This window comes from Podarcis erhardii (assembly GCF_964252035.2).
Source record: "Podarcis erhardii genome assembly, chromosome: 3".
NCBI classification, from domain to species: domain Eukaryota; kingdom Metazoa; phylum Chordata; class Lepidosauria; order Squamata; family Lacertidae; genus Podarcis; species Podarcis erhardii.
In genome coordinates this window covers 70,251,616-70,395,794 of record NC_138507.1, presented here as the reverse complement: position 1 = coordinate 70,395,794, position 144,179 = coordinate 70,251,616, and the positions used below count along the sequence as shown (strand labels likewise).

At 42.7% G+C, this 144,179-nt stretch overlaps 1 protein-coding gene across 1 annotated transcript; it reads right to left on the bottom strand.

Annotated features, from left to right (window-relative positions):
• Nucleotides 1-35,015: 35,015 nt before the first annotated feature.
• On the bottom strand, nucleotides 35,016-129,425 carry FNDC1 (fibronectin type III domain containing 1). The gene is made up of 19 exons (XM_081856518.1): nucleotides 129,113-129,425; nucleotides 90,955-91,164; nucleotides 85,590-85,707; nucleotides 83,842-84,029; nucleotides 82,849-82,956; nucleotides 79,699-79,887; nucleotides 74,332-77,397; nucleotides 73,252-73,370; nucleotides 73,044-73,155; nucleotides 72,030-72,389; nucleotides 67,302-67,367; nucleotides 64,589-64,738; nucleotides 61,233-61,463; nucleotides 59,985-60,093; nucleotides 48,772-48,851; nucleotides 44,854-44,883; nucleotides 39,972-40,133; nucleotides 37,827-37,949; nucleotides 35,016-36,004 (listed from the first exon to the last, which is right to left on the bottom strand). The coding sequence occupies exons 1-19, from the start codon at nucleotides 129,225-129,227 to the stop codon at nucleotides 35,889-35,891; spliced, it is 5,652 nt and encodes a 1,883-aa protein (XP_081712644.1). The 5' UTR covers nucleotides 129,228-129,425; the 3' UTR covers nucleotides 35,016-35,888.
• Nucleotides 129,426-144,179: the final 14,754 nt, after the last annotated feature.

Below are 144,179 nucleotides of genomic sequence, written 5' to 3'. Positions count from 1 at the left end.
TAATTTAAGGTGCACTTTTTTCAGCAGGCACTGGGAAGATGAGAGACCTGGATAAATGGATTAGTTTGTTGCTCCTGCTCTTAGCAAATGGTTATGTGTGGCTTTATTCAGAGACTGTATATTTTTAATGGCTCTTATACTTTGATTTTCTCTTCTTTGCTGTTTGGTGGAAGCAGAAGGCTACAAACAAAAATGCCTCCCCGCAACTCAGATGCAGTGTTGTCAGTGAGGAAGCACCACCGGCACCTGGGGCGGGGTGCGCAGGTGCGGCGCCTATACAGACTGCATGCCCTCAGCCACTCTACAGCTGGGGGGGAGGCAGCTGGCTATCTTGTCACCCCCCCCCCCCCAGAGTGGCACCCGGGGCGTGCCGCCTCCCCCCCACCTTTGTACACCCCGAGTGTTGTGAGGGTTTTTGCACAATGATTCCCTGAGCAAGCTGTTATTTTACACTGTGCCACCTACAGTCCACCAAGGATCAGCACAGTCTCGTGACTTTGTTGGTGTCAGGTCTACCAAAGTGCCTTGAAAGATTGTTATTGCGTTAAAATGCCATCAAATCAAATTGGATATGCCACTAGGGCGGACCATTTCCATAATGTTTTGGCAGGATCGACTTAGCTTTAATTCCTCTCTAAAGTGCTTCAACGTGGCAAAGGTATCTATAACTGTTCAAACGAAAGACTGTAAAAAGCTTCACTGAAAGAGAACAATGGTGCCTAGTAGAATTAAAACAAACACACACACACAAGGGGTGGGGGTGAGATAGGGAAGCAAACTGCTACAAAATGTTTGCAGATTAAGAGTAAATTCAAATATTTGTTTCATTTTAAAGCCTTTGCCCCTAAAAGCTATTTTGAAATGTCTTCAGCTTTACCACAGAGCACTTAAAACTGTTCCATAATATTTATTTTTATTTAGGAGGGAAATCCTGCCAACACCTCTCAGTTTCATAGCCGTTCCCTAAATTTGCTTCTCAGCTGATAATTTGTTAAACATTTTTCTACCCTGCAAGATTTGAAATGGCTCAGTCACAAAAGCAGCTGGGAACCTGAGTTCATAATAAAAGTGCTGAGAGGCCTACTGAATGGAGGAATTCTCCTATTGTATTGCTACACTCTGTACAAATTGTGCCTCACCAAACCAAACAGAGCTTACCAGCTTTATATTGTGTGCCTGTCAAGTGTTTGATTATTGCCTCCCCTCCAGTTTTGCAGCCTAAGACAGGCAGCAGGGGGAAAGGGAGGGGAATAGAACATTTATTCTTTCTCCTGGAGGGCTATCATCACCTGTTGTTAGTTCTACGTATTAACACTGGCATAACTTTCAAAGGGCTGAAAAATAATGCCTTGGCATTATTTTCTTATGCAGAGATGAATTTAGTGCTTGCCATCAGACAAACCGACATGCACAGTCAAACTGAGCAGGTCTGAACCCCACAATCACCAGCTGATGAGCAGAGGGTTCAATTCTGCTAACTGCAGAGGTCTGCTTCGCCATGGCATGCCCTGCAGTCTTTTGAGGGGAAATGGACCCTCTGGCAGACCAAGACTGGCCCACAGGCCAGAGACTACTCCTCTTGTTCTAGATCTTTGGTAGGACCTAATGTATATTATATACTGAAACAAATGCAGTTTATATTCCTTCTGTGGATATGTATGGCATTAAGGTGGCCATGTGTCCTACTCTACAGAGGATAGTCCTCTATCTGAAGCCATCCTCTAGTCCAAGTTGAGATTAAAAAGAAAGAGCTATAGGAAGGGAGAGCGGCAGCAGTTGCCTTGAAGTTGCCCATCCAGAATTCACACCTGGACAGCAGACTGAGTAGGTAGGCACACAGGTCACCTGATCTTGTTCCTTGCTATGGTGAGATGTACACAATGAAATCCAAAATACAGTGGTACCTCGGGTTAAGTACTTACTGTAATTCGTTCTGGAGGTCCGTTCTTAACCTGAAACTGTTCTTAACCTGAAGCACCACTTTAGCTAATGGGGCCTCCTGCTGCCGCCACACCACCAGAGCACAATTTCTGTTCTCATCCTGAAGCAAAGTTCTTAACCTGAGGTACTATTTCTGGGTTAGCAGAATCTGTAATCTGAAGCGTATGTAACCTGAAGCGTATGTAACCCGAGGTACCACTGTATACATATTAGCAGGAGCTAAGAAACACAGTTTTTGAAGAAGAAAAAATCTCAAGTGCAGATCATGTTTTTGCTAATACAATTTGTTTTACAGGGATACACATGAGGAATAGATTGCTTGTAACTAGGAAATAGGTTATTGCGAGGAGGGAATCTTTAACATTTTTGTGGGGTTTTTTACTGGTTGGGCTTTGTGATTAAGCCCAATGATTTTCTTAAATGCAACAACATGCAATGTAGGCTTTATGCTATGTAGCAAGACATATGCAATTGTTTTGAAGTCATATATATTTGCATTTCTTGCAAACCACAATTCCCCTTGATTTTCTTGGACCATTTCCTTTTGACTTCCTAGCATGTTGTCAATGCTATGCGCTCACATGGTCATGCTCCAGCTATTTGAAATTCTGTTGTTCCTCATGCAAAAATGTTTACCCTAGAAGAGAGACCAAATTGATTATCCCTGTTCAAATCTATCAATGTTAATGGGACAGAACATAACAAAGAGGAGTGGCTGTTTCCAAGTTTGTGCTGCTGTGAAGCTCTTTCATGAAGAAAGCTAGTTGTCTGTTTTTTTCCATAAGCTCTGGTGTACACTGCAACCAAGCACGATCTTCATTCTCTGCCATTTTCAGCATTGTTCTTCTCAACATTACCCCAGGAAGTAATAAATGCTAACTGTGGCCCGTTCACACCACACACTCCAAGCACTAGGATACCACTTTATACAGTCATGGCTTCCCCCAAAGAATTCTGGGAGCTGTAGTTTGTTAAGGGTGCTAAGATTTATTAGGAAACCTAAATTTTTTATTTAACAACCAATCCTTCTTCCTAAGGAATTGTAGTTCTGTGAGGAGAATTGTGGTCTCTTGAAAACTTCTAGCACCCCTAACAAACTACAGCTCCTGGAATATTTTGGGGGAAGGCAACACCGTTAAAAATGGCATCATAGTGCTTTAACTGGTGTGACTGTGGCATGTAACCCAAGGTTTGTCCGTGATTTGTTGTTTAGCTTGGCTTTGAACCCCTGCTATTACTTATTACCTAGCACCTTTATAAAGCAGGGAAGATGAAAAAGAAATACATGCTTGCTTCTCTCTAGGGTTAGGTTCAGCTTCACCCAGCCAAGGTCATGGTTTGCACACCCTCTTCTCTATCAGGCTTACTGCTTCTCTAGCAGTAAATGCAGAGGGGCTGTAGCTCAGGAATAGAGCACATGTTTATCATGTTGAAGGTCCTAGTTTCAAGCCTTATCATTTCCAGTTAAAGGATCAAATCACAGGTGATACAAAACACCTTTCTGCCTGCAACCTGATTTGTTGTTGCAGACACTATTGAGAGAAATTGGATTATAACGTTTGACTAGGTTTAAGACAGCTTGTGTGCTCAAATGTAAATTTCTCTGCTGTGTTTTTCTATCTGGCCCACAGGGTACAGCCCTATGCAATACTTTTGAGTTCTTTCCCATTGCTCCTCATAGTCCAGGTCTTTCATTAAAGAAAAGAAGCAGTTAGTTTCTGGGTTTAATTCTCCGGTACCAAACAATTGCACAGATGCATTATTTGGTGTTTGTGCAATATTTTGGCAGGTGCTTCATGAACATCTGTGGTCTAGGGCCGGGAGCAATCCAGCTATCCTCATTAAACGAGAGCAGCAGTAGGCAGGCAGGCAGATATTCTGCTAAAGTTTTAACCATCCTCCACCCTCTGCGCAACGTCCTCAGTCAATGTCAGTGCCTCCTAAAATATGAAGAACAGAATAGAGACAAGTAGCTGTCATCCAAGAAGATTCAATAAGTCACCTGGGATTCAGTCTACCTCAGTATTGTCTATGCTGACTGACCTGGGAGATGCTTGGGATTGAACCTGGGACCTGTTAGAATTCCTGCTCCATGATTGCAGTCATGGGATTTTTGTCTATCACATGACGGTGTGTGTTTTGACTCCACAGAGTGGAAAGTGACGGAGACAGGATGTTTGTGTTACTGTGTTCCGTGAAGTGGGACTATTGTCCTTTGTTCTTTTCCTCTTTGCTGTCTGGTGCTAGAGAGAGAGGGAGCCATGTTGCAGTGCTCTGTGTGTGTGTATATGTAAATAAAATAGATTAGCCAAAATGCTGAGTTGCTGAGGTCTGTCATGCAAGATGTGTGAACTCTGCGGATCCCTAAGTGTGCCAGTGTCGGTTGGCATCAGTCGCTGTGATGTTCGGGCTGAAGAAAGCTTTTGAAGCTCCCGAATGATCAACCAGCAGGGAGAGAACATGCCCGTTGGACATGTGTCTCTGCCAGGGTCCTACTCGAGTGTAGGCTGAACTCCTGACAGGACCTGCATGCAAAGCAGATGCTCTATTACTAAGCTATGATCCTCCCCCAAATTTAAAATACTGGCATATAGTATAGCATTAATGGAAAGAGATCGAGAGAGTGCCAAGCAATGCCAAGAACTTAGAGTTGTTACAAATGGTTGATAAACCATTGTTCTGAAAAACATGGGTGGAACATGAAGGAAGGAAGGTCTATATAAGAGGAAACAATTAGGTGCAGAGCAATGGAAAGATATTTTCATGTTTAATGTAGGAAAGCAATTAGTGAGCAAGAATGAAATTTCTGTGCAAGATATTGTGATGAGAGTTTGGGCAATTTTGGTTTGAACTTCTTTTGACCTATTTACTGTTTATGGTCTGCTCCTTCCTGTAATCTCACAATTAATGAACATCTATTCCCACCCCACTTTATGTTGATGCACACTGTGCCATACAAGGCTAACAGGCACAGCCTATACACAGGGTGGAATGAAGTGGCAGATTGGACCATAATACTTCAGACTGCAGGGGAAAAAAGATCCAGAGGCATATTCCAATATCTCTTGAGACAGATGAATGCCAACAATCCAGAAGGTGCTGAACCAAATAAGTACTGTGTCCAGTCCATGGAGAGGTCACTGAAATTAAAAAAATGAAATCTAACTACGTGGAATGCGCCCCATTGGCTCCCTTTGTGCTAATGTAGCTAACACTTTTTGGACAAGAAGAGCAAACACATTTAGTGAAATAATGTTAGATAGTGTCATATCATATATCTGTTTTGCTTCAGATATTAAGTAAATGTTTGTTTCTTAACATGTGTGGGTTCTGAAAGCCATTATGATTCAGAAATGGAATCCTGCAATACTTGAATAAACTTTCACCTAGGTCAACAGCCACTGTTTAGCAAACTGATCCTATAATGCAAAATGTGGCAGTGTATAAAAAATTAAATGGTTACAGCATGATAAACAGAGATAGTGCCAAGAATATAAAAATTGTTCTTTGCCTTAATAGAGCCAGAAAACTAACTTTTAGCATGTTGCAGATTGGCAGGGAGAAAGCCTCACTGCTTCCTTAGGATTTTATGAACCCAGAAGCCTTTTAGTCTTAATCTGCCTTTCTGTACTCATACAGAACTCCCACTGGGAGTTCAAGGACGGGGCAGACTATTTGTTCAAAATAACTGAAATAAAGAAAGTACTAAAGCAGAAGTAAGCAAAATGTTTTCTAGAAAGAAATTCCCTGGTTGCCGTAGTCAGCTGATGGATTGTCTATAAAAAGTGATGCGCTTGATTTAACTTGACCACTCAGTTATCAGAATGATATTTGGTATGCACATTATGTGGATGGGCAGCGGGGGGGGGGGGGGGTATATAGTTTGGCCTAATTCACACTTCCTGAAACAATATATGAACCAAAACAAATTCAATTCAAACTTCTCTGAATTTTCTAGTGCAGTTCTCCAACAAAAAAATAATTGTATAAAATGCAAACATTTGTGAAAACTAAATGCCATATATTAGGGAAACTTGCTTCCAGAATTATGTATATTAGGAGACTGGCACACTAAAATGAGTACAGTGGTACCTCGGGTTAAGAACTTAATTTGTTCTGGAGGTCCGTTCTTAACCTGAAACTGTTCTTAACCTGAGGTACCACTTTAGCTAATGGAGCCTCCCACTGCCGCGCGATTTCTGTTCTCATCCTGAAGCAAAGTTCTTAACCTGAGGTACTATTTCTGGGTTAATGGAATCTGTAACCTGAAGCGTCTGTAACCTAAAGCGTCCGTAACCTGAAGCGTATGTAACCTGAAGCATATGTAACCCGAGGTAACACTGTAAATTTGGGTTTCTGAGTGATACTATTTGATTTAGGACAGATGTTGCTGGCACTACCTCTGGTGGCAGGGACTTTTGCATGCCATGCAGGTGCTGAGTGACAAGGAATTTTCTTTCCATTGATTTGTTGTGCATTACTTTCACACGAAAGGGAAAACTCCTTGTAAGGTATGGAGATAAGCCCGAAAGGCAACACAGTAACTTAGGTTTTATTTTGCGTCTGAGTTTACAGAGGTGTCCAACAAACATACACACACCCTGAACTGGCACAAGTTCTTTAGGTCACTGTAAGGCATGCATGGAGCCTCACCTCAGCCCCACTCCCACATTTCTCCAGTGAATTGAATCTTCAACTGAATATCCCGATGAAAGGAATCTAACATGAGTTTAGCAAAGGGCTCTGCATTTTATTATTTGTCTAGCCAATGAGGGTGTGGGTCATTTGTGTGAAGAACATATGAATCCAGTTCTCCATGCCCAGCTGTACAGTGGAAATGTTATTACTTCAGAATCATGTGTTCATTTTTGGTCAAAGGCATGGTCTGCAATGTGAACAGCCATTGTTTAGTTTGGAGTTGGAAAGAGGAGGGCGAGACTGCTTCATTTGTGATGCCAACCCACAACCGGCTTTCGCTGAGTGAGATATAAAATACTTCCAAGCATTTCTCAAGCCTGTATTCAATCATTCATTCAAACATATAAGAAGAGATGCTCAGATCTAAATATTATTTTCAGTCAGGAAGGCCACTCCCTACATGTGAGCCTACAAGCCTTTTGACTGAGCTGGAAGATTGCCTGCAAGGGAGTGTGGTACTTGGGCTCAAAATGGTTCACCCCCTCTCCTGCCGATCTATAGGTGGCTGCTGACTGCTTTCATCATGAGGTTTGGACCTCTGTATCTCCACTGGATCCAAACCAGAAGAAGCTGTGTCTATGCTGAACTGGAGGCTGGAGGTATAATGGGCTGGATGAGGGCCATTAAATTCAAGATGAATCCTGACAAGTGGGAGGTGATGGTGGGTGATAGTTAGGTCTGGGAACTAGGTGTTTGGTCTGCTCTGGATTACCTCAAACCTCTCCTGAAGATCCTCAATCCATCACTGTCATTGGAAGCCCACTTGGCTTCAATAGTCATGAGTGCCTATTGCCAGTTATGATTGGTTCAGACTTGAGATAGCTTGGCCAAAGTTTTGCATGCTCTGATAACTTCCCATCTCAGTTACTGTAATGCACTCTACACAGGGCCACCATTGAAAACAGTCTGGAAATTACAGCTAGGGCAGGATTCTACTGCCAGAGTTATGACAAGCAACTCATGTGGTGCCATGTAACACCTGTTTGCAGATTATGCATTGGTTGCCTATATATGTGACTGGGCTCAATTCAAGATCTTGCTGCTAACTTATAAAGCTGAAAGCATCCCCCAGATTGGCTAGGGCCTTCTCAGCAATTGTGGCTTCACTATGGAGCTCCTTCCCATTGGACGCATGGATGTTACTGATGAACGCCATCACTTAATGGAAACATAACTGTCTCCCAGGCTCAGCCTTGTCTGGAGTGCAGAATTCTTTGTATGATATATTGCTGCTGTAATACTGTGATCTTTTAGCTGTCCTTTTGCTCCATGCACTGTGTTATTTTGTTTATCATTGGAGACTGCTTTTGGACCACATCTGCGATGAAAAGTGGCCAACAAATTCTATAACTATATAAATATGTAACACTGATGGTTTTGTCATGCAAACTGAAAACAGCAGAGGACTGTAGAATCAAAGTAACAGCCCAATCCAAAATATATTTTTATTGGAAATAAAGTTTTCTTAGTTCAGCAGGATGAATTCCCCATTTTAAGCCCTTCCCCCCAGCTGTTCTAGACCTCACACAATCAGACTGGAGGAGGGGGACCTGGGAGATGTTTACAGGCCCTGCATCCTTTGTTGCATCCCCAAGGCTTGTGTTGCACATGCCAGGAGGTGATGATCTGCAGCAGGAAACCTGATGTACATATGTAGAGTCCCCACATGAGTCCTGTGTCAATAAGGTTCTAGGTATGCATACAGCAGGCTCTCTGTGGCAAAACTTGACCCTCCAATGTGGAGGCCCACATGACTAGACAACATGGATGCAATGGGTGGGTGGGGGAACTTAGAGCAAGTGAGCATGTGCCCCTCTCTTCCCTCATTGCATGACAGACAGAACACTTCTTTAGTTAAAATGGCAACCTATCTGTTTTGCAGACACCTGCCTGTCCTATGGCAAAATCTTCTTCATTCATTTCAGTGGAGGAAAGAGGTCTGTGCATGAAAATGGATGTGCGCACAGCCAAATACACATGGGGCTCTCATCTGAGGATGCATGAGAGTTTCTTTCTTTATCTTGTGCAAGATCCTTAGACAGATTGGAGAATTGGGTTCCGCCTCCTCCCCTGACCCACCCCCCAAGTTAACATCCACACCATCCATTTGAAGCACATAGCTTCCCCCAGTGAATCCTTGGGACTGTGGTTTGGTTTGTGTGCATAGTTTGCTTTTTCTGATGATTTGAATAAGCAATTGCTGGTGAAAATGAGCATGCCTGCAAACTCTGACGATAAGCCCAAATCCTAACCACTGAGTATCATAAAACGTTTAACACTCAGCCCAGAACATTTATTTCCCTTGCATATTCCTTTGGCTGAACATGTCATTTTGCTGCTAATGAAGAAACATGGATCCATGGCAGTGATATAATTTCTTCTTAATTAAGACTCAAGCTGGCCAAGTGCTTCCTGTTGTTTTGTTTAGCCACTCTTGTCTCCAACCGAAAAAGTCGGGGTTGCCAAACGTTATGTTGTTTTGGACCAGAAAATGGCACAAGGCATTGCTCTGTTGTCATGAGAGCAATACCTATAATGAAAATAGAAATTAAATAGTTGACCCTCAGAGTCTTTCTTTTTAATGCCAGATATTGCATCAAAGACTTTTTGACGCTTATAAATAAATTAGGCCAGAATACAGTCTCATGTGTTTCTTTACTCATATGACATAATCTGCTTGTAAGAGTCCAACATATTTTGATCACTTGGGATTTATGAGAGTACAGTATGAAGAAAAACCTTCTCCTGCCCAGAAATCAGTTATTCCATTATTTTATAAAGTCAGATGGATTTTTAGTCTCCCCGTCTGTAGTGTCCTCCTAAAAATAACTGTTAGTTTTTTTAGTAGTTGATGAAAATGGATTGATTTGTCTGGGCTGTGAGAAATTGAGTCTCTTTCAGTTTTCCATACAGAAAAGTGTGTTGATCCACACTATTACCTGACTTACCTGTGCTGCAGAAAGCTCCCCCTGCAGATAAAAAAGTGCATAGTTTAAGGTGGTTGCTACACCCAGTCTAGCTACTGTCTTGATTTACTGTAATGGGGAACCTGTAGCCTTCATAACGTGCTTGTGGCTGCAATCTGATGCACACCTACTGGGGAGCAAATGCCATTAAACTGGGTGGAACATACTTCTAAGTATATGGAGGATCATGTTGTAAGTATGTTAACTATTTGAAGTGTTTCTGAAACATACACATTTATTTGTTGCATAGATGTCCAGCTACTGCTCACTTTCAGTTTCAAGGTGTGTAGCAGTGTATGCTCTGTTTTGCAAGCATGTTGGCTGCTATGATACAGTTTGCCACTGTTACAGAGCACTCAACATTCACACTTGAGTTCTTCCTCCTTCAGTTAGTCATAGAGAGTATGTGTCTTTCATGCTGGATTCGGTACATGTGGAGCCCTGTAACACAATGTTGCAGTGGGGAATGTTGAAGATTCCGGAACCTCTTTGCCATCTCTTCCTCGAACAGTGTGTGCCCATTGAGCATGCTCAGTCCTCATTTCATAAAAACCAATGCCACAGAGACTTTCCTGCAGACCACAGCAATCCATTGGGAGCATAATGGATATGACTCTGGATCCCATTAAATGGGCCTAGATTTTTCACTCACTTTCAAAACATTTACATAGTCACTGTTATCTGGTATTGTGCCTCTCTACTATCAGCTGGTATGATTGTGGCAGCCAAGGTAGTTCTGAGAAAGTCTTAGAAAGGTATGTAAAATGCTAAATTCTCAGCACTGCCTCTATAAATTATCCAGCCCCTTTTCCACAAATGATAACTGTGCCAGGGTTTATAATGGCCCGTCTTATATATGACACTGGCCCTTCAACATTCACACTTGAGTTCTTCCTCCTTCAGGTAGTCATAGAGAGTATGTGTCATTCACTCTTAAGCCAACTGAATTAGACACCAATGTCTCACACTCCCTGGAAAGATGTAGAGCTGCAACAAGCACTGGTTGTCTAGAGCTCAAACACAAAAACTAAATCCTCTCAGATTTTCAGGATTTCCTGAACAGGGTTTCCAGCCCAGGAAGGGGATAAAGGATTTTCAGCGATGGCTGTGGAATCCCCACAATTCATCTCTTGCCATCACTGCAAGTGTGATTAGAGTTTACAGTTCAATAGTTCAAAACATTTAGTCTACCATTTTTTTTGTGAATAAGACTAATAAACATCTCAGCTAGTGTCTGAAATGGCCATCTTCCTGTGTGGCTGAGGTAGGGGATGGTCACTTGGTCCACCCACCTCTGGCCATGCTGAACCCTCCATTCAAGGTGGACCTTGCCCACAAGACCAATCAGGGCCCTTGCTGTATTTAAGAGGGTTACCAAGTACAGTCCCCATGGGAAATCCCATGTATGTCATGGGATTTCCCACCCACCTAGTCTGTTAGAGGCCTACTGAGTGGGGGGGGGCAAGTTGGCATATGGACCTTGCTATGGTTTATTTGGTCACCGTACTCAGGGTCAGGGAGGAATTTTCTCCTGCAAGCAAATTGGCTTGCAGGTTTGCGCCTACCTCATAGCCACTGTCACAACTTTGGTGGGCAAGGCATTGGGCTAGATCAGGGGTCCCTAAACTAAGGCCCGCGGGATGAATAAGGCCTGAGGGACTCGTTTATCTGGCCCGCAGCTACCCCGCCACCTGCTGCCGCTACCTGCTCTTACCGGTGCTGCGCTGCGCTGCGCGACTGCCCACTTCCAGGTTGAAGGAGCACCAGAAATAGCTTGTGCGCATGTGCAAGCGTTATTTGCGCATGCACACAAGCTATTTCTGGTGCACATCCGGGTCGCAGGAGGCCTGTGCACATGCACACAAGCTATTTCTGGTGCTCCTACGACCTGGAAGTGTGCCGGAAATAGCATGTGTGCATGCATATGGGCACACGCTCCCCCACCCTCTGGCCTGCCATGCGCTCAGCGCTGGAGACACTGGCCCTCGGCGCGGTAAGTTTGCTGACCTCTGGGCTAGATCCTTAGTCGCAGGTGTATCCCATTAAAGGGGTCTAAGAGGGGTGACTCTGTCCAGGAGTCCACACAGGCACCTCTCCCAATGGCGGCCTGTGTGGGGTTGTGGCACCCGATCCATGTTGTGGGTCAACTCCCCAGCACAGGGTTCCCAATACCTTAGCCAAACCTACTCTTACCTGTAATCAATAAACTTGTGGCCTAGTTCAACCCAATACCAGTCTTCTGTGTTCCTTCTCTCAGTCATCCTTTCACTGGCCACAGACATCATGTGCCTGTAGTGGCCAATATTACCCCCCACCCAGAGCTTAGCAATAACAAATGAATATAATTCTGCATCAAAACTTCACCAGATTATAAGGGATGATCTTTTAAGAGGGTTTTTCTTTTTTCTTTTTTAAATGGCAAATAATCAAATAAATCATGTATAAGCTAATGGGGATTTGGCCCAAATAAAACACATTTTTACTGGCCTGATTTTGCAAGTTTTGGAGCACTTCTTAGGCTCGTTTCTCATATTTCAAAGTCTTGAAAGGACTCCCTTGGCCTCTCTGCCTAAAAACAAATACAAATGTCTCCACTGAGCAGGCCGTGTATGGATCTGGCTCCAAGACAGTCCTGGGTACATCAGTAATCCAGAAAGGATCACTTCAATGGCCTGGCTTGGAGTGGATGTCCTTTGCCTCAAGTGGCAAAATGTTTTGCGCTGGCCCAGATGACAAAGGTATATAGGGCTTAATATACAATTTGGCACAAGGCCTCCATTGTCACAACACACATAAATGTACTATTTGTCCTGTATATACATCTTTTGCAGCAAGTCACCATGTTGAAAGTCTGTCTCTACTTAACTACTCTGGGCCCAAGCAACAGGTGTGTCAGTACATCTGTGTGTCCGTTTACAGCTGGCATTTTCAACTCCTTCATATGGAAGTCTAAAGGATGCACTTCTGAAAACATGTGGCTTTAAACTGAATTAATTTAATCTGTGTTTGGTTTCTAGTGAAATGAAGCTGTTCCAAAGGTAGGGGAGAAGCCTTGTTAAAAAAAAATTAACCAAAGGGCAGTATATTTGCTCTCACACTCTTATGCAAAGAGCCTCAGGGAATAAATGGTGAATTGGAAACTCTTACATGAATATGGCTCAAGTCCTAGCCATTTCTTAAAATATACATTGAATGGTCTACTGGTATGGAAAACACATCACTGTGAACTGCAAATGCTATTGAAAACCTTAGAGAAATGGCTTTGACCGTCCATAAATGGACAACTCATTTTTAACAAAGCGTATTTTGAACTAAGCAAGGGCTGAAAGGCTAGCAAACGGTTCTTTTGATCAATACTTATTTACATTTGCTATTTATTAAAACATTTCCCATTTCCTCCCCATCCCTACCTATGAATGCAATAAAAAGAAGGTTTTCAAAAGTTGACAAATGTAAGGTGAGTAAGTGGAAGGGCACCAGAGATGCTCTTCACCTGCAGTGCCATTTGGTCTCAGGCCAGCCGTGTCTGAGCCCCAGGCTGACAGCTGTCTATGCTTAATCTAGGGCAAAGCAGATAGCAATTACTGCAAAACAAAAAAAAACAAAACCCACCCCCCCAAACCCAGGAAAGTTTTCAAAAGTATTCAGGGTTTTTGCAAACCTATTCTCGTTTACCTAGAAGGAGGTTTTAACTGAAGTCCCTTGCAGTGGTGTCTAAACTTTTTTCAAAGAGAGCCAGATTTGATGAACTGAAGGGCCGTGAGGGCCGACCAAGGGGCTGACCAAAGTTGCTGACGGTTTTTAGGATTGAAGTTGTTCAGCTTTTTTTAGGGTTGAAATTGTTGAAATTAACTGCCACAGGGGCCGGATTAAACCAACTGGTGGGCTGGATTAGGCCCCCAAAATGGATTTTGGACATACCTGCCATACGCATGTGTGTTTTTATAAGGACTCATTGCAAGGACGGCATGACACAAGCAACACCATCATGTTGTGTGTGTTTTTGCCACTTAAAGAGAGCAAGACATAAAGGTTTGATCGCAGCAGTTGTTGGCCAAGCCAGCTTAGGAGCTATGTAAAAGCAACACATACAACCAATTTCCTGTTATTTTTCTTTCTAGGAGAATTTCTGGTTTCAGAGATTAGGAATGCAAAATTTTTCCACTCAGTCCTGTGCACTATTTAATCCCACATCCCACATATATGGAGTGAATAAACTTCCAGAGGGAAGTGCTTTGGAATGAATCAAGATTGCACTGCAGTATGTCCATTAGACTGGACACGGGCCCATTAATTAAACTGTCCTTAGACATATTGTCTTTGTTGTTCTATTTTATTTTCCACTTTAATCAAGTCAGAGACGGCAGCTTGAAGATAAATGTGTTTATAGACTGGATTTGGGCTGGTATTCCAAATTCCTTTTAGCTGTGAACAATGACATGACTTCACACATTGGCCACGCTGTCAGGCGGTGGGGTGGGGGTGGTGACAAAATATTGCCAGAAAGCTGCTCTGAGCAATGTGTACTGGTGCATATGGAATATTCACTTTATCCACACTGAGAATACTTACTCATGACACATGCCTCCACTTCGTTCGGAAAGCTCAGAGTAGCTTACGTGGAGTTCCCTGGCAAGGCTGGGATCTGCTTGATCTCAGCAACATCAATTCTCACAGTGTTCCTTGGGCCCCCATTCAAGCTACAAAGCACTTTCAAGAAAGCGATGTGCACAGAAGTGCAGAATGGCATTTTTCAAGAGTGCACTGAAGTTTATTTCGGCTCCTTTCAGATGCTGCTAGTTTTGTATTCGTATTTTTAACTGCCCAGTTTCAACAGATAACAGAACTCCCACTGAAATTTTATTTCTCCTAGTTCTGCAGTCAGCTACTGTTCACAGTTCTCCTGAGCAGCTTCTATTTAACCTCTGTTTTTGCACAAAGTAATGCAAAAGGGGAAGGGTGGATTTAACTCTGCCAAAAAAAAAAAAAAAATCAAGTATTTCCAGACATTATAGAGTTTTGATTTTTTGTTTGGTTTTAAAGTTAGGGGGGGGAATAGCCAGGATATAAAGAATATAAGAGGTATACCTGCAAAGTAAATTAATTGTACAAGACAGTGTTTACATTTAGGAATATTCTGCATTCAACCAAGATCCACTCAGACCAGAGTAGAAATGATACAGCCAAAGTTTGGGGCTTTTAAGTCACATTGACTGGAAAGTTAAGTAGATTCTCAAGTCTCTGCCATTGAAATGGAATTTAAAACCTATAATAACAACTAAGCAATAATAGCTTCTTCTGTGGAGTAAGCCCCCTTGAATTCAGTGAGACTGAGTTCCAAGTAAGCATGCTTAGGATTACATATGTTGTCCAGAATAACTTAAAAGTGCTTAACTTTGGTTGAGGAATGCTTTTGATTGAAATACATACATACATACATACATACATACATACATACATACATAGTCTATTTTATTCATCATAGCAATAAATAGCAATAAATTCTCTTCTATTGGTAACCCATTGTTGGTCGCCTTAACAGTAATATTTATCACATTAAAAGTCAATATAAAAGTAAAAAAAACCCTTAGGTGCCTACAATACAGTTGGATTTATTTCATTTCTAAACAAAGCTAAAAATATCCCAAACAGATTTTCAGCCATATTTTTTTATCATCTTGCATAAAAGCAGAGACATTTATATCTCCAAATCCTATGAAATCTATTTTCCCTTGTGGTTCACCCCTGCTGGGATATAATAAAACAGGTGTTTAGATATACATTCTTTTGTGAGGGTTTGTATGATAATTTGCCTACCCTAGGGCAGCTAGTAAAGAGTGAATGCTGGTTTAAAGTCCATTAACTCAGGGAAAAAAGGCAACCTTTCCTTTCACACAAGACTCTACATTCCACCTTGGCATTGGTCAAATTGCCTGCAGGGTGAACTACGGACACCCAAAAGTACTTGATCTGCAGACAGCAGTCTAACTGTCAATGCTTCCTCAGGTAGATCTGGGGGAAATGAAATGGTTAGTTACTCGTTCTGTTATTCATCAGCCAAGGAAATGTTGGATAAAACTACATTGTGTTCATAAAGCTTTGTCACAGCCTCCTCTAGCCTATAGGCATTCAGGAGGAGTGTAAATGCTGAACCAATATAGCATTTTATGATATTTCCTCCCACTGTTAATTTCCTGTTTCATTTCAAAATGAGAAGCTACCTGGCCCCCAAAACCCATTTCAGCAGAGCCAATGTGTTGTGATTTTCCTACGCATGTGACCATAAAATGCAATCAATCCTCTTGCTATTGAAAGGGGTCCCGGACAAAAATAATAGGAATTAAAAAGTGGCACTTCTGGTTTAACATGGAGGAAGTCCAAAATAAATTTCCTTTTTCTCACCACATTTGCTAGACTTAGAATGGAAATTATTCTCGTCAGCAGTTCTGGGTAAATGTTTTCATCCTGCAGAACATTATATATTAGGTGGTTTCTGCTCTTGTTTTTAACAACTTGACGACCAAGTACAGTAAGTTGCCATTGTACCGTAACGAGAGGCCCCCTTGGACACCACCACAATCCTACACATGTCTATTCAGAAATAGGGTAAGTATATGTAGGACTGGAGCCTTAATCTGCTTACTACATGCATGTGTTACACACCAATCTGGTCTTCACATTTCTGCAGCAGTTTGCAATTTGTTTTAAGAAAAAGATTCTCATGAAAATTCAACAGCATTTTAGTGCAAATTTCTCCTAACACATTTTTGTATACAGTTTTGTCTATTAGACATTTTTGCAAGCAATTTCCTTGTCCACAATACATTTTAAATGGTATTTTAACTAATAAATCTGTTGTTATGCACACTTTCCACTACTATATGCATTTTGTACACACTGCGTGTCAGGACCCCGAGGCCTTCCCTTTATGTTGAATAACAACACGTGAACACCATATTTTAGGTTAATGGGCAAAATTTAAGCCACAACTTTATTGGTTACAGAATGTGAGTGGTACCTCGGGTTACATACGCTTCAGGTTACATATGCTTCAGGTTACACATTCCGCTAACCCAGAAACAGTGCTTCAGGTTAAGAACTTTGCTTCAGGATAAGAACAGAAATCGGACTCCGGCGGCACGGCAGCAGCAGGAGGCCCCATTAGCTAAGTGGTGCTTCAGGTTAAGAACAGCTTCAGGTTAAGAACGGACCTCCAGAACAAATTAAGTACTTAACCCGAGGTACCACTGTATTGGCTTAGGCATTGGAATAGAACCAACTATATCTGACTCCTGCCCACCTGCAGGAAGTCTCAGAAGTGTTAACCACCAGTAGGGGGAGCCCTGCTCATGCACATAGACTAGGATCTCCCTCAGGGTGTGACCGCACCCCTTGGATTCCTTTAACAGAATACCCTTTAGTATTCTTTGATGGCCACACCTGCCCTCCCCCGAACAAGGTTTTACCAATGCCTAACTGCCAAACCTTACAAAGTTCTGACGATTGCTACAAGGCAGGTGAAAACCAAATGGCCAGTGCCAATTTGCCAAGTGGAAAAAATCCTGCTAGGCCCCTCAATGGTGACTGACCGAGGTCCATAGCCGGAACAGGAGGGAGATCCCCTTGCCGTGCTACAGTTTAAAAGGGGGTAAGCCATGCCCCCAGCTGTCCAGATTGGCCAGCTGGGAGCCATGATGTGGGGCTTCGCCAGCCCCCACTGTGTGTGGAGGCCACGTGATCTGACCGCAACACCATCCCACTCAGAAGTGGAATGGCTTTCTTTGGTTAGAGAACGGCATCATTCAGAGAAGTACAAATTTTGAATGAATTTTGAATGATAGCCATGTTTCGATTAATGGACTGGCGATAACTGTCTTTTTGTGAGCGTATTAGTTAGAAAAATGTGAATCAGCTAGTTTCTCATTAAAATGCAAACAAAACCACCTTCCCCCTCCATCCTTAGCTGCAGAACCGTAGGGTGGAATTCAATACCACGTTCTTCCAATCAGCGCAAGCATTTCAGCTTGCCAGGTAGAATGATCCCCCTTTTGTCCGCCTGCACACTGTTCTGGGGGTCTCCCCCCCCCCCCGAGCCAATTTTGAGAGAAGCACAAGGGGGAGGAAAACCTCATTGTTCAAATGGAAGTCTTTGCACAGGACTTCTTTTGATGAGACTGGTTACGTGAATCCCACTTCTAGTGTATTAACACTAGGCCCTAGTGTGGTGACATAGTTTAAACATTATGCCAGAGCCATGAAACCCTGCAGAGGTGTGTGTGTGTGTGTGTGTGTGTGTGTGTGTGTGTGTGTGTGTGTAAAACACCCTAAGTCATGCTTAAACCAGGCCTTATTCACATATGATTTTTCTAATTACATTGCCACTATAGATTTGATTCCACTATCCAATGAATTTTGGTGCACGTCAGGAGTGCAAAGAAGTGAGTGGCTTGGAGAGGAAAGAGTTGGTGAGGCTTTCCCACATTGGATGTGGCACAGAATATGAGATGAAGCCTTCACAACTCCTATCTCATAGGAGGTTGCCTTGCATTATCCCATCTCAGACCGTTAGTTTGTCTAGCCCAGTGCACACAGGTTAAACTGTTTTTTAATGCTGGATTTATGAGATTTTCATACTCATTTGGGGCATTTGTTTGTAAATACAGGATAGCATCCTAAGAGCAAAGAGTACTGGGGCCTCTCCGAAATGTCCCTTGCTTAACATTGGCTTCATCTAGGTATGCAAAGTAAAAAAAATTACAAAGTCACTTTAGGAAGGTATAATAATGTCCCCATCTTATGGAATGGCAGAATTGTAAACTGAGATGGTAATTGCTCCCTACCACATTGCAGTGACATGTACAGTGGTACCTCAGGTTAAGTACTTAATTTGTTTCGAGCTCCTTTCTTAACCTGAAGCACCATTTTAGCTAATGGGCCTCCTGCTGCCACCGCACCGCTGGAGCATGATTTCTGTTCTCATCCTGAAGCAAAGTTCTTAACCTGGAGCACTATTTCTGGGTTAGAAGAGTCTGTAACCTGAAGCGTATGTAACCTGAGGTACCATTGTATTCAAAACTGGCAGGGACCTATAGCTCCTATATTTCATGAAGAAGGACCCAGGTTCAATCTCTGGACTCTGCAGTGTGGTTGCTTTTAAAAAAAATGAACTAGTGACTGATATAGAAGACATCTGCCTAGAGATCAGTACTGGCCAGAATAGACAGTATTGGGTAAAATTCTGACCTAGTATGAGGCAGCTTCCTATGTATTTATGAATCCTTTGGCACACATGGAACCCTATCCTACACATGGTTACTCAGATGTAAGTGCCATTAAATTCAGAAGCGTTTTCACCTAAAAGTGCATAGGATTTCAGCATCAAGCTTCTAGCTCTGATTGAGCAGTCACTCATATTGGTTTGGATGTCTATGGACACCCAGTCCACCTAAAATTAAACACATATAAGTCTCATTCATTCTAGTGAGAAAGATTTAGCCACATATTTAATTCTCCATTTTAAAAAAGCTTGAGTTTGATTGGATTGTGTCTCATAACTGTCATTTTGGGCTATTTGATTTGTCAGCTGCATAAATGTTGTTATGATGAATAAAGCCCTTGGAACAGTGTTTCAAGTACTGTTGAACCAATGACAAAAAGAAAATGTCCCAGTACTGTAGATTAGGATCTGGACTCCAAAGTCAATTAACAGTCAGTGTTTTCCCTGGTGTTGGCTGAACAGACATGACCTCATGCTATTGAACGGCAGTTGCAAGCAAAACAGTTCAAAAATTATCAGACATATTACAAGCACATTCCAGAAATGAAGACAGTTGCCTTAACTGGACTGGGCACAGTTTTGTACAGAATGCCAAGTTCCTTGTTGCTATCCATGTTCTTCGTGTTTGGAGAGAAAGGGCCTCCTTTGCATTATTTCTGGATATCTTTGTCTATAAGACATTGAATCAGGCCAGCATTGCACTCACTTGTACTTGAGAGCCAGTGTGGTGTAGTGGTTAAGAGCGGTAGTCTCGTAATCTGGGGAACCGGGTTCACATCTCCGCTCCTCCACATGCAGCTGCTGGGTGACCTTGGGCCAGTCACACTTCTCTGAAGTCTCTCAGCCCCACTCACCTCACAGAGTGTTTGTTGTGGGGGAGGAAGGGAAAGGAGAATGTTAGCCGCTGAGACTCCTTACGGTGAGTGAAAGGCGGGATATCAAACCCAAACTCTTCTTCTTCTCTTCTTGATGAGGATGGGGTGTCCCCATTTTAATGTGACCTTACTTAATTCACACTTCTTCTTTTTAATATTTTTATTAAAGTTTTCACAATACAATAATATCTAGATCAGATAGAATCGAATAAACAAGAAAGGAAAAAGAAAGTGAAATAGAGAAGAAAAGAGAAAAAAAGAACAAAGGGAAAAGAAACATTAGCGATAAAGGAGGGGGGGGAATTACATCAGAAAAGGATTATTTAAGACATTCAGTCCATATTAGTAGCCATCTTCTCCGCTTTCTGTTAAAACATATTTCCTTAAAGTCAAAGTGTCTCATCAACATTCATTTCTTCTTCCCACAAGAAGTCCAAGTTTTTGTTGTTGTTGTTTAGTCGTTTAGTCGTGTCCAACTCTTCGTGACCCCATGGACCAGAGCACGCCAGGCACTTCTGTCTTCCACTGCCTCCTGCAGGAATCCCAAATTCCTATTATTAGTAGTAACTAGCTTGACCTCCTTGAAACAATATACAAACTGAAACACAGTGACCCTTCAAAATTAGCACTTCTATTAATTTGGTGACACAGTTCTGCAACCAAAACCATATTGGTTCAAGGAACAAATAAGTATGAAAGGAGAATTCCCTGGATGCCAAGATCCAAATTTGGGGCAAGTGCTATTTAGTGAGAGAACCCCAGCAGAGATTTCAAATCACATGCAAGAGGGATATTTTCACCATCAACACAGCACATAAATGAGTTTAACCCTCCCCTCCCCAGCTGCAATTCAGACAAAAATAGTCCCTATTCGTGAAGTTATTGGCACCGATGGGAGTTTTCTAAGCTAATTCCTGCATGAAAGGCGATTTCCCATGAGATCTAGGTTGCAAAGAGAAGACTTAAGTGCATTGCTCCCCTCCCTGCACTTAATACTGTCATAGTTCTGGAGTACCAGAGTCTGTTAGTGAATGGTAGGAATTAATAAATTAATAAATTAATATTTGGATAATATTTTGGGATTTGAAGGGATGATAAAAGCTTCAGAACTGTGCCAGACAATAAATTTCTGGGTTAGCTTATGCAAACCAGCTTGGCCAAGCTAGCTAAGTGCAGAGCCATTGAGAAACAATGAGGAACCAGGTACTGGACCACTGAGGGCATTGGCAATGCAAACAGCTATCCTGACCCCACCCCATCCCACTCTGAGAAGTGGGCAGAGACGGGAGATTTGGGAGGCTGCCAAGGTGACGGGGGCATGATGTAGCAGAAAAAACACAGAGGTTTGGAGAAGCGGAGGGGCCACTTAGCAAAGGTTTTTGGGAAGGAGAAAGGAGGTGCCAGAACTCCAGGCAGAGGCCATGCAGGGCAGAACCATCTTGACAGGCTGGGACAGAGGCACAGAGATGGTGTGCAGGATGCCTTGGGCTTCAGTGCTGCGCTGCTGTGGGGAACAAGTCTCTCTGGAGATATAATGCTGTGAACCCGCTTCCTCTACTTAGACCCAGGTGTATATACAGTGGTACCTCTGGTTAAGAACTTAATTCGTTCTGGAGGTCCATTCTTAACCTGCAACCATTCTTAGCCTGAGGTACCACTTTAGCTAATGGGGCCTCCCACTACCGCTGCACTGCAGTGGCGCAATTTCTGTTCTTGAAGCAAATTTCTTAACCCGAGGTACTATTTCTGGGTTAGCGGAGTCTGTAATCTGAAGCGTCTGTAGCCTGAAGCGTCTGTAACCTGAGGTACCACTGTAGACATAAACCATATATCTCTGGCGTGCCTGAATTCTCAATGGAAACATAACCTGGAACCCCCTGGAATCTTGCTACCACACAACAGAGATTGTGTGTAGCGTACAACCTTCATAACAATAATTGGGGAGGAGGAATGCAGATGAAGCTGCACACAGCATCTTTAATGTAATGTGCAGTTGAGTCCTTTCTGAAATCTAGATTTTGCCCTTCCTGCTGTACTTCTCAGCCTGTTTCTCCTCTTCTCCACCCTTCGTTTTGCATCTACTCATGGAACGAGCCATCTTGGCTACGCAATATACCAAGCCCCATGGGGGCAGCGGTAATGCTGTAGAAAATTTCCCTTTGCAGAATTATTATCAGTGTATTAAACAGGAGGGATATACAGCTTCCTCAGCAGACAGATAGGCTTATGTACTTTGTCTAGCTGAGATGAATACCCTGTCCTGTGATCCATCATGCCCCACCTGACCAGGCTCAAAGCTCTGACAACAGATGGAAGATGGAAAAATGCCCACATCTGGAATGCACATGACTGTCTGATGCAGGTGTCTCCGTGCAGCTTTGCTGCCCTCTTAGCCTTTTTATACAGGTATCCAGATCTGCCAATATTAAATGCCCTGGAGCACTGGGAATTTCCTTCCTATCTTTTTTTCCATGCCTGGATGCAACTTTGTGTTATTGTACCATTCATTTTCATAAGGCAGAGCTTCATCTATAAAAAAGAACACTGTGGGAATAGACCTCCCCTTTCTTCATTAAGCCTGGTTATGTCAACCCACTGATATTCTCTCATAGTATTTATATGCGATTTTGATGTTCATTGCACTTTAAAAGCAGCAGTTGGGCAATGCTATTATTGGGGATAACCAAACAATCACAAAATACTGAACTAGCTTTCAGATTCTCCAGAAGTCTTATTTAGCAGGCTAGTTGTTACACAAAATAAGGTGTGTGTATGGAAAACAGGAAATTAGGAAAACAAAAAATAGGCTAGATGTTCTTGCCATGAAGCCTGCACTTTGATTCAGTCTCAAAATAGAGTTTGAATTAATCTCAGTTAGGTGCTTCAGGTATCAATATATACCTAGGATTCTGGGATAATGAAGCAATGGCTGGTCCCCATTTCCCCCATTTTTAAAAAAAGTTAAGTCTAACTGTTACCCAGATTCATCCTACTTCAATCATTGTTTCCCACCAATTAATATACACAAGGCTTACTTCTGCGATAAATTCCCTAAAGTTTCCAGGCAAAATATGTGGTGAAGTTGATAATGGCCTTGGCAATGTCACTCAGTTCTGCTTTGAAACAGCAGCAATTTCAAATCCAAGAGGAACTCCATAACTGAATGATAACACCGTAATGGTGGATGGGGAAACAGCTAATGCAGAAAGCAAGGCTACATACATCATCACCTCCCAGGTGACAAACCTCACATCCAAATCAGATGAGATAATAGTATATGTTATTCAAATCTCCAGTCATGATGTCATATTTGTGTCCATTGCTAAAATCTAGCAGTTTTCATTTGTTTATATGAGATGGAAAAAACATCTGTATCTGGGCAGAGTGCTATGGGACACTATCAGCTTGGGGGTAATCAAACTGATCAAGGGGTGGAGGAAAGGTTACAGCATTTGGGGCCCTTTATTTTAGAAATAAGGTACATAATAGAAGTGTACAAGAGGGTGGATAATAATAGCAGAACTCATAATACCAGAAATGAGGCCCATCCAATGAAAGTAAATGTTGGAAGATTAGGGCAATTATACAGTCCATAGATGGTCTTTGACAAGATGTCATCATGGCTCCCAACTTGGATGTCTTTAAAAGAAATTCATAGAGGATAAGGCTATCCAGAGGTGCCAATTTGCGAGGGAGATTTTTTTTGGGGGGGGATGGAAGTTGCATCAGGACGGTGTGCGTCATGTCAGGACATCACGCACGTGACATGCCAACATTGCCTCAGGTCAGAGGAGCTGTGGCAGGGCAGATTCAATGGCAGGCCGTTCCCCCTCCTCTTGCTGCAGAAGGGAAGGAGGGGAAGAAGCAGCCCCTGATCAGTGGTGGAGGATGAGGAGTCGGAGCCGGTGGCCAATGAAGCCAGACTGCTGCTGGATTCCTGGCTGCTCTGACCTGACTTTTTTAACACTGGACCTCCCCAAACAAATATGGAGGGAGGCAAAAGGGTTTGGCTCCTGGAGTTGGTGCCTCTGCTGCTAGCCAGGATGGCCATGTTCTGTCTCCACAGTTGGCAGTACTCTTCTGAACACCAGTTGGACTCGGGTCCTGCTTGTGGGCATGTAGCTGACCATTGTGAGAACAGGATGCTTGGTAGTCTCTGGCCTGATCCAACAGGGCTTTTCTTATTCTTGGCCTTCCTGTGTTTATTCCTTCCCTTTTTTTTAATTGTTTCTGTTTATCGTAAGCCTGTAGGCAGGGTTTAGCTTCTTTCTTACCACTTAGGCAGTGGTAAGAAATGATTTAAGAAGAGTGTAAATAATAAGATGGTGGGAAGTCATGCACAGGGATGGTACAATTGTCTTCTTCCGCCGAGCACACAACTCTGGGAGGGACGCATATGGAGTGGTGTGGGAGGGAGGGGACATCCGCCTAGCCAGCTAGATCAGCTGAATCAACCCTGGTGGTCAATGGGGTGACAGATGTCGCAGCCAGATCACCCCCACAGGCATTTCCTATTGCGCATGCTCAGTGTTTTGCTGCTCACCAAAGAGAATGTGGAACAGCTTGCATATGTCAGGCACCATGAACATGACCATCACTGGAAATGTCTGTTCACAGGCAAAGACTTTGGTTAGCCAAGGCCAGAGCTTAGGGATAGTGGGGGAATTAGAGAGGGGAGTGACTATGAGATGGGCCTGCCATTGTTTTATTGCCTTACTCATAGCATCAATTTCCTTTATTTGCCCTTTTTACATGCTTGGATTTCGCCCTACTTAATAAGCGTCATTCATTTTAATGTATATGAATAAAATAAATGATACCATGCAGAAGAAGATGGGGGAAATCCCTTTTGGAACCATACCACTTCATTTTGTTCAGTGTTTGGACAGCTAGAGGGATAGTCAAAATATTTAACCTCTTCTACTTTGTATTATATATTTTGATGTTTTAAAAAATACAATTTAAGCTCCACGGCATATTTGAGGAAGCCCTACCAATGAAATTCATTAGTGCTTTAAGAAGAAAAAAGCAAAGTAGTTATTTGCCAAGCACATGTTATAGATTATCCATATTTTTTCTTTTTTTCATCATTTTTTCATTGTTCATAAGTCTCAAGACTGGAAACAAACCTTATGACATCTGGGCTTCAAGACAGAGGAATTACTGCATGTCTGAGACACATAACTGTTTTTTTGTTTTGTTTAGTTTTTTTTGTCCTTTGCTCATAATATACTTACTTTACTTAGCTTTATGCTTTAAGTAACTGTGTTACAAGCAAATCTGCCAAAAACAAGGAGTCAGTAAGGCAAATAGCTGATGCCCTTTCATGACCTTGTGGGGAGGGAAAAGGAAGGATATGGCTTAGCTAGGATGGAAATCAAAACTATACAATAACTGGTTCAGGTTGCTAGCAGCTAACGCTGGCTCTCTGCCACTGTGCTGCTTCTCACTGTGTATCTCAAGTTTTAATGAAACCAAGTCATAACAAATATTTCAGCTTATTCCTGTTAATATGAAGGTTACCAAATTCCCAGCTTATTTGCCCAGCAAGGAAGCACTTTCTCAGGCATTTCGCATAAGGTTCATCTCGGGGCTATAGCTGTCACCTGCAAGGTATGATCCAGTCAAAGTGAAACACTTTTGGGGAGCAGAGGTGGAGCTAGCTGCCATGGCATGCTGTGTACCTGGGGGCGGGGCCCTGGGGGCGGGGCCAGTGTGCCAGGGGGCGGGGCAGCATCACAGGGGTGCGCTGCCTACGGCAAGGGTCCCAGGGGGCGAAACGCCCATGGGAACAAAGCGAGCCTCCCATGGGGCGTGGAGCAAGCTGCCCATGGCAGGCTGCTTCCTGGGCCCCCGTCGGGTGGGAGCCGTGCTGCTTTGCCAGCAGCCTTCCTCCCTTCTCTCTTCCTTTTGTCAGCTCGGGGGAGGCTCCACCCCCCCCAGGAAGCAGCCTAGGAGCGGGGGGCAACAGTGCACCGTCTGCCTGTGACTCTCCCCTGAGCTGTCAAAACGAAGGGGGAAGGGGGGAAAGCCACCGGCAAGGCAGCGCAGCTCTGCCCCTTCCTCCGACGGCTCGGGGTAGGATTGGGAGTCGCAGGCAGGCAGCATGCCGAATGTTTCCCCTCCTTAGTGATAACACCCAGGGCAGCCCGCCCCCACCGCCCCTTCCTCCGCCCTTGTTTGGGAGCCATTTATTTCAATGGGAGAGTTGAAACAAGTGATGGAATCTCTTTCATTGATATCCATGGGTCTTAATATATTAGTTTATTATTTTGTGTAGCTCATACCTGTTGTTCTTCTCTGCCAATACAAAAATATACACTGTGCATACTGGTGTGTGTGTATCAATTTTCTTTTAATTCATTTCCGTGTCTCTCATCTAGGCCAGCCTCCTTGACTCACAGTGGCCAACCAGGTGTGCAAAGAAAGCCTGCAAGTAAGACCTTACAATTCATTAATTGCTAATAAGTAAGCCCGCATTTTGCATTTTTCTGGATGGAAATTCAAAGTGTAAGACAGGCAGTGACTGCTGTTGGTTTCTCAATTAAACCTTAATGGCCTATCAAACCCATACAAAGATGACATAATGTGTATTTTGGAGATGCTAGGTGATTACCAGGCCTAATTAATTTATTATCCTTCTATAGTTCCCTATGTTCCTCTCTTGCTATTTTTTTTCCCCAAGAGAGAAATGATTTTGATTAAACCCTAATTAAATGAAGATATTTCTGAGGGAAGTTTTTTTTATAGACACCAGATGCTTCTTGTCACCATCACTGATGGGGCTTCGTTCTAGGCTTCTCATTTAGGCTGATTCACAGCACCAGAAGGAGCCAAAGGGAATCTTCTGCTCCAGCCACCTGCCCTATGGCAGAGCCATGCAACCCAAACAGGCCACCATACGGTAAATCCATGAGATCTGGATCATGTTAGGATGCCCACCTTGCAGAACCAAGCTGCAGATGGTTAGTGTAGATAGCTTCACACAGTGCAGTAAAGAAAGGGAAGAGGAAATGCCAATGAATTGCGCTTCCTCGTATTGTTCTCCTCATTTACAGTACGAAAAGGGCAAAGACTGGCATTATTCAAAGGCATGGATGGAGGTGGCAAACAAACAAAGGTTAGATCACTGCTGGCATTACGAAGGGTAGAAAAGGTGGAGAGGCCACTTCCTGATGAACATTTTCCGATCATGCTTCAAGACCTTGTACCCTCAAGGTGTTAACAAGCAGATCTAAGGTGATCCAGCTAGCTCAGAACAAAGGTGTTGACAGCTGCCTGGTTAGATATTAATAACACCTGTTGCACTAAGCCATTTACTATTTCCATTAAGTATGAAAAACACTGAATGCTTGACCTAAGCATAGTGGGAGTCAGGCCAAGAGAGATTTAACTTTTGCTCAACAGTGATTCCTGCTTGAGGTGAAAAGCAGCCAGCAATAGTAACTACTTTGATTTCCACAAGAATTAGCAGTTGCAACTGTGTTCCTATGAATATTGGGATGGTAGTTGACACAAATTGGTTATGGAGAGAACGAGGAAGTATTAATTCTGATAAAAGCTCCATTCATGGGGAGGGGGAGGAGGGAAAGCTTTCCAGCATGAATAACTTGTTTCATTTACTTTCATCCTGTTTTTTAGGCATCTACAGCAAAAGTGCAGTGTAGCGGCTAGAGTTTTGAACTTCGAATGGGGAGACACAGGGTTGTTAGGGTTTGTTCAGGGGGAACTCACAGGAACTCAGTTCCGACACCGCTCAGGTGAGTTCTGGCAGCTCTGAAGTGGGCACCATTCTAAGAGAACGAGGGAGGTGTTCGTGTTGAGTTCCGGCACCTCTTTTTCTAGAAAAATAGCACTGGGACCCAAGTTCAGATTTCTGCTCACTCATGAATCTCAGTGGGTGACCCTGAGTCGGGAACTGTCTGCTTAACCTGTCTCACTCACTGGCTATGTGGTGTAGTCATGAAGTCAAATCTGAGGGAGGGCATTAGATTTTCAGTCTTTACACTTCATATCGTGGAGGTAGAGAGGTGGGGAAATGGCATTCAGCAGTTACAACTGGGAATGTGGCAGCCCCCCTCCCACTGCAATGCCAAATGGAAGCAGCTTTTTTCATAACTTGTAAATGGTATTCGGAAACAGGCCTTGAGGTCAATAACGTCAGTTAATTTTTGGCTGTTGCTTTCTTCACTTTTCTTAATTTTTGATAATCTCCCCACCCCCCACCCCCCATAAACTTGGTGTTATCTTGGAGAAAGTCAAGCCTGACTGTCATCCAGTAGTATCTGAAGAAGTAATGAAAAAAGATACATCCTGGAGTTTTTATCATTCAACTTTTATTCTACCGCTGCATTGTATTTGGACTGTGTATTATTTGAGATATGTATTTCATTACTAAGTTATTATCAGGGCTATTTTTCAGCTGGAACTCACCGGAACTCAGTTTCTAGAAAAATAGCACCAGTTATTATTGTCAACATTCATTGGTTCGTATCTGCTTTTGGGGCATTTGTCTTCTCCAAATTATAGACTGTCAAATGGCTTGAATCAGGAAAACCAAAAGAAGACACTCAAGAGTGCACAAAAATGAACATTTTATCTGTACAACCAGGGCCACCACAAATAAGAACAATAGGTGGATATTCTCCCACTCTATGTATGCTTCTAAATGTCATTGAGTGTGACATTAAAGAAAGCATTATGCACACATAAGGAAAATGTACAGGTGTGTAATGTCGGAGCATGCTTTGCACACAAATTATAATCATGTACCACAGGGCAGTTCTAAATTTCCCTTCTAGAAAGCCCTACCCCACAAACCATATTTTTAAAATGTTGTCTGCACAGGGTAAGATAGCAGTGTGATAATAGCTTGGCTTGTTCCCTTTTCTTACAATATGAGACTGGAGAATGTAAACAGGCAGGTCTGCGTAGGCTATGTTGCAGCAGTACTGGTCATGTAACAGAGTTCATGTTGAAGAGAGATCTAATGGATCATACTCAATATTGTATTCCGCCCCCCTCATCTCCAGTGCTTCATTCTCAAATTACCTCCAGGTTGGAGTGTGAGAATCTTCCATTTGAGTGTGCCCTTGATTGGTGAGGGTGCACAGCTTTAGTTATAAAAGCATAGAATCATAATTGTAGAGGTTCATCTAGTCCAACCCCCTGAAATGCAGGAATCTCACAGAAGACTATCTAATGCTGCAGTACTGATGTGCCAGGATACATTTCATGGGCACTGGAAAAAACCCAGTGGTTTCTGCATAATGCCTTTGAAGGAACTGCCAGTCTGCAGTTATTCCTGTATTTAGATCACTAAATGCATCCTTATAAGCTTTGCCATCAGATTAGAATGAACAAATAGAGGAGGTTGAAATTGCAGATTTGTGGGGGAAATCCTTGCATCATTGTAACATGTGCTATTTGTTTAGAAGACATTATTAGGGCTACACATGCCCTGCCAAAAAGAAGTCCCAATTCTGCTCCAAGAAAGTTCAGATTACTGTGTACTACTTCTATTCCCAAAATAAAAACTGCAATGTTTATGCAAATGCAGTTTGCTTGATATAAATCTGTGTGCTTTCTTTTGAATATGTGGAATGCCTTCCACAACTTCCCCAAAGAGGGGAAGAAAACAGCAGTGGTGCATTATGGGAGCAGCAGGTCACAGGTCAGGAAATATAGCTGGAGGCTGTTGTGAAAGGAAGTACAGTGGTACCTCGGGTTAAGTACTTAATTCATTCCGGAGGTCCTTACTTAACCTGAAACTGTTCTTAACCTGAAGCACCACTTTAGCTAATGGGGCCTCCTGCTGCTGCTGCTGCGCCGCCGGAGCACGATTTCTGTTCTCATCCTGAAGCAAAGTTCTTAACCTGAAACACTATTTCTGGGTTAGCGGAGTCTGTAACCTGAAGTGTATGTAATGTGAAGCGTATGTAACCCGAGGTACCACAGTATAGCCACAGAAGGAACTGAATTTATGTCTTCTGAATAAAGTGTGTAGACATTACTTGTATGTACATGACCATGTAGGCAGTGTTTTTTTCTGGGGTATGCAGTACCAGTACCTTTTTTCTTCTTCAAATATTAAAAGTGTGACACTTTCTGTAACAATTTCATGGTAAGTACAGGCACACTTTTTTCTAAAACAAAAACCAAAAACACTGCGTGTAGGCCCAAGTCTTCCATTTAATAAATGCAGAGACTTTCACAACCAATGCTATGTATCAGTTTCCTTGTGAAACTCTGCATAAAGAAAAATACCACAGCCAAGCATTATACATACATTTTAATATGATAAATGGGATAATTCTATATTTGTCATCTAAATTCTCTTAAATTCATGGTTACAATCTGAAAGTAGATTGTACATGTGGCACAATGTGGAAATGAGTTTGGGGCTTATACACACTCCTACTGTGCGTGCATGGAATCTTCAATGATTTGCTGATGGGCAGTGAAATTGAGGAAACATTATGCTGAATATTTAGAAAGGTGGGGAGATTAGCTTTTCTGAGAAAATTGTCTTCCAGAAAATGCCTTATCAGTTAATGCTGACTGAAACTGTTAGTTCGTATGGGTAGATAAAGGAAGCTAAGGGCTAAGAGAACTGGAAGGAACAGGCCATTGTTTCTGTCAAGAATTTTATTCCTGGCATTTCCATGTGGGGTTGGTAGAAACTCCTGTCTGAAACCCCAGAGATCCTAGTTCAGGGTGGACAACCTGCGGCCTTCTGGAAGTTGTTGGACTACAACTCCCATCACCCCTGTTGGCCATGATAGCTGGGACTGATGAGAACTGGAGTTCAACAATGTGTGGAGAGTAACAGATTATCCACCACTGCTCTCTAGACAATACTGAGCTAGATCCACTATTGGTTTGACTCAGTATTAAGCAGCTTTCTATGTTCTATTATAAGAGCAAGACCCCGATGAAAACATCATTTAGGAGCTACTCAAAGAAATAATTGTGTACTTTGAAAAGATTTAACTGCCAAGGCTTCTGCTGGAGGCACTCTACAAATTTGGATATAAATGGTGGAAATAAAGCTTTGATTCAGACACAGGATAATGAGAACACTCTTCAAAAATGTCCCTTTTTCTTAAAAATCTGGACCACATCCCTGGGACATGGATTCTAGAAGAATAGGGAGGTGCCTCTGGAAAACTGTTTTGGAGGGAACTCAAAACACTTGAAGAAGAACATCACCTTTTGGATGCTCATTTGATGAGCTTCAACCACTATATTCAGCTGACAGTTACCACATCAAACTTATGGACTAACCTCTTGAGATAGCTGAGTCAGGTACATCCAGTAAAATATTCCCAGCTTGTTTTTAAAAAATAAAAAACTTCTTAAAATGAGTTTTCCAAGGTTTCCAGATGAATTTCTTAAATGCCAACAGCTGTTCCTATTGTTTGCAATCATGTTATTTTCCTACCGGTGAAGCAGTGTAGCTTCCCCTGTTGTCATTATTCAGTTGGACCTGTGGGTTTTTTTGGAAACATGTTTAGTCTTTCAGCTCTAGGAAATACATCCAATACTGCTGATGAAGTACATGCACCTCGACATGCAGCATGGTTCAAACTGTATTGATTATTGTAACATGTTCTTTGAGGGCAGAACCAAAATGAAAATGAAAATGAAAAATTTAACTGGTGCAAAATATTGATGCCAAGTTGCTGTCTAGGACTAGACAGTTGGAGCATATTATTCCACTGCTATCTAACCTGCCCTGGTTGCCTATTCACTTCTAGGTACAGTTAAAGGTGTTTGTCCGTCCCTATGAAGCCATAGATGGGTTGGGACCTGGGTACATCAACGATTGCCTTCCATTCAATTTCACAAGTCTTGCTTCAGGTGTCCTCACTGTTTGAAGTTCAGTAGAAGCCTACCAACAGCAGGGCATTTTTGGTGGTGGCACTAACTGGGTAGGATGCCCCCCAGGTCCTAAATCATATAGGAAGCCTACCAGCCAGTGGTGAGGCAGAGACATCCTTCCAACACTTGTATCACTGCTGCTTACCTGGGGCAGAACAGCAGTGAGGTTGGAGCAATGTGGGCGCACTGGTGGGAGCACCAGATTTGTGATGGTGGACCTCCTACTGCCCCTCCCACATCCAGGTAAGTAGCAGTGATGCTGGTGTCAGGAAATTGAGTGTGCTCTACTACATGCCCCACTACTAACATAGGCTTCCTTCTTCAGACCTCCGCATGCCAACATGTGTCTGGGGAGTAGGCAGGCTGTAAAGGATGCAATAGTGGAAGTGAGGTCAACATGCATGGACCCACTCCCCACCACTTACACAGCTGCAATCTTGTTGGGGTAAACATTCATATCAAGCTATTACAAGGATTCAAATAAAAAGAGATGGAGAAGACCACCTCAAGGTTTCTGCCACTTGAACTCCATCCCTGCCCTAGCCAGGACAATGTACCATCAAGTGCTCTGTGGGAAAGATCCTGGTGGCTTTTTAATATATTTAAAATATGTAATTTAGTGCTACTTGCAATCCATCTTTGAAGAAGTTGTATTCTGAAAGGTGGGGTGTAAATAATTGTAATGATTCTATAAATGGCAGAAAGCTGTTCTGAGTTATTTACATCTGAGCTAGGCCACAGGTGGTGGACATTATGCTAGCACAGTGATCATGTCGGATCCTGAACATGTATTTCCTGGCGCAACAGCTAATGAAATTTGGCCTAAAGGGGACGATATATTATAATGAACACTCCCACACAAAGAGCTTGACTATCCAACTCTGAAAGATTCTTGGATACAAATAAGAACATACAATCAAAAAACATTCCTTCATGAGCTTGTAAAACAATCTCAGATTACATATTAGAGCAATTCAAAGTGGAAAAATGTTTATGGGAGAGGTCTATTAACTTTGCCTTTTAGTTCATTACGAATATTTGGAGAAATTAGTTTCACATTTCAGACACAGTTTGAATAAAGCCGCATTTCAAGGAAACTAAAATGAAAGAGTCCAACTCTTTAAAACAGTAGAGAAGGGAAGCAGAAGAGGTGGAAATGCAGGGTGGGGGACGGAATATTTGTAAGTCCTACTACACGGATCATAAGGTTTCTGTGGGTTATTTTGGACAACACAATGACAGCCACCCAGTGCTCATCAAACTGTTGGGAAAGGGGGCCTGGGGTATCAGTAGGTCTTTGGCAGTTGCTTAAAGATGCCAGACCTGAAAGAGCCCATAGCATTGGCTTCAGCTACTAAAACTCTTTGGGTGCTTCCAGATTGTTGCTATTTTCCAGTGAGATTCAATCAAATACCAGCAAGTTCAGGTTGTGCATACATAGCTCATAGGGAGGTCTTGCAATATGGAAAGGCAGAACACGAACACACATACACACACACACACACACACACAGAGAGAGAGAGAGAGAGAGAGAGAGAGAGAGGAAAGTGTGGGATGATGCTTGTTTTGACCCATCATCTAACCTTCCCACCAACAATTCAGAATGAATGCTCATTAACTGTAAGAACATAAGAGGAGCTCTCATGGATCTGGCCAATGGCCCATCTAGTCCTGCATCCTGTAGATGCCTGTGGGAAGCCAGCCAGAAGGACTTAAGCGCAACAACACTTTCCCCTCTTCTCACCTAATCTCCCTGCAAACAAATGAGGATGAATGCTCTATAAACGCCTACAAAAGGCTCCCGATACTCCTCCCCCAGGTACCTACTGAGAAGCTCCATTAGAAAAGCAATGGTACCAAGAGGAATCATCTAGGGAGGGATGCCAAATGTTGTCCTTGCTCAAGGTGCCTTATTATCAAAGCCTGGCCCTGCTGGAGATGGTGAAAGATCTGGGGACCCAAGGTTGAGGAACACTATTGCATGCAATAGGCACAGCCCAGGAGGAGAAGATGGTATATACAAGCTTAAGGGCATGTTTGTATTGTTTGGTGTGGTGGGAAGTCAACACTTATAAAGATTATTTTGGAAAAGAAAGTATTGGGAACATACGTTGTCCATTTGTTTGTTTGTTTTTACTGCATAGATTTTACTGTATAGAGCAGGTTATATTGGGATGAACAAAAATAACATGAAGGCATGTTCCTTATTTAACTTTCCACTCACTGAGTGGGCTGTCTTTTCATTTCATAGTCCATAGATGGCAGAGGTATATGCTGCTTTCACTATAACAACATTGCAGAGATGGTATATATTTCCTTAGAGAATGCTTTATCTCCTTTTGTTTCAGTAAATCAGTGCACCTTCTTTTTGAGTACTCAAATAAAATATGACCAACCTACTTTCCTGTTCCACATAAAACATTTAAATACTAGTTTTATGTCCAAGCATTTCTGATGTATGGGTTGCATGACCTCATGCTCTATAGACATTATCCAGAGAGATATAACCAAAATAAATGCAATTAACAAATACTATTACGTGCTTTAGGAGAGCAATTATATGTTGGAGTCATCTGGAGCTGTGCTGAACAAAACATTTCAACCTAGCTAAAACCACATTCTTGGATTTAAGGAAACATGCAGCGTGATCATCTGCATTGAGGGCTACACTGGTGATTACAGACCCCTCCAGGCATCCTTTTTGTTGTGAAAGATTTGTGCTCAAGTTGGTATTGGGGCAGTTATTTGCAATCCTGCTTTCAACGCTTGTCTGTGCCTGCAACAGTTTCAGGGTGGACATCCTGCTTCTTTCCCAACCAGTGCACAATCCTGCTGAAATCCTGTAACTTGTTATTCCACAAATGTTCCAGTTTGGTTTTTTGGGGTTTTTTAATCCCACGTTTGCTGTGTTACAGTGCAAGAATACTGCTCCAAATGGCAATAAAGCCTATAGCCACTCCCAAGTCTGGAAAGGCCCTATGTTAAACGATGTGTTGTATTTAATATGCACTTCTAAAAATGGATTGGGGCATGATTGGGGCCACAGTGTTCAGGGAGAGTGAACTGAACACCCCCTGCAATCCTAATGAACATTGCCCCACTCTGAGGCATTTGTCAGTGGCAGCTTTCCACTGGATACAACTGAGCAAATGTGGAATTGCACCTGAGATCACATTTGGTTCCAGTAAGACCAGCTTTTCTTTGTATTTCAGCTTAACTCATTTGTGACGCTGCCTCTTAAGCTCTAAAGACCATTGGACATGGCTTTGATTCACACACTGTTATATTACTGGGCTGCATCCATATTGGGATATTAGTCGCATTGATAAATGTACCAAATAAATCACCCCCATTGAAACATCACTTGCTCGGAGCCCGGTGCTGAATTCTTCTATTTTATACAAACATCAACATTATTACAGTTCAACAATACTCACAAGAAGAGAAGCCTGGTTCTTTACATGGTTAATGTATTGTGCATACTATATTTTTCACAGATTTTTTTTTTTTAGAAGACTTGTTAATTAATAGCACCTTTTACATAAAACCATCCCATACACATAGTCATCTAAATCAACAAGAAAACCTCAGTTCTAAGAAATACTTCTGCAAGCATACAGTACTGGTGGTTGTTGGCTGCTTTTTATAAGCTGAATTTACATAGTGACCTGGTATATCGTGCAGCAATGTGCAAACCCACAGGAGAAGTCTTGAGTAACATTGATCGGTTCTCATGGGCATTTAAGTAACACGGCATGGCTGCATAGCAACATTCTGAAGCATAAGACTCTGCCAGTGGAAGGCAGCAGAGAATCCCGTTAATAGCAGTGGAAAGTGGTTAGCATTCCGTAATGCAAGCAAAGCATGCTTAAGTCATTCCTTGCAAGATACATCACCATTCCAATTTTTCCTGGCTAGCCGAATATATGAGGTTTCAGTGAGCACAGGTAGCACCCATTGTAGATACATCTCCATGCCTTTTAGAGGCAAGGAGTAGGAAGGCAGGACTCCTGTCTGCGCTCTAAAGCAGAGTAATCAAGCAGCACCATAGATTTGGTTTACAAAAGTCTACACAACATGGAGTTTCATCCGCGTCTATCGTCGACTCTTGACTAGTTCCATCCTTTCCATGTTTCCATTTTTTCCTCTCTTTGCCAAACCAACTGCTCAGAGTCCTCCAATGACAGTCATTCAAAAGGCACTGCTGGCTGGACTGCGCTGAATCGTTGCAGGAAGACCTCGGCACAGTTACCATTTCCCTGGAATAGGCACACCACACTCATACCAACCCACATAGTAGTAAGGCGTCATGTATCCAATGCGTCCAAACGATACAGGCTCTTGCCGATACTGGCGATAATAACCTGTAGGAGTCAAAATAATGGCATTTAGTATCTTAGCATCATCATCATCATCATAGGATGTCAGTTTGCATTTCTTAGTGCAGAAAGTATTGATCTGATGTGTAGAGATCTTTCCTATTCTAATTAATTCAAGAGGGTTCTGGAAGCTTCACTGTCTGAAAGAAACAAGTAGAAGGTTCATGGTGTTTGGGTTATTCCTTCAGAGAAGTTGAGTACAGCTGGCTTAAACTGGTTCTGTTATCTCAGTCAAGGTCATGCTGACTATAATAGTGAGGCTAGAAGGATTCTGGGTTTCACTTTCTCTTTCTAGCTCTCTTTCCTTCTGGTGTGGTGTTCTGTATATAGTGTTAAGGTTTAGACTTATAATAAGTTATTGTAAGTTTAAGTTATGTCTGCTGCAACTGGATTTCTTATGGACAGTGCCAATCCTGAATGTATTGGATTTGTGACCATTATGCTCATTTGCCTTCAGTAGCAGTAAAGCTCTGCTGGATGAAATATAATTGCCTCTAGTCTGTTTTTGGGAATCCTGCAACGTGCTTAAGTTTTTGCTCTGCTAACTATACGTTGGAGTTCTGCTCTGGATCAATATTGAGTAGAATTTCATGACATAGGAATGTTATGGTAAAGTGTGGTCTAATCCTGCTGTCTGGGAAATCACCTCAAATGCCATATCCTTCCTCACTGGATTGCCATTGTGTTATTGCACATGGCACACAACTTTCTGTTGGGCATTCTTGGAACAGTTGCATAGAAAAGGATACGTAACTGTTCCAAGAAGCACCTTAGATGCCCAACAGAAAGAGTCCTCTTCCTCTTGGGTAATCAGTACTGTTTCTACAATTCATTCACACCCAATACCCAGCTTTGTTCTGCACATATTGCTCCATATTTCAGGTTTCCTGCATCTCCCAGGGTTGTGGCACAGAAACTGGTACTTCATACTTCACAAAGCAAGAACAAGAGTGGCATGGGAAGATCCACCCATGTAGCTTACTGAATTTGACAGGCATGAAGGAGTTCAGTTACTTGTGATGATGCTAACTGCATTCTGCTTAGCTATGAGTGTGCTAGCAGGAGAAAAAAATAACTTTTTGTCCATGCAATTTGAGTGTTGGAAAAATGAGATTCCCCTACAGCAGATGCATCTCTTTGTGGCAAGGGGTAAGGATGCCCCAGAACAATTCGGTAATTTGGATAATTAAGGTCCCCAAAATATGCTTACCTAGGAAAGGACTTTAGTTTCCCATAGAGGAGTAAGGAAAATGAGGGAGGCTGGAATATCAGCAGTCACAATCAAAACAGAAGTCAAAGGTATCAGGGTAAAAGCAACATCAAAAATGCTATTTGTAGAGAAAAAGTGGCTGCTTAAAGCATTAGCAGACTTCCCAACATTGTTTTCCACACATGTGGTGTTCTATCTGATCACTGTGCCAGTTCCATACTTTCCTTGTGTCTCATATTTCTGCTTTTGAGAGCCAGCGACCAGGCACATCTGGAGTAGCTGCCCTTGCTTAGATTGCAAAGCACAGCATGATCCTGTGACTCCTGCATTTTCTGCCCTCAGAACAAAAGGGTTATAAAAACACCACCATTCTCACAACCTGTGCCTCAAAACCCATCAAAGGTGAGCAGACAATTTCTAGCGCAGAATCAATTCAATGCATTTGTGTGATGATTGCTTTGCTTGCAACTGCAATATGTGAGTTTGTTGAGAATCATAAATGCTGAGCACCTGCAATCTGCCTACAGTCCATTCCACCACTGCTGTGTAGTGTAGATTTCTGGTACTCCATACTACCAATTTTGCTTTCTTTTTTACCTTGAATTGGAGGCAGGGCTTCTACATATGACTGTGGCCCTGTTCTTCCATCCAAGTGTGAATCCACAAACTGGCAATGATCTTCACCTCTTCCCCAGCTATCTCCGATGCTGTAAAATGTATCTGAAAAAGTTGCACATGGGGTTAGAGCTTGCAACTGCTGCAACTCAGCAAGGGCAGAGGGTCATGTGCAAGAAGAGGCATCTGAAAACATTTGAAAATGGATGGGGGTTGTTCCCTGTTGAGCTCTTTTAGATTGGAGCCATAAACTTAACCAGGTTACTCAAACCTGAGTATCTCTGGGTTGTAAAGATGAAATATCAGCAGACTCTGCTGAGCTGGCAGAGGCATCAGACTTTCAAGTTAGGGGCCAGCTCTGTTTAAATTTAGCAAAGACAAAAATTCTATCTGCACTCAAAAATTAAAGGTGAGGAAGTGCTTTAAAATGTCAGTCCAAAAGTCCATACAGTACATCCTCATCCAGGCACCCCCATCCAGACATTTAAGGGTTTTAGAATGTCTCTGGTTTAAATAGTTTGCCTAAGCAACAGATTACAGTTGAATTTTCGGTCTAATGAGAGGGCAAGGAAGGGCTCAGACAGAAGTAATGCTAATCTAGAAATGAAGGGTGCAGGTCTCGAAAGTGGGCTTATTTGCTATTTTTGAATATAGCTGAAATAATAGGAGCGTTATGGTAAAAGAATCCACTGGCACAGTATGAAAGGAAGCCAGTGGTCCTCGCCAACATTCCTGAAGTCAGTAAAACAGATTTTTATGTCTGCTATTGGCTGAGAATCCCACTTGAAGATCTCGTGTCTTCTCCTTTTTTGAGTTCATTTTGCCACTGTGCTGGTAGCTGCTTTCAGGGGCAAAGACTCCCTTCTCATTGCATTAAGTGCAATTAGTTGATGTACAATTAAGAATGCACATCAACTAATTGCACTTAATGCAATGGGAAAGCTTTGCCTCTTAAAGCAGCTACCAGCACAGTGGCAGAATGAACTAAAGAAGGAGTAATTTTAAAAGTGTAATTAAGAATGCAGTGACCAGAGAAGGAATGTCTGCTGGGAGTAGCGCAGAAAGAAACGCCATGGTGTATCTGCAACAACACAACTGGGCGTCTTCATCTGCCCCAGCTACAACAAAACATGTCTCTCCCATACCAGTCTCTACAGCCACAGCAGGCGCTGCAATTGTCCAACAGCTTGACTTCACCCCCAAAGGACCACTCCTCCATTGTCTCCCAAGACAGACGGACACCAACAATTAAGAATGCACATTATTATGAAGTAGCAGCATATTCTCATCAGAAGAGGGAAGCACACACTTCAGAGCAGGGGGAGCAATACTGAAGTTGGCTTAGAAAATTGAACTGAGCTTTAGCAATTCAACTAGGATTGGATGAATCTATGAATTTCTGGCCCCAGTCATTTTTGCATGTGTTCCCTCATATGTCTTTTTATTTCTGCTATAAATATTCTAAAACTGCACAAGAAGCACATTCAAATGTGCATTTTAATCGCATTTCCCTCTCAAAATATGCATTTTTAGTATTTTCTCTCATGCTACATATGTCTAAACTTTGCAAACTGGTGCCTGAGCTTGTTTCCCCACCACTTCCTCCCTTTTCCTCTTGTGCCACGTCTTTTGGATTGTAAACCTGAGGGCAGAGATTTTGGGGTAGAAACACCCAATCAACCAACTTGGGCAGTACTTTATATCTTTTAGGTTACAGCTAAGGCTCCATAGGATGCAAATGGAAGGCTCTAAATCAGGCTGGGGGCAGAAGTCACAACATCCACAAGCCTAGACACTATTTCACTTTTAAGTAAGACCCCAGATCATCAGCCACAGTTACTCGAATGTAAGCACACACAGAGAAAGAATGGCCAGCCACACTTCATTTGATTATATGCTGGACCCCATTTGAGAAAGTCTTAAGCACAGCTTCTTTTTACCACACTCAATTCCTCCAATAACCTAAAAATCACCCTCCCCTGCAAAAGTGGGGCAGCATTTCCCTACCAATTTCTAAGAAATGATAAATTCTTGTTATGTTAGGGGGATTGGGGTTTACCAGCAGCTATGTTCGCACTAAATATGGCATTTTAGCTCAGCCATAATTCTGTTGACCCAGATACATACCTCTTAGGTCATCGCTGAGGTAAATCTTGTATCTCAATGAATTGCAAAGAACAACACCTACGAATTTTCTGTACCATGTCCGTTTCACATATTGCTTGCCACTGCATTCGGAATATGTGGGGTCATATTTAAAATTGAATGGGATCCAGATTGGTTCACCACCTAAGAAAAGAGGTAAACTAACAGACTTAAAAGTTCAGTTATCAAGTTTCTTAGCTTGTTTATGTTAACCATCATATCTTAATTGATGTTCTATTTTCAGAGGCCATAAAAAGTCTTCATAACCAACATATGAATCCATTCCTAAAGACATTTTCTTGGAAGTCTTGATTTTATCTAATGGAGCTGACTTACAATTAAATACGTTTAGGACTGTAGCCCAAGTCACAAATGGCAAAAACCTCATATTCTCCACCGAGCCTTCAGGGCAGTTGTCAATATCTTAGAATGAAGTAATAATATACTGTAATATAGCATCATGTCATTGTGTTAGTGAAATTGAGATGTGCTTTGTTTCCTTGGTACTTAACAGAATGGTGTGTCCAACATTACCACCCAATGCTTTTAACTTTTAAAAGTATATTAACATTATAATCTTAATACTGTTTAATGTGTTTGAAATCCAGGACAGCTGTAAAATGATCCTGTTAGGATAGTTGCAGTAATGGGCATTTTAAAGATGATTTCTTGTCAAAACAATTATTTAAGCACAACTTTATTTTTGTGGTTCTGTATTTCTTTTAAAAGGAAAAAGAAAATGAAGAGAGCTAAAGCCAACAAATCATAAAAGGGTTATTGACTTCGGTGTGCATTGTTATTCGGTGTTAACTTGATATTTTAAAATGAGACTAGAAACATAAGCACTTTTGAGGGTTTTTTTCCTTGAACTGAAATTCTGTTTTGTTCCCCCTCCCCTAAAGCTAACATTAAATCAAAACAGATTGCACAAAAGCAAGCAAGCCAAGTAGGTCTTTTCTGAACAGCAACTGTTGTTAGCCATTTCAAACTATGTGGTGGCAATAAGTAAATGCCGCCACTTACTGACAGCCCAATCCACTATCTAGTTATACAGAAGCACTTGGATTTAAAAAGGCAAACTCACACGACCCTTGTATTATGATGATGCTTCCAAATGAGGCAGTGGGTCCCTGGTTCCTTTCCAGTGGCTGTCCATAGCCTACACCACTGCAAAAGGTCTCAAAGTGATCTGAGTGGCGACGAGCTGTGGTGGCTGGCATGGTGGGAATGCATTGCTCACCTGACCGCCACCTGGCTGAGTTGCTGCAGCACACTGGGATTGGAAGGGGCGCAGTAGTGGCATGGTGGAAGCTTACCAGCAGGAGTGCCTGACTGGCTCCACTGTGCCATTGGTACCTAGCCAGCCTTGCCACCACATCCCTTCCTGTCCTAGCATGCTAACAGAGCTCAAGTGAGCAACACAACCTCACCACAACATCTGCCACTGCTGGTAAGGCAGTAACTACAATCAGGGCACCATGGATCAGAAAACTACTTCGGTGTGCATTCAAAGGCCCTATTCAAGGATTGACCCTCGCCTGCTCTGTGACCTCCTCCTTTCTCTTATGTCTTTGCTGCCCAGTTCATGAGCCTCTTATGTGCTATAAGGGGACCTTGTGGGGAGCATGCTGGGGCCGATGGCCTTTTAAATGTATTTCTGGGAGGAAGGGCCACTGGTTTGTTTTCATTTTCATTCCATTGTGTATTTTGTGTTCTCATTTTGTATTTTTATGTTGTAAACCACCCTGTGATATTCGGATAAAGGGCGGTGTATCATTCTAATAAATAAATGGATAAATATAATGCAAAGAAACGTCATACAAGCAAAGCATGCTCTCTCCACTGCAGAAGCTGCCCTTACAGAAAGAGGTGCAGAGACTGGGAAACAAGAACGCAACAGAGGCATAGCTGTCAACTTTTCCCTTTTCTTGCGAGGAATCCTATTCAGAATAAGGGAATTTCCCTTTTAAAAAGGGAAAAGTTGGCAGCTAGGAACAGAGGGAGTGGAGCTACCAAGTGCCCCCGCCTCCTTCTCATGTAATCATACAAGGGGGGGGGATGCCTGAAAAGGGTTAATGTTCACCACCTCTATAAGCTTGTGAGAATTTGTAAAGACTCAAGCTGACATCAGTTGTCCTGATTCAAAGTCCCATGAGCTCTGATGTGTAAACATAGGCAGCAGATTGTAGTTTTGTGAATACGAAAGGGTTATGTAGGGAACTGCCCCATTGACTGAAATAAATAGGGCAGTGTCCATGTGAGGGGTAGAGTCCTGTGCCTGCCCCTGGGCCCCCACGTCTGCAGTAAATCACTTGATCAGACGATAGGCACTAAATACTTGGACTTCCTAAGTGCTGGATCAGACTATAAAAATATCAGCACAGACTGAACACATAAAAGAATTCTCAGCTACAAGCTGTAAATAGATCAAACAGTAAAATCTATGTTGCTTCTATAATAACTGCTACTCTACCCACGAACGGGACAAGGGAAGGTTACAGTGTGAAAGTTGTTGTTTCCTTGCTTTCACGGCATTCCCCTGTGCTCTGTCTCCCTTATGCCGTTGGCAACTGTTCCATGGGATGGGAACCACATTTTTCAAAGGAGAAAAGACAAAGCAACATTTGGTCTTTTCTTTAATCGATTCTTTTGACTCCAAAAGAAGCACACCATAATCCTGTAAACACACATAAATTTGTGAATAACACGCAGTAGTAGTCTCATTGAGTTTGGCTGAGATGGGCTTCAGTACAACTGACTTGAGTTTAATGGCACTTCTTTTGTACCCAAAAAGTTTTTTCACATGTGCCATTCTTTCCAGCATTTCAGCCAGAATATTCTCAATGCGCACAAAACAATGAACTGTTCGTGGAAAGAAAACTACACAATGAATGTGAATCAGAGCACTCAACATTCCCTTGCTATTCATCAGCATAGTGTCTCCCCATGAACAAATCTCAGTGAAACTGGCTATCCTTCACCATAGTTGGTGCTGTGAAGCATGCCATGTGTTTTTCATTATACATTCAGTTCTGCTTGGGAGAGTTATTTGGCACTTCTGAGTTATCAAGCACAAAACTCTGGGGTAAATTATCATTCCAATAATAATTTTAAGCCTTAATAGTAGCAGATAATCACATGTAAACATATCTTAGTTCACACTTCCCATTAAAGTCCCTTAAAAGACAGAGATAGTGTGGGGAACGTCAGGCACAGAGGCTGGATGTGGCCCTCCAGACCTATCTATCTGGCCCTCAGAACACCCATTCTCTCCAGGCCACACCCCCTCAGTGGCCTGCTTCAAACCCTGAGTATTTTTGCCTAGCTGGATTGTGTCCTTGAGCTCTGAGACTGCAACTTTCTTCTCAGGGCAGAGGAGAAAGGGTATGTAGAAACTAGCCTACTCTACAAAGGTAAACTACGTTTGTTCCTCTGCCCACTTTCACCTCCAGCCCTGCTCACCCTGGCATGTGGCTCTTGAAAGGTTTCCCAGAAGGGAAGATGTCCCTCAAGCTCAAAAAGGCTCCCCATTTTTATGCAAAAATATGTTTTGGATACCTAGCAGCTTTCAAAATGCTTCAAACTGTGTGGTGAAAAGTGGGGTATATATGTTTTTAATCAGCCTTGAAAATATCCCATGAAAGTTGTTGTTTAGTCGTTTGGTCGTGTCCGACTTTTCGTGACCCCATGGACCAGAGCACGCCAGGCACTCCTGTCTTCCACTGCCTCCCGCAGTTTGGTCAAACTCATACTGGTAGTTTTGAGAACACTGTCCAACTATCTCGTCCTCTGTTGTCCCCTTCTCCTTGTGCCCTCCATCTTTCCCAACATCAGGGTCTTTTCCAGGGAGTCTTCTCTTCTCATGAGGTGGCCAAAGTATTGGAGCCTCAGCTTCAGGATCTGTCCTTCCAGTGAGCACTCAGGGCTGATTTCCTTAAGAATGGATAGGTTTGATCTTCTTGCAGTCCATGGACTCTCAAGAGTCTCCTCCAGCACCATAATTCAAAAGCATCAATTCTTTGGCGATCAGCCTTATTTATGGTCCAGCTCTCACTTCCATACATCACTATGAAAGTTACTAGCCTGCAAAATATTTTAGTAGCCTGCCGGGAGCTGGCAGAGGAGGGGAACAGAACTCCAGATCATCTTCAGCAGCCCCCTGAACTTCTCTTATTACTAATGCACATCTTTGCAAGGTGTAGAAGAGGAAGCTTCCTACCTCCTGCAACCTCCCTGGTTCATATGCTGGGTGCAGAGGAGAGACAGGACACTGGTAGTGGCATGTGTGGTTCGATGGATCTGCACTCCCTGTTGCTGCTTACCTAGACCAGGCTGGGGAAGCAGCCATGTCTGGGCTCAGAGGACACACCACCCCATCCCAGGCTGATCTAGGTAAACAGCAAAGATTTGAGTACTGGGCGTGTAGTCTTGCCCCAGTATGCAAACCACTCCTGTAGAGCACTCTGTCCCTTCTCCACCCATCCACATGCAATTCCTTGTCACTTGTGCTTACCAGGCCAGTGCATAAATGCAAGGCTGTTCTAAATAAATAAATAAATAAATGTAAATGGATATCTAAGGCGGTTAAAAATGGACATACAGCAATGCACTATCCAAAAACTTTAAAACTCAGTATCCTGTCTCCAGAACTTGACTGCCTCAGAAAGCATAAAGGAAGCAGATGACAGAATCAGATGAAAGGGCAGTTTTCCACACTCTTGTTTATTCGTAAAACTTATATCCCTCTCTCCCTTTCAAAGGAAGTCAATAATTTTAAATTTCTCTGTCAGCTGCACAATGTCACAACCTTAAGTTTTGCAGTACTCAGGACAAGATAATATCTGAAAACAGGAAGGAGACTTACCCGGTGGTCTGACAATAAGTAGAGGATTATCTATAAAGAGGGAACAAGAAAATGCATGAGTGGCTTACACTGAAGATTTATATCCCCTGAAGCCAAAATAAAAACCAAAATGCTACATCAAAAATGGTGGGTTGCAAAAGTTAATTTTCTTATTCCTGTTTATTTTGAAAGCAAAAATACTCCCACACAAGTCAGTCTACAAAAAAATAGTTGAGTATGCAATATTCCTTATTTTTTACAAAAAGTATTTACATTATGTTTGCCTTTATAACCATCTTTTTCATTTATGTGAGTGAAATTAGCATATTTGTTTGCTATGGATTTGCTTTTTTGAAATGTGGCAATGTTTCAATTGCACGTCATGGGGAAGGTAGAGAAAACCATGTTGTGTTGAGCAGTGACTTAGCAACCATGAAATATCAAGCTAGCCAACCATTTGAATAATAAGCCAACCATTTCAACAGGGGATGATGATGGCAAATAACTCTTGCATCATCTGCAACGATAGCAAGCTGTAAAGAGCTGAATGGGGATCAATGAAGAGAAACACAATTACAATATGGAACAGGGAAAGGTGGTGCTCCAAATTAACCATTCAGAAAACTCTACTCTCATGAAAATGTGAAAGAATGTGCAAAGAGGGCTAGGCTTGCTTTTTGCCATCACTCCTGGTTGCTAGCCATGTGTTGTGAGCACTAGATTGGATAGACAGCCAGGGTTCCTTCGCCCCTTGCAGGGAGGAGCTCTTGCACATAGATTGGCATGTGCATAAAGCCCTTTCCAAATCTGCAGATGGCAGTGGTGGGGCAAGCCTGCCAGATTCAGCAGTTGGCATAGCACGGCTAGATCATGCTGCCCTGTAACACACAGACACCCCCCCCTCCCCACATACGTGGTGTGATTAGCTACTGCTTTTCAGCAAGACAAAATTATTCTTAGGACTAAGCGGAATGCTTTCATCCCTTCCTGCGACACACTTTTAAAAGTAATGCAACACATTCCTTACTTACTAACAAAACACTAACCTGGCTGTTGCCCAATTTCATAACTCTCAAGTCTGCTCATTGTAAGAATTCTAGTCCATTAATCAGTTACCGTATTTTTCCGTGTATAAGACGCCCCCATGTATAAGACAACCCCTATTTTTTTTAGCCCAAAATTAAGAAATAAATATTTTAAACACCAAACAGAACAACTTTGATATTTTATTAAATATTCAAAATACTGGTATATTTAGCACCATATATTTAAACATCAAACAGTGAGGCAAGCTGTGTAATGGCGGCTGCTCCTGCCAGCTCAGTGCAACTCCACTGTAGCTGCAGCTCCAGCTCTCCAGACTGTGTGTTGCACTTTTGTCTCAGTATTTACGGTATGTACCGTATTTACTCCACGAGCGCCGCTGATCGAGGAGCTGCGACTGCCAGAGCTGCCTGAGTGAGTGCGCTTGAGGAATGGGGGTCTGGGTAGCCAGGGGGTGGCTAAGGGAACCAGGTGGAAGGGACAATGCCCGGAGGGGGGGCTGCTGGGGGGGGGAGTACCAGACCAGGGTTTGTCGTGAGGACAATAGTGAAGGGAGGCTGGGGGGGGGGGAAGAATATGGATGGCGGCATGTATTTATTTATATATTTAATTGCAACATTCCCTGTATAAGACGACCTCCAATTCTAAACTTAAAAAATTGGGGGGGGGGATATTATCTTAAACGCAGAAAAATACGGTAATTGCTCTATTAAGCCTGCATGAGCAAAATCAGTGATTCTGAAGCAAGAAGCATTGCTTTTGGATGCTGCATACATGTGTTGCAGTGGACACTATCTAAGAATAGACATTCCCTCCAATGTAAGAGAAAAGGAGGGACGTCTATTTTAAGGTAGTGCTTGCCACCTTCAGTTTTTATACCTACTTGTATTAAAAATTATGTGCTTTAAAAAATATACTGCCTAGTTAATCAGCAACATCTTTTAGCATATTTTTTTTTAATTCTACCTGATTAAGGCAGCAATTCACCTACCTGGGGGTAAGTCCCACTGAACTCCATAGGACCGTCTTCTAAGTAGACAAGTACAGGACTGAACTATTAATCGTTTAAATGTTACAGCCCTCCTATAAATCCATTATATAAAACACAATACTTGATTTTGAAGTTTTTAACTTCAAGAACACCATTTTGATAGCTAAAAGTGCCTATAAATTCTATGGCAGGAACTCTAGAATCAGGTTTAGGGGGTGAACGGGAATAAAAAACAACTTATTGGAGGGCCCAAGTCTGTGGCAGTAATGGCCAGTGATTATCCTGAGTTTGTTAAGGGATCAACACATTGTATTTTGATGTTTAACTGTGCTGGCTGGCCTTTGAGCAACCATCCCAGCAAAAATAAAAGGAATAAAATATTTAACTATGCTTTAAAAGAAAAGAACCTCTTTAAAAAGCCTTGTCAAAGAAATATCACCATTATGAAACGGGAACAAGCTTCAACCAAAAGAGTAAAAAACTGAAATGGAAAATTGTTTCCCATATTCCTTCCAGACAATTACCTCCAGCTGCTCAGCTGCTCACAATTAAAAAACTAATTTTAAGTGTCTCGCCAATTTAGCAAAGGCACACTCAACAACCTTTTTTATTTTTTATTTATTTAACCTCCCAATTCTCAGGGCAATGATATCCAAGTTCACACCAGGCAGCTCTGAAGACAATTGGCCTGCACAAGGAACTAGTCAGAAATGTTAGTTAAGAGTTGGCTTCCTCTACTAGAAATGGAAAAAGCTACATGACCTACTTCCTCCCATTTGGCAGAGGATGATTGGAACCCTGACATGTCATCTTGATTCTGCAAGGTTCATGCTGAACCTCTGGATTGTACAAGCTACTGCTTCTACCACCTGCTGAAAACCATGCTTTACTTTTCCATGCATGCCTACACCATTTGTTAGCATGCAATCAGGAGGAATAATCTATGAATTAGCCACATGCTTTTGAATGATCCTGGGAGATTCCTTTCTGTTCTGATCCCCCATACCACCAAATTATCTTGCTCCTGGGTATTCTTTGTCCCTGTTCTCTGCTTGCCTGCCCAACAAGCCTGTCTCCATCCGCCCAACAAGCCTGTCTCCATCCGCCCTGTGAGCACTTCCTGTCTGTGGGATTAGCACAGAGGTGGTATAATGGCAACCATCAAATGTACTGACTGACCCATATTTACCATAAAGGTTGACTCTTGAGCTTTGATTCTTTGGCAGAAATTCCAAACACATGCATGGTTTAATTTGGGGGTAGCCAACATGGTGCCCATCAGTCCCAGACAGCATTTCCAGTGGTCAGGAATTATGGGAGTACAGTCCAAAACAACTGGAAGGCACCATGATGGCTGACCCTGCTTTAATTCATTTGACTTTGGTGCTAGATTTAGTTAACTCTCAACATGACCTTGAAATGCAACGTTGTTTACAATACATCCCACCTCCAGTTGTCTTCTTTGGGGCTAATTTTCTTTTATTCAATTCTCTCTTCACCTACGCTCTACTATTGGGGCCTATACTGTATATTGGGTCCTATAGTAACCTGTTCCTTAACCACTTTCTTCCATCAAAATCTAGTCTTCCTTCATTCCTTCCCAAAATCACAATGATTCCTGCACTCTTTCTACTCACTTGGTTATATTCAGGGGGCTTAAACAATATTATTCTATACATTTCATGGTGTATTTTTAGATTTTCAACTATGGCAACCTGCCCTGTAGCTTCAGGCAGAGTTGGGAAAACATTAGCAGGGAGGAACACTGCAAGAATGTCAGGTCTTGTTCTTTACAAATATAATTAGTGAAAGTCTGGGATTTGCTGAAATCAATGGAAGTTTTTAAAAGCAAGAACATAATTCCATAGCATGGAGGTAAAATGTTCACATTTGTGAAAGCATACCTGATTCTGTGATGTAGGAGATTGAGGAGCTTATAGGTCCGTAACCATAGGGATTCTTTGCTTGGACTCTAAAGTAATACCTAAAGAAGAGAAAGAGAAGGGCAGAGAGAACACAACCATCCATGAAAATGGCACTAAATCCATTTATGATAATGAAGTTAGGGAAATGTCAAACAGATAGTCGCTGTGTGACATTGTATCTAAAGTGCATTGGCCCTTGTGGTTCACCATACAAGGAAATGTCACAATTTACATTGTAGTAAGGTAGCTTATCTAGATCTAAGTCCACAATTCTGATGAGGAAACTATCCTACTGCACCCTATAGCTATCCAATAGTGCAGATCAGAATTTGTAGCTAGCTGGGCCATTGGGCTTGAAGGAAGGTCAGGATGCATTTCTTTCCAAAATGTAGCAGTAATTGCTTCATACCAGGTTCTGGGGAACTCGGTAGACTATCAGATACTAAAGGTAACCAGAGAGAGACAAAGGCATGTGTACAGACTTGGCAGACTTTGGACTCAGCTAGACTGCTAAAGAAAAAGCCATTTATATGTGTTTTATATGCGATAGAGTGGGACACGGGTGGCACTGTGGTCTAAACCACTGGGCCTAGGGCTTGGTGATTGGAAGGTCAGCGGTTCGAATCCCCGCAACGGGGTGAGCTCCCATTGCTCGGTCCCTGCTCCTGCCAACCTAGCAGTTCAAAAGCACGTCAAAGTGCAAGTAGATAAATAGGTACTGCTCCGGCGGGAAGCTAAACAGAGTTTACGTGCGCTGCTCTGGTTTCGCCAGAAGCGGCTTAGTCATGCTGGCCACATGACCCGGAAAAACTGTTTGCGGACAAACGTTGGCTCCTTCGGCCAGTAAAGCAAGATAAGCACCACAACCCCAGAGTCGTTCGCGACTGGACTTAACTGTCAGGGGTCCTTTACCTTTACCTTTTTTATATGCAGTAGAACTTCCCACTACCAGATGGCGATATAAAGTCCCATTTTTCTCTACCTGTTTTCCCTGTTTAAATTTACAACATGTTTAACTGAAACACTTCTCAGTCCAGGCTGAGATTCTGAATAATGGACTTCAATCTATCCATTTAATAAACCGCCAGTTTACCAAAGATTAGGAATTTTGCAACACGACTACTTCCCTGTACAACAGTCAATTTCAATGGAGCTGAATCTGCTGTCAAAATTACAAAGGAGCTTAAAAAGAAAACATCAGAAAATACACTACAACATGTAACTTATTATCCTGAAGTGGAGAAATACTTCAACTGTAGCTGTAAACACATGCTCAGTGCAGAAGAATGATTCACAGATAACCAGAAACACAAAAGGTACAAGCTAAAGCCAACCACAACAACCACACTGGAGAAGCTGGATTTCCTCAGAACATGAATTTTAACAATTGGAACTAACACAAAGCAGGTGAACCCCATGTTGTGCTAATGTAAATGGGTGCACATAACTGACAAGAATCACAGATTGATTCATCCAATCAAACAGCAAGCAGTCAGAAACACTTTAGCTGGGGCAGAATATGATACTGGTTCCTTCTACCACTCTGATAAATCTTCCACCTCACACAGGGCAAGAGAAGATTAAGAAGTGTGCAGAATTCCCCACCCACAAGGAAACACTCGAAGAAAATGACAATGGAAACAAGAGTTTCCGCTGTGTTGTCACTACAATTGTGTATACTACTAGCCATATGAAACCCTGTGAATGGTACAAAGGCAATGGGCCAGATGATCTGCTCATTTTATTATTGTACCATAACCAAAATGTCAATAGTTTAAAAAAACCCCAACCCTAATTACTCAAAGCACATATTGCTTGGAGAACTGTTTAATTTATATTGCATTTTTTAACATGAATTGAGCATTGGGGGTGCTATGATAAATGGCCCTCTGATCCAATAGTGGGAGGCTGCGGAAAATCTATCACCTGACATGCATCAAGGAACTCGATTTGCAACTCCAGGTGATAGGTCAGAGAATTGAGGGAGGAGTCAGAGTAGCAGTGCAGGAACCACCTTCTGCTGCATATTCAACAGAGACCTGGATACTGTGAGTTCAGGTGACTGGGTGCTCTTAAAACAAGTCTTGCTGGATCCTGCACTTGCAGACACACACACACTTCCCACCCCAACAAGAAAAAACCACTGGCATTCTCTAATTACCAGCATCGATTTGGCCACTTCATTTGCTTCTTATCCAAATGCAAGTCTTGCCAAAAGAACAGCATCCCCTGAAGGCTTCAAACCACATGACCTTCCTAACTGACTGGCTCAGGCAGGGAAAATGCCACCAAAACTTGGATTATTTCCCTTGGCAATTTTCCTTTCAGCTTCTAACTAGGTTAAATGCTGCATTGCCTAGAAAAACCTAAGACAATTACCATTCCGAGTGCTAGGCCTCCAGGCTATTACTAAGACAAGGCATTTTTCAGAGAGCTGAAGGTGGTATGATAGAGGAGACAATGCTTATGGCATGTGCTGCAAAAAACAACAACAACCCAGTAAAAATACAAAATATATGATTCTTTATGAAATGAATGTGTAGAAGTATGCTATAGTGGTCCTATCATGCCACCCTCAACTATCTGAAAAGCTAATCCCCTGCCTATTCTTATATCCCCAAAGAAAAGGACTAACTTGCTATAATAACCAAAAATTCCATTGTGTTGCTTCTAGTGCCAATGGAAATATGACAGAAAATCCATGGGGTTAGAAGTGGTTATGCAAACCCTGGGAGGGCGACGTTTGGTGGTCTCACACTAGGATCATCCTTGCTGTGTGTGTCTTATAGACATGCTCCTTTCCTATTGATGTATATTTCCTCTTTCCTCTCAGGAACCTGCCCATACTTTAGGGTCTTCATAACCCTGTTCTGAGTGTCTTTGCCCTTCTAGAGGTTAGGAACGTAGAAAGTTGACTTATGCTGAGTTAAGTCATTGGCCCAAAAAGCTCAGCATCGTCTACATCAGGGTTTCACAAGCTTCTGCATTCAATGACCCCTTGTCGAGCATATAAAGTTGTCATCGACCCATACCCCACTTCTTAGGAATGTAAATGAAATAAAATTTTAAAAAATCAAGATATAATCTACATTTATTAATCATCCATCACCATTACTAGGAATCATATAATGCAAAAACTAATGAATACTGTTGTAGTAAACACAGAGCTTCCTCACTGGGAAGGCATAGGTGTTCTGTACATGCCCGTGCCCTTTATTTATTAGCCTCATAACCACTGAGTTATAGTCCTGGCATGTGGTGACAGGGATGCTATCCTTCGTGGTAATGGAGCACCAAGTGTGGAATATTCTTCCTAGAGATGCCCTTCCTTAAGAAAGCACCTGCCATACTCCACTCAGCAAGGGTACCTGAAGAAGATAGGCAAATCTTCAGGTACCCAGGACCAACCAGTACTTTGGATTCCTCTCAGTGCATAGTTCTGGTTTATTTGATTTTTAAAAATATTGCTGTACAGTGGAACCTCGGTTTTTGAGTGTCTCAGAAGCCGAACAATTTGGAACCCAAATGCCAAAAACCCGGAAGTAATTGCTTCCGTTTTCAAACGCACCTTGGAAGTCAAACGGCTTTTGAGGCACATTTCTTCATTTTTTCAATTGATTTTGCCAACCGCCCATTGATCCTTGGTTTTTGAACATTTTGGAAGTTGTACGGTCTTTTGGAACAGATTACATTCTAAAACCGACGTTCCACTGTATTAATTTATTACATATGCCTATGGGTATTGTAAAATAATGAAAAACAAGCTATTCGTTTTCTTCTTCATCATCAAACTCTGACCTACCTGCAAAGGATCAGTTCAGTAGCCTTCAATCTTTTCAGACCTGAAACCCAGCTTTAGCTCTAACACGTACAGTATTTTGGGACCCACACCATTTTTTTCATTATGCATTTCTAATGTGGTGAGAACCACTTCAGATGAAGCCAAGTTGAAGCCAATGTACTAGAATCTAGTTTCACGCACAGCAGCAACAGCAATTCAAAAAGTGTCATCAGGCATGTGGTTTGGGTGTACGTGTAGACACTGTTTACTTGGACTTTTAAAAAGCTTTTGATAGACTCCCTCATGAGCAAAACTAACGGGAAGAGGAGAAATCTTCTTATTGACTGGTGATTAGTTAAAGAACAGGAAGCCAAGAGTAGGAAGAAATAGGTACGGTATTTCTCACAATGGAGGGATGTATTCAGTTGGGTTCACCAAGGCTTGAAAAGAGGGTAGACAAATTCATAGAGGAGAAGGCTATCATTGGCTACTAATCAAGGATAGATAGGACTTCCAGTGTCAGAAGCAGCATGGCTTTGAATATCTGTCGCTAGGGATCAAGAGTGGGAGAGTGCTCTTGCACCCATGTCCTGCTTGCTAACTTCCCATAGGCATCTGGGTGGCCACTGCAAGAACAGGATGACTGATCGATGACTTTGTACTGATCGAGCAGGATTCTTCTTATGTTCTCACAAAGAAGAAGGGATTGCTTAAAGGTTTGTTTGTTTGTTTGTTTTTTAGTAGATGGTGTCATCTGAATTATTCCCCTGTCCCTATCTGGCACACAGTGAACATCAACAGAGTTATAGATCTTTATGCCACGAGTCTTTCTAACTCCTTTTCTCATGACCAACGTTTAATTATTTTTTCCACTTGTCTGCAAACTGATCTGAATGTAATTAAGGGCCGTGTGATGCCTGCAGGGAAAATAAAAACAACCCCCTCATAACTTTCTTCTCCATGTAATCCTAGCTGCGGCAGACGAAAACCACATAAAAGCTTGGAACGGAGGAGAGCTATGTTTTCTTTTCTTCCCCTTTGTTTCCCTGACACAGTCCATTGCAATGTGGAAACATTCACCAGCGGTTTAAACATAGGCCCCCATTCTTTTCTGCGGCTGAACGGGCTTTCCGCAGCTCAAGGAGTGCAAGCTGGGAGTCAAAGCAACCAGCTATATCCCCTTAACGTTGGGATGGGAGCCCACCACATTTCATTTCTCTGTCTATCAGATTCCTAGGCTGCCTTGCCCCCAAGGAACTCAGAGTGTTATATAGGGGATTATCTCATGTTATCTCCACCATATCCCTTTGAAGTAGTATATGGCAAGAGAGGAAAAGTTGCCCAAGGCCTCCAGCGCCACCTTTCATGCTCCCCAAATCTGGGGAAGTGATGAGGGATGGCAATATGGCTCTGTGCACTTTGAATTCAAAAGCTACCAAGGAGGATACCTAGGAGGATACTTTTTGCTCAGAGTGGAAGGAGCAGGTGCGACTGCCTGTCCACCCAGCACCACCGCAGACAGCCTCTCTCTAGCAGCAGCTTTTGCTGAACGATTGTCCACCATGATGAATGTCTATGCCGGGGGCGGGGATGATGTCGCCAGTCAGTTGCTGCAGAGCCACACTTCCTACCAGCTCCAGAAAGCATGGCCAACAGCTAAAGTTGATGGGAGTTCAGCCACATCTGGAAGGCCACAGGTTGCCTGCTCCTGGTCTAAATTATGACATATTTACTGCAAGAATCTCAGGCTCTGGTACAAGACAGAGCCAAGATGGTTGATGTTATGTACTGAGTTGAATAGGGTCCAAAATGCAGCAGTCTGATTGGTCCTAAAACAATGCAGCAGTATGATTGGTCCACAGGAGCCACCCAATCCAGCTCCAGGTGGAAGTAAATCCACAACCTGATTGGCCTATAGGAGAATCCCGGAATTAGCCAATCATGTGCAGCCCATTGTGTAAATAATGTATATAAAGCCGATATTTTGGGGAAACTTTCATTCCTCCTCACCACTATGAGCTGAATAAAAAGCATGAAATCCACTCTTGAGTATATTTCAGTTGATTCTGATATGATAACTCAGAGGCAAAGTGTCTCCCTTGCACGCGGAAAGTCAATCCTTGGGAGTTCCAGGTGGGGATAAGGAAAATTTGAAACCCTGGAGAGCTGCTGCCGGTCAGTGAGGACAATACCAAGGAAAAGAGTTCCCCCAAATTTTATTTACAAAAAGCCGAGTGAGGTTTATTTGACTGAGCAGTTTAGCCATGCCCAATGGGAATCACTATGGGCCACAAATACTTCCTCATGGTGTTCAAAATGGATGTGAAGATGGTCCACAGAGCTTTGTGAGACCAGAGACTGAGTTGATGAGAAAGCCGCTTGGCAGCTGCACAGCTGCTTAATTTTCATGCATGAGAGCACAAAATTAAGTGGTGTGATTATGCAAACACTTGGGTCTGCTTAAATCCTAGAAGAGAGCTCCAAGTGGCTCGTACGCTAGAAGTCTTCAGGCTTGCCAGGAGCTCTTAACATCCAAGTCCTATGACTTGCCCACAACAAAACAGGAGTCTGAACTGCCAATGGACTTTCTTTCTTTTTTTGAAATGGCAAACAAATAGCAATCCCATGCTGCTTTCTAGGCAGCCAGCCATGCACTTATTTATATTGCTGCTTTAAAATCTTTGCTTGAAGGAGGAACTGGATGTCACAAGAGACACAGAGCTGACTGCTACTGCTGTACCTCTTTCCCTTTTACCATCAAGTTTGATGCAATGCGTGACGCAGGTAACATCATTGCCTCGCATGCTACTCCACTCTGCTTCATTGGCTGTTGGTGGGAGAACAAGCAATGCACAATGTGCTGACGACTCATGGCACCTTCTGCTAATGTTTTAGGTAATTTAGATGGAAGGGAGAGACACACAGAGTGGTGGCAGGTCTCATAGCATCCAGTTCCACCCTGACAACCATTTCACACATGCAACATTTCATACACTCTTGTAATCAAAAGTTTTGCACATTTTCATGTGTGACGATAGACGTGTGCACTATTTTATCTCAGGGGTCCTTATAGGAAAATGGGAATTCATCCTGATTTGCTTGTGCCCCAAGGGCTCTTCTGATGCAGACAGAGGCTGGACAAAAAAACCACCAGAATCAATGTAGATATTGTGGCTTAGAGCTGTGGGTTAATTTAAGCAGCCAATGAAACGCTGAATGATTTACTGTCATATTTGGCAAATCGCATTCTATTTGTATACACTTTCCAATTCCAACAACTGGAAATGAATTATTTTCTGGGAAAGTCAGAGAAGACACCATCACAAATCTTCCCTTCGAAGCTTTCTGTCGTAGACCAGAATGTTGGAAAGGCAAGGCAATGTTGTGTTTGAATGTGAACACGCAAGTGGTAATATAATTAATTCTCCTATGAAAATACATCACCACACAACTGTGTAAAACAAGTGCTTAATTTAACTGCAACTGCTTGAATTTATTCCAAACAGCAATGTTCTACCATGGCTCCCTCCAGAGTCAAGATGTTAAAAACATCACTCAGCTTAATTACTGTCTCTAAAAACACATTTTAAAAAGTGATTTCATAGCACCAGAGAGAAACTAGGAACTGGACACAAAAAGGAGCCCTTAATTTTAGTTGGTGAGATTGGAATTAGAACATTTTTGCAGGGGAGCAGGAAATGAAACTAGAGGAAAGTGAGGAGAGAGAATAACAAGAACAACATGAACAATAAGAATTGGATAAAGTTGGAAGTGGGAACATTTGGGACATCCAGATTTGAAAGGTCTAAAGAAACAAAATTGGAGTTTTTGCTCTTGAATACAGAGATTTGGATGGAAAAAATGGGCCTTTTTGAGATAGAGTTTTTCCAAGATTGGACGTTCAAAATTAAAGATGACCAAAAAGGCGGCAAAGACTTTTTAAAAGACGGCAAAGTGGACTTGTGAAGGATTTCGGCCTAGATGTGGGATCTCCAGGATGACAGCAGGGATGGACACTGGGGAACGCAACCGGGAAAGGGGGGGGGGGATATTGGAATCCAAAGGGTGTTAAACTATACTTTATTCTTTTTTCTATCTTTTTTATTTTAATCTGTTCTGGATATTAAAGAGGGGAACTCGTGGAAGGGAGCGGGGTCGATTTTAGGGGATGGAAAAACATTTTTAACATTGGGTTAATCATAATAAGTTTAAAAATTTGGGGTAAGAACTTGTTGAATCTATTTGAAGGAATTGGAATACAAAAGGGGGTTGGGCGGGGAAGTCCTGAAAGGATATCAATGAAAATAAGGTTATAAAATGGATGTTTTATTTTTCTTTTTTATTTTTTCTGTTATATTTGAAAATGTTCAATAAATATTATTAAAAAAAAAAAATTAGTTGGTGAGAGTTGAATCAGGTACTAAACATACTACAGTGGTACCTTGGGTTAAGAACTGAATTTGTTCCGGAGGTCCTTTCTTAACCTGAAACTGTTCTTAACCTGAAGCACCACTTTAGCTAATGGGGCCTCCCACTGCCGCCGCACCGCTGCTGCGTGATTCTGTTCTCATCCTGAAGCAAAGTTCTTAACCTGAGGTAATATTTCTGGGTTAGCAAAGTGTGTAACCTGAAGCGTATGTAACCTGAAGCGTATGTAACCCGAGGTACCACTGTGTAATAATGCTGATTTATATAGTTGGATATATGGCCTTGATTTCTTTTTTAAAAAAAGATTTCTGCATTGCAGGGGGTTGGACTAGAGGACCCTTGGGTCCCTTCCAACTTTATGATTCTTTGTTTCTATCTCACCTTGCTATCAAATGGTAGTCAAAGTAGCTTAGGTACAAAAGATCTAACAGCATAATCCTATATATGTCTACTCAGAAGTTCACTTCCATTAAGTTCACTCCCTGGTGAGCTTAATACAGGAGTTCAATTGATATTCCATTCAGACATAACATTCCCAATATTTCAAACCAAATACAAATATGAAACAGAAAATAATCAAAACCCACCTCAAACAGAAACCACCAGAATAAATGGCATAATTAAAGAACTATCCACAGTTAAGCCCCACCCAAACTAAAGAAAACAACTTTCACTTGGTGCCTAAAATATATTAAATTTTGTGCCCAGTAAATATATATGGGGAAGGTGCTCCATAGCCTGGATGCTGTTACAGAAACGGCTGCCAATATGACAGTTACCCTGTTAAATTCCAAGTAAATGCTCATCCCTTCCCTCTCATCAACAGGAAGACTGAATGATGTAGTTGTCTTGCTCACAATATAGGATCACACCTATGTTTCAGAGGTGAGGAACCTCCAGCCCAAGAGCCTAACTATGCCCCCTACATCTCCCCATGATGTGATATATGTTCCCAGGTGTGGAGCAGGTAAATATATGGCTCAGCCAAAAGCGATGTGCAGGCACCTGCAGAGTCCTGTGCAAATGGCTTTGCAAGACTTGCAGAATTGTTCAGTTCCTCAGAGATAAGGTCTTGCAAACAGATTAGGATTTACAAATGCAGGACAATAATAAGCATTTAAATCTTACATTAAAGCAATGGAAATCCATGCATCTACCTATTGTTGTTGTATTCCTTTTAGCATATATTTCACTAAATCATCAGCATTTGAATGCATTGAAATATCTATCCTAGTTTTCTTAGCTTTACTTTCACCTAAACAATAGCTTGGAAATCCACTTTGGAGAGTTATACATATGCCCAATCCTAAATGCTTGTTATTCAGTGCTGCAACCGGCCTTGGTAACTTGCTTTCCCCAAATCAGAGTCCCCTCACAATATGGACATAATCATGAACACATGGTTTTAGTTGAGCTCCATCTTCCAGTTCGTGTTTGCTAAATTACAGAAATGTTGCCAGTGGTTGAGGAGCTATTTTTATGATATGTATTTATTTCAGCCTGTGGAGTTCAGAGAAAACACAAATGATATTGGCTGGTGGTGCCAAAGAAAAATAATCATCCCACCCGTATGTATTCCTATACCCATGCTTCTCTATTAAAAGCCACTTGGTTCATAAGGAACAGCTTGACATCAGTAATCTCTGACTGAAGCGATGATACACTCACTTTAATGGAGACTTTAATAAACCCAGTGGACTATCATATAAAGCCCCATTTCCCTATATTGGGTGTCACTGCTTTTGTTTGAACAGGTTAATGAAGTGGGAGTTGCTTTGCCAAGATCTTTGGTTGTATCTCCTCCCAGTACAGATGTGTTATTGCTATAATTCAGAAGTGCCGAAAGGAGGCAATTCCAATACAATTTCATGACTGAACACAATAATTCTGCCCCAGCTGTACTGAGAGCTTGATAAAAAAAAATGTAATTTGGGTAGTTGAGTTACCAATTAAACTCTGTAGCAGCCACCAGATACTTCAAAAGTTTTTTAAAATCATTTTAACCACCTAAAGGATTCAAAAAAATAGACCTCTCAAGGAAAGGCATACTGTAAGGAAAGGTAAGATGGGTATCACAATAGGCAAGGTCCTTCTCCTCAAATGGCAACAACACCCAAAGAAGGACTGCCTCTGATGATCTTAGCATCTAGGGAGATGCATATGGAGAAATTGGTTATGGCAGGTAGAAAAAGCCACACACACACACACATAATTGACAGCAAGGCAGGTGAAAGCCTCTCCAGCTTTCTAGCATTAGTAGGCCTCTCATCTGTCAGTTTTATCTCTTCCTCCTGCCCAACTTGTAAGTCTGGGAACGTATGGAAAAAGAGCAGTTGTGAGGCCCTCCATAACTTTTCTGCTCTCAGCAATGAAGGTTTCTGAGCATGCTTGGACCCTCCACACTCAACAGGAACTCTGGAAATCATAGAATCCACCCCACTAAATGAATTAGAAGGATTTTAAAATATGTTTCCAGAGTTCGCCTTGGAAGAAATGCTGGAATGGTTTATGAGCAGCCTTCAGCTTTAGCATAGACTGCTTCCCCTCCACCCCACATGCATATATCTCCAACAATTTGGTACATTAAAGGAAAGGGGAGGCGAGGAACTGGCAGATGAGAGAGTTGGTGTTGAGCCATTACAAACCAAGGTGAAACTTGAGGTCAACAGGCCTGGTTTTTCAATGGTTTGGTGACTTCTGAACTCTATTTTCATGAAATTCTAACACTAACATACCGTAACACTAACATACTGTATTTTACCGTCTATAAGACGCCCCCATGTATAAGACACCCCCTATTTTGGGGGACTCCAATTTAAGAAAACAGGGGGAAGATACTCTCCATGTACAAGATGAGCCCATATTTTTAACATTATTTTACAGTAAAAAAACATAGTCTTGTACATGGAAAAGTATGGTATGTACCTATTTTATCATTAGGCCACAAACAATTTCAAACTACATTCCGAAAATCTATCAGTACCTTGTATTTGGCTTCAGGTTTTCAATGGGCAAATTAGTGCTTCCTGCAGTCTTAGTTGACCACTTGTTCCTGATGAAGTCGTCGTAAGATGCACTGTAAACTAAGTATCCTGCCAAGGAAAGGAGATAATATGTCCATCATCCATTTGTACACTTATTTACTCCCCTACCTGCTCTTTGTCTCCATCCCCAAGGGAGAAAAAGAATCTGTTATAGGAGACAGTTCCTCTGGAGCCAAGAAAGGCCCATCAAGACTTTCCTTCTTTTCTCAACTATTTGAAAAATATCACTCAAAATTTTATTTGAAAAGGACTTTCAGTTACAGAATTGGGGCAGGGAGGTGAAAAAGGTGTGAAAAGAAAGGAGAGGGCGTTTTTTAGCCTCTCCTTTAACTTCTGGCAGTTTCTTTCTTTCTTTCTTTCTTTCTTTCTTTCTTTCTTTCTTTCTTTCAGCTCTTTGTAGGAGAGGAGTGATGTCAGCATAGGAAAATTCACACCCCATCCCAACTTCTTTCAACAGTACACTCTTTGACACTTCTTCTACTTCTGCACTGAAGCAGAAAGCTAAGCCTACTGGCAACTCCCAAACAGACACACCTTCACACAGGTTATCAGAATTACCTTGTAGGTGCTCCACCTGTCCATGTCCAGCAGCAACCTTCACAGCTTACAATACGCTCTTTATTCACTTCATTGGGATTAGTTATTTACATTCCACATTGCATTTGTGATATGTTATTTTCTCTTCAGCTGGCTTTGAGCCAATGCACCTGGTAGTCTTTTCTTGAGCTTTCACAAAGCTGGAAATCACCAACCCACTAACCTAATCTTAAACTAGATCAATCTATTTTCAGAGACATTGGCATGCGGTCATTAATATGTTAGCAAGTTTTAAAACACCAAATAATATAACGTTGGTGTTATGGAAAGGTTTTGTAGTCTGCAATTTCTTTTTGCAGCTCCTAGACAAATCCAAAACTGAAACAGTGCATTGGTTGCTGTTTCATTCAACTGTAGTATTAACAGCTAGAAACATGCTTGACTCCAAATACTTCTTCAAACCCGCACTGTGCTGAGCTCCCTGTACCTTGCACCTGATCAGAAACCAGAAGTGGTGATCAGAGTTGCCTCATCTACCACTACTTCCTTTTACACTGGGCAAAATGACTTTGCTTGGGTAGGCAGTGCAAGACAAAACAACCAGCAGTTCCCAGTCCAATATTAATGGCCAGGAAATGGAATAACTGTACCTGTGACCAGATCCCCCTGAGTAGGCTTAGCCCAGTCGACAATCACAAAGGAATGGCAGCCTTCCACCGCTACTATGGTGATATTGTGAGGGGCATTCTGAGGACGCATCTCTATGCCTTTTAGGTCACTGGGTATGAGCTCGGCCAGGCTCTCCACTTGGAAGTGTTCTAGTGCCTCTGTCAAAGAGCAAGGAGCTGCTGGGTCTTTGTTTAGATAAGTCACATAAGGAGCTGGAAGAGACAGAGAAAGAGAATATTCACTCCAAAAGTCTGTACAGACAGATGGATTATTAAAAAAAGAATTCCTGACATTCAAAAGAATTTTTTCCAGTGTATTGAAACTGCAAACCAGATAAAGTATACATTTGTTTTTTAAACACTGCAAATTAGACATTCATTTCCTGGATTTAGAATTTGTGTATTTTCCTACCATTTGCTAAAATTTTCAAGGATACAGAGTGATGCCACCTGGAAAGCTCCTAGAGCGGTATGAGAAGGCACATAGACCTACTACTGAGGAAACCACTAGCATGACAAATATTCATTGTGACTAAGCCACATTCTGATGGCAATAGATGGAGAGCAACAAGGAACTGGTGCATATTAGGGTTTGCTTCTGATGCTCAGCAGCAATGTGGGATGTTGCACTAATGCTTTATACAAAGGATCAGCAACTGGTGGCCCCTGGGGTAATTCTGGCTGCTTTAGGGACTCTATTTGCTCCCCCGGCAGTTGCCAACCTGGAAGCAAGAGGCTGTATGAAATGAGTGTGATCATGCCATAAGCCCTCTTTGGGGAATAGTGGTGGGGGTGAGACTCTGCACCTTCTAAAGTGGCCTGCTAACTTATAGGATAAGCAACCTGTTCCTGTATCATTTGGATCAGCCAAGTGACCTCTGTAGGGTGCACTGACTTCGCTCTGCCTCAGCTTTGTCTGCATTCGGTAACACCGCTGCACTTACTGATCGGTTGGGATCATTTCAAGGAAAGGAGGGCATAAAATGGCACTGAAAATGCAGAAGTCAGGGGAAACAGTGGTAGCAAACAGACATTAGCAACACTAAAAAGAAAGAAAGAGAGAAAAGGAATACAAACTGGTATGGAGGAGAACCATATTGACCCCCCTCAAAGCCTATTAATGTCTCCCCCCCAAAAAAAAAACCACACACGTGTGAATGAACATTTGGCATACAATCTATAAATTGTATTTCTATTTTATAACAACATGATGCTCACTCCAACGTTGCTCAGGAATTAATAGGCACATTTATTCCCTCAAAGGTCATCTTCAAGTTGAAAGATATTTTACTGTAGTCACTGGAAATGTTTATTCAGCGACAGTTTACAGATTTTGCTAGGTGGGTAATTTTTTCCCTCTTTCTCCCCTTAAATGCCTTGAAAAGTTTATATAAGAGCAATGTTCTTAGTTTATCTTGTTAGATTTCATGCCCTCCAGGGAGCTATTTTCCAGAATGTGTCATGTATTTATCTTTAGACACTCCAAGGGCTCTCTATTCCCAAATGACTGAGAAACCCTGTCCAGGAGAGGAGAGGGAGGCCAGTCAACTGCTCAAAAGAGATTAGCTGAACAGCTAGTCAAAGTCTTGATTGGTATAAAACCATTTTATGACTTTATATATATATATATAAATACTAATTAGGTCACTAACTCTGCCAAGTGACATCTAAGGACTCTGGGGTGGACATTTTACATCATTGTCCCTGCAGAGCCCTCATCAATCACCACTGTTGGGAAGAATCAGGGGCTGCAGAATGTCTGTCGTCAGTTTGAGGAGGAGCAACACTTCAAAGCCTATCCATAACATTTCTGTGAACATTTCCATTTCTGTGAACAGCACACCAGAAGCAAGCCTCGCTGCTGCTCAGTTCAGTTGTGAATTGCCAAAATTTACAATAGAAACAGATTGATAGCCCAAAGCAGAATGCCCAGTTGGGCCTTCAAGGACACAGAGGCCTCCATTGGCTATTTCCAAAGCGGGTGAGGAGGAAAGGAGACAAAGTGCATACTTTGCAAGCACCTGCCCATAAAAAAGTACACTGAGCTTTGTGTAAAATGCTTCTTTTTGTTTTTACAATCAAGTGGTATACAAATTTTATGAAATAAAAATAAAGCAATGCCTTCTCACAATTGAGAACTCTGAGGAATCTGTAACTGTTACCCCTGTTGGGAAATTTTATTGTCACCCCAATGTTTACTTCCTTCTTTGTTTCTTCAGCTACTTTTGGTGCTGCTCCCCTTTCCTTTTTGTACAATGGGACTTTTAACCCAGAGATAAGATTTGTCCTAACCACTGTTGCAAAATCTTAATATTTCTCTCTCCTCCCCCAACTTAAAAAAGGCTTTTCCTTATAGGCCTAAACTAGAAATTCAAAGGAGTGCTTCATTCCACATTATGTAGCAAACTTTAATGAAACAAATACACATTATTTCAAACAACAGGGTATCAGATGTTTGCAATTACACCAAGACGCAGAGTGTCTTAATATCTTAATATCTCTGACTCTATGTTTGTGTTCTCTCTCTCTCTCTCGCGCGCTCTCTCTCTCTCTCTCTCTCTCTCTCTTATGAGTATGGTTTGCTTTCTGTTAAGAAAATCCTATGAAACTCAGTTCATTACTTTCTAGCTTCTCCCTTCCAGGAAGGTTGACTTTGGAGCAGAAGTGTAGCAATAAAACCTATTTAAGTCCAGATGAAGCTGAATCAGTTTCAAAAGAGGGAAAATGACTTGCCTGGTGAAGTGCAAATGTAGGACTGAGAATCATTCATACCTTTCTTTCTGCATAGACCATCTCTTTTCCTATAAGTCAATAGTTTCTGCATTTGCATCGGGCATGAATATTGATTTTAGGAAAATATTTCCCTATCAGAATGTGGGAACATGCACACATGCACACACTCCCTATTTCTAACTTAAGTGTCCCTATTTGGACCATTCGAGAATAGATCTTCTGCATTATGTGTTTCCTTCTTCTTAAAGAGAGCATTTCTTCAGCTGATTTCTCTTCCAAGTACTGTTAGAATTTGGCATACTGACCAAATGATCAAGGGGTGAGAGCAACACCCTTATAAAGAAAGGTTAATCGTCATCAAAATCTTTTACCATGTGTCAGTCTGCTTGTGAACATAATGTGTCTTTTCCCCCTCAAAGGTTCTTTAACTGAGGGTTTGCTTATCTTTTGAGAAGGGGGACTGCTTCCATAATTTAGCTACTAGATCCTAAGCAATAAATAACTCATAGCCACTTCCCTCCTAAAACACATTGCTTAGTGACAACATACAGGATACAGTAGTAACATGATAACACGTGATTCTTTGAATCTTACTGATTGCTTACCACTGAAACGCCTCTTTCCAGCAGCGTCATATTCTAACAGAGGATCCGAGCCCACCACACTGAACTCGGGCAATGCTTCTGTGGTGGTGGTGGTCGCGGCAGTGGTTGTGGTGGTTGTGGGCGCCAAAGTAGTTTCAAAAAGCTCATAATCTACATAAGAAAGAGGATGAGGGGCATCAAAGGAACATCCTTATGAAAATTCCTCAGTGAATTTTTCCCAACATACATGTTTGTATTATGTGATCATTTTTGCAAAGCATTTCCCCTAATATAATGCATGTTAATCTTTTCTACACTAATACGTGGACTTTTATGCTGGAGAACTGCGCTGCAAAATTTGGAGAAGAGCCAACTGTGTTTCAGTTCGCATATTGTTTCTGAAAGTGCAAATCAGGTAAGTTCTCCTGTAACAGGCGCTCACCGCTTTCCTGCCGGGTGTCGGTTGCAGACCCTCGCTCTCCACCTCTTTCCCAGCAGCTGGAAGGCACATGGTCACTGGCTGGTGGAGATTTCCCTCCACTGCCAGCACAGTTATGGGGACGTAACTTCCTGCACAGTAAGCCAGGTTCAAATGGGCCAATCAGGACCCAGGTTGTGAGAGAATTCCTTGCTGGCCAGCCAGCTACTGCCCACTGCCACGCCAAGCCAGATAGCAACACATAAAAGGCTAGCCGTGCATTGCTTCTGCAGCGCAGTATTTGCCTGAGTCTAGTTATCTAGTTATCAGCGAAGGGTGGATGGCACTGCAACTGGGTCCGCAAATGTGAACTGAATCAAGTTTCTGCTGCCTCCCTACCCTGGTCCTCTCTCTACTTTCCTTTAGATGCCAAACAAAGGCTGTCCTGTGTACCTGGGCTTTTGGCATTTCCTTTCTCGTTCTGCCCAAGTTGTGTCTACTTAGGTTTGGCAGCTGGGCAGCTGGGACTGTTTTAATTTGTGGTGACTTGCTTTATTGGCAACATTACTTTCCTGCTGCTTTGTTTTGCATCTCTTAATCCACTTTTTCCTTTGTGCTTGTTTGAATGGCTTGTCTTAAGCACTTGTTGTTAGTTACTTCAAATGTTGTTCATGGGGAGGAAGGCAGTGTACATATGTTGCAATGAAATAAATAAAATTGGGTCATGCCCAAGGATACTATTCTGAAACAAGGTGACCATGTGCCCTACTTTACAGAGGGCAGTCCTCTATTTGAAGACATCCTCTGCATGAGGCCTGCCCAGTCGAAGGGAGAAAAGAAGGAGCCTTGAAATTGCCCATCCACATTTAGCATGTGGACAATACACTGAGCAAGAACACGTGGCCATAGTCTTGTGGTGAGATGTACTGTATTTTTATTCACATTATAGTACTTCTATATTAGTATATGCACACTTTACGCAAATATGTGTCTTTTTCACACTTCCTTTGGGTGATGCATGCCCTCTATTTGGCAATATTTAACTGAATACCTGCTACAAAAACTCTGAAAGAACTAGGATTTGGTAAATAAGACTAAACTGAGAAACAGATAAATCATAAGATCAGGTTTTTTATTTAAAAAAACAACAACCTGGATCTTTCCCCCTTATGCAGAAAGAAGACGTAGGTCAAATGTTGACAGCAATTCTTGTAAATTGCTTCAGGACTGTCTGTTGTGGGTAGCAATTCAGAAATTCAATGAATTAGCTAGCTAACTAAACTACCCACCTGCTACCCCTAAGCCTAAGACTTACTTTCTTGCAGTCTGTCTCCCTGCCTTCCTTTCCTCTTTGGCCAAGCTCTAATATATGAAGTGAGCTGGGTCGAAAGAAAAGCACTTGTACACAAGGTTACAGAAGAGTAAAGCAGTGGATGGAGATAGACTTCAGTAACCCTCAGTCATGCATTCCTTTGGCTGTTGGAATAAGCCCAGTCCTTTCTACATCAGAGCAGATCCTTGTTTCAACATGAAATCCATCAATCAATTTCAGGTTTGTTTGTTTTTAAATAAAAGCTCCTCATTACAAAAGTGGACCTGCCACCATCACTTCTGATGGTGCTCACCGAGGCAAGACAATTTGAACATATTCCTCCAATCCTGGCCCAATTGCACTGGCTGCCAATTAGTTTCTGAGACCAATTCAAAGTGCTGGTTTTGACCTATAAAACCTTAAATGGCTCAGGACCCCAGTACCTCTAGGACCACCTTTCTCCATATGAACCTACCTGGACCCTGAGATCATCTTCTGAGGACCTTCATCATGTGCCTCCTCCACGAGAGGTCTGGAGAGTGGCAACATGAAAACAGGCTTTTTCTGCAGTGGCTCCCCATTTGTTGGATGCTTTCCCCAGGGAGGTTTGGCTGGTGTCTTCATTATACACCTTTAGGCGCTCTCTTCAACCAGGCCTTTGGCTGATTGACATCCATCCAAAACACTTTAAACTGTGTTGTGGGAGTGGGAATTATTGGTTTGTTTTTATTCTTTTTTATTACATATTTTGTGTTTTTTATCTTTTATTTTTATGTTGTGAGATCTACTGATGAAGGCCAGTGGTATAATAATAATAATAATAATAATAATAATAATAATAATAATAGGTAGTTGTTGCTCTGAGAGCCTGAGAGTACTAAAAACAGAACAGCAAGCTACACTTTCTTGTTCAGATGTATTTAGACCTGAGTGTTGGCTCTATGCTATCAGATCACAGTGCAGAAAGGAAAGGGATTCAAAGCATTCCAGAAAAGGACTTTTACCTCCATCATATATCACATATGACTCTGTGGTTCCCGCCACATCTGCATCAAGCCCTGAGAATGTATCTATGGAAAGAAGAAGACATTGGAATGATGAAGGAGGTCCCCCTTTGCCCTAGAGATTTCCTAACAACAGTGCACCCAGTGCAAAGCTTTATTTTTCCCATACAAATGGATGACAGATAATCACTTCTATGGGAGCTAGTAAAGGTGCTATGCTCATGAGCAAGCTTGCTCCTATCTGCATAGTTCTATTCTAGTATATTCTGTCCCTTGGTCATGTTAGAAAGTGACAGAATGTTGGGCACTTTTACATATAGATTATTGTTAAATGTATGCTTTCCTTTAAAATATTAATTACAGATAATATTCTGTAAGAAGCGCAACTGTGCAAACAATTAGATTTAAACCTCTGACTATTAACAGCCTAGTAATATTTGCCATATATTTTTCTATCCAGTGCTATCATAATACATTTTATAGCTATCCTTAAACAAGTTACCGGTAATATTTTTTGATGTCAACCAGATTCCCAAATATTTCACTTTTTTAAAAAGCCTTGTATTACCTATTTATGGCAACTCTTCATAAAACAGACTCTAATCCACTGCTTTAAAAAATGTTAATATTAATCTGATTCATGGTAAAGCAAATGGTTAATTCCTGGCTGATAAAGTTCCATTTTCAGTAGCAAACAAGCAGATGTAAACGATATCTGAGCAATAGCATTGTTTTTGAAGCATAACCAGTATTTTATTTCCTGGCTCTGCCCTTACATTTTATATATTTCAAAAGCAGTTTAATTAATGTAACTGTTGTTTCCATGTCAAAGCAAACCCTGGGGAGCAGGGAGTAACAGAAAAATGGTTCATTCTTCTACAAAAGTGTTGCCAGCATTTCTGCTTATGAGCATATTAACCACATCATTTTCACTTGAAGCTTGTCCCCTGACGGTACATCCATCCACTCACTTACCCTCCCCCCCCCCAAGCTTACAGAAAGTCTATTGGGCATCAATCCAGTGAATTCTGAATGCACTGAAGAAAGCTAATTGAGAAAAACACTAGCTTTACCAAGCATCTTTAAAAGAAAAAAGAAAAATTAACACAGCCAGCAAATTACTGAAACTCAGATATGCAGGAAATATGAAAAGACTGGTCCTTTAATACTTTCATGCTTATTACTGTTCTTCAAGTTTATAGGCCTATATTTTCCAGTAATGTGATAGCAGCAGTTATAAAAGTGGCTTTTAATGGCTTTGTTGACTAAAGTTCCTCAAAGAAGTTGAGCCGTCTGGAGTTTCAGTGCCACATAAGCTTGGGCTCCTCGTGTATTCTCTGACTATAAAACAGAATCATATCTGGTAAAGTCATCTTTATAAATCCTGAGCAGGAAATTGGACCAAAGGGTTAGTAGAACCCACAGCAGCATTTTTCACACCACATTTTCTTAGCCTGTTTGGAAACATGTCAATATATCAGATTCCTGAGAAATGACAGTGTATTCTATTGAGTATGCTGCTTTGTTTTTCCATCTTGAGAGAACATTCTGGAACTTTCTTAGCAGGCTAATTTTTACTGCATTTGGTAGCAATATACGTAATGTAAGACTGCATCCATCTTCAGATGTGGTTGTTGGGTAGAGGTCTTTTTTGCAATGCTTTCTCCATTATTGCTTTTGTCAACCAGCCAGCCTAAGTTCAGCAGAGCTCGTACATTTATCCTTCATGGAAATGTTCATAACACTCCAGGTGCGTTGCTACACTGCTCAGGTGTTTCAGTGTGTAAGAAGCAAAAATAGCTCAGGCAGCATTCTGTTTTTCCACACTTCCATCTGAATTGCAGGAAGAAGAGCCCTTGAAATCTTGGACTTCTGAACAGGGGCAGCTGTTTATTTTGCAGAACATCAGTCTCTCAGTAGATTTGCTTTATTCCATAAATGATATTGTGTGGTTAGCAATGCTAGGGCCAGGCCAGCTGGAGAAGTGGTAGCTGAAAAGAATACACACACAGAGAGAAATCAAATTCCCAAATATTACTTAGGCAGATATCACCCTAAGCACGTACATATCCAAAGCAAGAAGTCTGTGCATGCTTATTCATCTATTTTGGTTTGAGGAGCAGCTCTGATCACATATGTGCACTTGCACAAACATTGTGTTCCACAGAGCAGACTCTAACAATGCAATATATGTGGAAAGCCTCTCACTGATGTTGGAGCTCCATATATGCCTCAGAGCTCCCATGGGGCTTGAGATCAGGGATGCAAACAAGAGAGAAAAAATAATGACATAGACTTGGATAACATTTAGCTGCGAGTCCTGTATGACCTGGTCCCTGTTTTCTGTCTTGCTCATTCCCACCTCGCCTGAGAAAATGGGGCTCTGACTGACTCCAGCTACAAAGGCAGCGATGGCAGCTACTGATTTAAATTTAATTTCAGTTTCGGTTTTAGTTTATTTATATGCCACATTTCCACAGTGAACTATGCCAAAAGCAGCTCTCAACACACACCAATATACATCAGAATATGTAACATTTGAAAAAATCCAATTCCAACAAACTAAAATAAGACAAAATCAACAATTCAATTTTATAATAATATTGCAACGTGCAGAGAAAATCACAAAGGTATTTACTATAACTTGGTTTGGTTCAGATACAATGTATGCAATTGTGCAATTGACTTCCAACAAGCACACAGAGCGCGAACAAGACTGAGTGTATGGGGGTGGGGGGACTCATTTAATTTCACTGCACACAGGTGGTGTAGTGATAATAAAGGTTTATTATGTGTACAAGGGTTCTCGCGAAGCATTATATTTGAAATACTAAGGTATTCCTTGGTGCCAGACAGTTGGCTGTTATTTAGTTCCCTCTGAGTGGAATAGGGAATGTCCTAGCAACTCTCAGCATCCTTAAGAAACTATAGTTCCCATGATTCTTTGAGGGGGGAGCCATTACTGTTTAAAGTGGTATGATACTGCTTTAAATGTATAGTGCAGATAGCCCCTAACAGGCAAAAGAACAAAACAAAGTGCCTGGATTCATCTGGGAGGAAAGGTGGGATTGAAATTTTAAAAATATATTTCCTGCACATCAAGAGGCAAAAACAGCCTTCCTCAGCGGGGGCTGGATCTTCTCACCAGATTAGGTGGTTCACAGCTGGCTCCCTCATCTCTCCTCCAGAGAGCCCGGCCAATAGTGCTAATGAACCATAGTAATTTCATTCAGATTTATTTATTTTTAAAACACCCTCAAACAGAGATTACTCACCTAGTACAAATTTGGAGAGAGGGGAGTCATTTCCTTCTTGTTTTTCTTGCTGAGATTCTGCTTCCTCTTTCGGGTTCATGGTCAGCTGCTCGGTTCTTTCCTTCTAGCCTCTTCTTTGTGCTCCATGCTAATCCCGCTCTTGTTCCTTGATACTAAATCCATTTAGTGGCCATTTTTATAAGTAATTCCTTAAGAGTATTTTATTATCCGGCTAAATGCAGGAAGCCATTTCATGATGTGGTGTTCCAGGGTGAAGGCATTGAAATTCGAATGGATATATAATACGGATGGTGACAAGATAATACACATTCAATGTCATGACTGCCTTGATATTTATGGAATGGTTAACCTACCATAGTGCATCTTTACAATCGTTGATTTGATTCATTGGTCATTTCCCTTGAAGTCTCAAAGTGACTTGCAAAAATAAAATTTCAGTGCATAGTACAAAAACAGTCAAAACTAGATTAGCAACACTAGAAATGATCAAGTGACCACTTGGTAAATCAGTCATCTGTACAGACTTGCCAAATCTTACCACACTTCTCCCCACACCCTTCGGCAAGAAATGGGATTCACCCAACTTCTTAACATCTGGCAAGTAGTGACATGCACTCCATGGTAGATTACCACATCGTAAATGGTGGGCTCCATGATGGTAGTGGCAGGGATACAATATAAAGCAGAGGATGCTGACCTCAATATCAGGCCTGGGGAATCCATGGCCCTCCAGATGCTGTTGGACTCCAACAACCATTAGCTTCAACTAGCATTGGTCAGGGATAATGGGAGCTGTAGTCCAAAAAACATCTTACAACCATAGGCTCCCCTTCCCTGTTCTAGATGATAAACACATCATTTAAGTCAAGGCCTTACCCTAATGCAGTGGTTCCCAACCTTTTTTCTTGATCATGCCCCACCTATGCACCTCTAAAATCCTGATGCCCATGACGTATAAGTCTTATTATTCAAAAAGTGAACTCCTGTTCACGTGGAGGAAGCCTCAAAGGCCATTCACTGTTAAAAACTCATTCTCAAATTGCCCCCCTGTGGAGCGTGTGCCCCACGTTGGGAACCACGGCCCTAATGTCTTAACAACAAAGCAGCCGGCAGGTTTGTGTGCTATTTTGGCATACCCACCCAATACTCATTAGGGATGAGATTTAGTTTTACACAACTAAAGACCAGGATGTGCTTCTCCTCCTGGTTTTAAAGGATGGTATGCAATATTCTTCCATCTCTGCTAACTCAAGCAGCATGATGATTCATCACAACAGAAAACGGGAGGAAATGGGAGCGGGCACATCTTGGTTTGTTGCTTCATCCATGGCCAGTGTTCCTATAAGGTACCTGTCACCCAAATCTTACCTGTCTGCACTGCTACTAGAACTATTTAAATAGAAATACCACATATTTAATAGAAATACATATAAACTAGCATAAAAGTCAGTACCTTCAGAATTGCATTCAGGCAGACCGTCAAATCCTAACACAATATTCCCCTCTTCATCATACTCTGCGTAAGTCCCAGGCGGGCAGGTAGGCTGTGGTTTCTCAGTTGGTGGCTCAGTAGTTGTTGGTTCAGGAGTGGTAGGTTCAGGAGTGGTAGTAGTAGTGGCAGTAGTTGTCCTCACGGTTGTTGTGGTGGTGGTGGAAGGAGTGGTTGTTTTTTTAACCATTTCAAGGCCTATCAGGGGCTTCCCTCCAAGGCTGATGATTGGTTTATCTTGTGCATTTGCTACAGGTTTGCTAAATCTCCCATGCCCAAACAACGGCAAACCATCTGGGCTTACTACAGGAGCCCCTTTGGAATCTAAAAGAACAAATGAAGACAAAAATTTACCTCAGATACAGTTAATACCGTGAAGTTTTGCTTCGTGGCCTTTCAGGGACTACTGGGGTAGGGGCAGAGGGATTGTTAGAAAGAATAGGTACATACTTCTGTTGCAACAAAGCTAGCAAGATGTAGGGGCCGCCCTGTAACTTAAGAAGAGACACGCTGAATCAGGCCAAAGGCCCATTTAGTCCAACATATTGTTCTCACATGGGCAAACCATATTCTCATGGGAAGCCCATAAGCACGACCTGAATGCAGCAGCACTCTCCTCACCTGCAGTTCCCAGCAAATGATATTCATAGGCATGCTGCATTAGTATCTAGAGAATACCAAACACACATACAATTTCCCATCTTTTTCATAGCTTTGTATTGTATCGATTGCTATGCCAATGGGCTCTCTTCAGCTCATCAGATAGAAAAAGTATCAAGTAACTCAATAGAACAGGAATGGGGAAGATGCTGCCTTTCAAATGTTGAACTGGCCTGGCCAGCATAGTCAATGGTCATGGATAATGAGGGGGTTTGAAGTCCAGTGACACCTGCAGAGCCACAGGTCTCCCCTCCTGTGTTACAAGAACCCATGCTCTGAATAACCCACATTCCGCCCTGTGTTCATATTGCTGCTTACCAACAATAGTCCGGCCATCTCCTCCTAATTTCACTCTGAGAGGTTTCCCCTGGGAATCCTGGAGGTACCTTCCTTCAACATTCAGCACCAGCCCTCGGTCAAGATCTACAATCTAAAAGCAATGTGTAGATTGAAAGGCTCTCCAACATGAAATAATATAACGTTAAATCTTAAAAGTATTTTGTATTTTCAAATAAGGTCACCCTACCCACTTTATTCCTTGTGGACCATTTATTATTTTCTGTCCATTTCGCTTTCCATTAGTACCAGGGACTACTTTATTATTTTGATCTGGTTTTGTGGTTAGATTGGGCCTGCCACCATTTCCTGAAATATATACAACACAAAGCATGCATTATCCATTACTTTGTCTATACTCTGTCCATTCAGTAAAATTTTAGTTCCAAATATTTATAATAACACAATATATATTTATTTAATAAAACTGGTATGCTATAAAACTATAAAACCCCAAAGCTGTTTAATAAAACATATGTTAACATATAAATGTATTTTATATACATACTTGTACAATATATTCATTTATGAAATAATGCAGGTATTCCATTGGGATGCAGGTTTAAAAAGCAACTTGTAGTGATTCTAACAGTTAGCATACATACACTGATTAAACTATATGAGCCCAATTATATTCAGTGGGAATAAACTGGATATATGTCCAACACACTGGTACAGATTTGTGATTTTTATGGTCTGACATTAGGGACCACTACGATTTTACTATTGGCTTCTTTACACATTATATTTAGGCATGGGATATTCTTATGTCATAGTAGATTTCACTTGCAGATGTTTTTTGTCTGTTTTTCATCAAAATTCTACATACTAGCTAGATATACAGGATTTGTGTGACTAATAATAAATCAATTTAAGGAATAAAATTCAGTTGACCTATCAGGACATACCCTGAATAAAATTATGAAAGTCTCTGAATACTCACCCACTAGTGATCAGGTCTACTTAATATTAGGTTTGAATTGAATAATCTTCTGCAGAAATAGTGAATTAGGACACACTAGTGAGACGTTATGGGAGAAATGGCCAGCTGGGAGCAGTGAGATTTGGGGATGGGCCAAAATGAGGCAAGGAATTAAACAGCCCCTTAGCAAAGTAGGTGAACTGATAGACAGTTTCAGAACAAAACTATATCCACTGATGAGATCTCAAAGCACAACGTTTGGGAGCATCTTATAATAACACATTTTCTCCATAAAAGGATTAGGATGGGAGGAATACCCAGTTAACAAGCATTAATACAATGCATTACCTTGCCTGTTAGGAAGCCTAAGCTGCTGTCGTTGAGAAGGGTTGGATAACCTTGAGTTTTGTGTTCGTTGATTGGAGGACACTGAGGATGAAGAATGTGTTGGAGACGCAGAGTGACTGGGATGAAGCTGAGAAGATCCAGAAGTAGAACCAGAGGAACGTGGTGAAGCCAAGTTCACTTTAGGCAATGTATTCAGTTTGTTAGAAGACTGGGAAGACCTAGAAGTTAAAGCAGTAGATCTACTCAATGCAGTGTTTGATGTTTTGGAAGTGGGCTGTTCCTGTTCCTGTTCCTCATCTTGTTTGTACACTTCCTCATCAGCAAATTTTGCTTTGGGGTGCAATGCAGGGTTTGGTGATTTACTTTTATCACCAGCAACATTATTATTTAGGCTTTGACTGCCCCTAGAAACCGAAGAAGATGGCCACTTTGCTGCTGGAGAAGTTGGATTTTCCTCCAGTTCTGACTGGTCATAATCCTCATAATCATCATCACTGTTTATCAACTGATGTGTTTTAGAGGATGACATTTTGGGAGAAAGTTCAACTTTTGTTGGGGCTGGCTGCAGGAGTCCATATTTTTTGTCTGTTTGAGATCCTGTCCTAGTAGGGACTCTGGAGCCAGATGGATAACGGGGCACTGAAGGATGAGTTTGTCTCAGAGAAGTTGAGGATGATTTTGAAAATAAAGAAGTTTCTCTGCTGTAGTGATGGTCTTTGTCTAGGTCTCTGTTAGAGGTAGATGCTGGCTGAACAGATTTGGATTGATGGGGAGATGCAGGCACTTTATATGCATCAGATGTCTCTTCACTAGATGCAATAATCTTTGACCCAGTATGTTTTCCTGGTGACAGACCTAAACCTCTGGAGGAGGTTAAAGACTCTCGCTGAGTTGAAGATCTTTGCCCAGATTTACTGGTCTGAGACTCAGAATGCTTTGCAAGAGAGCTGGTTCTTCCCTGAGATATTCTCCTAGATGGAGAGACTTCTTTGGCAGGTATTGAATAAGAACCCTTCTGTTCCTCTTTATCACTTGCCTCTTTATAATAGTTTCCCTCCAAACTGTCATCATCTCTGTCTTCTAGTTTTTCATTACTCTGGTGGGATGATAGTGTAAGGTGGCTTCTTGAATGTTGTGACTGATCAGTTGATGCTTTTGAGGAATAGATGGTTTCTGGATGAAGAGTTTTACGGGATAAAGCATGAGACCTTCCCATTAATGGTTTTTTAGACAAAGGTGAGGTTTGCTTTGACTTAGGAGATATATCTTTGCTCTCAAGATGGTCAGGTTGATATTTAGACGCAGGAGGCTGTAAAGGAACTGACTTTTCCATAGATGTCCTTAATAAAGAATCAGAAGATGGAGATGAGCCTCTGGACCTTGAACTATGGCCATTTGTTAACTGAGAAGAAACACCAGAATGATGGTTTGTTCTGCTTAATGAAGGGGATTGGCTAGACACCGAAGACACAGCATCAGAGTGTTGAACTTTGAGTGAAGAATCTATATCTGTAGCTTCTCGTTCTTTGCTATAGTTTTCTTGTATAACTCTGTGATGATTCTTAGATTCAGCCAGAGAACTCCTCCTTTTGGTATAGTCCACTGAAGAAGATTGTTTAGAAAAGGATGGTGAATAAGCATTAGGAAGAGTTGAAGGCAGAGGACTTTCATCTTCATCCTCCAGTTCTTTGTCTTTATTGGAACTGGACCTGTGATTACTGCCTGATGCCAAACGTAAACTGGACTGAGGTTGAACCTTTGAGGACTGTGTAGTAGAGGGGCCTTCCGGGGGTGGAGTCCTGGTTCCATACATATTACTGCCTTTGTTGGCAAATCTGTTGGCAGTAAGGGCTGATCTATATTTGAACAAATTAAAGCGTTCAGATGCAGACAAACTTGAAGAGGACCTAGAACTGAATCTAGAAGATGGCCTTCTTCTGTTCTCTTCATCTTCTCCTTCATCATTTTCACCATTATTAGCATCAGAACCTTCTTTTCCCTCAGCCTTACGTTTAGCAGATGAGCTATGTGAATGAGGTAAAGTATGAGTAGCAGCAGCAGCAACCGCAGAAACTCTCGGATCTCGTGGCACATGGCGGTTAGAGTGCAGGAGAGGCCTCGTTTGCACAGATGCAGATGAACTGCCCTGAGGAGAAGAGAGCCTAGAACCTGGTCTTTGCTCTCTTTTTTCGGTTTCTTTGCTTTTATCAGTGTCAAAAGCATCACTGGAATCAGGGGAAACTAGTTTATAAGAGGGATGGTGTGAATGACTTTGAGAATTTGAGGCTGCAGATGATACAGAAGGAAGGAATGGTTTTGTGGGATGATTCTGAACCACCTTCCGAGATCCAGATGGCTGCTGATTTGAATGTGAAACTGAATGCTTAACTTCTGGAGGTTTAGGCTTTTCCTCTGAACTGTCAACTTGATCATTACTTTCATTATCAACCGGCAGATTATCCAGCGTGACTTCATGGGAAGAAGGTAGTTTAGAGCTGCTCTGTCTTAGATTTTTTGTTTCAATTTTGGGATAGTTAGGAATAGAAGATAATGAAGGGTGTGGTGAGAGGGAGGGTGGTGATGACCGACGCGTATCAGTGCTTGCCTGCCCTGTTCTTACAGGTGTGCGTGACCTATGAGGTGTTTTACCTGAGGAAATGACAGAGTGCGAAGGTTTAATTGGGGAGTGTGACTTCACACTGCTCTTAACATCCTGATTTTGTGGCTGCACTGTTGCAGCTTCTTTGGAGGGATTGTGGTCAGCAGTGTCTTCTCTGGAGAGAGAATCAGTTTCTAGCTCTGCTCCCTTTCTAGAAGACACCTGAGACTTGGTAGGGACTCTGCTCCCAGCTAGGAGTTTATTCTTTATGTCAGAAGCAGAACTTTTTGAATCTCTGCCACCAAGAAAAGTGGATGAATGACCTAAAGTTTGCTTAGAGGAAGAGGACGGTGATGAGGCAGAAGAGGTGTGAACAGAAGAAGAAGGTGCAGAATTCTTAGATGCTCTCGGTTCCAAATCCGCTTCGATATTTGTTTGTTGATCAATATTTGATTCACCTATATTGGCTACAACAGAAGAGAGGGGCAGGGGGAGGGAAAGAGATTAAACATAGAAATCTATAAAAGTAACCAACTGTTATTAAAAGAAAATGAAAATAGCTTGCCTAATGAAACATTCTGGCAGCAATCCCAAACCATGTTTTAAATTATGGTGATTCAAAGCCCTTGTCCTAAATCTACGGTTCTCGTTCACATAGTCATGGAATAAACACAGTAATTAATATTCATAAATAGTCAAAAATGGACAATTTGAAATGTTATGAGGTTGCATTTTAAGACAAAATTTTAATTTGAAATGTGAGGGCCTAAGACTTATAAGCTTTTTCATTTGTTTTGCTTTTTGCAGGAATCAGTTGTGAAATGTCAACAATTAAATGCCACTGCATGCCAAAAACCAAATGCCACTGCAGATCAAATCTATCCATCTCAGAGACAAACAGAACAATTCAAACCAGGAAGCAGTGAGGTTCTCAATCAACCACCACATCCCAAGCCCTGCAATCTCATGCCAGCCAGGGTGCAAGGACTGTGGCTCGGTGCCTGGAGAGACACTGCCAGGCAATACACAATAATGAGTGAGATGGACCTTTGTCTTGGTAAATGGCCATTTCAAACATTCAACAGGACTGGGAAGCACATAATTTATATATATATATATATATATATATATATATATATATATATATATATGCAGGTTTTGGTGTCCTCGGGTGTCTTCCCGTGTAAAAGTTGGGGTGTCTAGGCGACGTTTCGACGAGGTCTCACTCGTCATCTTCAGGCTGGTGCTTTCGGCTTCTTGTTACTGGAACAGAGCAGGATCTCAGTGTTTGAGTTCCTATAAATACTGTAGAGGGGGTGTGGTGTATAGCCTCCAATGTTCTGGGCAGAGAGGAAGTTCCCAGGCTAGTGTGCCTTTTCTTCTTTTGTTCCTTAATTACTTGAGAGATATCTTGAGTGATTTCTTGAGTGATATCCTGAGTACCACTTAGGTGGGTCATTAGGTGTGGATTAGTTGTTAAAGTCTTTGTGTCTTGACCTCTTGAACTTTGTGAAGAGTTTTCCTGAGAAGATGGCTGTACTGTACTTAGTTGTGCTCTGGCTTGGCTTCGTGTATAGGGGCGAGCTGTGGTTTTGTGGCTTGTGTCAGCCAGATCTGTGTAGGGATTGCAGGGGGGTGCAACATCCGGAGGTGCCACCATGGATTGGCTACTGGATGGTGTCTGTAATTCATCTGTGGAGAGGGTCTGGGTTTGGGTCTGGTGTGGTTGATTGGTGTTGGCGTTCTGTGTGCCTCTGGATCTGGTGTCAGTTTTTGTGGGGATGTTGCACCCCCCTGCAATCCCTACACAGATCTGGCTGACACAAGCCACAAAACCACAGCTCGCCCCTATACACGAAGCCAAGCCAGAGCACAACTAAGTACAGTACAGCCATCTTCTCAGGAAAACTCTTCACAAAGTTCAAGAGGTCAAGACACAAAGACTTTAACAACTAATCCACACCTAATGACCCACCTAAGTGGTACTCAGGATATCACTCAAGAAATCACTCAAGATATCTCTCAAGTAATTAAGGAACAAAAGAAGAAAAGGCACACTAGCCTGGGAACTTCCTCTCTGCCCAGAACATTGGAGGCTATACACCACACCCCCTCTACAGTATTTATAGGAACTCAAACACTGAGATCCTGCTCTGTTCCAGTAACAAGAAGCCGAAAGCACCAGCCTGAAGATGACGAGTGAGACCTCGTCGAAACGTCGCCTAGACACCCCAACTTTTACACGGGAAGACACCCGAGGACACCAAAACCTGCATTCCTGTACCCGTGAAAATCTACGAAAGCATATATATATATATATATATATATATGGAATACTTTAAAATTGTTATGCCAGTACCAGGCTGGTCCCCTCACAGAATCTGCAGGGCTTTAGATACAGTAGAAGAAACAGTAGTGGTAGCTTCCTACCTAGCTGGCCAAAGCTAGGGCCCCCATGGTTGGAGCCACCCCACCTTCCAATTTGGCAACAGCCCTCTCTGCTAATGGAGGCCAATGTAGAGGTGACTATTCAGCATCCTAACCAGCCATCAACACAGATTGCACTCTAAAGGCAACTGAAGAATTCTGATGAGAATGTCCATTTCTACACTGAAATCTAATATACTTTAGCCAACTTGTAGAATGTTTACATGGCCCACCCACCCCAAAGTCACCACTCCAGAGCGACCCAATGGCTTTTAATGGAACATAGGGCAAAATAGCAAAGAGGAAACTGGCTGGCTGAACTGTGACAACATCATACTTACTTGCTGGCATGGCAACACTGAAGGCTTTAGACTGAGGCCCTTGGCCCCTCCTGTTTGCGGCACGAATTTTGAAAATATAGCGCTCCCCAGGCTGCAGATCTTCCACTAGGGCGGATGTCGTATCTCCCGGGTAGGAAATGGACTTTGCTCCGAAGGGCTTGAGAGCGGGGGCGTATGAGAGAATGTATTCTGAAATGATTTGGCAGACGGTTGGAAGGAGGAAACTGAAAACAATCCTGTTTCCAGCGGACAGACTGTATGGGTAGGATGAATTAGAACGTGCATTACTAAAATTAATACACTGGCAATGCACGTCAAGTCAACAGCTGGGGCATCAAAGACATCATATACATGGTAAGTTGAACAAGCATTCCATCAGCCTTTTTAGTTGCAAATGTCCAAATATATTTAACTAAATACCCAACTCTCTCACTCACTGTTTATCGTTTATATTACCACCCCTACCTTGGACATCATAAGATTTTGCAAATAACACAGTGAATCAGCTGTTTATTAAAATAATAAGAGTTGATAAAAGGCACATAGTCCCTGCCTATATATTAATGCTGAAGGACCTATGGCCCATGGGCTTAGATAGGCTTGCCAGGCCTCTGAGGTTGACCTGCCATGCCATTTTCAGTGAACCATGCCCACCTTTCCCTGGTTCAACATCATATGCCATCAAACATGGGAAGGTTTAAGCCAGATGTGCACTCTTAACTCTTCCAGCTATTGCTTGAAGTGTCAATCATTTGATATCTTAGAGCCTTACACCTCAACCAGCCCTGAATGTAAAGATAACCAAGAACAGCTCCGTGTCATTTTTAGAGTTGCATTTAGATATTACTATTACCTTTTAAAATTATGAGTTGTATGCAACGAAGTCGTCCCATTCACACAAGTACTTCTGCTTGCAAAACAGAACTTCTCTTCCCTCTTCTCTCCCAAATCTGTTGTAGGGGTTCCACCAACCCTCTGGAGCAGATTTGCAGGAGGGAGGGAGGGAGGGAGGGAGGGAGAGGACAGGGAAGAGAAGTTCTGTTTTGCAAGCAGAAGTCAAGGTGCAGACGAGATGACTTCACTGGATACAACCCAGTGCCAATAACAAGGAAGATGTGCTCCATTCTGCACTGCCAAGGTAAGGCAACAAACTACAGGCAACATGAGAGCAGCCCACACCATAGCTGCTGGCTCCTCCTCATGCCAGCATCACCCCTCTCAGAAACTGGAGCACAGCTGACACAAGGCATTGGCACTTCCTCAACAACATGGGAAGCAGCAGGGCTTCAGATCAGGAATCAATGAGAAGAGATACAGCTAACTGGAGAAGAAAGGCAATAGGTAGGTTAGGAAAGTATTTTTCCTCTCTGTTGCCACTTGACTCATCTGGAGCTTGTGCTCACAATGCTTCACTTTGGAGTTTGGCTTCACACCAGAAGGATATGTCATTTTGGTTCTCTCTGTTTCTCATTCTTCCGATCTTAAATTCTCCAGTTTTCTGCCACAGTTTGTGTTTGTTTTTAATCTTTGTGAAATTTCATCAGCATTTTGATGTGAATTTCTTATAATAAACACATTTCTGTATGTAGTTTTGAGTAACGTACACATTTTTGCAAGCAAACCATTTTTCTAATAGAATTTGTTTTCACCTATGTATTAATTTTTATACACCCTCCCCAATATATGCATTTTTGTAAATGCTAGTTTGTTGGAGGACAGAACTGCAAAATTAAGAAAAGTGTGAATTTCAAAAGAATACTGTATTTTGGTTCCCATATTTCAAAAAGTGAATATTTGACAGAATTCCCTTTAGATTCAAATTGAATCAATCAGTATGTAAGAGACATTAATGCCCTCCCCCAACTCTACATTCACCCCAAAGAAAGATCACATGAAGCCCTCCACTCCACAACTGATTTGCTGTGTAAAAATGCCTCCTCTGCAGAATTTAACTCTGAATTCTTGATCCCACAGCATCAGCCCCCTTTCTGCAGTACCAAAAGTGGAGCAATTGCTTTGCATGAGCTGCTGTATTCAGAATTTGCTTCTGTATATATAAAAAGTGGTGCCTATGGTGATAACTCAAAACAACAGATAATTCAAAATAAAGACAAGTGGATAATACTATCTTTGAAAAATATAGACTCTACCAGCCGTTTATAGGACACATAATATCACGGCTTGCCAGCAATAGCTACACGGGGCACGTGTTCTTCCAAAATAGGCAATATTTGGATAGATGAACAAAATTCATCTAGTGTTAACAGAAGGAGCCAGAGTATCTATGCAAATTAAAAATAGACCTCTCTTGTGGCTGCTTTCACCACCCGTATAATCCAGTCCCTTCCAGTTTAGCATTCTTGACCCACACCTTGGTTCCATGCTGGTCTGTCTGCACAACCTTCCCCTCTATGTGGGATTATGGTGTAGAATTTGGAACTTGCCCATAGATCATGCTGATGGCTAGAAATGTCTTGAACAAAAGTAGCAAAGAGAATCAAGCAGTCAAAGAAAATCTGAGGGATTGTGGCTCAACGAAAGTTACAGGAATTCTTTCTTATTGGTCCCTCACAAAACTAAAATCCATGGGCGAGAAGGAAAATCTACCAGGCCATTTTAGATCTGTGGTGTAGCTGAGCACTCAGGAGTCAAGGTCAAACTGTTCCACAACTGAAAGTCCTCTGTTTGCAGCACTGCAAACAACCGAAGACATTTCAGCCTGCCAGCAGACCACCAGGCAATACGAGCATATTACCTAGAACAGGGCTAGAGAAGCAGCAGCCCTCTAGATGTTGTTGGACTATATAACCCAATCAACATTGACCCTTGGCAATTCTGGCTGTGGTTGATAGGAGTCAGAGTTCAAGAAGATATGGAGAGCCACAGAACCCCCAGCCCTGGACCTAGAGCAGAGCAGCAGGATTTTCAAGCCACAAACAGAAGCTGAGTACATTATAGCCACTGGATTTTCAGGATTGAATATGTGGTTTCCTTCATCTTTGCTCAGCGGTTCTACCTGAGCTGGAACTTAGAACCTCTCATGCTAGTTTGTTAATTTGTTAATGTATTAATTGCCTTTCATATTAATTTCAAGGTGATTTACAGTTCTTCTGCTATACGTACAGTAAATTTTATGTGGTTGCCACCTACCTTTCACTTTTCCTTCACTCTCTGGAAGAGCATCCCAGGTAGCAGCAACAGTTGCTGTTTTGCCTTTGATTGGCCAAACATTCAGGTTTTCTGGAGCACCAGTGGGAGCTGGGACATATACAACAGACCAAAAAGGAAAAGGGGAAAAGGAATAGTGAAAATAAGCAATGGATAAGCAAATAAGCAAATCCAGATTCTGCAAAACACTTTGGAAATGGACTAAAGCAGCCTTCCCCAACCTGGTTCCCTCCAGGTGTTGTTGGACTCCATGATCCCTGAGCCAGGATGTTCCATGGTAGGGATGATGGGAGCTGGAGTCCAACAACAACTGGAGGAAACAAAGATGGGAAAGACTGGACTAAAAGAACCCAAACAAAACCAGCCTCTTTTTCTTACTTGTGTGTATGGCACTGACACCACCATACACAAATGTTCATGTGAGTTTAGGGCCCAAATGAGACATCACAGTAAAATGTACACCCAAAATAGTAGAAGTACATTTACCTACTCCTCATTCTCTATTATGCCTGTCAAAACTTTCCCATGCTATGAAGTTTCCACATTTTCTGACCACTTCCAAGAGCCAATGATGTAGAGTGCGTTGGGGACAGAAACAAAGAATGGTGTGACATCACAGCACGAGTTATGTGATATTAGATATTACAGTAGAAGAGAGGGGAGCAAAATGATTGTGGCAGGATTCACCTGACAAGTCCCATCAGTGGAAGCCCTGTGCAATGACTTCCAGGTGTACAATGGTGCTTTTCCCTTTCCCTTCCCCTGCGCTCCCTCATGCCCATCCCCAAATTGGCTCAGGGGGAGTCAGGAGAACTCTCAGAACCGTGGACAATGGGAGAAGAGGGGGGAAAGTTCTATCAGTCAAGCTGAAAGACTTGTGCTGATGGAACACATTGAATTCCTCCCATGAAATCCGTCTGGGCAGCATGTGCCCATATGGTGGAACGTCATATATTTTTTCTTAAATATACATACCAGCTTCTGGGGTTCTCTGATAAACTGAGGCACTCCACTTGCCTTCCCTTTCTCCCTGTGAGATTCGAACTGCAAATTCATACATGGTGTCTGGAATCAGTTTATCTACCAACACCCTTCTGTTGGGTATTTGTTTGTAATCCCACCTCGCTGATTCCCCTTTCTCTCGATAACGGACAGTGTACTGCCTTAGAATAAAACATGGAAGAATGCATTGTTAACCACAGTCACAAGATATAAAGCACAACTATAACTGTTCAGCTCATCACAAGTCCATTGGACTATACTCACCAGAAGTACAAGTTAAATGTTTGGGGGGGACATAGCAATTCTGAGTCACAATGATGCCATGATCACATTTCCTCAAACACAGGAGTGTCATTAAAATTAATCATGTGTCACATGATCTTCTACACTAAATCATAGTGTCTGGAATTTCCCAGACATACCCCAGAATACCGCAGTCAGAAGCAGTGTCCGGGCAGAAAACAGCAAAATGTCTGGGAAAATCTGGACGTATGGCAACACCCATGCCGGCAGTGTTGTTTTTGTTGATCTTATTGAAAAATACCTCAAAAATGTCATTTTTGTGATTTTGCCAAAAAAGCTCAGCAACTTTGACAAAAAAAAAAAGCTCAAAATTTTGCCCAAAAAAGCTCAACAACTTTTGTGTCCAGATTTTCACTTTTTAAAATATGGCAACCCTAATGGTTCTCGTGCTTCTGTAAGAGCTTGCACAAGCAGCTCCAATTAAGTTTCACTGTCTTTGCGCAATGCTCCAGCATGAGGTGTTTGCAAAAACACTTCCAATGGAAATGCAGGAGTGGTTCACCCAGTACGGCAAAGCCAGAAGAATAGCCTCCCAGCAGCAGCATCACTGCCGCTTACTGGGAGGGGTGTGGTGGTAGCAAGATCAGATGTGGAGTAAATCATGACAAGAACAGACTCAACGAACCAGGGGCAAACTTTGGTAATAGGGCATCCTGAGCAAGAACAAAAGTTGCCTCCCTATCACCCTCCCCCCCTAAATCACAACACTATTGCCCTTCTGACTGGGACCTAACTTTACATAGCTACTCATATAAATATAGGTGGTGGTGGTACCAGTGGTGGTAGCAAGATCATAGCTGTTGCGGGTGCACCAGTGGGAGTGATAGACTGACTCCACAGGTGCTTGCCTAGTCCTGGCATTGCTGCTGCCTTGTCCCTAGAGCTGTGGCTCTGCCCTACCAAGCAAGCCACTCCTCAGTAAATGGGCACTGAAGAAAAGGGCCCTCAGTGTGGCAAATATACCTAAGGAACCCCCAATATGGAGCCAGCACTGGGTAAGGCATATTCTGTAAGGCCTTTATATAAATCTCTCTCTTCCCTGTCCTCATCTATTTCATGTGCTGAATTAAAAACAATCCTAATAGAAGAAAAACACCACTTCTGGAAAATGAAGGCGTGACAATCTACAACAATACCATTTTCACACCTTATCTGCAATGAAAAAGGGACACCAGTCTGCTAGGCAGTACACTGCTGATTGTTGAGGTCAGATACCCACCAAGATGCACCAGACATGCTGTGGATTGGCACTAGTACAGGTCAGCCTTATTACTCATGTGCAAAGGAAGGTATGAAACCACTCGCTTTATTTTATCCTAAAGTCATTCGCTGACCATGCCATCTTTCAGTAGCTTCACACAGATTGGACTTGGAACACCTCTGGCATATCTAGATGCAAACAAAAGAATGTCTAGTACCTAGAGGAGACAGGCTTCTTCTGTTTCTCATAGATGGGATCTGTCCAGGTAACAAGCACGGACTGAGAAGACATTACACGAACAGCGATGTCTTTTGTCTCCTCCAGCTCATCCTCTTCTGAAATGCAACCACAACAGTGAGTCAGTAATGAGAATTCTGGACATTGTCATTATTAGCATTGGCCTCTTATTGCACCAGAACTACATGATGCTTCTATATTGGGCCAGGCTTAATGGTCCTGCTTACATAATTATCCTGATTAGCCTCTTAGCCCACTCAACCTCAGATGGGAGGCCTCAGTCAGGACCTTCTTCCTTTACTATTATGGCTACTTACAGGCCGGCTACTCATGTTAATAAACCACGATCAATAGCTCAAATGGCTGGAGTTAAATACCAGTAATTTATAGCAGGCATAGTCTCAAAAATATAGAATACTGTGATTAATTTGTTTTTGTTTTCAAACCCTAAATTAGAAATGACCGCTCCCCACTGCTGTAGGAAAACAGTTGAGACGGGCACAGGTAAAGGCCCTTCGCTTAGCCTCCGAAGGAATTGTGAAGCAGTATAGAGGGATCCCTTCAGGGGGTGGAATAGCTAGGGCTAAGCCTGAACACGGCCCTCTTGCATGGGAAGCTGTGTTAGAGAAGTCAAGTTGCTGTAGCTTCTTTTTGATTGAAGGTAGGGCCGCCGGGCTAATACACTCTAAGTTAAAAACAGTTTTGCAGTTCAAATTGAGAAGAGAGCGGAATTTGAGATTAATTGTAGTTTTCCAAGGAGAATTATGAATATCTCTTAGGATCAGATTGGAGAAACCACCTCTAATTCAAGCATCCAAAGCTAGTAGGTGGGAGCTATAGGAAATGGCTCGACTCCATGCTCGTTTTACAATTGAGGGCTGGGCGAACTCAAGTCGTAGGGCTGCACCTGAGACACATCTCGGGACGCCGGAAAGAGATCTCAGAAACATGTGAAGTGGGCGATCCAAGTTGCCTGATATTGCTGTAGTCCATACTTCGCAGCCATATAATAATTTAGGGACAACTTTGGCATTAAATATTTGAATTGCTGCTGGAAGGTGTTTGCCGCCCTTCTGGTGATAAAATCGGACAATGGCATTAGAGGTCGTGGTTGCAGCAAGAGAGGCAGATTGTAGATGGGTGGTCCAGGAGAGATTATAAGTAAATATTAAGCCTAGATATTTAAAGGCTTTTACCTTTTCTAAGTAGCCACCTGTGATCTTAATCGGCTCCAGGTTGAGTTTGCGGGAACGAGTGAAGTGGAGGACTTTCGATTTTTTATAATTAATATTAAGAGCTTCCGCCTTACAGTAGGCGATAAATGCATTAACTGCATTTGCTAGGTCCGCAGCTGTTCTGGATAAGATGACGGCATCATCTGCATAGAAAAGGGAAGCAACGGGGTGGCCTGCTAAGTGAGGAGGATACTTAGTTGCTAGCTTCAAAGGGGAAAGAGCATCATGAAGATAAAGATTAAACAGTAAAGGGGCCAAGAGACAACCTTGTCGGACGCCCCTGGCCGTTGGGAATGGAGTGGTAAGGGAGCCGTTGGGACCAATTCGGACGCGAGCTGTGGTGTTTGAATAAAGGGAAATAATTAGGGAGAGGAGGTGCGGATCAATTCCCAGATGGGCAAGTTTGGACCATAATCTCTGCCTAGGAATGGAATCAAAGGCGGCCTCCAGGTCCATGAAAGCAGCAAACAGGTGGCCTTGCCTTGGTGCAGTGTATTTACTGGCAAGGTGATAGAGAGTTAGACAGTGGTCCATGGTTGATGCTGACTTCCGGAAGCCAATCTGTTCTGGCGGTAGAATGTTTCTCTCATGGACCCATGAAAGAAGTTCTTCCAGTAAAACAGCAGCAAATATTTTCCCCGGAATAGATAGTAAACTGATGGGGCGATAGTTCCTAGGGATGTTTGGCTGGCCGCCTTTGAAAATCGGAACTATTGTAGCTTCTCTCCAGGAGTCGGGGATGTCTAGGGCGGAGGAAATAGCGGTGAATACAGGAGTCAACTGTTCACTCCACCAAAGAGGATCAGTCAGGAAGAGGTCCAACGGGACCATGTCTGGGCCGGGGGCCTTGTTCCTTCGCATGAACATTATGATGTTGAAGATGCGGGTTGAGGTAAAATTTACTGAGGAGGTGGTACTATGAGAACAGGAACAGAGGTCCAACGGGGACTGAAGGTGATCTGTGAGATGATTTGGAGAAGCGAAACTGGCTGAATAATAGGCGATCCATTCGTCAGCGGAAATCAGGGTAGCTGAATTAAATGGTGCCGAAGGCCTAACTAAGCGCCAGAAGGAGCGGGAGTCATGCCTCTCTACAGCCGAACGAAGAGTGGACCAAGCCTCAAGGATGTGTTGCTGTTTCTTGCAATGAATCATGTTTCTGTATGTCCTTTTAATATCTAGAAGCTCTGCACGGGTTTGGGGGTCATTGGAAAATTTGATGATTCTGACCATTTTCCTAATTCGCTTTCTTAGGGCTTTACATTCCTTGTCAAACCAAGGTGATTCATGGAAGAAGCGTTGGTGGGTAGGCGAGGTGGTGGTTACGTAAGTTGTTGAAAAAGCATCAATTAATTTCCGATACTGGTCAGCGGGCAGAATTGAGTCAGAAAGAACTGCAGGCACATCAAATGATTTTTGTATATCCAGGGCAAGAGAGGAGCTGAGGCTTGTCCATTTCTTTGTTTTGTATACAGGGTAGCTTTGTGCCGTGGAACTATAGTTTGAGGGGACTGAGAATGGCTCTATTAGGTTTAACAATAGAGTCAATGGAAGGTGGTCACCACCAAAATATTCAGCCACTTCCATTTTTGTAGAGATTGAGAATAGCTCCGGCGTCAATAAAATGTAGTCGACGACACTGGTTCCCCGGGAAGAGATGCACGTTAACTGCTGCGAGGACAAGGGAGTAACGTTGCCATTTGCGATGCAAAGATCGTTTTCGATGGCCAATTGGGCCATCAGCCTCCCCGACGCATTTGTTATGGGATCAAGAGAGCATCTGTTTCCCCAAGGGGGCTGCAGGGGATTGTCCAGAAGTGCTGCGGGAGATAATATAGCATCGTCGTTGGGACCTATTCTTGCGTTAAAGTCGCCTAAGAGGATTTGAGGAAGTCCTGGGTTAGTTGTTTGAAGATCATGGAGCCAAGACGAAAGTTCAGACCACCTTTCATTACGGTTAGGACCGCCATGCACACACAATAGAGGGTGGAACTTACCTGGGAGTCCTCAGTCAGCTCCAGAGCAATGTCTATGCCATGCAATGTCAGTATCATTCTTAAAATGCAGTAAAGCAGGGATGGAGAAGCCTGTGGCCCTCCAGATATTATTGGACTCCTGAGTGAACCCAACTAGCCTGCACATATCGGGGAACAGGCTGCAAGACTGGTAGAGGGCACAGTATCCAATTAAGTGTGAATCCTAGCAGGTTTCTTCTTTAAAAATATTGAATGATAGTTCCACACCAGCCTTCTTTAGTTTCCATAGCCACCCACGGATGTGGCACAATTCCCTGTGACCAGGGCCATGGACTGAAGCCAGTATGAACTACTCAACACACACCAACACTATACAAGTCAACCAGCTAAAACCAAAGTCTCTGCTTCCTCTCTTGCACCACCTGTTCCCAATTCATCACTAAGTAACTAGGATTTCATCTCTTTTCCCCGGGGACAAATTAGATCAGATAGATTAAGACTGTACCACACGAAGATAAGATTATTCCATTACATCTGCATTGGCTATGCTGCAGCCAATATGAGTTTTGCCTTTTAAGATTAAGCTGATTGTCATTTCCTTCCCTCAAGGAAACCTCCTTCACCTTGCTCCACATATTCCTACATGCATTGGCAGCACAGCCATTTTGAGGTTAGAACTTGGACAAGAGCCTCTAACCTTAATTTCCCACTAGTGGCTCTTCCCACCTCAGCTCAGGGTGACTTCATTTGCCGTTGTTCCATCTTGAGCTAACAAGTTACAGCTGGATTTCCTGCGCTGTTTACACGGAAATTAAACCAGCTTCTCTTCTGAGTCTCAGTTTGAGTACGAAGTAGCAGTCATGCAGCGTGTTGTGAATCTTAATGCCACACCTCACATGCAATTCTCTCAAAGAGGAATCACCTTTGGGGTTTCCACACCTGTACACTTTCCTGTAGGAAATTCCTCAGCTGTTCTACCTGAAATTCCTCTACATTTTACCTCATATGGAAACACTAACCAAGGGGCTATGCAAACCTATCAGACAAATTTTGATAACTTCTGTTGGTTGGGATAGCTCAGCTGGAAGAACATGAGATACTTAATCTCAGAGTCATGGGTTCGAACCCCACATTGGGCAAAAGATTCCTGCATTGCAGGGGGTTGGACTAGATGATCCTCACAGGCCCTTCCAACTCTACAATTCTATGATTCTGTCTTCTCTTTGTCTGGTGATTCAGTGAGCAGTTTGTTGGTGTTTTTCTTAAAATGTGGCACACAAAACTTCTAAAGAAGTGGAGTATGTAACATCAGAACCAAATGAGGATTAAACAAAGTACAAGTTTGCCCTTAATTTGGAGCTCTTTTGCTTAAAATTGACCCCTAATATTTGAAATTGGACCCCTCTGACTAATTAACTGAAGCTTGGGTCAATTAAACCATTGAAACCTACCGGTTCTAATAGTGTTGCCAAGTTTTATCTCCACTAAACTGTTGGAAGTGGAATAACACTTGGCTTGCTAACGCTCAATTTAGCTGAAACATTACAAAAATTATAAGCTACCTCTTCTATGAAGTTACTGCAACTTAGTTTGAGTAATTCAACATAATAGTAGTCATACTCAGAGTGGACCCAGTGAAAGTAATGTGCATGATGAATTTGGGCTCATTAATTTCAATGGGTCAACTTTGAGGAGAACTTAGTTGGATACAAGCCATTGCCTTTTTCGTCCTGGTCAAGATTTTCCTTTTGCTTAATTAAACACCTATAACTGCTTACATAGCAGACCATAACACATGCAGTCACATTCTAGATATAAGGGTATTAGACACTTTCAGGAATCTGCTCTAATGAGTGAATTAACCCACTGAACCAAATTACTAGGGAGAAGGAATCAGCACAAATGTTTCCACTTGCCCAGCAGAACACACCCACACCCCACTGTGCACTGTTCTGGGCATTCTCCTGACCCTCTAGAGTGGCACGGGGGCGGGGAGCCCTATTGCACTATTGGGTGCCCTTGCATTGGTTTCCGCTAGGGTGCCCAGTTAATTGGATCCAACCCAATGCTTCATCATCCCAAACAATAGTGCCAAACCTTATTTGGTGTGAAATAAACTTTGGCCTTGACTTACCTAATCTTTTAACCTCATGACTTCTTTCTTCTTTTGGCAGTGGCTTATAACTCATCTTTCTGCTGCTCTCTCCATATCCCAAGAGGTAACCTGGATATCTACGTAGGCTCCTTGAACCTGAAGAATGGGGTGGCCTCCACCGAACAAACGCCCTGTCAGCTGATGATGGTCGGCCGCGCACTCTTAAAGGTCTGCTTGGCACTTCCTTCTCTTCAAAAAAACGTAAAAACACACAAACACACAAATCAAGAGTTACTCTTAAGTGCTCTTCATGTGTTAACTATTTAACATAGGAGGCACCTTTTTTTTTTTTTAAACCTTCATTGAACATACAAGTTTGATAAATGGTGAATCTGAGATAAGGCTAGAGAAATGAAGCAGTGGTGCAAGGGGGATAAATAGTCAACTCATCACTTTAAGGGTCCGATGGGGCTTCCCAATTCTACACCACTCCCAAGGAGGCTGCAGGCTTAGGGTTCATCAGGTTGACAACCACTGAAGGGATTAGGAGGTGCCAGCAGCCACTGGCAGAGGAAGAGGGGTGCGGGGGGAGCGCACCACCCCCAGCAGTGCGATCCTAGTGGAGTGCCATCGCGGTTGCACCCCTGTACATGCTGGGTGCCACACCCCTGTGGGTGGCATGCCCTGTCCTGGGACGTACGCTAGCCCCGCCCCCACCTGCTTTCCGCCCCCCGGTGCTGGAGCATGAAGCTCCACCACTGCCAGCAGCTCATCCCTCCACTCCCTGAGAATCTGAGGATACAGCAAGGGCAGCTACCATACACCCACCCCTTATTGAAAGTTTGGATGCTTAGCTTTGATAAGGCCCGGCTGTCTATAAAGAACTGTAAGATTTTGAGTGGTTGGGAAGGAAAGGACTGAATGCTCACTTTTCTACCTTTTCCCTTTCCTTTCCCAACTGGAAGTCAACCATGGGTATTTTACATGATTTAAAAAAAAAATCATAGAACTACATTTTCTGGAGGGTACCCATGAGGGTACTCTAGAGCAGTGTTTCCCAACCTTGGGCCTCCAGCTGTTTTTGAACTACAATTCCCATCATCCCTGACCACTGGTCTTGCTAGCTAGGGATGATGGGAGTTGTAGTCCAAAAACAGCTGGAGGCCCAAGGTTGGGAAACACTGCTCTAGAGGAAGGAAGTATAGAGAAAAAATCAGGGAGGAATGGCTACAAAATTCAAAAGGACTGTGACAATTCTATATAAAGCTTAAGGTAAGTAAACTGACTATTCAGAACAACAGCTGAGAAACACCAATTATTGCTGCTGCAAATGGTCACAGTGCTTGTTTTAAGCTGTGCATAGAATGGTCCCAGACAATTATTATTTTTACATTTCATAGTCATTTGGCCCCATTTTTTTCTCTACCCATGTATATCGCATGCCGGCTGAAGATGTGGATTCTAGTTTGCAAAATCTTACTCCACAATCAATCTGCTAGTCGCTACAGACTTTTTGTTGTCAGAGATATATACAATATGTAGCTCTGCCCTATCATAAGATATGGAACAAGATAAACAATCACATTCCTTTAGACCAAATATGAAGAATCTTTGGCCTGAATGAGGAGGGGAAGGCTTATCCCTTCCTTCTCTAGTCATAACATCTCCCCCCCCCCAAAAAAAAAACACAACAACAACCCACCATCGTGGCTATTGTTGTTGACATCTGTCTGCCTTGAAAGCATTAGTAAAAAAAAAAAAAAGGCAGTACCCTTTGGTGCCAATGAGAACTTTTGTACAAAACTTTGTAGCACTGCAAGGGGGCGATTGGTGCTTACGGCTAGGGAGGGAAAGGATAAACCTTCTCTCCTTGCGCACTGTGGCTCCAGTAACAACTGGAATCCCTCTATGCCTGTAACTGAGTCAAGAAAAATGGGGATGGAGCTTCATGCTAGGCATAAAGCACAAGGTATAGTTTGGCCCCAAGAAAGCAAAAACAGAAAGAATGCTTGCAGATGGATTTGCAGATCTAGGCTGTGTACCAAACCAGTGTCAAACAGAGTTGAAGCCAGATGCATAACCAGTTATTCATGCACTTGGAAACATTAATCTTCTTCTCAAAGAGAAAAACTGAAATGGAACATGGTGCAAACTGGAGCACTGGCGAGTGCAGACGAAGTGGCAGATTGGGTAAACTCTTTGGTGGCTGCAGAGTTAACATCTTCAATCCAAGAGATTTAAATTTGACAGCACACTGCAAGCTTCTTACATACAAGCTGTCACAAGCCAAGTACTTAAATATATTGAATGCACAAACAAGATACTGGCAGCTGATGCTAAATTAAGAACCAGTCAACTGACACAAGACAATGCACTGAAGGCTGATGGAACTTCAGCAGGGTGCCTTTAGGAATTTCCTCCACCCAGGAATCTTTCAAAGGAAAACCCATTAATTAATAGAAGGGTTACAGTACAGATGGGGAGCTTATTGCACTCCAGGTGTTGTTGGACTCCAACTCCCATCATGCCTGATGACTGGCTAGGCTGGATGGGGCTGGTGGGAGTTGGAGCCCAGCACCACCTGGAGGGCCATAGGTTCTCCATCCCTGAATTACCAGGTGTCAAAATCATTACTGTTGATACACTAATGCATGGCTCTATGTGGAAGGAACATAACCAGACAACACAGCTGCAAAGATGCAGAAAGAAAAACCCAGAAACTAAATGAAAATAAAATGCCGATAAAGATCAGCAATATTACTTTTTTGGCCTTATACTGGCTCCAAAAGAAATAAAACCAGATCTAAGGCAAAACTGCAGCAATATAACAACTGGAAACCTCAACATCCATATCAGAGATGGAAACTATATTGGGAATGTTTAACTGTTTAGTCAGATTTTCTCCAGGGTTAGCAGTGATAACTTTACTTTACACAAGTGGCGGAGGCTTAGGGATGAGAAGAAATGTTTGTAATTGTGGTAGATTGTGCAAATATCCATCAATGCATCTATGGTGGAACAACAGTTATGGTGAAGACAGACCACAAGCCACTGGAGAACATACTGAAGAAGCCTCAAGTTGAGGTGCCAACTTGAGCCAGATTGTAAATAATGTTTTCCCCTGCTTCTGAAATATCGTCTGAAAAACTAGCTATAAACCAAGGACAGAAATACATCAAGCAAACTTTACAACCAAAACATTTCTACCTAGAAAGAATGCCATACAGCAGTGGGTGGGAAACTCATAGCCCCCCAGGTGTTGTCAGGATAGACCTCCCATCAGTTAGCTGGGACTGATAGATGCTGAAGTCCAACAACTGCTGAAGGGCCATAGGTTAACTGCCTCTGCTACAAAGGAAGATGTTATGGAGCAGCAAGTACACTTGATGTCATGGACAGGTTGGATGCAGAGGAATGGTGGGAGGAATCAGCCAGGGAACCACCAAGGGAAGAAGGCTCAGAGCCTGGGGAGTAGAGGTGTTACAACAACGAGTGGTCAGAGATAGAAGAGGGAGAAGACTGGGAAGGGGTAACAGGGCTTAGTGAGCTGGGAGAAGTCCAGAATCAGAGGCAGAAGCTGAAACAGGTGAGTGGGAGAAGGGAGGCCAAGAGGCAGAGATCAGTCAGGCTGGTGAAGAGCCATGGGTGTCTCCCCATCCTGCTGTGACAAGCTCTCTTCATTGTCTCCCAGAACCAGAAGAGAGCTGAAATGGGCAGAGCAGTGGCAGGTTGAACATGCAGGGGCAGTCTTTGATTGTTAGGAAATCCCTGGAGAGGAAAAGACTTTGACGGCTGTGGTGTGGGGAGGTGAGGACTTTCAGTCTCGGCAACTGATTAATGTGGCCAGACCTACCAGAGATGAGCTGCTGTGCTCATTAGGCCTGACACTCAACCCAGTCTGTGAAGATTGTGTTTTTGCTAATAAAGCGTTAACTCCAACTTTGACCGTGTGATTTACTGCCGACTCGCTCTTTGACACATGATATTCACAAGCATTCCAGCCACTGAAGAGAAAATGGAAGAAATAAGAAACAAAGATGAAACTATGAAAAAGTTTATTAGGATGATAAAAGGAGATTGGCCCAAAATCAAGTCTCAAGAGCAATGGGAAATTAAGGACTTCTGGAGCATCAAAGCAGGGTTAACAACAGAAAGGGGACTTGTACTCCAAGGAGAATGAATCGTTATTCCAAAAACCACTGACACCAGGCATATTAAAGAAGATTCAGACAGGATGCTTTGGCATTGTACTGTGCAAAAAAAGCAGGGGGAGGGAAATGACATACTAAATTGGCCAGGCATGAATACTCAGATATGGTGTCCAGATGTTCCACGTGTTTGGAATATCAGAAAGGAAATGCCAGGAGCCAATGACACTTAGAGACATCCCTGACAGTTTATGGCAAGGAACTGAAACTGATTTGTTTAGAGGTGAACAAAACAAGAACCATACCCTCCAACATTTATCCGATGAAAATAGGGATGTCCTATTATTATTATTATTTATACCCCGCCCAGCCCATCTGACTGGGTTGCCCCAGCCACTCTGGGTGGCTTCCAACATAAACAAAAACATAATAAAAACTTTAAACATTTTAAAACCTCCCTGTATAGGGCTGCCTTCAGATGGCTCCGGGGTCAGATAACTCCAAACCCATCAACATTTCTCCAGTGAAAATAGGGTCATCCTAAAGGAAAGTGGGACATTCCAGGATCAAATCAGAAACCAGGACACTTTCTGTAAATCTGAGACTATCCCTGGAAAATAGGGACAATAATATGCCCATTGTGGCATATTACAACAGATACCCTGAAATCATGGTTGCAAGATGCTTGCAAGCATGATAGTTCTAGGAAGGCACAAGTTACATAGTACAGTATTTTTCCGTGTATAAGACGCCCCCTATTTTGGGGGACTCCAAATTAAGAAAACACCCCTCAGCACTACCCGTGTATAAGACGAGCCCCAATTTGAAAACTATTTTTTGGCTAAAAAACAACAACAACCCTAGTCTTATACATGGAAAAATACGGTATATATCCAGCAACAACTCTCAGGATACACCAGCTAAATTTGCATCATTTGTTAAACATACAGTCACCAGCCATTACTTCCAACAAGCAAATAGGTTGTGTGATGTGCAGATAGGAAAAAAGGGGTTGGGGAGACAAAAAAGAGAACAAATGTTGACACACATTCTCAAGCATTTTGAAGACACACAAATTGTGGCAGAAGTACAAATTGTGGCAGAAGCATCTCCAACATAGGCTGTGAATAGATAGAAGATGAAAATCTCACTTTCAAGCCACAAACAGACATCCATAAAGAAATGGAATAATAGGAAAACATAATGAATTATAGACTGAAGCAAACTCCCCCCAATTAAAGGGGTGGAGAAATCCCTTAAACAGCCCAATGAAGGCTATGCATGCTCAGTAGCCATGCATGGAATGCTAGACGGGGGGGGGGGGGGGGACAAACACAAAGCCTGATGAAGACTGAGCATGCTCCATAGCAATAGAATGCTCATTGACTGTGAGAGGAGGGGGAATAGAATGGAGCGAGTGGAATGCTGATCAGGCAGTACTCCATACTGCAACATTTTGCTGCAGGCCTCACCTATATTTACCCAAAGCATTCTACCCTCTCCATATCCCCTTTAAAACTACAAACTGATGTTCTAGGCAGCTATTACATACAATAAAGTTCCTGGCAAACAGATCACCCTTTCAGCAACCACTGCCCTTTCTTCAATTAAAAACCTTTCAGTCAGCCTTTTTATTTCCTGTATTTTCTTTTAAAAGTTGTAAATTGTCTTTGAAGAGTGCAGCTAACTACTACAGTATGTTCATTTTGTATTCCTCCAGCAACCCATAGAAGTAGTTATAGGCCAAGGTTTACCAGCCAGTTAAGTCTAGGTTACAGGCACTGCGGCTTGTAATGCAACTCACAAAGAATGCAACAGTAGGCACGAGTCTTATGAACAATAATGCAATTTTGCCAGCAACACAGGGCTGTTCAATATTCTATTATGTAGCAGGTTTTATTCTAAGGTCTTTAAATGCATCACATTCAAGAGCTACAGACCTTGCACATCCACATACTGCTATCTCTCCTGGCTCTTCATTCTGCAATAAATGAGTCTTATTTACGAAGACTGAATACATTCCTACTGGCCACATAATATCACTGAACTTTTGCTAGCTTGGTTTGGCAGGAAGGGAGTCTGCAGTTGATCAGTTTTGCCTCCACCAATAAACGTCACAGCTTTCCAATTGGAATTAGTATAAAGAGTTTTCACGGGACAAAGGATACAAAAGGAACCAAATCAGCCAGAAAGTCATATGGAAAGCATTGCATTTAAAACAAATGCGGCTTTAGGCAAAGAACTGCTTATCTGCTCAAATTTTCACTGCAGGCTCTCCTTTTTTATATATAAAAAAAACCCAAACACCATCTGTGTAGGTCTTAGCAGACATTCTTAAATCGGCAGAAGACTATTGGCTGCACTTGGGATTCAGTCCTGCTGCAGCGCCTTCTCCCAGAGATAGATTGTGTTCTACTTTACAGATATCACTCCTCTATTTGAAGGGCTGTCCAGTCCAAGTTCAGCTGAAAAATATAGACCCATAATAAGGGAGAGCAGAAGAAGCCCATCAACAGCTAGTGCTTGGACAGCATATTAAGCAGGTACACAGGTCAAATGCTCATAGACTTCTTCACTAGAGTGAGTATTCTATTTTGATTTAAATTAGGGCAATTATTCCTAAATATGCATGGCTACATACATCAGCATATGTAAATTTTATGCAAATATGTGCCCTCTTCTTTGGTGATGTTGTCTGCTTTTTTTTCTTTTTCTTTTTGGCATCTGGCCACCCTACCAAGAGAACCAGTTTGCCCAAATGAGCCATTGAGAGAGCTGCTGCCTCTCCATTGGCCTCCCTGCTGTATTCACCAGTTGTGGTCAGTGATAGGTGGTCCCCCAAATCTATCCAGGACCTATGCTCTTACAAACAAATCAATGGAGGAAAAGGTTTATCACAGACTACAAGACTTGGTGGCTATATGCTACCTTGAGGATCATGGACACCATACCTCTGAACACCAGTCATTAGGAAATAGCAAGGACTATTGCCTCATGCCCTGGTTGTGAGCTTCCCGTAGACATCTTGCTGGACATTGTGGTCCCCCCCCCACCCTTTATCTTCACATAATTGTGAGTTGGCTATAGACTGAAAGTGGGGCTGCCTCCCACTCTGAACCTGGGTCTCCCCAGCCATGATTTAATGCTCTATACTGCACTATACTGGCTTACAACCTCAAAGGCTATATAGTAAGCTATGACAGTATTGCCAAAAAGGCTTATCTGGGAAATTATACAGTCATGCCTCATGTTATGTTTGCTTCATGTTACGTTCTTTCATGTTATGTCCCGGAAGTACCGGAAAAGGTTACTTCCGGGTTTTGCCACTTGCGCATGCGCAGAAGCGCAAAATGACCTTGTGCACATGTGCAGAAGCGGTGAATTGCAACCTGCGCTGGGGCGCCACTGCGGGTTGTGTTCTTTTCATGTTGCAAATGGGCCTCCAGAAGGGATCCTGTTTGCAACCAGAGGTACCACTGCATTCAAATTAACGCCATGTGGCATGATTCCTATGCACCCTTTTCCAAGAGTAACTGTATATAGCAAGACTAACTTTTTAGAAAATATGCACAGGATTTTTATGCACAGATGTGAGAACCTCAAAATAGGGAAGGCAGGCTAACTCACAGCAGTCCTATAGAGCAAGCATTTCACTAGACCACACACACAACGCAAGATGCAGTCATATACAACTAATCCCTTAAAAATAAGGGGTGGGGGAATGGCTGAATCTTGTTGCCTTTCTAAACTTTGCACAGACTTGATTCATCTATTATTTATAGAGTACACTATGCATCTAACTGTTCAAACATATATTTTGGAGAAGAAGAATTATTTTTCTTCTTTTAAAAAAGGCAAACAAACAAACCACTCAAACAAGCAGTCACACCACAGCTATTCCGTTATAATATTCCAAGGGTCTGCCAACCCAAGAACTTCCACCAGTGGAATCCAGGACCCAGAATGCATTCTGTGTAGAAAAACTGTGGAGCTAGCAAGTCTGAAAGCCAACCTAACCACTCCAAAGTGGCTGCTGAGTTGCAAAGACCACCAGGTTTTCAATGGCAGAAATGGTTTGCATAAGCAGAAATGTGTCCTGATAAGACAGCAAAGCAGAATTATGCTTGCGAAGAATGGAAGAATGGAAGGAAGATAGGAGTGGAAAGGAAACACATTAAAATGTGATGTATACAAAATAAATAGTACAGTAAATAGTGATGCAACTATGAAGTGTCCAGGCCTACACAGAAGCAAGTAAATGCCACACAAATAACAAAAAGACAAACCTAAGAAGCTTAGAGACCAGTGTGGTTTCTATACCAGGTTAACCTGTGTGTCTTCCCCTAAAGAATCCTGGCAATTGCATTTGGTTCTGGGAATTCCGTTAAGCACTCCTGTCTGTCACATGTACATGACCTGCTGTAGCATAGAGATGGCATTTACAAATCCCAGGTTAAGTCTGAAGCATAGATATGTCAAAAGAGGTTTATTGGAGAATGACTTTTTGCTGATAACTCTGTGTTTATCTAGAAAAGTTCCTGCAGCATTAAGCCAGGGATGGTGAGACTCCCGACATCTGGAGATCCACAGGTTCCCCATCCCTGAGTTAAGCCCTTTTTGTACTTGGGTAGCAGATCAAAGTATTCACCAAGCTTTTGAACAGATCTCAAACATAATAAAAGAGATTAGAGTATATTCCCAAGCAACAAGAAAACTCTCCCCTCACACTAAGATTGATCCCGAAGTTTGTTTAACCCAGGGCCTAACTACACATTACATTAATGGTGTGATTTAAAGCCTTGTGAGTTTTAAAGAATAATAATAATAAATACCAGATGAAGGGGGAGAGATTACCCTCAGCAACACAGTGTTTACATCTCCTCTCTGAAGCTACATTATCAGCGAAAATCACTGGAGCTCTGTCTTCTTTTCCATCTGACTATACAGATGGAAATGCTATCTATCTATCAGATGGAAATTTTCTATCTGCTCAGTGTTAACTCCTATAAAAATCATGAAAGCTATGCCATTGGATCTCTCAACCATTTATTTATTTATTTATTTATTTATTTATTTATTTATTTATTTATTTGCAAGCCTCTGCAGGGAGGAGAAACTGGATTGAGACCATGTTGCTGGGTGGAGTTAAGCCTTCTCCTGTTCTGTTTTTAATGATGTAAATGCCTCCAACAGTTGTAAGATATGACTGTCTTCCCTATTGAGGCAAATTATAGCAACTTTGGGAGGCGGATTTGCATGGGGGGGGAAGCATGGTGAAAAGGGTTAAAAAATCCACCCCTCAGCACTGCAGTCCTGATCTAACTCCATCACTACCTCCCTGGATGCTTGTTACAAAAATAATAATAATAATAAAGAGAAATATATAATCACACATCATCCTCGTCCTGCTTAGTGCTAAATCTCTCTCAGTAGCTTTAAATGTGCCCTTTGTTTTACCCTACGTTTGAAAATGGTGGGGTAAAAGTGAAGCTTTGGTCTCGCTTTCTGAAACTTTCTTCATAGCCTTTAACTGCTGCTAAACCTTTCTTTTTTTGTTTGAAGGAAAGGACGCGCTTGGGATGAGCCAACACCGAGAGGAGCTGCAGAATTCCAGCTGTCCAATATCAGCCCAGAAGATAGCTGCGACTCTCCTTTCCGAAGCCAAGAGCAGCATTCCATCTTGTTCTTTCAACACATTCTGTATCCCATCCCTGATCCAGAAAGACAGATCTATTTTGTGGGCAGCAGCACAATCTTCCGCATGCAGCTTGCCTTTCAGTGCCAGGTCCACAAGGGCAAACGCTCACAGAGGGGCAACCCCTTCCTAGCACCCAGAAGGTCTCTGCATCACCAGATTGACTTTCAAGGTTCCTTCCAGATCTAAAGATCAATAGTTCTGCACAGCAGAAAACTTGCCACTACTGCATGTACATGTAATGTGGAGGTGCAACCTATCGCAGCTCCCTGGCATGCACAGGGTGGCAAGCATACATGTGTTACATGCACATGTCATGCTGTTATATGAACGTGTAAAACACTGGAGTGTAGTGTACATGGTAAATATATACTGTCTCAAGTAGAGCTGGGGAAGAAATTTGATTCAGTTGCATCTGAAGCCAAATCAATCAGATCTGCTATTTGCTGGCCTACACACAGTGTCCCCTGAGAACCAGAAAGGGGGGCAGTAATGTAGCAGCAACAAAAATGACATGACAAGATCTTGGGATTAAATTGGCCACAACCTTATTGATTACAGATGACAGTAGGCTTTACTGGGGTACCCTGAGAATTTTACCATTCAACTTTTTCAGACCCCAAACTTGGACATGCACAATCCAGGGCACATTCCTGAATGAGTCCCATGACCCTGGAAAAGAAAACACTTTTTTAGCGGGAGAGCTCACGCGGCACCCAAAACCATGTGTTTTTGGCACCACGCAGTATCATGTCCCCCCAAAAAGCACTTTTTCAGGGCAAGACTGCAGTGCAAGGGCATGCAAGGTTATGGCATCCAAAATGGCTGCCGTGATCTCACAAGAAAAAATGGGGTGTCCTGTTTTTTCCGGGGCACTTGGCAGGTATGAGAAGGGTGGGGTTCCAATATTGTCCTTTGTCCCAGGCAGCAAAATACTCTGGGTTGGCCCTGATGCCTGCCAGGGTACATATACTTGAGAGGATATCTCCACCAAGGGCACCATCAAGCCTTTTAAAAGCCAAATTGAGAAGAAGGACAAAATTAGCTACAGCATGCTTAGCTTGCGGCCCATGGGGTTTATTATGTTCTTCTCAGTTTTCTATACTTCTCAAGAGGCAACGTATTTCATACATCTGTTTTACACAGAGCCCTAGTTCTGGCTTGCCATCTTGAGTTTTCAAGAATTTGAAATGTGCCGGCTATGAAAATATGGTACATTTGAAAGAGAAGAATGCTGACATTTAAAAGCAGAGCACAGTATATAAAAGTTTGCATTAATTTACAGAGTGCAAGGTTTTTATATGAGTCTGTTATTCATCCAGGAAGAAGTCTGCTAGAGGAGTCTATTGCCCTTCTAGAGACTAAGGGGCAGGGATAAAAGAAAAGAAGTATAAGAAATGAGACTTCTGGTTACAAGAAAGAGGATATCAGCTATGCTTTCTGATGGTAAGAGCTGCTCAGCAGTGGAGCACAGTCCCTCAGATGGTGGTGGTCTCTCCTTCCTTGAAGGTTTTAAAGCAACCTCTGTTGGATGGCCATCTGTCGTGGATGCTTTAGCTGATATTCCTGCATTGCAGGGGGTTGGACTGGATGACCCTCAGGGTCCCTTCCAATGCTACAGTTCTATTATTCTCCCCCATCCCTAATCCAGAGTTAGGGCAATGATTCCTGAACAGGCATTGCCCTCCCTGTCCTAGTGACGGTGGCATATAGCCAAAACTGCCTGCCTATATAATGACATTATGAGGAAGAAGGTGCTATAAAAACGAACCACAGCTCCAAAGCAGCAGACAAGCAGCACTGCAAACATCAGTGGACAGGCATGAAATCTAGCTTTCTGAATAAGTGTTCTGATTCCTCTCACCCTCCCTTTCACACACCTTTTTACTTAAATTATTTATTCGTATTACATCTGCCTTTCTAAGCAAAATGCCAATTCAAGGCAGCTTTAAAAAAATCCCTAAAATAAATAATAGCAAAGTGAGGTAAGATAAACAAGCAGCAAAGCAATAAAAAGAGCAGAAACCTACCAGAGAATTAACAGCAACCAAAAATGCCCACCAAAAAACAACACAGTTTTCAATGCCTGCTTAAAATCTATTCATGGCAGAACTTTCAATTCAGCCGTTATTGTTCCTATTATTTTTCCATGGCAACAGTTGCATTGGAGAACAATTAATCTTGGCAGCTGATTTCTGTGGAGATTGTCCTTAATAGAGCCATTTTGAGCCTGTTCCCACAACCATTTTAGCTGGGGATATTGTCCTCATGTAGCAACCATGTGTTTACAAGGAAGCAGCCAAGCGAGTTTTCAGGACCCACCCGATTCTTGCAACTGTAATCTGTTTCAAGACTGAATTTCAAATTGTTGTAAGCCACCCTGCATAGTTAATAAAAAATAGTCATAATGGCAAGACTGATAATGAAGGTATCTTTTCAAGGGATAGTTTCACAATTCTCGCTATGCGTGCGAATGGGGATAGGTTGTGGTGGCGCTGCTGGGATGCATAGAGTGGATGTAGCATCCTGCAGTCATGAAGATGGTCTCTGGTCTTTCAGAGGCCCTGCCTGGACTGTCAGGGAATGCAGAACAAGAAATCTGCAGATCTGAATAAAAGCGGTGGAGAAGATTTTCCAGCCCAAAAGCTGTATTCCCTCCTGCGCAAGCTTATGGGAGCCAACATGTCAGCGGTGGGCAACAGGGCAATAAGTATAAATGTTACCTTTGTGCAATACGCCCATTTTTAAACACACACACTTCTATCCTCCTTTCAGGCAAGAAAGGGCTGTCATCAGAGTTCGGGGACAGATTCCAGCCAGGGGAAAACCCACAAGGAGGATATGAAACAAGGCCCTTGATAGATGTAGCCTGCAGGGGGAGAATGTGGATGGGAAGGGTTGTAACCTGAGGAAGAGTCTGGGCCTCAGGTTCCCCACCCCCTGTCCTAACCTTTAATAATACCTGAGAAGGTGTGTGCAGAGGATTTAGAACTCCCTTCAAGTTCACCAGGAAATAGAACTTCTTACTCTCAGCCATTCTAACAGGCAGGCAGTTAGAAGCCTCTGCATCAGCCTAACCAAGTCCAAATATCATCAGCCTGGTCCTTCCCAGTTAGAGGGGCTTCTGGTGGGATGGCTGAGAAAAACCTTATCCTGAGACTAGGGGGGAGGTCTTTGCCAGTCAGACTAGACAATCCTGAACTAGACCAATGGCATGATAAGGCCACGAAATGCTTGGACAGGAATAAACAAGCAAGCATTCAGCCAAAGCAAATGAGCAAAATGCCTTTAACTTATAGATAGATAGATTTTCTAGAACAAATTAATTGAAACTCTGCCTCCCATACGCCATCTTCAGGAACCCACTGTCCTAATGTTTTGCTATGTAGATACTGCCCTCCCCCATAAAGAAAATACATATCTATATCTGCCACTGATGATTAAGGAAGTTGACCTCTTTTGGAATATAGCCCATCAGTTTAAAGGATTAAGCCAACCTCTGTGTAAATTCTTTGTCTGTCGCAGAGCAATTACTTTTTTTGCACAGAAAGAGGAATTCTTCCATTGGTTGCCATAAGACAATGGGAAAGCACGCCAGAATTCACCGTGCTGATGCCAAGAATTTTGGGCAGCACATCTGTGGCCAGCGGTAAGCCTGATTTATATGTAATTGTTCATTATAAAGCTTGAGATCCGGTTGCCTGGCTTTCCATATTACTTTTTTAAAAAGTTTTTTTGCAAAATTAAAAGATTTGGAAACCAATGCAAAAGCCTCTTTGCAGGGGCTTCTTAAAGCTAAGCTCAGTAGTACGGACCTTTTTTCCTCATCCAAATAATAGATGTGGTCAGTCATTCCAACATTAGTTAAGAACAATTAGAAGAGAACAGAATGGGAAGTCAATTAACTTCTCCACAATCTAGTTCATACCCATTCCAGTGTTTAGCATGGCTGTTACTAAAGAGATAAAAAAAACAAAAACACCTTATACCAGTAGTTGGGGATTGGTCATGCTCTCATTTCCTCATTTTCCACTTATGAGTCCAGTTCTTTACATTTCCATATCAGTTTATTAACTTAAAAACAAACAAGTCTTCATGAAAATTCAGCTACATTTTAGAGCAAATTTCGCCTAACACACATTTTTGTATCAATTTTTGCCTAACACATTTTACAAAGTGATTTCCCCTTGCATAATATAGGGTTGCCATATTTCAAAACACCTGCAAAGTTTTTGGAAACAAACCCAATTTTTATTTTTTTATTTATGATTTTCAATTTTATACATTTCAATAATTTAACAATCTTTTTAATATTTCAATGGGAGCAACCCCAAATTGTTGAGTTTTTCAGACTTGCAACAGATTAGAGTTGCAAGAATCGGGCGGGTCCTGAAAACTCCTCCCCCCCCCAATGTAATTTTAATCTTTTGGAGCTGTTTCCACTGCTTTTCCCATCATGTTGCCATACATCCGGGTTTCCCCTGACACTTTTCATGGTTTGGCATGCGCAGGAGCGCTCTATTGCGTCACGCGCACATGCGGAAGTGGTGCTCTACTTATGGACTTTTCAGGGTGCAAACGGCACCCCGGAACAGATCGTGTCCGTAAGTAGAGGTACAACTGTTTATGCAATTTTGTACGCATTACTTGGCTTGAGAACTACACTGAAAAGCTCAAAAAAAAAGTATGAATTGTGAAGGATCACAGTATTGTTCACATATTGTTTTATAAAGCGCAAATTAGGTATATTTGCCTATAGATGCAAACTGAATTGAATTGCTCTCCCATCCCTACTAGTAGTAATGGAGAGGCAAGAATTGAAGGGCTTTCAGAGGTTGTCCTCTCTTTGAAAGCATGTTCTCTTTGAAGGGCTATCTGGCCCAGCGTGGTTTCAGGGGAGGGTAACAGAGGCCTTGAAGTTGCTCCTCCACAGTTAGCACCTGAGCTGCCATGCACATAGGACCTTTTGACATGTTATCCTCACAGCAACCATGTGAAATGAAGTAAGTTAGGTTAGTGCTGATTTGGAAGCCCCGCCAACTTCCACGGCAACTAGGTCTGCAGTCAGAGATGGAGCGATGGTGACTGGCTGTCCTTTTAAGTGTTCCAAGGAACTGATAGAAAATGCAGCTACAGAGTCTCCTGCCTGATGATCACATCAACCCCTCTGCCCTCCTCTTCTTTTGACGGAAGTCCTGGTGGCTGCAAGAAAGGCAGAGCAGAGGAAACTACAGATGCTTCCTCTCTTAGTACTTCAAATCAGACATACACTTTTGAATGTACAGTGGTACCTCTGATTCAGATTGCGATCCGTTCCAGAGGCCCATTTGCAACATGAAAAGAACACAACCTGAAGTACCATATCTCCGCAGGTGCGCAGCGCGATTTGGAGCTTGTGCGCATGCGCAAAGCACGATTTAGTGCTTCTGTGCATGCGCAAGTTGCAAAACCCAGAAGTAACCCTTTCCGGTACTTCCGGGTCACCGCAGGACATAACCTGAAAGAACATAACATGAAGCAAACATAACATGAGGTATGACTGTATTGATAAACCATGTTTTTTTGTTACAGGAAAGGGCCTAGGCAGGATCTGCTGTGGGGTGAGGAGAAAGAAGTGTGCATCTACCCTGCACTCCTGAAGTGCATCATCAGTGCTAAAGTAAGAATCAGCTGCCATTCCGATTGGCTTCTGGACATTAAATGGGGGCAGACATCTTGTCCACCTCAGGCAGTGAAATGTCTTGGGGCTTGGCAGGTTTTGCAGTTGCTCCTAACCTTCCCCTCCCCTGGCACAGCCACAAGGAGAAGATTGGGAATTTATCTGAGTTATTCTGCGGGCCAAACTACTGTGAAGTTTATACCAATATGGGGAAGGTAAAGATGCTGCTCTTGTACTAAGCCAAGTTTCTTCTGACTTCACTCAGAAGAATTTCAAAGGTTGACCATCACTCTCAGCGAAAACTACAAAAGCAGGAGTGCACAAACAATAAAAACAGGGCAAAGAAGGAGAAATGGTAAAGTGTATGATTAAAGAACTCTTCCACCTCACTTTCCACACACATAGCCAAAACTGGAAATCTTATTAACTGTACCTTTTGGTGTAAGATGCATGCCATTTTGCAATTCAATGCAGACTTCCACACTGCTAATTTTTCCAGTCATTATTCTACAAATGCAAGTATTGCTTATTCAGCTAATTCACTAAAGTCTCGTTGGTCCCCCCTCAAAAAACAACAACTAGGTCTCACATGAAGAGCAATATAAAACATGGAAAGTGACAAAATGCCACAATCAAGACAATCACATTGAAGGCACATCACTTTTCATTTCCTTGGGACAGACCACAGCTCACTGGTACAGCACTGTTCTGGCTCTGACTTGCAGACTTGATCCTCAGGACTCCATTATGATTGAATACTTTATTCTAAAATTCACTACAGTGCCCAGAAATAAGTCAAGTGACAGGCTATACAATCAGAAAACACAGAAGGGCTCTGGTGCATGGCTAGGAGTAAGACATTTTCCCAACACTTGACGCGTCCCAATGACTCTCCTTTTGAAGAGAGGGGTGGGCATAGTCATTCATGTGGTTGGCATCCCAAGCCTTGGGACTGGGCAAGCAAATGAGTGCTTGCCCATGTAGGCTGAGTGCATCCTAGGAGGTGGAGACAATGGGGAAAGATCACAGCCAGATGTATCCCTAGCACACACACACCCCGAGAAGGAAGGCTGTTCCCTGACAGAGGGTGTGATGGCCTGGGAGTTTGATTCAGAGGCTGAACCAGAGGAATCCCAGCCTGCACAGGAGTCCCCACCTCCAGGGCCGGCTGAGCCAGGGCAGGGCCTTGAATCTGAAGCGACTGCACCTGTGCCGGATCCTCAGGAGCAGACACCAGATGAATCCACTCTGGCCCGGAGGTGATTGAGGACCCATTGCCTACAGGTGCGCCTCTCCCAGCCCTGTATGGGGAAGGTGAGCCTCCCCCTGGGTCCAGTAACCCTCCAGCCTCTCCTGAGCTGCAGAGGCTCAGGGCAGAGAGGCGGAGGGAACTGGGTTCTCTCAGGAGGAGTGCTCGCCTTAAGGCCAGGAGAGGCGGGTCACCTGTGGACCGGGACCGCCCCTGGCCTCAGAGAAAATAAAGGCCAGTCAGCCTGGTCCCAGGTTGCGGGAGCAACGTCATTGGAAACCTGTTTCTGCCAGCACCCAGACCTCTTCTTCCAGAGCTCCTGACCACGCCCGGCTTCCTGCTTTGGACCCCGCTTCGCCCTTGGTGGACAGTCTCCAGACCCTCGACACAGGACCGGACTCTGACCACGCCTCTCGGTAACCCCCCCCCCCGGTCCAGCACAGAGGGCAGGGCTGGAGCCATATCAACCAGCTGGGATATCACACCAGGGCCATCCAATGATTCTGTGAGGGGTTGTTCTGACAACCCACTCAATCCCTCCCCTGGGTCCAGCTGGGTCCACCACCTGCCAATCTGCTGAGCCCCTTCCCAGGGTTTGAGTCTTCCAACATGCCCTGGTCACTGCCTCCCACTTTGCTGGGCCACTCTCCTCGGTTGGACTCCTCCAGTTCCCCAGTCTTTTCTCACTCCTCTCCATCTGACTTCTGCCGGGAGAGAAAAGAAGGCACAGACCCATTACATCCAAGACAAATGCTTCGAATAATCAGACAATCAGATGCAACTGATCACTTTGAATTCTATGAATGCATTCAGATGCAGGATTCCTCCAGGATTGTTTGCAGCAAAGCACAGCTTATCATTACGCCTGAACAGTCAAACTATGGTTTGTGCTTGTCTGCAAATTCGATTCACATACCTGGGTCGCAGTTTGGCTTGCAGGAGGGCACAAACCAGTTTGCCTTTTTGCACCCTCCACAGGTCACACTATTGTTTCCTTAAAAAAATAAAGACTGAAAGAAGGTAATTGTCATAATTAAGGGGTTGAGGAAGTGTAAGGGTGTGTCAGTCCACGACTCCTTGGGGCTCTCCACATAACGCCAAACCACAATTTGGGATTATGTCTGAACGCATTCCTCCAGTTCTGTAAAGTCACTGTTTGTGTAAATTGGTTCTTAATCCCATTGACTTCCAACTAAGCCATTTCCTTGGACTTTCTGTTAAAACAATGAGACTTAGTTAAATGTGCTTGGGGCTGGAGTGTCAGCCAATAATAATACAAATACTCAACCTTAAATGACTTGCAGATCAAGCTGTTTGTTTCCACTCCATAAGTGGAACTTGGTTCATGTCACCCATGCCATAAATATTACACACATGGTTTTAATTGAAAGCTGTGCAGGTTCCCATGTGGCGTGCAAGATTTAATCATAGGCACTGTTCCTTCAAGTCCAATCATAATAAGAAATATATAGGTAAAAATTTTATTTTATTCTTTAAACAGCCTTCAACATTTAGATTTACCAGGTGAACTCTCAGCTCCGCCAACTGGGCAGCTCACTCCACTGTGATTTTATGCTGTAACCGGTTCAAAATACATGGCCCCAGACTCTGAAGCATATGGTTTGCATCAGGCCACTGTTTCAATTCTCTAGGGACTTCAGTAGATGGTTTGATTTAGCACTGAGTAAAACAGAAACTCAGCAGCAATGTATAGCTGATCTATGACTTCTAATAAAGAACCATATAGATGTAGCTATAGATAGGTATGCTCTCCAGAAAGTGGAGAGTTATCCCTGGACTTTGGTGCGGGCTGGGTGGGGGAGATAGCTGCTACCACCAAAATATGATTTCACAGTGCTCCAGAGTGACCCAACTCCCAAGGCATTGAGGGAGGCAGAAATTCAAGATGTAGCAGAAACGTACCTGGTGCTAGGGAAAATGTTTTTTTTAAAAAAGGATTGTGATCAAGGGGAGAGCTTCCCCCAAGACAGTCCTTAACCCTGGAGCTGGCCCCACATTTGCCAAAAATCTTAATGACTGATTTAATCTATTGACCAATTTCATCATATATCAGGCCAAGGGTTTTACATTAGTGTTTTCAGTATAGATAGAAGATATTCATTTGTATTGTTTAACATCATAAAATGCACAGTCCCAAAGCTTTGCTAAATTGGTTTTATATTCTTCTACTGTAGTAGATTGTGTTTGCATTCTGCCTCCCCTTTCTCATTAGAGTGCAGTAACATGCTAAAAACACAGCCAATTCCTGATTAGCAAGTTGCATGAGGTTTTTAAATGGACTGAGACACACCTTGAAACCTTCTCCTTTTATGTTTCACAAGGAAGTTTATTGTACTGGGAGGGATGATCTGCTGACAATGTTTCATCAAAATGGGCACAGGATGGTCCTGAGACCTAATCCCTAAATGCGTGTTTCTTTCAAGAGCATCTTGGGGCAAGCCTGACACATTTCCGTTCTGACTAGTCCCGGGTGAGACACATTTCTATTTAATGTGGTGAGATGCCTTTCTATTTCAATTCAAGTGATAACTCCTGAATTTCCGTACATGCATTTAAATTAGTATATGCTAATTTTATGCTAGTCTGTGCACTCATTTACATTGCTTGGTGATACATTTCCTCGTTTTTAAGCAATGCTCAAATGGCCAACCTATTTCCAAACGACTCTGAATCTCCTCCAAGTCCCTTGCAGAAGTTCCCATTTTCATTGCAACGATGAATGCAAGAAAATTGCCAGGGGAGAATTGAAAAGTAGCCTTATTTTGTTGTTAAGATGATGAAGGCCTCATTGGGCTGGAAAGCATGTTAATGGTTTTTATGGTAGGACCACAGTCACACAGATACCCAGATGCACATAAACATCTAATGGTGTCACAGTACAGAGCGTTGATCTGTGCTTCTAGATTACATTTCAGCTCTCGTCTTAAGAACATGAGACTCTCTCAACTACGGCACTGGAGCTACTTACAAAGGTTAAGACAGTCTACTGAGGTTTTCTACTTCACTGATTTTGTAAGAAGACCCTCTGCAGTGATGAGACCAAGACTAAACATTTGAGACCAATTGCAAAGGGGTTTTCTGACTAAGTTGTAATGGTGCCTTGCTGACTCATTTTTCACATTTTTATGTTGAGTTTTAATGCTGTAATCCAAACTATCTTACACTGGGCTGTGTGTGGTGTGTGTATTAAGCAAAGAGCTCCTTCCACTTGCTTCTGCCAACTCAGACAGCCTCCTGGCAATCACTGCCAGCAGAGTGGTGCAAGGGTGGGGCTGAACTGGTGCTGGCTGGCATCAGGCTTTACCAGTCTCTGCCACCACCTTATACCACTGCCACTTTGAGAGCTGGGATACAGATGTGACGGTGGCTCCATCGCTCTCCAGAGCCCTGATGTTGGCGGCAGGGAGTTAGAATTCATTCCCCTGTAAGTAGGGATAGAAGGGTCTGTCTACTTCAGTTCTCAGTTTCTCATTTTCCTCATCTTAAATCTCTACATATTGCAGCAAATTGTGAATTTTTGTTTGGGGAGGGGGACCCCAACAAATATTCATTAGTAACTTAGTGAAAATTTCTCCTAACAAAAGCACTTTTATATTGAGTTTTGACTAACACACACATTTTTGCAAGCAATTCCCATCAATAGAATGTGTATTTGCTTGCTATTTTCTCTAATACCGTCATTTTTATGCACATTTCCCCCAAACAAATGCATTATTGCAAACATTGGACAGTAATACTAAAAGGAAAGGGAGTTCATGATGGCTGGGAGTTTGTTAAGAGGGAGATAGTAAAAGCACAACTTTAGGCAATACCAATGAGACGGAAACATGGAAGGTGCCTAAAGAAGCCAGGGTGGCTATCTAAAGAACTTTTAACTGAGTTAAGATTAAAAAAGGATGTGTACAAAAAATGGAAAAGGGGGGAAACCACCAAAGAGGAATTCAAACAAATAGCCAGCACGTGTAGACCCAAAGTCAGAAAAGCTAAAGCACAGAATGAACTCAGGCTTGCTAGAGAGGTTAAAAGCAACAAAAAAGGCTTTTATGGGTATGTTCGTAGCAAAAGGAAGAACAAAGAAACAGTGGGGTCACTCAGAGGAGAAGATGGTGAAATGCAAACAGGGGACACAGAAAGGGCTGAACTCCTCAATGCCTTCTTTGCCTCAGTCTTCTCCGATAAAGAAAACAATGCCCGACCTGAAGAATTTGGAGCAAATGATTCAGCAGAGGAAACACAGCCCAGAATAACTAAGGAGATAGTACAAGAATACTTGGCTAGTTTAGATGTATTCAAGTCTCCAGGGCCAGATGAACTGCATCCAAGAGTATTAAAAGAACTGGCAGATGTGATCTCAGAACCACTGGCAGTCATCTTTGAGAATTCCTGGAGAACAGGCGAAGTCCCGGCAGACTGGAGGAGGGCAAATGTTGTCCCTATTTTCAAAAAGGGGAAAAGAGAGGACCCAAATAATTACCGCCCAGTCAGTCTGACATCAATACCAGGGAAGATTCTGGAGCAGATCATTAAGCAAACAGTCTGTGAGCACCTAGAAAGGAATACTGTGATCACCAATAGTCAGCATGGATTTCTGAAAAATAAGTCATGTCAGACTAACCTGATCTCGTTTTTTGACAGAATTACAAGCCTGGTAGATGAAGGGAATGCAGTGGATGTAGCCTACCTTGATTTCAGCAAGGCATTTGACAAGGTGCCCCATGATATTCTTGTAAAGAAGCTGGTATAATGTGGACTTGACTATGCTACCACTCAGTGGATTTGTAACTGGCTGACTGACCGAACCCAAAGGGTGCTCATCAATGGTTCCTCTTCATCCTGGAGAAGAGTGACTAGTGGGGTGCCACAGGGTTCTGTCTTGGGCCCTGTCTTATTCAACATCTTTATCAACGACTTGGATGATGGACTCAAGGGCATCCTGATCAAATCTGCAGATGACACCAAACTGGGAGGGGTGGCTAACACCCCAGAGGACAGGATCACACTTCAAAACGACCTTGACAGGTTAGAGAAGTGGGCCAAAACAAACAAGATGAATTTTAACAGGGAGAAATGTAAAGTATTGCACTTGGGCAAAAAAAATGAGAGGCACAAATACAAGATGGGTGACACCTGGCTTGAGAGCAGTACATGTGAAAAGGATCTAGGAGTCTTGGTTGACCACAAACTTGACATGAGCCAACAGTGTGACGCGGCAGCTAAAAAAGCCAATGCAATTCTGGGCTGCATCAATAGGAGTATACCATTTAGATCAAGGGAAGTAATAGTGCCACTGTATTCTGCTCTGGTCAGACCTCACCTGGAGTACTGTGTCCAGTTCTGGGCACCACAGTTCAAGAAGGACACTGACAAACTGGAACGTGTCCAGAGGAGGGCAACCAAAATGGTCAAAGGCCTGGAAACGACGCCTTATGAGGAACGGCTAAGGGAGCTGGGCATGTTTAGCCTGGAGAAGAGTAGGTTAAGGGGTGATATGATAGCCATGTTCAAATATATAAAAGGATGTCACATAGAGGAGGGAGAAAGGTTGTTTTCTGCTGCTCCAGAGAAGCGGACACGGAGCAATGGTTCCAAACTACAAGAAAGAAGATTCCACCTAAACATTAGGAAGAACTTCCTGACAGTAAGAGCTGTTCGACAGTGGAATTTGCTGCCAAGGAGTGTGGTGGAGTCTCCTTCTTTGGAGGTCTTTAAGCAGAGGCTTGACAACCATATGTCAGGAGTGCTCTGATGGTGTTTCCTGCTTGGCAGGGGGTTGGACTTGATGGCCCTTGTGGTCTCTTCCAACTCTATGATTCTATGATTCTATGATTCTATGATTGTTTGGTTGGAGAACTGCATTGCAACATTCAGATAAGTGCAAATGTTGGAGGTCAGCTATGTTTTCTTCTTCACGTATTGTTTTGGTTTGGATAGATTTGGCATTATATGAATATTAAATCAAATTTCTCCTCCTTGTCTAAAGATAAGTGAAATGAAAATTATCCACATGGCTGCCCCAATGGCAGTGTTCTTGGTGTGCAGCAGAGGTATTGTTTCATTCCCACTCTCACCAGCCCCAGCCAATTGGCCAATGGTCAGGGATGCTGGGAGCTGTAGTCCAGCTTTATCTGTTGTGCAGGATAGATTTTGTCTGGTATAATGGAAAGGGGAAAAGGAACTGAATCCATTCAGTCTCTGGGCTGGGCTGAATGCTGCTTCTCCCTGTGAAATGATGCCAAACCACCTACCGACAGCTGCTGCATCTATGCTCAAAGTGCACCCTTCTGTGGGGAAGAATGGTAAGTACGGATGCACCTGATAAGATGTAACATGACAGAAAATATGCTTCTGATGCCAAGAAAATGTCACCTCCTGCTATTACAATTCTTCTCTGTTGAAATATATTATAATTCATGACCTAACTCTTAAAATATGATACCAGAGAAAGACAGGCATGCTGGTTTTTACCAGGTATTCTCTCATCTTGCCTCTACATGAGAGGAAATTCTCTTTTTGCTCAGTGGGCTCTGGGTTTAGCTCTCTCCAGACTAACCACGAGCTGTAACTAATAGCTGACGGCTTGTGGTTTGTCTGGTTTGAACTAAACCATGAGCCCAGGTTCAAACGACACACTAAGCCAGGCTTCCTCAACCTCGGCCCTCCAGATGTTTTGAGACTACAGTTCCCATCATCCCTGACCACTGGTTCTTCTAGCTAGGGATCATGGGAGTTGTAGGCCAAAAACATCTGTAGGGCCGAGGTTGAGGAAGCCTGCACTAAGTCAAACCATGGTTTAGCTCAGCAAAACAACCAGGGAGGAGCAAAGCAGCTGTGATCTCCACTCCAGGAACCCATCCACACTAAACAATGGTTTGCCCTAGCATGATGTGTGAACCAAGCTAAAATACTCTACACATGAAGATAAATCAAATGGTACAGAGTTCTGGAATTCACACTGCAGAGATGTTTAGCTGCACAATTTTTTTTTATTAAGAAAACCCTCCAAATGCTGACATTTGTAGCATGGCTGGGTAAAAGCTAGCCTGGGGAAAGGAGTGTCAAATGACATATAACATTAAAAACACAGTTTAGCACTATGCCATTATTTTAAAGCTATAAATAGCAGCTGTAGAGGAGAGAACTGATGCAGGGGGTGGATTTTTAAACTCTTTATCCATGGCGCTGTCCCAATGAAAATCCCTCTTCTCCCAAAACTGCTATTGGTGTCAGGAGAAACATACCATTGTGGACTGCAAGGGAGCATCTCTCTAGATAGAAAAGGTAGCTTCAGGGAGATTTAAATCAGTATTTTTTTATATTATTATTATTATTATTATTATTATTATTATTATTATTATTCCGCCCTTCATCTGAAGATCCCAGAGCAGTTCACAAGATAAAAATACAGGATAAAACAAAACTATAACTCCTCTCCCACAAACACAGGGTAGGAGTAAATGGTTTAAACACCTATCCATCACCATGGTTCCAGTCCTGATGCTCTGACACCTGCAGCCACTACTTAAAGCTGGGCTGGGGAGCCTGTGGCTCTTCAGATGTTGCTGAACTCCAACTGCCATCAACCCCAGCTAGCATGGCCAAAGGCTTATGGGAGCTGTACATTTGGAGGACCCCTGGTTCCCCATCCCCGATTTAAAGTTCCAAAAACAAGCACACAACACCAACCTAAGTTGAATATAGTCCATCTCCCTAAAATGCACTCGGTTTCTGAAGGAAGCTTTCAAGCTTGCAACCCTTCAATTGTGACTTGAAATGGTGCAGTCTGAGGAACCAGAAGTTTTCGAGAACTTCTAAAAGCAGCAGGTATTAAACTGGGTCTCCCCCAAACATTCATGTGTCTTGGGTTACAATGATTAGGCCTGACTGCAAGACGATTCTTCCTCCCAGTGTTGCAACAACAACAAGATTTTTTTTTCAATCCAAGAAAGATTCATATGTTTATGTAAAGTCTTTCCATTCCATCTCTAAAGTGCAAGTTTAACTTTCCACTGGGTTCTGCCAAAATTCTCTTGGAGGCTGAAGAAAAAGTCAGGGCACACAAATTCAAGCTTTAACATGCATTCAGCGAAGAAAGCAAATATATGTCCAGCAGATCATCAAAAATCCATGAGCTTCAACCAGTGAAACTTTGCCAAAGGTAACAGTGTTGGAAACAGCATTCACTTTTAAAACTTCCTCCTTTATAAGCAATTGTCAAATATCATGCTGGAAATTGTCAAAACTGACACCTTAGACAGGCAAAGGGAAAATAACTCCTCTCTGTTTCTGTAAGACACAGACTGAAGTGCTTTTCCTTAATATCCATGTTATCAATACCGTTCGTGACTCACGTTGGTTTGAATTAAATTTGTCACTTGTTTTTTTAATCAGGCATACCTTCTCACACATGCTTTCTCCAGGTGCAAAGAAGCAAGTTGCTTTATTTATTTAAAAGTAGATAGATGATAGATGAATGATAGATAGATAGATGATAGATAGATTGATATAGATAGATAGATGATAGAACTTCACAAATATATTAATGGTGCTTTGGGGGCTCTGGACACAGAGCAGAATATCTTCAAGTCAGACAATTGTCAGAGACAGAGATCGCCTAACCGAGTGACAGCTTTTCCCTAGAAAGTAAGAGGCCAGCAGTGTTACTACTCTCCAAATGTTTGGGGTGCACAAAGGTAATTGAATTCAAGCAAGCTGTCTCTCTAAATAGTAGAGCATAGCTTGGACAATTAAATACAGTGGGGTTCTCCTTGCTTTAACCTTTTATTGTAAGTATATATTTTGTCGTATGGAAGTGAGAGCTGGACCATAAAGAAGGCTGATCACCAAAGAATTGATGCTTTTGAATTATGGTGCTGGAGGAGACTCTTGAGAGTCCCATGGACTGCAAGAAGATCAAACCTATCCATTCTTTAGGAAATCAGCCCTGAGTGCTCACTGGAAGGACAGATCCTGAAGCTGAGACTCCAATACTTTGGCCACCTCATGAGAAGAGAAGACTCCCTGGAAAAGACCCTGATGTTGGGAAAGATGGAGGGCACAAGGAGAAGGGGACGACAGAGGACGGGATGGTTGGATAGTGTTCTCGAAGCTACCAGCATGAGTTTGACTAAACTGCGGGAGGCAGTGGAAGACAGGTGTGCCTGGCGTGCTCTGGTCCATGGGGTCACGAGGAGTCGGACACGACTAAATGACTAAACAACAACAATCAAAACCGGATCGATCAAAAGGGTCATGGGTAAGGATGGATACAAATGCCAATTATATCATTCATTCATTCAGTCCTGCCCAGAATGCCTGTCAAAGAAAGATAGAGGAATATGCAGTCCCTCTGTGCATTATTGTATACCACCCCCTCTCTGGGAGGGGAGCAAAGATTCAGCTCCTGAAAATTCAGACTAGTAGTTGCACCACTTGGAATTCAGAGCATTTTCTCACTCTGAACTTTAACTGGGAAGTCTTGGAGAAAGAAAGAGAGAGAAACAAACATGCCCTCCCTCAATTTAGTTCACAATTCCAACTAGCTCTGATTAGCAAAGATTAGATAATTGTTCCCACCCACCCCCAAACGCTCCTTCTCCATGACTCATCTGGCTTCCTATTTTCTCCACACCTTTACAATTTTGGGAAACTTTCTGAACAGAGCCTGCCTGTGAAACCCTTGCTATCTCTTCTGTCACATGAGTCAAAGAGAAAGAAAGGGACAGTCACCAGATTGAGAAGAGGCAGTTGCCAGTGCCAAGCGTATTTGTGGAATTCTGCTTATTATATGGTTAAAGTAAAAAGACTTTGGTTCAGGGAGACCTGGGCTGAAATTCCTATTTAAAATACGCAACTTATTGGGCGGATAAGTCATCATTGTTCAGTCTAAACTATTTTGCAGTGTTCCTGCAAAGTTAAAATAGGATAGTCCTACATGCAGAGGAATGGAAAGACTCCCTCAAATATAAATTTGCATTCAGTATTATATGCTGTGGCAAGCGGGAAGGATATCAAAGACCATCATGAGTAAAAAGTCCTTTTGTGAGTACCTGGAGAGCAGCAGTGGCACTCGAAGTGGGTGAAGTAGCTGCAATACAGTCCTCCCACCAGCTGGGGCACTGCACCTACCAGGATATGGATGGGGCCAGGCGAGCTGGCTGTCAAGGTCAGGGGAGTTTTGGTTTGCTGCCAATCTGGAGATTCCATGTTAAAAAAAATATTATTATTATTATTATTATTATTATTATTATTATTATTATTATTTCTTTTTGATTTATGTGAAAACATTATTTCACAACCTATTAAATTAAACGAAGAGATAAAGACAAAACAGTTGCATCAAAATGAAAATTAAACCCACACACACGTGGGTACAATAATTATTATTACATTGGCACACTTTGACTAGAAAGAAAAAAAGTCCTAATCATGTGCTATTTAGATTTCTGGTGTCAAACCCACCCTTTTACAATGATGGGCACAAATCAGAGGTAAGCAATGTAATGCTCCACTTAGAATCAATAAGAGATATTTAAGCAGGTGCAACACTTTCCTGTGGAAATTAATAGCCAGCAAAACACATTGATTTCACTTGGATTGTGGCCATTCATTTCATCTCTGCACTGCGCCTATTTCCAAACACATGTTGTGAGACTAATTAATTCCATGTAAACAACACAACTTTCGCCTGCCAGTTTTTCAGACATTTTCATTGCAGCGAAGAAACTAGAGTTAGAATACAGCAGCCTCGGCCAACCTGGTGTCATCAAGATATTTTTGAGTAAAACTCCCATCAGGCCCAGCCAGCCCTATACACTGGAGTTGTACTCTAAAACAACTGGAGGGCACCAGGTTGGTAAAGGCTGGAATACAGGTCACATTCATGTTTATAATTGCCGCTTCTGTCATTCCATTTCCATAGCGTTTTGCACATCTGCTATTTTTCGGGAAGCATCCTCTGGTCAATGCCACCAGGCATGGTACCAAGGACCCCTGGAAGGTTGCCCCACCCCACCCTACCCCATCTCCCAAAATAAACCTCACAGCAAAGAGAAGAACCTAAGAAGAGACCTGACAGGTCAAAGGCAAACAAAAGCAAACAAACAAAATGCTGTTATTTTAGCATCCACTGCCCTAAGAGTTCTACTGAATGGGTGATAATTAGCGACCCACCAAGTGTCTCGATTTTCCAGGGACAGTCTTAGTTGACCACAGGAGTCTTGGTTGACCACAAACTTCACATGAGCCAACAGTGTGACGTGGCAGCTAAAAAAGCCAATGCAATTCTGGGCTGCATCAATAGGAGTATAGCATCTAGATCAAGGGAAGTAATAGTGCCACTGTATTCTGCTCTGGTCAGACCTCACCTGGAGTACTGTGTCCAGTTCTGGGCACAGTTCAAGAAGGACACTGACAAACTGGAACGTATCCAGAGGAGGGTAACCAAAATGGTCAAAGGCCTGGAAACGATGCCTTATGAGGAACGGCTAAGGGAGCTGGGCATGTTTAGCCTGGAGAAGAGGAGGTTAAGGGGTGATATGATAGCCAGGTTCAAATATATAAAAGGATGTCACATAGAGGAGGGAGAAAGGTTGTTTTCTGCTGCTCCAGAGAAGCGGACACGGAGCAATGGTTCCAAACTACAAGAAAGAAGATTCCACCTAAACATTAGGAAGAACTTCCTGACAGTAAGAGCTGTTCGACAGTGGAATTTGCTGCCAAGGAGTGTGGTGGAGTCTCCTTCTTTGGAGGTCTTTAAGCAGAGGCTTGACAACCATATGTCAGGAGTGCTCTGATGGTGTTTCCTGCTTGGCAGGGGGTTGGACTCGATGGCCCTTGTGGTCTCTTCCAACTCTATGATTCTATGATTCTATGATTCTATGATTCTGATTTGATCGTCGACTGTCTTGCTTTCCCTTTGGGAGTCCCTATTTTCACCTGAGAAATGTTGGAAGGGAAGGAATGCAATGTATATGCTCTCCCCCCCCCCCGAATAATTTTTATAGTTTTCCATATAAATTCAAGAACAACATATAACTACAGTAACTTGTCCAGTGGTACATTACTATTAAGTTTCATATGCAGTACACAAGCAATACGTTTATTTATGCATTATCAATTCAAGCATCCTCTCCACAGAGATTCTGGTTAGGGTGGTATAATTTTAATCAGGGATTTGGCCCTCCAGATAAAGTTGAATTCCAGCTCCTGTCAGCCGCAGCTTGCAAGGCCCGGTCATGGATGATGGGCGCCAGCAGCACACAGAAAAGGTGGAGTGGCTTTGTGGCCCTTCAGGTGTTGTTGCCCTTCAGCCAGGGCTGTCTTACCCATAGGCACTAGGGGTGTGGGGCACCCGGGCGCCGAGCTCTCAGGGGCGCCCGAGAGTCTGGGGCCCAAGAGTTGAGCCCGGGGAAGAGCCCACCCGTCGGTTGGGGCACCGCAGTGGGCTCTTCTGCTGCAGGTGGCTCTGCGCTGTGAGTTCGGGGGCAACCAAGCCAGCAAGATGCTGAGGCAGCTGGCCAGCTCCACCCTCATGTACGCCTGGGACTGGGCAACCTGGGGGGGGGCGGCGGATCTTTGCACCCAGGCGCCGCATATACTTAAGACAACCCTGCCTTCAGCACTTCAGGTGTTGTTGGATGAAACTCCATCATCCCCTTCAGCACCTCAGCACCTCCCATCATCCCCTTCAGCACCATTAACAGGGGGCCGTGTGACACACTAATGGAGACGGGAGAAGAAAACTAGATTCACACATACACAGGGAGGGAGGGGGATTGCTCCTGTACATTTTGCTTCGTATCTCAGATTCTTTAAATGCTAGAACGTCAGTATTTTTATATCGTGTATCCACAGCAGTGACCAAAGGAGGAATGACCGCTGGGAGGAGCACAGAGAATAAATACAGTGATGCATCTGTAGCAGCACAACTGGACACCCTCACCTGCCCCAGATGCAGCAAAACACACCTCTCTCGCATCAGTCTCTACAACCACAGCAGGAGCTGTAGCTGTCCAACAGCTTGACCTCACCCCCAAAGGCACATGCCTCCATTGTCTCCTGGACTGCAGACTGATGCCAGCAGGCCAGTCCTTTCAGAAAGTTAAACCTGGCATAGGTTGAGGGGGAGAGGGAAACCGCTTCCCTTTGCCCACTCCCCTTAGAGAGAGACCCACAACCTCCGGTACGGTGGGTGGTTATTACCATGGAGACGATTTTTTCCGTGGTAATGTGTCGGCTTTTCTTTGGCTTTTTTATTTTTGCTGACCTATTTTATTGGATCACTTTGATATCACATGTATGCTGCTTTTATACATTTGCTGTTCTTATGCATCAGTTACTTTATGTTTTTTAACTGTGATCTTGTGTTTGTAGGGCAGGGTACAAATCTTAATAAACACGCAAGTAGGCTGTTTTTAAAACATCCCCCGTTTATGACTGTGAAATGCTGCGGCAGATGGGAGAATTTGCAAGCACTCCTGCGCTTCCTTTTCTAACAAGCACAGCTTCTAATAGGAGACGGGGCTTAGTAGCAGAGGGTTCAGTTGTGCAGAGGGTTGATATGAGACACCTGGTGGCAGCCTGAGTGCAATGCTAAATTGTTCATTTCTTCTGGGTCTTTGACATTTGTCTCCCTGTATTTTTGCGAATTCATCTCGACCCTACAGGAATCAAAATAACTTAAACCGCATGTGAAATAATAGTCATGTTTTTGCAAGGTCAGCATCCGCTTAACTTTACACAACGTAATTAGCCCTACACAGGCCAAGTATAAACCAGCCTTGCACTGGGGCAAGATTATTTTCCAGTGCTGGGGGGGGGGACTTTACATTTGAGCAAGGTGTAAGACTGGGGTGCGGAAAGTCAGACATGGGGTCTAAATGTGACTATCCAATCCTCTCTAATGGGCCTGCAGGACTCACACACTCTCCCAAGGCCATGTCCCTCATTGGCCTTACTTTGCGCACTTCCCCTGAGAGTTTTGTTTTTGTTTTTGCCTAGTCTTGCTTCTTTGGGTGGAAGATGGGGAGGGTTGGGCCAGTCTGTGTAGAAACTAGCATCCTGGGCAAAGACACAGTTAATGTTCATTGCCCTGCCCACTTTTGCCTCTGCCCCTGCCCACCACTGGCCTGTGGCCTGCTGGGAGGTTGCTCAGAATGGAACGCAGCCCCTGGTCTGAAACAGGTTCCTCACCCCTGACATGAGAGGAAAAAGTGGGAATGAAGTTACTATGGAGTGGAACATTTATCCCCAACCCAAGACCTTTACATATATAAGACATGTGCACATTTTTGCCCCTGGGATATCCTTCCACTCACTTCAGTCCTCCAGCTCCTGTCCCTCATCCTGAGGAACCCTGAACTGAGACAAGCAAGGAATTCCATAGCTATAGCACTGCAACACAGAAGGGAAACTTCTGCAGAGATCTGGGAATTTGCAATTATACGATTGCAACATGAGTGTTTAACAAACAAACAATAACCCTCCCCACAAAGCGAAGTGTTCTAGTGTAAGAATCGACTCAAATGCTTTGAAAGCCGTGTGTGAGGAACTACAGATTTTAACATTTTAGGCAGAAGGAGGGTTACATAAATTAACTGAGGTTACGTAATAAGAAGAATTACTCACTCTCTGCATGAGCAAAGCAGTGCTCTGAAAACCTGCTGTTTGCATGTGAGCAAAGGGCACAACCTAACTTCCAGCTGAGCAAACTTAGCAGCACGATCCTATGCATATCTACTCAGAAGTAAGTTTGACTAAGTTTAATGGAGCTTATTTATTTGATTGTTTAATGTAATACATTTCTAAACCACCTTTATCATCCAATAATCTCAAGGCAGAGTACATGGTTCTCCTCCTTCCCATTTCGTCCTCACAACAACCCTGTGAGGTAGGTTAGGCTAAGAAATGGTGACTGGCCCAAGGTCACCCAGTGAGCTTCAGGGCTGAGTGGGGATTTGAACCCTGGTCTCCCAGGTCCTAGTCCAACACTCTAACCATTACGCCACACCGGCACTTCCAAGTAAGTGTGCAAAGGAATGGAACCAGGCAGTGCAATCCTAAGTGGGGTCAGGAAACAGCAGCATGGCACCAGCCTGCGTAGAAGATGAGGGTGCAATTTCTTATAAATTTTCATTATGCCAGCTCTAGGATGACATAGCTGAGCGGATCCTATGAGTTGGCCCTTCAGTGTTTCTGGACCCAACACTGCTGGTGCCCCACCTTTAAATGCTCCATGTTGCTACCGCTAACAGGATAATCACCAGTGGCAGCTTTATGACAACATAGGCAAACCTGGGGCCTCCTGCACAGTTGACCCATCTGAACTGGTAGTATTCCTCACTGCCACCAGAGGCCAGTAGAGAGCCAACTATGTGATCCTAACCACAAGTCAGTCGTCAGCTTTGGGTTACTGGAATTGCAATCAGTAAATTTTTAAAAAGACAATGAGCTCTTTTGTTATTGTTTCAAAAATCAAGTTGCTGTCTTTTTGTAGCCTTGGCATGACTTCAATTTTTATTTTTTTATTAGTTTATTCAGACAACTTATATAATGCTTATAGTTTAGTCAGGGAAATTTCTAAGCAATTTTCAGTGTAACTTAAAACATAAATGAAAACCAAATATAAAAGATACTTTGGAAAATCCACATAAAATACCAGTATTGACAATGAAATAGGGCATCATCTAAAGCTTGATCAACTTTATCCTTATAACAACAAAAATCCATATTTTAGAACACAGTTAGCAACGAAAATTATCCTCAGAACAACCGAGTGAAATATTTCAAGGGAAAATCAACTAGAAAAATAAAAAGTGTACATTTTAAAATCAAGTGATCAATAACTAAGAAAAAGAAAAAGAGACTCACTCTTTCCAAATGTCTACTCAACAAACCAATCCAATTAAATTCACATCTCTCTATACAATGATAAACACAAATTAATCTAATGGCAGCTAAATATAACACTCCACACAGTTCCACTGAAGCACACTGTCACACCAGTGCCCACACATCAACCAATGTACTCAAACTTCATTCTTCTAGCACATTTTCTAATCACACCATCTAAACTCTGAAACCACTAAGCTTGATTTGATCTCACATTCTCAGTCAACAGACCACTCGCATGTCTACACCAAGAGACACAGACAAAACCTGGACAAATACTGGAATACAAAACAAGTGATAATACACAAGCACCCAAGGGGGGGGGGATATTCCATGTGTTCACATCCAATAACTATAAAAGTAAGAGCTATGATTTAAACATAAGTTTATTGGCATAATTTGATCTTGTTGTCACTCTAGTTTTCCTTGATGTTGAAGAAGAGCGAGATATGAAATATTTTTTTTACAATAAATGCAGTAATAAATAATAGCAACACACACACACACACACACACACATATATGAGCACCACAGACCAAGAATTCTAGGAATTCATAGAAAATTAATTCTTCAAGCAACCTCTGCTTTACTTGCTCATGACTCACTAAAGTCCTACAAGTTCTGTCCCCAAACCGTCAGTATCTGCCCAATCTCCACCTGTCCTGGCTCCACCCATGCCCAGGGAGCCAGAACTTTTTCAATAAAAAAATAGGAACCCTACTGATGACTTGCTAGCTACCAAGGTGCAAGTCCCTGTGCTGTTGGGATCTGGTTTGGACTGACATGCTCTCAAGCAGGTGGAGAAGGAGGAAGGGGAGGAGGAGTCTTAATAGGGGAGCATGGATAGCCCCTTTCTGCCCCAAATTCAGCCACTTGGGAAAGGGGAGCAGGGATGCTGGCTCTGCCCCCTCCCTGCCAGACCTAGGGGCAGTTTTGAGCTGCCAAGGGAAGAGGTGAGACAGGAACCTGACCAGGAGGGTGTGGTCTTGTGACACAGAACCAGCGGCCACCTTTGCAGATGGGAGCCAGCCCACCTGCCCTGAGAGAGCATGTGTTTGCAATCCTGATATTTCCATATGGCAAGCAAGTCTCATGAGTGAGCTTGCCAGGGCTCATCTTTAAAAGCTTGGAGGGTGGAGCATGGAAAGTTGTTGGGACATCTTCATTGCTTCCATCCAGTTCTGAACTTCTTGCTCTGCTCTTGAACGCCTGAACTGGGACTTCTGAGCCTTGTGTCTGCTGCTGAGCCTGTACTGTTACCTGCCTGAATAAAGATCCCTTTCTTACTTACAAGTAAGAGCTTCTGCTTACATGTTTTGGGGCAGGAGGTAGGGAACTTACTTCTACTACTGAAGCAAAATATGTTTGGTGGCATCAAACCTATGTGAGCACACATATACAAGTGAAAACTATGGGACTTTTGCATGCCTGGCTAGCAGGACTGAAACATAACTGCCATTCCCATGGAATTGCATGGCCCATAAAGAGACACCAGAAATATTCTATGATGAAAAGAATGCCATCCCATTCTGGTCCAACATTTCTTAACAGCAGCACGGCCTGAAGGAACATCAAGTAGGGCTGCCATATTTCAAACAGTGAAAATCCAGACAGAAACTCTGTTGAGTGTTTTTGTGCCGTACATCTGGATTTTCCCATACATTGTTTTCTGTGCTACCACTCACCACAGTAATTTCAGCTTTCCATTCTTATTTTTGAAAAGGATGCTAATATTTTTTAGAAAGGAAGTGGAAGCACTGTGGGTTGCCAAACTACGCAGTGTTCTTTCAGCACAGTGAAGGTCTCTTGAACTTTGTCAGATACAGGAAAAGGAATCGAGGGAAAGCGTGTGAAGCTGGGCTTCCTGACGTGCAAATCAATCTAACAGCTCAAGGAGGTGCTTTCCTCAGTGGTGTCCCGGTGTGTTGCTTATTGCCAAGAAGCAGAACTGCCTTGGAATGTCTTTGATGATCAAGTGTAGGCAAAGTGTGTGTAAGATCAGGCCCTCTAGATGTTGCTGGACCAACTCCCATCAGCCCCAGCCAGCCTGTCAGGTGGTCAAGGATGCTGAGACTTACAATCCAGCAATATCAGGAGGGCCACAGGTTCCCTATGCCTGTATTAAATGATGCCAATACCAGGTAAAGCTCATGTGGCTCCCCGCTCCTGCCACAATTTATTCCTTTGTTACCCTTTTTATTCCCCGGACAGGAATCTTGTGCTACTAACTGCTGCCCAACAGGTAGAAATCCACAGGAGAATATTGGCCCATCACTATGCAGCCTAAAGAGGACTGATTGTGCTCAGTGGTCACTGAATACAGAGTGTCTGTTGCAGGATAGCTCGGTCAGTAGAGCAATTGACTCTTAATCTCAGGGTTGTGGATTAGAGCTGCACTGCAGAGGGTTGGATTAGATTACCTTTGTGGTCCCTTCCAGTTATACAATTCTATGATTCTATGATGGAATACAGTAGAGAGAATGAATGCAGCCTAAACCTATCTATTCTGGATTTTCATTTCAGCTAGATCTTAAACAACGGTGGAGTAGAGGGTAATTGAGTAAAACCCATTTGATGAATTAACAACTAAGATTCCCTAGGTAAGAAAACATCTTTACCAAAAAAAGAGGAGGGGTATTAATTTCTGGTGTTGTCTCCAGCAGGGATCAGGAACCTACGCCCCCAGATATTGTTGGACCCCAATAAGCCAATGTTCATGGATAATGCAAGTTGTAGTCCAACAACATTTGGAAGGCCACAAATTCCCCATCCCTGGTCTGCAGTAAAGGAGGCTAAAGTTGCAAACCTATAGACATTTACTTGGAAAGACCCCTCCATACACATTGAACTCAATGTGTTGAGTAGACATGCATAGAATTGTACTGTTAAACACTTAAGCCATTATCCCTTATAACATATGACATCAGCTTTGAGAACAATCAAGACTACCCAGGAAGGCACCCAATACAACAGGCAGTAATATATAAAAGTCAGTGATTCATGCATGTTGTTTTGCACGGAATGCTAAATTGCCCATCTTTCCAACCAGAGCAAAGGGCTGCTTGCTTCAGAGCTGAGTTCACCTCCCAAGCCTGATGGATGAACAGAAAGTTCTGGGAAGCAAGCAAATATTTGACACAGAACAGATTAATCAGACTCCTAAATCCATCCAAAGCAAAGCAAAGCAAAGCACTCCCTCCACCACCTTGCTAATCCCACCAGTTTATCCAAAAGTATTTTATCTTTGATCTGCCCATCCATACGCTGCAAATCCTGTGTTAATGTGGTGGATCTGAGCCTCAGCGCAAGACTCTCAGGCTAGAGCTCTCCAGCTAAAACATTCCATCAATCTCTGGAGTGATTTATAGGCTACGGGGTGAATGGGAGGGGCAAAGGGGAGGATACACCAGTGGAAAGCCCAACAGAAGCTTGCAAGCCACAGCAAACAACCCTGATTCCAGAAAGGCAGCAGGAGCCTGGAGGGAGGAAGAAAATATCTTTGAAAGGGTTACAGGTGTTTTAGCCATAGGCTCCCCAAACAGGACATTCCATATTATATTATGGCTCTCCAGCGCTCCCCTCCCTGGAAACCAATGTCCTGTTGCTCACTTCCAAAAGAAACAGTTCTTAAGGAGTTGAAAAAATGCACAGGGAAAGGTTGTGGGTTGTTTTTTTTTCCTTGCCACATTTATTCGGTCCATTATGATTTAGAACATTGTGTCAAAAGAAAGCAACTACTAGCCAATCACACAAACTTCTGCCTTAGGAAATCAGCCATGGTGCAGATCACGTAACTCATTATGTTAGCATCGTTGAATTATTGTTCATTAAAAGCAAGGGAGGAAAAGCCTGCAAATTAGCTGGGGTGGTTCCCCCCCGCCCGCCCGCCCGCCCGCTTTCCTGACATAGACATAATGAGCCTGCGCTTATTTTCTTGAGAATATGTCTCGGTGCTTCGATGAAACTTGCTTCCGAGCAAGTAATCACGGTTTCAGGTTCAGCCCCCTTGTCTTTGCAATTACGATCAACGCCTGCCGTCAAGGAACTGGCCCCGTGGGCAAGTTTGGAGCTCAGAATTCCTGCACTTGGCTGCCTGTGGAACTTGTAGCAACACATACAGCTTACTTCTCCCATTCCTGTAAGGCTGGAAGGTGGGGGAGCAGAATGCACAGACCCAGGAGAAGAGGAAGGAACCACATTGCAAACACAAACAGAAGCCAACGCAGGGAAAGTGAGTTTACGCAGAAGTTTCTACAGAGTCACACCACTGGTGCATCAAGCTCAGCATCCCCTACACGCGCGGGCAACGCTTCTCTGGGATTTCAGGCAGGGTTCTCTTCCAGCCCTACCTGGACCTGCCACCTGGGACCTTCTGCAGGCCACCCCACAGCACTGAGCCACAGCACTTCCCCATTTGCCACGCCATTTGCCACGCCAGTTTCTTCCTCTGCAAGCATCCGGCTCTTCGTTTCTCATCAGCTGCTCCTCTACAAAGGAAGCTGCCTTGTACAGAGTCACACCATCTAGCCCAATACTGTCCCACACTGACTGGCAGCAGCTCCATGTTGCCTGCCTGGTCGTCTGCCTGCTCCTTCCCCAGAGCTCAGTGGGAACTGCTCTCGAAGAATTGTAATCTTTGCATTCCAGGACAAGGCAGTTCCCTTCCCAGGCGAAGGGCTGGGATGCTCTGCGGCAGCCTTTGCGAACCTGGCACACCCCCACCCCCGAAACGCTTTAATAATAATATTAATAATTTTATGATTTATATGCCAGCCATCTGACTGGGCTGCCCCAGCCCTGGTGGGAGTTGTAGTCCGAAGCCTCAGGAGGGCGCCAGCTTGGCAAAGGCTAAACTGTAGCAGATTCCAGTTAGCGTTTTTGTTAATTGTGTCACTGGGCGATCAGCGGCTGCGGGGAACCCCGAACCCTAAAGAGGAGCAGGTGGGGCTGAGGTTCAAGAGTGAAAAATGCCTCGCCAGCGGGACGTTTCGTTTTGCGCTGAAGCTGTGCTTGACTTTCAACAGCATTCCCCACGTTTTGTAAATGAAAAGATTTTCCTGGAGAATTGAGGCTCTGACTAGATCCCCTCTCCCGGAAGACACAGACAAGCGCGACGGCTGAACTTTTTCCCCCTCCGCCACCGAGGTGCTTTTACAGGGAGCCCAGGCTAGACGGGGATCCCTGCCCCGAGGACTTCCCAATATCAGGAGGGAAAATAATCGAAGATGGAAAGCAGATAAAAGAAATGCAGGGGATCCCTGCCCCGAGGACTTCACAATCTCAGGAGGGGGGGGGGACCGAAGATGGAAAGTAGACAGAAGAAATATAGACGGGGATCCCTGCCCCGAGGGCTTCACAATATCTGCAGGGGGGAATCGAAGGTGGAAATTAGATAAAAGAAATATAGAGGGGGGTTAAAGTTCTCCATTTATCATGCTGTCCCTGGCATTAAAACGCAGAGAGAACCCTCATCGCCCCCTTTTCGAGGATGGAGACCCCCTCACTGGGAAGAAATAAGTGGGATGGGGGGGGCGTACCTGGTGCCGCGGAGTGGAGCAGAGCAGCCAGGAGCAGGAGCAGCGCCCAGGACGACAGCAGGAGGATCCGCGGAGCCGGGCCGGCGGCGGCGGCGGCGGCGGCGGTAGCAGCCATGGGTCCGTGGTGCGCGAGGAGGGGTCTCCGCAGTGCCAAGCCCGCTCCGAGATCGCCGTGCAGCTCCCCTCGGGTCCCAGCGGCAGCGATCAAGGCACGCTCCGTCGGTGCCGCCGTCGCCGCTCGCCGCTTCTCTTCATTGCTGCATCTCCCGAAAGTTCGCCGTTCCCGCGGCTGCGCTGCCTCCCGCGGGTCTCTGCCTTGCGCTCGCTCTCCCCGCGCCCATGTCTCCCCCTACTGGCCGACGGCGATATTGCCAGCACGGCGGCAGCGGCGGCCAAGAGGCATCCTCAACAAGATTACCGCTAGGTGGTCATAGGATTCTGGGCTGTACCAACTCAAGCCGCAAGGGAGGAGGGGCTAGGCTGGAGTGTTCCTCGTGGAAAAATAAATAAGCGAACAAACAGACGCCTTGCATTTGGTAAAGAAGTATATCGGAAGAGGGCTGAACCGCCCTGAGACCTCCGAGTATAGGGGCGGTATATAAATTCAATTAATAATAATAATAATGCCTTCCTCCACTCTCAAATGCTGACCCAAGGTTAGCAAGTGAGCAGGAGGGAGCAGGGATTTGAAACTACGGTTTCCCGATCTCACCTCTGCCACTGCTATATCACCGAGGTGGTTTCCAGTGTGTCATTCATGCACATACCATAAATGTATTCCTGCACAATTAAAGCATATTAAAGAACTCTGTCTCCCTAGCACAACAAATCTACTTCTTTTTAAACTTATTGTGGTTTGGAAAGTCATAGGGAAATGCACTGAAAAGTGTGGGGTGAACTACTGATGACTAGGAAGATGTACCCAGCAAGCACCCAAAGTAAATGTGGGGTGGACACTTATTGCTGTATAACCTCCTCACCAATAGGGTTGCCGTATATCAAAAAGGAAAGTTGTGGAAAGTTGTTGAACTTTTTTTAAGGAAGACCCCAAAATTGTTGAGCGTTTTTGTACAAAAATGCCCCCCAAAAGGAGTGATTTTGACTTTGCCTAAGATCCAGGATAAAGTGTCGACTTTTGGAAATCCCCCCCCCCCAGATGTCAACTGCGCCTTTGAAGTCCCATTAACAGGAAAATCCGGACATATGGCAGCCGTACTCAACCAACACATCAGAACGAGTGCTCAATAAAGACCGGATATAGTCAGTCCTCTGTGTCAGCTTTGTGCAAGTAAATCTGGATGGGTGCTAATTAAAAACAGGTGGTCTGGAGTAGCACAGCAAGATGGATCCAATTAATTGGCCTTAAGTTGTTACTATGAGTTGTGACTAAGGCTGCACTCTTAACTCCATAGCTCAGTGGTAGAGCATCTGCCTTGCATGCAAAACATCCCAGGTTCAATTCCCAGCATCTCCAGTGGGGTCAAGGGTTTGAGGCCCACATTGGGCAAAAGAATCCTGTACTGCAGGAGGTAGGACTAGATGGCCCTCAAGATCCCTTCCAACTCGTAATTCGTAATTCTATGAAAACCCTGGAGGGCTGCTGCCATACAGTGTAGAGAGTAGTGATCTAGATGGACCAGTATGTCTAACTCACATAAGGCAGCTTCCTCTGTCAGGTCCAATTAATTCAATAGGATTGATTTCTGCATAGGCATGGTTAGGGCTGCACTGTTAAGTCCCTTTGATTTCAGTGGGTTGACTCAAAGCATATTAAGTCTGGATCCATCCCAGTAAGGTATTGGTCAGTCCAGCATAAGACTCAGGGGCTCAGTAAGCAATTGGCTCTGCCCTCCAAGTCACAACTTTGCAACTGACTCTATCTGATTGCCTCCAGGCTTCCATTGAAAGACCACGATTGGATCCTGCGAGCCTGAAGACTGTTTGTGCCAGCTCTGTCTTATGATATCAACACCTCCTAAAGTGGTGGGCCTGTGGGGTGGGACCTGTGAACCTCCAGAAGTTTCTGGAACTACAACTCCCATCATCCCTGACCATAGACCATGATGGCTGGGGTTGATGGGAGTTGGAGTTCAGCAACATCTTGAGGTCCACTGGTTCCTCAGAGTCAAGTAAAGAAGCACAAAGCATACAGTGATGGTTCCCTAGCCTGGCAGGTCTTTATTTCCTTCAGAATCTCTCCTAAGATGTACCTGATGAAGCCCACTGAATTCTTTCTCTCCCCCTTTCCTTCCTGGAATGCCCTTGTCATATTTCTGGGCAACACAATGATGGATGAAACAAAAGGAAGTTCAAGGTTCAGATTTGTTTATTCCCTGCTCCCCTCCTGAATTTGATGCATTCCAAAAATTATTTTAATGTTAATGGTCTTCTTAATCCTTTTTGCAGTGCACCTATCCAGTTGGATACCAGACTGTACAGTTATCTGCAGGAAGCAGGTCATCAGTCTTTATCCAGTGACACAATGCGTAGCTGTTAATGCATATCTCAGATAAAAGTGCCCCTCAAACTAAACATTGCAAAGTTTAGCAATGCTAAATTCAGCTAATCCTAACAATAACAGTCCTCCACACCTCCTGTGTGTCGTCCTGTGCCAGGCAGCAGTAAAAGACACAGCCAAATTGACAAAAACATTAAAATCCTCAAAGTTGTACACATGCTGCACTTTCCTTATATAGAAGGCACTTCCACATAGCGGAGAAAGGTATGAAAACTTGTATGTAGAACATCATAAGTGATGACAGCACATGTGTATTTTGTTGCATTCAAATCAGAGGAGACATGCAGGTGTCTGGGAATTGCAATTTGTTAAGAGCTCTGTGAGGGATTAAATTACAGTTCCCGTGATTCTTTGGGGGAAATTGTGCTCTTTAAATCTATGGTGTATTGATGTGCAGAGCTATTTACATTGTAGCACTTAAACAGTTAAAAGGCATGCAGTTAATAAACATTCTAGAATCAGCTGGCATTCCTAAAAAATACTGTGTGGTCGTTTCCTTAATATATCTCTGTGGAGACAGCTAGCCTATCTAGTGCAAGAATGGTGGAGCAAAGGAGTGGAAGGATCAGTCTCCCTGACAGCTGTCTACTTTTGAACCTGTCTACCTTTACAAACTTTTACCCTCAGAGAAGATCTGAAGGAAGGCTGGGTGGGGGGATGACAAATGGAATTCCTCACAGAATGGAACTCTGCCTGGGTGCCACGTTTCAATAAGCACCAGCTTGTATCCATGGTTATATGGAATTTGTTTTGCTCAGTTACCTTAGTTAGGCCAGTAGTGGGGTGTGTAATGGAGGGTGGAGTGTCAAAGCACACCCATAATTTAAAAGGCTCATCAGAAACAGACACAGCATTCAGAAAGAAGAGGCATGCCCAAACCTCAGATTGGAACTGATGGTTGGCATTGCTAAAGCTGCAAAAATTATTGTCACCACGTAAGAAATAAGTCAATCATCTATCCAAATTTTGCCTGCCTTTTACAGCCAGTGAAAATTCTGCCACTGTTTTTAATGGGAAGTGTGGGTGAAGCTCCTATTCAGATGGTTTTCTGATGTGCCACATGTTCAGGCAAGAGAAGGGGACAATCTCCATTGTTGTACCTCCAGATATTATAGGCCAATTCCCATCAGCATGGCCAGTGGTCAGGGATCATGGGAGTTGTAGTCCACAGCATCTGGAGGACGGCATCACACTGGTCCACCTATCTCGGTGCTGTCTACACTAACTGGCAGCGCCTCTCCAGCATTGCAGAAAGGAATCTTGCCCGTCTCTCTCAGCAGTCAGAAACCAGCAACTGAACCCAGGGCCTATTAAAGGCCCAGCATGTGTTGCCCTACTGAGCTGTGGCTCCACCTCATGAGGGTTATTCCTCACACAATTATAATCATGGTAGCTCAAAACTCAGCAACAGAAGTGCTATCTGTGTGGTGAGCTCCCTTCCAGCTATCAGAAGTGACCTAACTTCTGAAGTGAATCTGTCAAAGTTGTGTATGTTTCTAATTTGGGGGAGAGAAAAAAGTATGCTCTATCCCAGTACTAGGGAAAGGACATTGTTAAAATCACCTGAATGGATTAATACAGTGGTACCTCAGGTTACAGACACTTCAGGTTACAGATGCTTCAGGATACAGACTCTGCTAACACAGAAATAGTACCTCGGGTTAAGAACTTTGCTTCAGATGAGAACAGAAATTGCACGGTGGCGACAGCAGGAGGAGGCCCTATTAGCTAAAGTGGCACCTCAGGTTAAGAACAGTTTCAGGTTAAGAACGGACCTCCAGAACGAATTAAGTTCTTAACCTGAGGTACCACTGTACATGCAAATGAAAAATGACCTGCTCCTTCTCCCCCTTCCTCAGGAGAGTAGAGATGGCAACTCCAACCTGTTGAGATAATGGGGATTTCATCTCTCAGCATACATTTCAGACCCCCTGGTAATGCAGGGTTAGAAAGATGGATGGCTTCTCAATGGCCAATGATTTAAATATCCCATCAATAGCCTGCCTGGTGTTTACATTAACTCCACTGAGGGTGTAAAGGGAATCGTTTTTTGGAAGGTCTGCGGTCCAAATGCATGGTTCACATTTGCAGCTATTGCCAAGCTCAAGCAACAACAACAGAATTCCGCTTGATTCCGACTCTTCCATAAATTTCTCTTCTTCTGAGTGAATGATACAAACCAGTTGTTCGCTGAAAGTGATGTAGAAAGCATTCGGGTCAGTGTATTAATGCTAAAAGAATGTGGCTTCCTTGTTCAAGTTTTATTAAAAAGAAATAAACAGAGGTGGCATGCAGGGAAAGATGGCGTTGTCAGGTAGGCCTCCTTTTGGAAAATAGCCCTGCGATCCATTGCTAGTTCTTGAGAAAATGATCTGCCAGCTTAAAACTAAGCTGTCAAAGGGTAAAATGCACAACTCAACAGCAAGGCAGTGTGTAGCACAAAATAACTGGTTATCTCGTGCAATGATAATGAGGTCATTGTCCTTGTAAAGGAGGTTGATAAACATAGCTGTGCTCGAAATGGTCTTTGATGGAGTTGACCAAGAGGTTAGAATCATTACCCATATCCTTCTGCTTCCAGACAATGATCAGAAGAACTCATTTCTTCCACCAGCAACTGAATGCCAACAGGAAGTTTGCAATTTGCTGAACTGAAAAGGACTACAGATTCTTTAATCAAACTATTTATCCATGCCACATAAATCCATGTTTTGTTCTTAGAGTTGGCAGGCAATAAAGGAAAGCCATGTACCATGGCAGTAAGGCTGAAGGGGTGAGGAGAAAAAAAGAACATGTTCATGAATGTAATACTTTTGAAAATGGCCAGCAGATACCACTAGATATTTTTTTTGGGGGGGGGATACAGATTCTTGTTTCCTATTTCCTGGACACACCATGGCTGGTGCATATTTACCCTGGCATCCAGTCTTTCTTGAGTAGAGTTTCGTTGTTGTTTAGTCGTTTAGTTGTGTCCGACTCTTTGTGACCCCATGGACCAGAGCATGCCAGGCACTCCTGTCTTCTACTGCCTCCCGCAGTTTGGTCAGACTCATGTTTGTAGCTTCGAGAACACTGTGCAACCATCTCATCCTCTGTCGTCCCCTTCTCCTTTTGCCCTCCATCTTTCTCAACATCAGGGTCTTTTCCAGGGAGTCTTCTCTTCTCATGAGGTAGCCAAAGTATTGGAGCCTCAGTTTCAGGGTCTGTCCTTCCAGTGAGCATTCAGGGCTGATTTCCTTAAGAATTGATAGGTTTGATCTTCTTGCAGTCCATGGGACTCTCAAGAGTCTCCTCCAGCACCATCATTCAAAAGCATCAATTCTTCGGCGATCAGCCTTCTTTATGGTCCAACTCTCACTTCCATACTACTGGGAAAACCATAGCTTTAACTATACAGACTTTTGTTGGCAAGGTGATGTCTCTACTTTTTAAGATGCTGTCTAGGTTTGTCATTGCTTTTCTGAGTAGCGTCTAGACCTGGGCAAATGACTATAGAGGCAGAAAGAATGGCTCTCTGCTTCCTCTTTTTCAAATCCATAATTGCTAAGGAATCTTTAGTGATGGACTTTGTCAAAAGCTTTCTGGAAGTCCAAATATGTAATATCTACTGAACAGATGCTTGTTGAAAATTTCAAAGAACTCTAAAATATTGGAAAAGCAGGACTTGGGTTTAGGCTTACAGAAGCCATGCTGATATTCCCAGCAGTGCTTGTTCTCTTAAAAACTAATGATTTCTGCACATTTACCTCAAACATATCTATTTATTTTTATTTATTTGTTGCCTTTGTATCCCAGCTTCCCTCCACAGAATCCAAGGAGGCATACATGGTACTCCCCCTCCTCATTTAATCCCCACAACAACCTTGTGAGGTAGGTTAGGCTGAGCAGCAGCGAGAGACTCAAAGCCGTCCCTGAGTTTCATGTCTGGGAACCTGAACCATGGTCTCCCAAGTCCTAGTCTGACACTCTAACCACTATGAAACACTATGAAGCATTGCATCGGCTACTTTACAATCCTCCAATAAGAAGGCTGATTTTAGGGACAAGCTGAACATTTTCATGACTAAGCCACCTCTTGCCTTCTCTGTTTCACTAGTTCCATCAGTGGTCCTTCCCAAATAAAGCATTTCAAAACTGGGTATGTATCTAACATCTTCCAAAGTCCTTCTGGCGGGTTTCCTGCTTTTGATATACTTCAAGACATATGTATTGTTTGTCTTAATGTTTTTGGTAACATGCTCCTCACATTCCTTTCTCACTTGCCCTGTTGTCAACCTTATGCATTTTCCAAATAAAATATTACTGAGTTTCCACAGGCCTGTTTGCTCTATCTTCTCTCTCCCTCCTTTATTCATTCATCCCTGCAGAAATCCAGAGTTCTGAACTAACTCAACTTTCCATGTGATAAATGGCTTTTTAGAGCACATTACAAGCAGTCACTAATGCTCACAGATGTGATATTTTAGGTGCCAGTCCTATATGCCCAAGGTGGGGATAGAGGAGAAATTTGATTCAGTAGGCATTAATAGCTGACTCTATAAAATTTGCACATTCCAAAACATTATGCAAACCACAACACAAAGATCCTTCAAAATTTGTACACTTGAGTTTTGTGATGTAATTCTCTAGCCAATGTTTACTTTTTTTAAAAAAAGCATGCATTAGGAAACAGTGTGTATAAAAACAAATATATTGGTGAAAATAGCATACAAACATACATTATATTAGAGGAAACTGCTTTCAGAAATGTGTACATTAGTCAAAACTGCAGATAAAAATCTGTTTATTGAGAGAAATTGGCACTAAGATGTCGATGAATTTTCATGAGGATTCTTATTTTAAAACCCACAGACTCCTGCAAAATGTAGGGAACTGAATTTAAGATTTGAGAAATGAGAAACTGGGAGAATCAAAATGGAAAGATCCTTCCATCCCTACCTGGGAGTAAGTCCCATTGAATTCTATGGTGTTCTTTCCGAGAAGACGTGCTACTAAGAGTTCATTTATGTTGTCTTCAGTGTGATCCAAGTCTTTCCTAGATCTGTTTTTTAAAAAACCTTTAAAAATGGTCTCTGGTCTACTATTTGTAGTGTGATTCATTAAGGTGAGCAGAAAAAGTAGCCTGCCTTTCTCTTGGGTTTTAAATTAATTTTTAAAGTAAGAAATGCAAATAAAGTAGTGTGTATGTACACACACACACACACACACACACCAGGGACACTACATTGAACATGGTATTTTATGTGATGGCACCAATTCTATGGAATACTTTGCTGAATGAGGTCTGTCAGGCCCCATCACTATGCTGTTCAGGTGACTGGTGAAGGTCTGACTTTTTAAAAAAGCATTTATTCATTGTGTAATTTTTGCTGGCTCAGTTATGCTACTTTTGTGCTACTGGAATTTGTTCAATAGGTTGGATATTATTAATTTATTAATTTGAATATATATATTGGTGTTTTGCTTACTCTGTTTTCATTATCATCTGTTAGCTACCTTGATTTCCTTTGGAGAAATAGCAGGGACAAACAATTTTCACTGAAATCACAGGAATCAATAATAGAATCATTGAAATGAATGACTAAATAAAATTGAGGAGGTAGGTTCCCCTCCGTGCCCTCCTGTGGATAAAAAGCTGTATCCACTTTAATATCCCCTTTTGTGACAACTTAGCTTCCCTCAGGTGGCCCACTAGGAATAATTTTCTTTTTTTATAATATTTTTTATTGGTTTTCATCAAGAAAAATACATATCGCACCACATTACAACTTAACAAATTTTCTCATTTTTGGACTTCCTTCAGCCTCTCTGATAATCATACAAATTAAACTTTTTAATTACACATTTCCTAAATTTGCTACTGGCTTTTAACATACCCTTCCACATCTGTTTTTCTTTTTTGCAATATTTCTTAGGTTTTTACAGAGCTTCTTTAAATGCCGCTAATGTTATTTCATTATCACTTATACATTCCCAATACTCTACTAACTTTCCCCAGTCCTCGATGAACTTTTGATCTCGTAGATATCTAATCTTCCCTGTCAGTTTATCAAGTTCTGCATAGTCCATCAGCTTCATTCTCCACTCCTCCAATGTTGGTACTTGTTCTTGTTTCCATTTCTGGGCCAGTAATATTCTAGCCGCTGTTACTGCATATTGGAAAAGTTTACAATCCTTTCTATTTATTTCATTTCCTGTAATTCCTAAGAGAAAGGCCTCTGGTTTCTTAACAAATGTATATTTCAACTTTTTTTTTTTTCAATTCATTATATATCAATTCCCAGAAGCTCTTCACTTTCTTACATTCCCACCACATATGATAGAAAGTACCATCCTTTTCTTTACATTTCCAACATTTCTTGCATGTTTTATACATTTTTGCAAGTTTTACCGGTGTAATATACCATCTGTAAATCATTTTCATAACATTTTCCTTTAATGCAGTACATGCAGTAAATTTAATGCTTTCATTCCATAATTTAATCCAATCTCTGGCCCATTGTATCATAACAGATTTAACTTCTTGATCCTTTGTATGCCATTCCAGCAATATCTTATACATTTTAGATAGAATTTTATATTCATTGTTTATTATTTCTATTTGAAATTTTGAATCTTTCTCTACGAATCCATATTCCTTAAGATCTTTTTTAAACATTTCGTTTATTTGGAAGGATGCTAGATCATAAATAATTGAGCACCACTAAACTAGACGGAATTGGGATGACAAGTGAGAAATGTAAACCTTCTGGAGAACTATTAGATTATATTTAAATGAACGGGGCATAAGAACGTAAACAAGATGATAAATTGCTGGTAAAAATTTACAATGATGTAAGTGGGAGCGGGAGACGCGAGAGAGTCCAAAGAAGTTATGAAACTATGTTACGATACATGTTATATTGTTTATTATTTTTACATTTGTATTGAAAAATTTTAATAAATATTTTTTTTAAAAAAAATAAACATTTCATTTATTTGAAAATAATGCAACCAGTCATATACAAACTTTTTTACTTCTTCATAGGGTTTCATTTTCCATTTCCCCCCTTCCTTAACAATCAAATTCCCATATGTAATCCAATTCCTTCTCATATTGATTTTTTTAACACTCATAACCTCTAATGGAGACAACCAGTGCAGAGTTTTTGGTTCAAGTAGGCTTTTATACCTACCCCATATTTCTATCAACGATCTTCGGAAAATGTGGTTCTCAAAGCCTTTATGGATTTTCTTCTTTTCATACCATAAATATGTGTGCCACCCAAATCTATTATCAAATCCTTCTATATCTAACAACTCTGTATTTTCTAATTTTACCCATTCCTTTAACCAACAGAAACATGAAGCTTCATAATATAATTTCAGGTCTGGTAGGGCGAAGCCTCCTCTTTCTTTAGCATCTGTTAGTAACTTAAATTGAATTATTGGCTTCTTACCATGCCAGATATACCTTGAAATTACTCTTTGCCATTCTTTAAAGGTCACAGTCCCTTTGATTATTGGAATTGTCTGAAACAAAAATAGCAATTTTGACAGTACGCTCATCTTTATCGTTGAGATCCTCCCCCACAGCGATAACTTCATTCCCACTAGGAATAATTTTCAGTATTTTTCACATTTCTCTTTCTGTGTCTTCTTTCTTCTTTGGCGATCACTCGTAGCTGAGTAAGATTGTCTTCCATAAACACAGTTTTAACAATGAGTCCATAAGTGACTGTGGAGACCAGTTCTGGATCCACACATCCTTCCACAGTGGGGACATTAGTTTCCAGGCAGGAGTTGATCACGGCGTGGATTTGCCAAGCGTGCCTTCCTCTTAGCATGTTTCTCCCTTGCGTCCTGAGTTTGAGTGTCTTCAAAGCCCATGACACCTTTGGTAAAGGCTGTTTTCCAACTGGAGCGCTTGCAGGCCAGTGTTTCCCAGTTGTCAGTGTTTATACTACATTTTTTTAGGTTTGCCTTGAGACAGTCTTTAAACCTCTTTTGTTGACCACCAGCATTATGATTTCCATTTTTTAGTTTGGAATGCTTCTTGCAGCTAGAAGCTGCCTGACATTTATCTGAAAGAAATCAAAACGAGTAAGTCAACATTTCAGTCACTGGGGGGCAGCACAGCCCACAAGAATCCTAGACCTAATGTATAAAAAACTGCAGTGAGAAGAACAGTGGCCATGCTATCTAAGGAAGACATTACAGTAATATGTTTTATTGGCTTGATGTGTTGTAGTGAAACACCCTTCAAGCCTTTGAGTATTGCAAGGTGCTTCTTCAGAAGGTAAAAGCAGAAAGTGGTGTGTGGTTTACAAAGCAAATGATCTGAGCTGACACACTGACAGAATTGATTGAAATACAAATATAGTGCAATCTCTTTAAGCAAAACAATATCTTAGTGTTGGCCTTACAGCTGCGGTTTGCCTCTGATTCCCTGGAGAGAGAAATATATAGGCATGGGAAAAACAGATAGGCACGGGAGATCCCCAGTTTGCATTCTGTTTCCTGGGGTGCTGCTGCTGCAGTGACCATAGTATTACTGGTAGGGCCTGCAGGAACCACCTCTTATTAAACTGCAGCATAAATAAACCCTAATACCAAAGTCTTGTACAAGCTTAAAAACTTGGGTAAAAAGCTCCTGTCAGTCAAATTAACAATACTAGGCTACATGGACAAATGCCCTGACTTGGTATTGGCCAGCTTTCCAGATTCCTATGGTGCCATATGCTTTCATGGACTATTTCATCAGATGCATGAAGTGCCCACTTAAGTGCTTAGGCATATATCCTCTGATTACAGAGAAAAAATGAACAAAGTAAGGCCAAAACATCAAGCAATGCAAGAGGCAGCAGTTTGCAGGTCATAGTACTGTGCTTTTGTTTTTTTATATTGCAAACTGCCCTGTGATCCTCAGATGGAGGGCAGCAGAGAAATTCAGTAAATAAATCAGCGCAATAAATTCTATGCAGATCACAGAAGACTATAGGACTGGATTCAAATCTGATACAAGACACAAACAGTGAGGCTGTGACTCATTCATAGCTGGGGGCACACTTCTGTTTTTGTTCTGCCTTGTAGCCTAAAACAAATAGACTTGAACCAATCTTGTTATTGTCCCATATTTCTAACTTGTACCGTGCAATTGGTACAAGTGAGAAACAATTGGATACAGGACATGCAGTTGGGTTTCGCTTTTATTTATTTTTGGATGGCTTTGGCCTGATTGAGTCTGAAAGGCCGGTGGTGGTTGGTGGTGACGGTGTTATAACTGATACCGCACCTTCCTAACTAGTCATGGAGTCCATTTGGTCAGCCATACATGCCTCAGTTAAAATACAGGAACCATTCAGGGGAATTTGCCACAGTGCTGTGTTATTGTTCCATCAAGGGGAAAGGCTGGCAGCCAAGGCTCAGTTGTATAGTTTAATCAGCAGAATTAACCCAGATGCAAAGGAAGCAATGGAAGGCTCAAATGATGCTTGGCACAGGCTTCAAAACATCTTTGCCCTGGGCTCGGCAGGGCGTACAGCAAACACACCTCGTGTGACTATTTGTTTTTGTCTGAAAGTGATTTAGGCTTTGTCCCAGGAAGCAAACTAACATGTTCCAAGCAGTCTGCCCATTGATCTTTAGCTCTTGGAGTGATGGGGACACTTTATTTCAGTAACCTTAAGTGTGCCCGGCACGCCAAGAGAGCTCTGAAGTGTGTGTGTGTGTGTGTGTGTGTGTGTGTGTGTGTGTCAGCCTCGCTTAACCACAAAAGCTGTCAGAATAGCTCTCATACATAGCTGATGTAGTGGGGATTCATCTATATTACACAGCGCTTTCAAGTCTTGTTGAGGCAGGGGGTGGTGGTGGCAATGCTTGAAAGGTGAGAAGGTAGAGCAACCTACTAGAGCAACATCAGAGTTTTTGCTCCCAACTTCAGGGATGGATTCATAGTAGCAGCTTTATTAGTATAATGGGGCACAGTCTCTTCCAGCTGGATAGCGACTGACATAACAGACTCTCTGGAGAGTGATGGGCAACAGTCCTCTTCTATCTGCTGCTGGTTTTCTTGTTGCGGCTAAAATTTACACATTAAAAGAACAATCATAGAATTGTAGAGTTGGAAGGGACCCTGAGGATCACCTAGTGTCCAACGCAGGAATCCCAACTAAAGCATGCAAGACAGATGGCCATCCAACCTCTGCTTAAAAACCTCCAAGGAAGGAGAGTCTACCATCTTTGAAGGGAGTCTGTTCCACTGTCAAACAGCTCTTAGCATCAGAAAGCTCTTCCTAATGTTTAGTTGTAATCTCCCTTCTGGTAACTTGGAAGCCATTGGTTCAGGTCCTACCCTCTGCAGCAGGAGAAAACAAGCTTACTCCAGCTTCCATGTGACAGCCCTTGAGATATTTAGAGATGGCTATCATATCTCCTCTTAGTCTTCTCTTTTCCAGGCTAAACTTATGCAGCTCCTTCAACCATTCCTCAAAAGGCTTGGTATCCAGACCCTTGCCTTGACCATCTTGCTCACCCTCCTCTGCACTCATTCCAGCTTGTCAATGTCCTTCTTAAATTGCAACGACCAGAACTGGATACAGGACTCCAGGTGTGGTCTGACCAAGGCAGAACATTTACATCTGCCTTGTCTTGCCTCAGCAATGGATGAGAGCCAGTAAACTGAAGTTCAACAAATCTTTGGCAAGGGCATCCACATATTCGAAGATTAGCAGTTTTATCCTTTTTTTCTGCCATTCCGATTGGGAGTGTACATGAGGTATGTTTACCATTCAGGCTCTAAAATTAGAAGCAGACTTGTCAAGTTGCTACCTTCTTATGACATTAGCCTGGAGCACAGCCCTTCTCCAGCTGGAACAACAGCAGAGTGTCAGAAATGAAAGCAAAAAATGTGCTTTTGATGATCGCTTGATCTTCTTTCATGCTGTTAAAGACTCGAGACTTGCTTCTTACTCATAGCCAATATTCAGTGCGCCTCTAGGATATTGTCAAGCTTTTTGTAGCCCTTCAGACATAAGATGGTTAATAAGAAGATCAAAATGAAGTTCCCAACATTTTCTGGAATGGACTCCTTTTCTTAAATACCGTATTTTTCGTCCTATAAGACACACCATCCCATAAGGCGCACCTAGTTTTTTGGGGGGGAAATAAAGGGGGGGAATTATTTTTTCCCCAGGCGTGGGGCTGGGGTGGGGGAAGCCCGAGCTTCCCCCGACCCCAGCCCCCAAACAGGCAGCTCTCTGCAAGCCGTGGGAGCCCAGCGCTGGCTCCCGCTGCTTGCTGAGAGGTGCGCGAAGCCTGGACGTGCTGAGCTCAGCGCACGCAGGCTTCAGCATGCAGGCAACTCTCCGCAAGCAGCGGGAGCCCAGCGGCGGGGTCCCGCTGCTTGCGGAGAGGTGCGCAAAGCCTGGAGAGCGAGAGGGGTCAGTGCGCACCAACCCCTCTCGCTCTCCAGGCTTCAGCGAAAGCCTGCATTCGCCCCATAGGACGCACACGCATTTCCCCGTCATTTTTGGAGGGGAAAAAGTGCGTCCTATAGGGCAAAAAATACGGTATGTCTTGCATGCAGAAATTCAGCAGAATCCGCTTCTACAGTGGTACCTTGGGTTAAGAACTTAATTCATTCTGGAGGTCTGTTCTTAACCTGAAACCGTTCTTAACCTGAGGTACCACTTTAGCTGCTGCTGCTGAGCCACCATCACACGATTTCTGTTCTCATCCTGAAGCAAAGTTCTTAACCCAAGGTACTATTTCTGGTTTAGCAGAGTCTGTAATCTGAAGTGTCTGTAACCCGAGGTACCACTGAACTTCATCACCATACAAAGGAAATTTGTATCCAATGGGCTCTCAGACATGGGCTCTTTTATTGACCAACTACCTGATTCTGGACCTGCTGGTGCTAATGCTCTTGGATTGGGGCTGGTTAACCCCCACCCACCCCCACTACTGCTTTCCGTGTAAGATGGGACTCCTCACACAGATCAACAGAGCTATGTCTAATCCACTGTTTCGGAGTGAAGTGTGGAGGGGAAGCTTTGGTGGCAATATAAAAACAAATAACCCAATGAGTACATAAGCATCTGTGTTAAAAAATTGTCTATTTGTCTATTCCATCAGATGTTTCAGTCCAAGAAAGTGATACTTTCCTTTTCATTCCAATTAGTTTTAAACAGGAAACTTTGTGGTAGACCTGCTTTGTGTCTGATTGTTAAGCATCTTGCATGGCTCATTGTTCCTCAAACACAACCTTTTCACCTGAATCAGGAAATACAGGCAACCCGGGCTCTGCAAAACCTGCTTTTATATTTTGCAGTCACAGTTACAGTACAAGCATCATATGCCGCTGCAGTTTGATTCATGTAATCAGATTTCATTTAATCAAAGGGTCCAGTGCTAGCCCTACTCAGAGTAGACCCATTTAAGTTAATGGATAAGACTGAGGACTCATTTACATTTTCAATTCTCCTCTGATTTATTTTGTCCTGCCCCTTTCCCCAGGAAAACTCACTGTTTACTGCTGCATCAGAACAAACATCAATCTGCAGGCATCAA

Coding starts and splice junctions, on each gene's coding strand:
- FNDC1 (XM_081856518.1), bottom strand. CDS start 129,227: ATGGCTGCTACCGCCGCCGCCGCCGCCGCCGCCGGCCCGGCTCCGCGG. Junction 82,957..83,841: donor TCAGAGAACCCCAGAAGCTG/GTATGTATATTT, acceptor TATATGTCCCAG/CTCCCACTGGTGCTCCAGAA. Junction 36,005..37,826: donor AGCCCTGCCTCCAATTCAAG/GTAAAAAAGAAA, acceptor TGACTCCTACAG/GTTATTATCGCCAGTATCGG.